Genomic DNA, 144,179 nt, shown 5'->3' on the forward strand with positions numbered 1-144,179 from the left:
GCTGCAGTGTGTACCTGGTATAAACAAAGCTACTAGGATGAAAAACTGAGCACTGGAAGCCTGTGATTCTGTTGACCCTTTGAAAAATGCAATATATAACATCGCTTAGAAATCATAAGCAATCAGAGGAATGTGTTACAAATCTGGTATTTAAGTTCAGAGCATCATTTGGCTGTGTGTTGTGCTGGTTTCAGTTGAAGACCCTGGTATTAATAGCAGACTGTGGTAAAACACTGGAGACTTTTTTCCTGGGGAATTCTGAAAATGTATTGAAAAATAAATTAGATGGAAATAATTAGGATAAAAATGCCTAATCTTTTAGCTGGACTGGGCTCATGCCACTAACAGAAGAAAGTTTCATCCTTAGATGCTAATTTCAAAGCCTTTCCCCCCCCCCCCGCCCCCCAATGTACTTTTGAGTTGAAACAGCATATATATTTTCTGTTAAGAACCAAATGTGTCTGGATAAAATGTGTTTTGATGTTGGTTTGCTTGATATTTTGAAATTACAGGAGCACATAAATGCTGGTTTTAATCAGCTGAGCCTTTGTGCATTGAAATATTTCCAAGTGAGTTAAGTACAAGATGCCCCCCTGAAGTAAGCTGCTGGAGAAGTAAGCTTGTAGTGTCCTCTGGCTTAAGAGTGGAACGAAACAGTGCATTGTGCAGTGTTTGCAGGGGACCTAAAATACACCTCACAGAAGTGAACTTGCAAATCCACTGGAAGGCATCTAGTGTAACTGGGAGGCAATGGATGGGTGAAGAGTGGGGCTGGCTAGCACTGCCCTAGAAGAACCAAGACACGTGGGGACTGCAACGCCTTCTCTCTTCCAGTATCACAGACACAAAGCACCTTGCAGGGATTAAACACGTGATGGGTGACTATGCGTGACACAGGTTTAGGTGCTTGAAGTTTTTTGTGGATCATGAGTGATTAGGGAGCTAGGATGCTAAAGACAAGTGATGGTACCCTTGTAGGCCACATAGGTACTCTTTATGATGCCTAAATTACAAGCTTCAGATGTCACCCCCAGCTCTAAGCATATGAAGAATTTTAAGACTTTACATGGGTGCTGCCTGTGGTTAGACAAAACGCTTCCTATTTATGCTGTGCCATAGCTGTTCACAACAAATATTCTAACACCTTTCTCTGACCTACTAATGGGTAGGAGGCTGGTGAACTGCGTATTCGATTCATTTGTGCACTCTCTGTATTTTCAAGCGTCTGAGTTGTTTCCTCTGCGTCGCACAGTTCCTCAGGTTGCTCTTCCCATGTTAGTCAGACAAAGCATACAGGCTTTTATCGGCTTAACAGCCAATTGTGAGCAGTAATTACAGCACTCGGAAAGTAAAGTATTACAATAATTCATTTTAATAACATGTTTATTAGATCGTAACAACAACTATAAACATAAGTACCATTCAGCTCTTTGCAGATATGTGAACTAACATCAAATCTTTACCAGAATCACGTATTCTTACAGGTGTCCCAGACACAACAATAACTTTATTAAGCAAAAGTTCATAAATAGTAAAAATGTCCTCTGTCTCACATTGCAGCGTTCCTCAAGCATGTATGTACAAGTTTGGAGTATCTTCTCCAAATCTGTGTGTCATAACCTTCCTTAGCTGTTTTAACAACTACAGAGATGAATCTTTTTTTCTTATTTCTTATTTTTTTCTTTTTTTCTGCCTGGAGCAAAGCCTTTTGTCTTTGAGCAATCTACAATTAGCATTGCTCTCAGCAGACATTAAAGTTCATTTCTGAAATGAAAGTGGTGATGAAACACAATACAATATTATCTGCTCGTAGTTTTCCTACACGCTCTGCCCTCGTTATAAATCTTTCAGTTATAACACCGTCTCCCAAGAACAATGTATCTCCCTTATATCCGCTCTTTATCTGCACTACTTCTCTTTGAAGATCTTAAAATGGTTGGCTTGCAGCGAAGGAGATATTATGCTTAGGGTGGAGTGTGTTTACAGTTAGTTCTTTGCCTCTTTAGTATCTACACAGCATTTTTTAAAGGTTGCTACGATTTATGAACCATGTACGCTGACATACATTTTCTGAAATGTTCACAGTGCAGTATTTTGTGGCCTAACCAAACTTTGTAAATGTCATTAAAAATAAACTTCTTTTTTTTTCCTTTTTAATATAAAAATATAATACTTTATGTGTTTACACCAACAAACCTGATTCTATCCTATACTAAACGAGCTATACAGTAGTATGCACAGAATTCCACAGGAACAGAAATGACATGTGATGCTTGCCCTAAAGCTGTAGTACTCTTCCCTAATGAATGAAAGTTTTATTTACAATCTCTTTTAAAAACTGTTTCTCTGGTCCTAATTTAGAAATAAAAGTAGGTATCGTCATTCACTGGGTGGTGTGATCCAAGAAGAGGCAGGGGAGCCTAAAGCTGTTTCTTCCTTTGATCAGTCTTCTCAGCTCTTGAGGGCTTGCACAAAGAAGTTATCGACACTCCTGTTATGGCAGTGTCTTTTTAGGTCAGAGCTGGCTGCAATGCCTCTGCTCTTTACTCATCTTTGGCAGCAGTTCCGTCCAAGGGTAGGTGGCAGAGCTTCAGCTACTCTCAGTGTGACTCACCAGACAGCAGCACCCTAGGGTTGCCAGCCTGCCTGTCTCCTCTTCCTCTCTAAAATAATGATGCCCGTATTACTGCCTCCCATGTATTGGCCTGACATTTAATATGGATGCCTTCAAGTTTTTATTCTCACAGAGTGGTTAATTCTTTATTGAAAGAAGGCTTTGTGTTTTTCAGTGAGAGATGTGTCGACATAAGCTGTTTGACTTGAAGTGGCTGAATGTTGGAATAAAGTTGACATAAGGCATGCTTTAAGCTAGATGATTTTTCTTTCAGTTTATGTACCGTCTGACTACACCAGAGGACTGGCAAGGCTGACATACTTATTTTACTGCACACCATTTTTTGATTTCTGCTGAGATATTTACCATAAGGCTGGCTCTTTCAGCTGCCTGTGTTCTAGAAAACCTTGTTGATGTAGTGCAAAACTCTGAAGTCTGGACTGGGCAGGAGGAAAAGACATTTCAAACTCTTGTAACTCTCAGCATTTGCCTTAGCCTTTTGTGTGAAAACTGCTCATTAACCTAAAGTACATGCAACGGTAACAGTCCTTCCAGCCGTACTGATTGGTGTTCTGCTTTCTCCTTCATGGAATGAATGATGAATCTTTGTTCTTGGGGCCGAGCCCACATTAATGAGAGCTATTGGGAACTAGCTCTGGATGGTAGCGCACAATGCTTCGATTTGGTGAACTGGCGCCATTTTCCGAATACTTGGAAATTACAGTGATGCTTTATAGAATCCCACAGCCTTAAACAATACGATGTCCTTGTACTAGTACAACTTGGGCAACAACATAAACATGTGCAACAGTGTTCTCACAAAGACCTGGCAGTAAAAAGTAGTAGACAGAACATTTTGCTTTTTGTTCGTACAACTACGAATGGATTTTCCTCTATTTCAGACGTACCCGTCATGTGTCAACATCCATACCTGTGTTGTCTTGTGATGATAAAAGAGAAGGATAGGGAGCAATGCACTTCACGTTGACATAAGTAGCATTGACGTGTACGTAGTGTTCTCCAATAAAAGTGGAGAAGATTGTTGATATTTTGGAAACAAGTTCAGAAAACGCTGGACGCATCTCAGGTTTTGGGTGCCAGCACTTCAGCATGACTTCATACCTGCCATTCAAATAATTAAAATAAAAGAGGTGTTCAATGCTGAAATCATGGAAAAAAAGGATAAAAAATAACCCACCCTCTTTCCTCCCACAGCCTCACTTACTATAGTATCAGAATCAGCAGCATTTGCAGGAGGCTTTGCAAACTATTTACTTACAGTGGGTCGGGGCAGTATTCAGGTTGTAGCAGCCTTCTTCCTTGTAATAAGTAAACAGTTATATCAAAAGAATTTACATCAGGATAAGGTGGTGCCCCTCTTGTCATAAGTTCCCATAACAACACACCAAAGGACCACTAAGAAAGCAAAGAAATAAATGATAAGTTACAGGGTTGGGGGGCTTTACATTCCAGTTTTAGAAGATGGTTTGACAGATTTAAGGATTCGAATGCATGGATTTTCCCTCTGAAGAGTTACTTTACTGCATTCAGCGTTCTTTTAAGTGGGCTAATAAATGCTGTAGGGACTTGAAACGCCACTTAAATTAGAGCAGGGAAACTCAACTAAGTAAATAATTGAAAAAAAAAATAAATGAAAAGAAGCCTATAGGCTTGCTACTTGGCTGGTGTAAATTGGCAGACATCTTCTGAGGTTAGTGGAGCTCTGCCAATTTACGTGAGCTGATGATCTGACTAACCCTGTGTAAATACATACTGAAGAGAATATACATGGTGAAAATTCCATGGATCAGAGGATAATTTGAGTCTGGATTGAAAAGAGAGCTAAAACACAAAGTGCACAAAGTGATCCAGCCAAATAATTACTTCATCTTTGTAATTTTTTTTCTTTATAAAGGGCCAGGTAACACCTGAAGTTGCTGTAGGCAGTCAGTAAGTATTTATAAAGCAAATAAAGTCTTTTTGAGAACTGTTCAATTTTGCAAGTCTCAGAGTCAACCTGTTTTGTCAAGCTTTCCAGAACCCCTCCTAGATCAGGGTTCGGCTCCAATTTGGAATGTCCTTAGCTTCCCTTGGAGTGGAATTAAACTCCTTAGTCTTTCCCGAGCAGTAACAGATAATCAGGTCAACAACTTGTTGCTTTGTGATTGGGACAAATACCCTTTTTGGATGTAGAAACAGTTTCTTATTCTTATGGGAACTAAAGCTAGATTTAAATGTAAGTTTTGGGTTGGAGTTAGTCCATTCATTAAGTACTAGAGAAACGCCTCAGGCAATATAAGAGAAGTTAAGAGGTGATACAAATATGTTTATACATTACCACATCTGACTTTGTTGTGAACTTCTGAGTTTGTAAACTTTCTAAAGCCATCCATTTCACTGGCAGTTTAGCTCCTGTTTTATTGTGCACACTGTAGTATTCTTTATCATAGACATCTCTAGCAAGACCAAAATCAGCAACCTTGACAGTGAATTTTTCATCCAGCCTAGAGAAATGACAAAAAGTATTACCTGCAACTGAGCAGGCAAGGTTTGTAGTGATGGTGGGTTACAATGAGTGCCTTGCACATTTGAGCCTGTGACTCTGGAAGGCAGTACTTTATCTTGGATCTATTAACTAATGGCACAGTGAAACAAAAAACTACAGCAAAGTGCATTTGACACCCATTTAACAGAGTGAATAAACTCAGGAAATTACTGATATTGTTTTGATAATACAATTTGAATTACAATTCTTTTGAAACAATTGCCCTGTATAAAAAGATTTGTGCTAATAGCCTATGCATCCTGATTGTGTGCTACATCATTTCTTCCACAGCTGTTTCTTCTTCCATATCCTTAGAAATCTCTCATTTTTATTTCCAAGTCAAGGCATCACCTTTCCTGTTCACTCTCAGTTTTGCTAAGGAATGATCCATCCTTAGCTCAGTGACTGCCTGTAATAATATAGTACTGTAGCTGTGGATGTATTTGGTGTCTGTACTGAGGAAGAAGTGTGGCATAAGTAAAGTTCTGCTGGGATGAGAGGATGACAGCTCAGCCATACCAGGTCTCCCTAGCTTTGCTGATCCTAAGACTGGCATTTGTCCTGGTATGTGGCATCACTGTTGGAAAACACATGGTTATTAACGTGCTTGAGCCTGTCCTTCATTATACGTGCAGACCTAGTAGCAGCAAACACCTGCTCTTTTGGGCAATCCCCTCTCTCTCTCAGCCTCTGAATGTGGGATTTCCCTATCTTGAATTAATGAGATTTCTGTCTGGATAATTCTGGTCCCTCTGAAATGGCACACAACCATCTATTGTATTTACTGATGTGATAACTAAACCAGTACCAATGGAGTAGGAGGGAACCCTGATGGCAGTGGATGGTTTATGCCATAGCAGCTTCCTTCAGTTTTTCCAGGACAGTGAAATGGAGTCAAGAGTCCATGGGGATTGTGTTTTCATCTTGGCTTCCTTTCTGATGGACATTACAGTTGCAGCATTCAGATTGCTGGACTGCACATGGCCACTGGGGAATGTGGGTCTTCAGCCCTACATCTTCCTCACCAGTGGCAGCATCTCTCCAGGCTCTGAAGTGCTTAACCATTCCCTTCACTTACAGGGAGGGGAGAAGGCTGGGCCTTCCCCTCAACCCTCAACAAGTACGAAAGCAACCATTCAGTTGGCCATGGAGACATCTTGGTAGCTCTTCCCTCTTCACCCAAGGAACAGACAGTAGGCCAGAGTGAATGTCCTATTGCCACTCTTTGGACTTTGGTTAACTGAACCAGGACTTTTATCCAGTGACCTTTCTTCTTAGGAAACCTTAAAATCATTGCACTTGTAAATTTTTACCCCCCTTAAAAAATCAGCAGCTGTAAGAAAATGCTCTTTTTCAGAAGGTGTTCAGCTGCATAAGTGCATACTCTTTGGAGGAAAAAAAAAAAAAGAAGAAATCTAATGTCACAAGTGAATAAACTTTTTGCAGACTGAGTTCCAGATTATAATGTGCTAATAATAAACTGCAGTGATTAAACCTGTACCTCATTAATTCACAACATAGGTGATGAATCAGCATAATAGTATTGGCAACTCCTGTATCAGTGAGTCTTTCTGAATTTAACTGTCTGACTATCCAGACACTAGGAAGATTCTTTGCATGCTCTGGTTTCTTAATGTTAATTTGTGTGTGCAATTGAGCCGAAGTAGGCTCATACACATGTAATGAAAGATTACTGTCAAGAGGTCTCACTGGTGTTTCTTTATGTTCCTGTTTTTCTCACAAAGTTCCCCTGTGTTCTTCTCCCTTCTGCTAGGTGCAGCAGCAGACATGCTGCTTCTGAAGAGGCTGGGTGGAAGCACAGCAAGTTGAGACAACAGCAGTTTAACTTCCCTTAGGAGATGCCTTTTAAATTCTCTAACCAATGATTTTGAGAGGCTATATTTTCACCTCAGCTTTTCTTATTTCCCACACTCAAAAAAAGCCTATGTGTAAAAAGCAAGCCCTTAGCAAGCTGAGTAGCTTATTAGTATGCAAGACAAACATCAGTATAATTATGGAACAATGAAAAACACGCCCTGTTTTGACTAAAAAAAGCACAATTCTGGAAACTTTCTCTTACACAGACAAGTGTGATACTGTGGCTGGAATTGGATACTTGTACTTACATACAATTTCGTGCTGCCAAGTCTCTGTGAACAAACTTTTTGCTTGCAAGGTATTTCATCCCTTTTGCAACCTGAAGGCCAAATCCAATTAAATCTTTTACTGTTGGGTTCTGTAAAATATAAACATTTACATGATACAATGAATGCAGAAACACAAGGAGTGGACTGGTTTATGCTGTGACTTTCAGTTTTTGACACACCTATTGTGCTTGTGGTAAGACTGGTGTAAATTTAGGTCAAGTTCTTACCTTCAGTGAGGAAGCATGCTTTAAGAAATAAAAAAACATGCTGACAGACTCCAGGTGAGAGGAGTTTTCAGCATAAGCAGTGTAAGCAGTGTGACCTGGGCTGGAAAGGGGAACAGTATGCTGAACCCTCAGCATGACAATTGATACACAAAAGTCACATTTTAGAACTTAGAGTAATAATAACATGTAATGCAGTAGAAGGTTCTAGCTATGAACTTGGAGCTAATGAGCTGAAATGACCAAGAAAGGAAAGAGTCTTATTTGGGACAAAGTAAAGTCAAGCTATCATCAGTGGGATGTCATGTAAAAGGCAAATGAGACCACTGCAGTTGCTAGAGGAAAATTTTCCACAGAGGTTGGTACCTCTTTCTGCAGGTTAACAAAGTGAGACCTTACTGAAAATGCTAAATATTAAAATCAGTATAAATATACTTATTCTTATATGTAAGTCTTTTATCCAACAGTATGACTTGTTATGTTATAGTAAAGTCCCACAGATTTTTGTGTTCTTGACATTGCCCCATGTCATTTTCTTCTGTGGAACAATCTTGTTCAACTGTGGTCATTATTCTGTTTATTTCAGGCAGGAGCACAGCAGGGTTCACAGACATGGGCTCTATTGGTTGTAGAATGAAGAAAGCTCAAAATGCAGGAGGTCCCTACCTCAGAAATCTTAACTTCCCCAAGAATCTGTCAAATGCATTGTTTTTAAAAATGGTACTGGCTATTGTTGATTGACATAGAGGGAGGGGCAAAGTCCTATTGGTCCAGAAGTGACTTTGTATTGTCCCAGCACTGTGAAGTGAGTGAAATACTACAGCATAATGTGGGCTTACCCTAGCTGAAGCAAGCTGTGTGGTCTATACTTGAGACAAGGCAGTGAGGCACATTTGAGAAATCTGTAGTCTTTCAATGGAAATAGGGAAAGTCTATGATTACAGAGTAGTTGTAGTTTGTATAACAGCTGCTGGCTTTCATTCACAGTATCACAGTATCACAGTATAACTCAGGTTGGAAAGGACCTCGAGGATCATCGAGTCCAACCTATCAACACAGACCCCATAACTAGACCATGGCACCAAGTGCCACGTCCAATCTCCCTTTGAACACCTCCAGGGACGACGACTCAACCACCTCCCTGGGCAGCACATTCCAATGACGAACGACTCGCTTGGTGAAGAACTTTCTCCTCACCTCGAGCCTAAACCTCCCCTTGCACGGCTTGAGACTGTGTCCCCTTGTTCTGGTGCTGGTTGTCTGGGAGAAGAGACCAACCCCTTCCTGGCCACAACCACCTTTCAGGTAGGTGTAGAGGGCAATGAGGTCACCCCTGAGCCTCCTCTTCTCCAGGCTAAACAATCCCAGCTCCCTCAGCCTCTCCTCATAGGGCTTGTGTTCAAGGCCTCTCCCCAGCCTTGTTGCCCTTCTCTGGACACGTTCAAGTGTCTCGATGTCCTTCTTAAACTGAGGGGCCCAGAACTGGACACGGTAAATTCTTAATATTAGAGAAAAAATACTGGTAGTAACAGGACTGTGACACTAGCTGGACATGAAGATACCATACCTGGGAGCTGGAAGAGTAGATGGTGATGACTGGCACAGTTGTGCTGAAGTCAACAGAGATGTGGTGTTTTAAACCAGCAGAAGGCTGGGCCCCTTGACTTAGATCTCATAAACACATTTGTTTATAAAGAGGCTTATGGATGGGAAATGAGAAATACTTATTGCTGATAATTTCTGGGAAACATTCTAAAGAGGAATTTGAGGGGGAAGGGAAGGAGTGGCAGCACTGTGGTCAGGGTTGGTGCCAGCCTGAGCAAGTTCTAAAGGTTAAGGTGTAATAGCAGCAGCAAGTTATAGATGTAATGTAATTGTCAGACCTTATAACCTGTGGTGTTAAAGCAGGGTGTGGCTACCATTTGATAGACCTCACCATGTACTTACATGAGTCTCATTCCTAATGAAGTTTCGAAGATCTCCGTGTTTCATGTATGGAAGAATGACTAACGGGGATCCTTCATTGGGCAAACAGATTCCCAGGAGTGACAGAACATTAGGATGAGTGAAATCTTTCATGATTATTCCTTCTTTCAGAAACTGAGCCACTTCTTCTAGGTCTGTAATCCCTGAGAAATCCAGTAATAAAATCAGTTGATTAAAAGAATCCTAAACAAGTTGCAATTAATTTTGGTAGATCGGTCCATGTCATTGCACAACAAAGTGATAGTGAGAAGCTACAAACATGCTCCCCACAACCCACATTAAAATTAGGTTATGTGCAGCGGTTTTCTTACAATGATCAAAACCAGTTTGTTGGCAATTTTCATTCTGTTTCTCCTTTCCTTATTATGAATTATTTAGAATTGAATAACAACACTTGGTTGAGGCCTTTAATAAATGTTATTATACTCTTTTCCTGTTCTTCCAGTAGCTTTGCCTACTTTTTAGCAATTTAACTTCCAAACCCAAATCTTTGGTAATAAGAAGAACAAAAACTGACATTGTCTTGCCCTCATTTTCCTGAGTCCTTTTCTTTATAGAGGAAATAAATGGAAATTTCACTTGATGTACAAATATCTATCAATGCCTCGTGGTAGTCTGAAGTTACTGGAATTGCTCCAGAGACACATCTGATCCAGCTGCAACTAAGACTCTTTATTTGTGAAAGTATACTTCACTGTAATTAATTAGTTCACCCTGATTATCTTTGGAATTATGGTAGTGTCTCACTATTAAACATGTAACTCACTATTTAGTGACTTCACGGCACAGTGAATTTTCCTGCCGTCATTATCCAGCAATGTCCCATGGTACACACACCCAAAATGTCCTGTGTAAAAAATGAGCAAGATTAGCTTTAATAAGTAAAATGGTATTTTCCACTGGGTTGCAATTATGCTTTAAGAAAGTAATCACATTTCAGTTCTGTCCAGTTCCCAAAACTTGTATAGTATACTTCATAACTAACACATAAAACTACCATTACATATAATCACCATTACATAAAGTGAAACTCACTTTGCAGCATAACTGATATTTCTTGACATAGATGGAGAGTGTAAATAGCAACAAGACTGGTGCCACAATGCTTCATGTTCTTGTAATGACAGTGCACACAAGAACCATGTCAGCCCATCCCCACCATACACTCTTGGGAGATATATATGTCAAAGGAGGACATTGGAAGGCACAAGGGAGCAGTTAGGAGCTGACATGACTACCACATCAATGGTTTGCAAACCAATGCTAAGTGGTCTACTGGATTGTACAGCCTTGAGGCATCTTCAGTGGAAAGTTGCATACAGTCTCTCAAGTCTTGCTATTCCATGGCTGTTATAAGTGGTTGTTGATCAGGAATGGTCTCTGTTATAGCCCACTTCTGAGTACAAAATGTCACTCAAAGATGGTGAGCAAAATCTGTCTGAGCAGTGAAATAAACACCCAGGAACACAATAAACCTTCCTGATCCTGTGCTTTCCTGTTAAGCAAATAGGGTAGTCTATAGAAACCTAATATGAGGAAACCTGCTATGAGAAATCCAGCTGACCTGTTTGGGAGACAAAGAACTTGGTGCACCAGGTGCATACATTCATTTATCCAAATCAAATTATGTACATGTATTGGTGGTTTTAATTCACAGATGTGCTATTTACTGGACACTTTCAAAATACTAATATTTGCAGTTAGAAAGCAAAATAGGTTTTTGTCAAGTGTGAGTACTGTGAAGAGCAAGACTATCTGATTAACTCTACTAGGTTTCAGTCACAAGTCCTGGTCAGAGCCCAGCTGGCTTTGCTTTTGGCTTGGAGTAAAATTAATACAAAGTTTGTTTTATAAAAGCAACTAAAATCCCATCAGACCACAGGTTGTTTGGAGCCTGGGCACAGATCCTAAAGCTTGGATCGGGTGTGTCTAATATATTTTGGGGTTTGGCCCATTTATAGTTCGGAGGAGAAAATTAAAAATGGTTAATCTTGTTGGTGTCATTCTTCATATTTTTCAACATTAAAAAAATAGGAAATTACTTGGATTTCTCTGAAACAAGAAAGAAAAGCAAAAGTCCCACCCTTGCTTTGGGAATGATGGACTGGAAAACATGGGAGGGGAAACACACTGACTATAGGATTTGTGGGTGTTTTCCTGCAGAAGAGGCATTAGGCACGCATAGCCAAATCTTTATCAGTGTTCTGATATTCAGTAAGAAACCTCTCGTGTATGATCTGCAGAGGTACTGAAAACCCAGTTTCTACTTGGGTTAGTAATTGATACACAATAGTAGAGAATTTAATAAATGCCCTTAACAGAAATGCTGGCTTGGGCTATGAAAGGAAGGCACCTACATATGGGGTTGTAGAGGAAGAGGAATGATGGGAGAAATTCAGAATAGGTGACATGCTATATCAGGAAGAAAATAAGGGGAAGTGAGCCAGCTGGGATGAAAAAGGATTGAGGGGGAATGGAGAGCCTTTGGTGGGAGGAAACAACAGCGAGTTCCTCAGAGCTGGGAAAAGCTTGCAGAGGGTAAAGGGTTGTATATATTTCACCTGGCCCGTGGGGATTTCTACTGAATGCACTAGTGACAGCAGGAGTTTTCTGTGTTGTGTAGCAATCTTGCCTGCTCTCAGGCTCTGAGTTTAAAGTTGCTTGTGTCCCTGCTTCCACACCCCCCCGCCGTTTAGGCATTTGCGGTGCAATACTCTGCCGCAGCCTCATTCCTGTATCACAGCTTCACGGATGGTAAGCTCTAGCTGCGCTTTTCTATTGCTTGGAAAACGGTGAGTGAACCAGCAAGCCTCTGAGTTCAAAGGAGCCCCATTAATTGGCAGACTCTTTCCTTCCTCTGGTGTCTTCTCCAACTGATCAAATGCACAATCCTTCATCTGACTTCAGAGGAGAGCCCTTTGGTTCCCCCCTTGATTTGGTGCATCGAATGCAGTGCTGTAAGAAGTAAAAAGCTTGAAAAAGCTCCATGTAGACACCTTATTCAGAATGGTTTATGATGAATGGGTGTGTGAAAAAGAATAGCAGTTTGCAAGGTAAGAGTTGTGGTACTCACCTCTTCCTATTACTTCGCTGAAGTGCACAATCAGACTGTCAGCACCAATAACCACATGCTGCACTTCTTTGAGCAGTTCAGGATTTAAGGCACTGATGTCAATATGAACATTAGTCTGGAGAAGAGGACTGGCTAAATCTGAGTCTCCACTAGACAGAATTGGGGAGAGGTCAGAGTGCGGATACTGGGCAGGTCTGCATGATCCATTCTGAGACATGCTTGGAAACTGGTCTGCAAGATGAACAGAAATTGTTATAACACTTTCAGACTTCGGGGAAAAGGAAGAATTTTATTTCACAAACAAGGTTTGAGTTTAGCAGTTTGGAAATGGCTTGGCTTTGCAGAAATTTTGGTCACAAAAGGGAAATGAAAATATGCATTTCTTATTTGCCAAATTACAGGAAAACCATGTCACTAGAAACTTTGGTTTGTCTCAGCTCTGCTTTTATTAAAATAAATGGCAAAACCTGCACTTTTCTGAAGGGATGGAATGAAGCCTTGCCAATTCTTGCCAAGTGGTGGATTTTAGCATTTCTAGTAACTGGGAGTAACAAGAGTAAATTGTGAAAATGACAGTGATATGGGAGTAGGAAGTGGTGAACAATTAAAAACATCAAACCTTTCATTACTGTTGTGTTCTAATTTGATAGGGAGCTCTACACTTCATGAAGGTTTCCAAACTGCTGGTGACTAGCTATATTTGTCCAATGGTAAATATTCAACCAGGGAAATGCCTAGAGGTGATTCATATCCTGTAACTGCTGAAGATAATACAGTTGGTGCTACTCATGAAAATAACATGAGCCAGATGATTTAAAATAGCAGAAATTAAAATGTTTCAGTCAAGCAAGGATCATTTATTTGAGAAAGCTGTTTTTGTCAACAGCATGTTGCTCAGGTATTTTAAATTGGTTTTGTTTAAAAGGTTTTTGTATTTATTTAATATATTTTTTGAGGGGTAATAAAATCAATGGACTGAGTTTAATTTACACTAATTTCAGTCTGGAATGATTTCAGTGGAGACACTGAACAAAATTTAGCCCAGGGTCAAAAATAAATTGAAAAAAAAAAAAAAGAGAATAAATTTAACAACAGAAATCACCAGATATCTTATCACAGAGCATAAAAAGCATAAAAGATGTTGTACAGACATGCTTTATATAAGCATAAAATTTGGGAAATTTTCATATAATGCCAGTATTACTCTGAGTGCTGAGAAAAACTCAGTGTTACTTACTCTACCTAGAAGCAAAAATACAAGCTCTTACCATTTACAAAGCCACATTTATGTTACTGAGGGCAAATACTTATTTAATAATCATAGTAAAATACTCTGGCCATGGCTGCAAAATAATTTTTACAGCTGCTAGATGTAAATGTACACGTTTTCTAATGTTCAGGTCATTTTACTCTTTGACAGTAATTGATGTAAATATTCCTAGAGGAACATTAATGAACACACCTCCTTCCTGGGTGTGCTCTTGCCTGTGCTTTGCCAGCACACAATGGCCCCAGGAGCACTGTAGATTTACCTTCCATTAAGGATCCTTGCATCGTTTTGTCTTATGTACCACTTTCCCTTCTAACCTGTGGAACAGGCTTTCCTTTTCCTTTGGGAATGCTTCAATCAAGAAACTTCCTGTGCAAGCTGGCGGCAGCAATTAAAGAATCATAAAGGAAGCTGGGAATGGGCCTGGCTCTCAAACAGCTCCATGATTGGGGATTACAAAGGTGAAATAAGGATTTGGAGTGATTTACATTGTTATATATGGCAGCACCAATAATAGTACAAGACTGTGTCTGCACTAAGGCTAACAAACAGCTGTGATTATCTCAAATATCATTATATGGTAACTACTAATAGTTAAAGACTTTTTAATGACAATGACAGAATCGTCCTAAAGGACATGTGCAACCTAACATGATTTGGTAAATGCAGCAGAGTGCTCTTTGGGAGAATACCTGCTCTAAAAAGGTGTTAGAAGGCACAAAAATATATTTAGCATAGGGTCCCACAGGTCTGGAAATGAACAGCATGTTTTCCAAGACTGGCATCTCAGCACACTTGGACTTCCACTGATTTTATCACAGTTCTCACATACCTTTACTTAATTTTTAAAATCAGCATTTCTGTACTCTACACAATGTGACATTTTATAGGAAGGGCATGAACAGACAAAATTTTATGTCCCATACAGGGCTGACAGAACTGCTGTATAATGACTGTATAAAGTTATCAAGACACTAAACCTACAACTACTTAAAATAATTTTTTTCAAGAATGGCTTTGCACATGATGTCGTGGCCCTCAGCACAACACAAAATTATGATGTCCACTAGCACTTAATAAATTCTGGGGATTACTTGCAGAGAGTTTTATACAAAAACCCTTTGCACCTTAATTTGGGAAGTAGTTAAGAAGCTCAGATCAAATAGCAAGCCTGTGGACACATTAAAGTCCCAAACAATGCAGACACAGAGAAACCAAATGAGAAATTGAAATTAAGATATTGATCAAAATAGCTCTTTTCTGAAGACATATCAAAAGCAAGATGTATAAAATACTACCTGTATGGATTAGTAACAGAGGCATACCTTCTAGAAAAGTTGATCTGTAGTCTACAGATTCACTTGAAACCATTTCTGTTGTTGGACTTACACTCCTTGCACTCACCAGTCTGTCCAGGTGAGGAGTGTGCACTCTGCCATCATAGCGCACTAGTTCGCTTCCCAGATCTGAAGCAGAAAGAGAAAAAATATTAGAAAACTCTCATGATTACTGTGTGCCAGCATACATTTAGGTATTTACTTATATTTAGCTGTTATGCCTTGCTGAAAAGAGGGTAAGGTTGCAGATGTGTGCAGGACCTGAAGTTGAGCTATTTGAACAGCACAATATTTACTGTAATTTGTGTAAAAGCCTCACTCTTGGCCACACTAAAAGATCAAAGAGACTTTGAAGCTTCTGAGGCCATCTTCATGGTCTGACTGTGGTACTGCATCAGAACAATATCTGGTATACTAGCTCCCTGCCTCCTCTCCCTGTGTGTGGTGTGGCAGTTCCCACTGGAAGGAAACCCAGACATGGTGGCCAGAGAGGATGTGTTCTCTGACCAAATCCCTGATTTGGGTGAGCAGGAGACCATGACACCACACAACTTAGGCCCAGTTGGGAGGACTAAAAGGCAACTGAATGAAGGTGAAGTGTTTGTGATTCCATGCATGTCATTTACTCATCCTCTCTTTCAAGAGTGACTGCAAAAAAAATTTCCAAATCGCTCACAGTTCCTCTGAAAATCCTCTCCTTTAGAAATAGTGTGGCCCTTCACCCACCTCAGGCAAGTGCCAAGGACTGAAACACAACTAAACATTGGAGGACTTGATTATGAAACCCCTGCTGGCAAGTTACATCGGGGCATTGCATGGCCGCTAAGCAAAACATAAGTTGATGTAAGTTTTTAAACTCTAAGAAATAATAATTGAAATATTTGATGGAATTGACTATGATGGACCTTTAATTTGTTTATTCTTCCTTCTCCAGAGGAAAAACACCAAAAAGATAAAAATTATAACTGATGTTGAAACGACTCCAGCAATTAGTCCTGTGAAATTTTGATCTTGCCGGATCAGCACTTTTCCAATGACTGTTGACAAAACTTCTTGTTTCCACTGGAAAAAAAAAAAAGAAAAAATAGTGTGATGATTTAAACACAAGCAAGAAGTAGGTTATTAGTATTAAAGTATAAGATGATATGTCCCATATGTATTAAGTCTTGGATTTGTGATGCTGTGCTGTGATAAGAAACTGGGAGTGGAGAAATTGTTGTGTTGCTGTACGTGAAAGCAGATCTATGTTTTTATGATTCATTACACACCCTCAAGAGCTCTGGTAGTAACACAGCTATGTATGTGCTATGCCATACACACAGCGAGATCTCACACACACCCTTCAGATAAGAGGGCTCTAGTGCTAACAGATGTTGATTCAAAATGCTGAATTCCTACTTTTCCTCATATGTCTGGACTTATGGATAGATGGGCTGAGATGTACGTTAAAAAATAAAACAACCCAAATGTCTTTAATATGTGTCCTTCTGGCATAGATAGGCTGTAACATCAAACTCTCTTGCTGTTGACATCATGCCTGCATTTTATTCCCAAGATCACGTGAGTCTGTCCCTTGCCAGCTTCCAACTTGTTGATAGTTTAAAGAGACCAAACAGAACAAATCAAAACAAAAACCCAACCCTAAAAATCAACAACCAAACAAACACGGAGCGGCTAACAAGGAAAAACTGGTTTAGGTCACATGGCACTAGCTCAGTCATTTGGAATGCATTTGGCCATCATTTCTCTTCCTCCTGTGGAATTCATTCCTCTGGGTACTGTAATGATGGATTTGCCCGTCAAAAGAGAAAATTTTCTTCTTCACCGGGCAGACTGCAATTTCTGAGGCACCTTGCCAGTAAACAAGCAGAAACCTTATTTAACCCCTTGATGTTGTGTTATTTTCTATGTATGAAATACAACTCATGCATATCTGTTTCTTAGAAGTTAAGGAAATATTGCATAGTAGAACTATTTGGATGCAGTGCCAGTTCCAGCTGCATATGTAAAAATATGAACAGGTACAGAATGTAGCATGTGGACAGGTACTATGTGTAACTAGGCATTTACAGGTCTGGGAAATGGATACACCAAGAGAAGAACTGCATCTAATTTTATAGTTCACCTGATGCATCCAAGAAATTTAATTTGTACTTTTCAAAATAAAGTAATATTAAGATCTTTGCTGTAAGAATAGAATAGAATAGAATAGAATAGAATAGAATAGAATAGAATAGAATAGACCAGACCAGACCAGACCAGACCAGTTTGGAAGAGACCTTTGAGATCATTGTGTCCAACCCATCATCCAACACCATCTAATCAACTAAGCCATGGCACCAAGCACCCCATCAAGTCTCTTCCTAAACACCTCCAATGATGGTGACTCCACCTCCTGCCCAGGCAGCCCATTCCAATGGGCAATCACTCTCTCTGTGTAAAACTTCCTCCTGACCTCCAGCCTGAACCTCCCCTCACGCAGCCTGAGACTGTGTCCTCTTGTTCTGTTGCTGGTTGCCTGGCAGAAGAGTCCAGCCTCCACCTGTCCACAACCTCCTTTCAGATAGTTGTAGAGAGCAATAAGGTCACCCCTGAGCCTCCTCCTCTCCAGGCTAAGCAACCCCAGCTCCCTCAGCCTCTCCTCATAGGGCCTGTGCTGCAAACCCCTCACCAGCTTTGTTGCCCTTCTCTGGACATGTTCAGGTGTCTCAATGTCCCTCTTAAAATGAGTGGCCCAGAACTGAACGCAGGACTCAAGGTGTGGCCTAACCAGTACTGTGTATAGGGGGAGAATGACCTCCCTGCTCCTGCTGGCCACACTGTTCCTGATACAGGCCAGGATGCCATTGCTGGCTCATGTTCAGCCTACTGTCAACCAGTACCCCCAGGTCTCTTTCTGCCTGGCTGCTCTCCAGCCACTCTGACCCCAGCCTGTAGCACTGCATGTAGCATTGTTGTGGCCAATGTGTAGAACCTGGCACTTAGATGTGTTAGATCTCATGCCCTTGGACTCTGCCCGTCTGCCCAGCTTGTCAAGGTCACTCTGGAGAGCTCTCCTACCCTTTAACAGATCAACTCCTGCCCCCAGCTTGGTGTTGTCTGCAAATTTACTGGTGATGGACTCAATACCCTCATCCAGATCATCGATAAAGACATTAAAGAGTATGGGGCCCAGCACTGATCCCTGGGGGACACGACTAGTGACTGGCTGCCAGCTGGCTGTGGCACTATTCACCAGTAGTTATTACTGCTTACTTAGATTACGGTAGCACGTGGCTTCGGATCCTACTGACATAAATGCCATAAAGACAGGAAAAATAGGTGGTACCTGCTCCAGACAGCTTACATAGACTTTGATCCCAATCACACTTACATGACTAGCAAAGTCTCCACTGTTTTTAGTGAATCAGAATTCATGATTGGCAAATTTCATAGTTTAAAGGAAATCCTATTCCACTGTGACTTTTCTTTTTAAATCTTTAAACACTCAAGGAGTTGTGTCTTATTCTGTGAATCAGTAGGTCAAAACTCTCTAAAATTTGAATTTGCAGTAGCACTCTGAATGACTCTAGTGAGACCACCTTTAGAATCAGAGTGAAAGTCAAACATTTGTGGTGTCTGCATCTAACAAAGAGAACTGAAATGAAATTAGAAAAAGGAGACAAAAAAATTCTTTGAGAAGAGATCTGTTCCTCTTGACTGCAACAGAAATTTTTGCTGAAAAATGGGCTTGTGAGTTCCAAAGTTAACCTACTCCATTGTATCTTCCTTTTCTTCCCCATATGTTTTCTCTTGTGCTTCTATTAATAACTATAATTTTATTCTGTGCTTAGTTTAGGCTCTACTTTGTGCCTAAGGCTCCAGAAAGTCTCTGTACAATCAGGTAATGACAACAATAATGAGAATATTTCTTTTAAAATAGTCAATATTATTTGAATATTCATCTTAAACAAACAGGGCTAGAAATATCTCTGTAAACACAGTCTTAGGATGAAAAAGTTTATAGGTTCAATAGTGATACTGGGAATGATAATAAATATGGCATTAATATCTTGTGTGTAGTGTAGGTGCCTTACCTCTATATTTAGCTCGCTGTTGGATTTCAGGAGATCACTGGGAACCGTACACAGAATTGATTCTGACTGCAGGAGGAGGTTTTCACAGCTTTTGTTTCCAACTTTTAGCACCTCTCCTTTAACAGCTTCTGAATCAATATAATTTCCCTTGGAAAAAAAAAATCAATTTCATATTACACAACCATCTCATAAATGTCAAGAAGTCCTTTTATTACTTTGGAAAATGTTTTTAATGGGAAAAAAAAAACAACAATTGTGAAATAAATGACGAATGCAAATTTACTTTACTGTCAATATGCATGTATCAGGAGTTTGACAGACAAGCCAGAGGGGGATGATAAAATTTACAGATAAAATCTTCTCTCACTAATATTCATACAGCCCATACAGACTTCTAAAAATGTCAGCATCCCAGAGATAACTCCTGTTGGTCCTGTTTAGATTTGCACATAATTTGCAGAAGAAAGGATGCATTATGCGACCCTGTTGTTTGTACAAAACTGTGTTATATTATCCACAAAGCAAAAGCGTGTCAAACGTGCTTTGCAAGTGGTATGGTAGCAGAAGTGAAGCTTTCAAAAAGAACTAATTAATTAATTGCAATAATAAAAAAAATCACAAAGCTGTTAAAATCACATTACACAGACTAGGAGAAAAAAAAAAGAAAGAACAAACCTTGGTCCAGATGACAGCATGCAAAGTGTGCTCCCTACTCAGAAAACCCACTTTTACATCCTAGACTTGCATGAAATATTATTCCTTTTGGAATTGTGATACTAGTGTCCAAAGGCCAAGTTTAGGATGCTAAGTGCTCAGGAGTGGCTCGGTATTTAAGAAGTTGCCCTATGCTGTGTACAGCCCATCTTAAGACGAAAGAACAGTCATAGTATCATAGTATCATAGTATCATTCAGGGTTGGAAGGGACCACAAGGATCATCTAGTTCCAACCCCCCTGCCATGGGCAGGGACACCCCACACTAGATCAGGCTGGACAGAGCCTCATCCAGCCTGGTCTTAAGCACCTCCAGGGACGGGGCCTCGGCCACCTCCCTGGACAACTCATTCCAGGGTTTCACCACTCTCATGGTGAAGAACCTCCTCCTCACATCTAGCCTGAATCTCCCCACCTCCAGCTTCATTCCATTCCCCCTAGTCCTATCACTCCCTGAGATCCTGAGAAGTCCTTCCCCAGCCTTCCTGTAGGCCCCCTTCAGATACTGGAAGGCCACAATTAGGTCACCTCGGAGCCTTCTCTTCTGCAGACTGAACAGTCATATCAAGTGGGATTAAAAAGGGAGAAGGGAGGATGAGGAGCAGCAATAATACAGGTTATTCATCTTGGCTGGATCTGGGAGTTGTTCACAAGGAGGGAGGAAGGCATCATGGCTGACACTACTGTAAGGCCTCATATACTGAAAGAAAGGAAGAATCCCATTCTGAGGGGCAAAGAAATATTACTTTGGCATATGTTTTTTGGGCCTCTTGCAGAATCAGGCTGAGCCCTGGGGAAAAAAACATGCATATAGGAGAGCCATCTTAATGTTCTGTTTTGACTGGCAAAGTCATACCCCAGGTAAGTGGTTTTTAATTGCTGGCCAAAAAAAAGTATGTTTAGCACTCTGTTTCCTGTCTACTTGGAGTCATTCTGTTTGATGTTAGTTAAGCAAATATTCAATGAGTTTGTGATTGACTGCTTATTACTTATTGGTATGGAGACTTGTTGCAGATTGTGAGCCATTCACGTTCAGATCTTTCATTTGAATGATGTACCTGAAAAGAATATGAGTTTGCCATCCTGAGGATAAATGTATTATCCTGGATAGTGTGGACAAATGGCTTATTTTTCTTCTACACTAAATCTTAGAACTATTTTTCTCAACCAAAGCTGACACTTACACAAACGGGAAAAAAAAACCCAAAACCAAAAACATACTGGTAAGGTGGTCCTTAGCCAGTTATAATGCAGGTAGCAGCTTTTACTTATTACCATTATATTATCAATAATATGTTATAGTTTCAAATATATTCTCTGTAGTATCTCAATTTATATGAGTTTCCAAACTTTCTGAGCAGTGGTTTTGCTCTTCTCAGTGCCACAGAATGTGCCTACAATTGTAAGAAAAGGTGGAGACTGGCTCCTGTGAGAGCCGGGAAACAATATTTCCTATTTCAAAATGCGTATTACCCCCTTCTTGCTGCGCAATGCCCTCATGTGCAAGCTGGAACAACTTGTTACTGGAATGAGCAGTCATTGCAAACCAGTCTGACAGATGAAATACTTCACAAGTGTAGAGAGATGGGAATAATTTGAACAAAAAACTAGAAGCAGTAGAAAGAATACAACCCAAGGCATGGAAATTTGGAGATTGATATCAGAATTTTTGAGGTTCCTAATCGCAGCAGGTTGACTTAGGAAGAATGAGAAGTTACTGCAGCTTCAGAGATTCCACTTCAAGCTTGCTCAGAAATAATTTCACTCTCCTGGACCAGACATTGAAAGAAACATAATTTTCTATGCAATTTATAGAGTGACCTATGAAAAGACAAGAAGAGCTCCTTAAGTTTATCTCATAAAGAATGTGTTGTACTGGTTTAGGAAGAGAGTAGGCAACTTAGTAAGTCTTGGTCTACTCTGAGTTTTAGGACAAATGTGCCAGAGGGCAGCCAAGATCTCAGATGTGTGATATGAAATGATAATTGTGGTACTTACTTCTTTAGTGGAAGATTCATATTTATAAATACACTTAGTCACCTAGCAGCCAATTCCTAGGCCTGCTCTGGAAGCATGCACAGAGTTCCTGCACTAGCTTGGTGCATAAACTCAAACCAGACCAGGCTTCTGGTCAGATTGAGGTGAGAAGCTTTTTCTTTCTCTGTTGGTGTTTTTCCACAGCTAGGGCACACTGGGCTGTCAGCAGGCCAGCTTGCAGGTCTGGCTCAGTAGCTCCTGCAGAAGGCAGCAGATGAACTCTGCCCTCTTCCGTAGACTCAGGTCTTTGGTTGTTCCAACAGCGAAACATCACAATTTCTCGCTCTGAGAGGTTCCTATGCTGGCAGCAGATAGAAGCACTTCTAAAGTGGTGTCTTCATGGTGTTGAAGCAGAGAAGTGCCTTGAGCCACTCTGCCATAACCTCTCTGACTTGAGCATGGTGGGCAATGAGAGACTTCAAAGAGTCACATACTTGGCAGAGGAAGACAGTGATGATGTGGGACCTTAAGAGGCTTGGTGGTGTATAAGACAAAAGGGTTGGCAGTGAAAACAAGAAGGGCTGGCATTTGTGGCACACAGTGCCCTGACTGTGTTGTAGATAGAGGACTTAACATTTTCTTCTGTGTAACGTTTTCTTACAAAAACATCTTATGGTCATTGGGGGAAACCAAACAGAACTTTTCAATTGGTACCCACTGTCATTTGATGAAAGCCAAATGTCACACTAGATTAGTTTGACTGAAAAACTTGTGATAAAAGCTCCCTCTGCCCCTCTGAAACTAATTAAGAAAAAGATAAAAGAACTTTGGTTTGGTAGAACAGACTGTTCACTGAAGCAAGCTGCCATTTAATTTCATGCTGAGTTTGCTGAATTACCACACAAAATATGACCATGAGGCATGTAAGCTTGTGTGTGTGTATTTTTGAATCTGGGTATAAGGCAAGACAAAAGTGTTGCCAATATGGCTTGTACTGACCTTTTGGCTCTCGACCTATAATTTCTGAAAGTTGCCTCACTGTTTTGATAGAAGCATCCCACTATAACTAATTCTATTTAGAGGAAGATGTTCCAGGAGACCAGCTTTCACAATGTTATTCTCTAGTTGGTTGCCAGGAAATAACAACCTCATTAGATTTAGGTAGACATCTACTTTGATTGCCATGACTACAGGGGACATCAATGCTACAAAATTGCAACACTGGTCAGTTGTCAGTGGAACGATCCTCAGCTAGCCTTTCTCGTATGCGTGGCTTCTTCCCAGCACTCAACAGCACTTGGGACTTGTCCTTAAAGAATAATAATAGGCTTGTGAGTAAAAGGAAGAAGAGTGTCAGAAAAAACACCTAATTTTTAATCTCAGTCCCTGGGAATATTTTGGAGCAAGTCCTCACAGAAGCTTTTCCAGGCAGAGGAAGGATGAGAACACAATTGGGAACAGCCAGCATAAATTCCTAATAGTGGATTTTGCCTGAGCAGTCTGATTGTCTTCTGTGAGGAGATGACTGATTCTGTAGATGAAGAGTGATCACTGGACAATGTTTATCTTGATTTTAGCAAGATTTGCAAGTGGATGATATGGACTGGGTGGATGGATGGACCATTAAGGTGGGTGGAGAACTGACTGGCTGTCAGCATAAATGTTAGAAGTGGCATTACTCAATAACTGGTACTGGGACCAGTACTGCTTAAAATCTTTATCAACAACCTGAAGAGTGTTCTTTCAGATTATATCAAATTTAGGAAAATGACTGAGGACATGATCACTCCTCAGAATGTCTCTGTGGGAGGAATGATCCAGCAGGAAGCTCATACATTCAACAAAAATGAATGCAAAGTTCTGCACCTGGGTTGGAATAATCTCAGGCTAGTGCAGCAGGGTAGAAAGATGGTTATAGAAAAAGACTTGTAGTCCTCATGGACCACAAGGTGAAGTAAGACAGCAGTGTGCCCCTGTAGTGACAACAGCTCACCACATACTTTAGCAGCAGCAAAGCCAGTACTTGTGAGACAACACCTGGAGAACTGTGTCAAGTTTTGAACCTGACAGAATCAAAGAGATATTGACAAAAAGAATAAATACAGCAGAGGGCCACTGAGCTAGGAAGCGAGCTGAAGCCCAGGATGCAAGGCTAGGGGAGATGAGTATTTCAAAGCTGCAAAATCCCCGTTCTTGGAGATCTTCAGAATGCATCTAAGCAAGGCCATAGGAAACCTGACCTAATTTTTAACTTAGCCCTGTTCTGAGCAAGGGGGTTACACTACAAAGACTGTTGATATGCATGACCTGGAAAATACTGGAAAACACTGCTGTTACTGCACAGAAGCACTGAGCCATGCAACAGCTATATATTCCCAGCTCTCTGTTGACCCACACACTAGAACTCTCACTGGTGTTTGTCTATATCTGAAGAGGAGAATTGCTCTGCGTTGAGGAATTGATGATTGTATAGCTCCAAGTTTCAAGCAGAAAAACAAAAATAAAAATCAGACTGATTGTATTTTTCTCAAAGCACCTTGTGGAGACAGATCAACCTCATGAGAGTTTGACTGGAACCCAGCATAGCTGACAGAGGCTCTGAAGTAACTCCCTCTGATTTCCTGCAACTCAGGAGCTGGCCCCCTGGACCTTTTGGAGTTAAAGACTTCAGGGTTTCAAGATTTCATGACTGCCATAGAGGAAAAGACTTCCAGTTTACAGAGCTATGGAGGTTCTAAGCAAAGAGCTGACCACAGCACTAAGATGGATTCTCTTCCATAAAGTATCCTTATGGATTTTATTCTGTATAAATTATAGTTATTCTATATAGATTACATGTGCATAATAATACATTTTCATAATAATTCATTTTAAAGTATGAATACTTACATTTATACTCTCTCTATTTGATACTCTAACTCAGAAAAGCACTAGATATCAAGAAATTGGACTGTCACAAAACGCATTTAACTTTCTACAGCACTGTAGCAGAGAGCAGCCGGTGCCTGTAAGGGCCCCACACTCCTAAGAGGTGTTTCTCAGTGCCATATAGGCTATTCTCAGTGCTCTTTGTAGAGGCACTCAGCATCAACTTTGCATTTTTCATGGATCCATAAATATTTAAGCTACAGTGGTGACTGATCCTCATGAGTGACTTTGTGTGCAGGCCAGTTTCCCTCAGCGCTAGAGAGCCAAATCTGCTTGTTCACTTTCTAAAGACAGCTCTATGTCTTCTGTGAGAAAGGACACAAAACCTTCTGAGAGTTGAGAGCTGAGACTTGCACACAGAACGCACACTTCAGGTTCTGGGCTGATGGCCATGCTTAATCCTGAACTGGTAACACAGTTCATTGCAAACAGAAGCTCTTGCGGTGCAGTCCTCCCACAAGGATAAGAAAAGCCCCTCTCCCACCTCCACCTGATACCAAAAAGCAACCTTGTATATATCTTTGTTTTCAACTCTGCATCTTTTAATTTGTAACATCTGGGGGCTGGGTGAACGCAGTACTGAACACGCTGCTCTCTCTGCCTGTGCCTCCTTGGGGCTTCCTTTATTTCATCAAAACGCCTGCTCCATGCTACATTGCTGACGTGCACTTGTGAATAATTGAAAAACTTACTTCAAGATTTCTTACCTTAATTTCCAGAACATTTTGGTTGCCTCTTGAGATGAACACTGGCTTTTCAAAATGCTTAAATACAGGATTATTTACATAGTCAAAATCAAGGTACAAAGAACTGACACCATCAAAAATAAAGAACACTTTGGTTACAAAGGGTGGTTGCAGATTGAAGGCTTTCAGTGATGGAGTTGTACAGCAGATTATCTCTGAGCTAGAGCGGTGGGTACATGCCTGTAAGAAAGAAAGAGGTAATTGCTCTAAGTACGTGCATAGGAAGTCACTGATGAATGTAACTGTTCTTAACAATGCACATATATTGAAAAAATAAACACCAGGGGTCTTGTTCTTCTTTAAGCAAAGCAAAATCCTGATCAGTGCTACACAGCGTTTATTTAGAGCTGGGAGAAAAGCATAAAAACTTAATGTCAATGGTGTTTGCACTCTTGTTGAGGAAATGTTCAAATAAACAAGCTTCCTGACCTGATTGTTCACAGCACTTTTAAAGTAAATATTTTGCAGATAATTAATGGAAAATTATTTCCAAAGCCAAGCACCATCAGGAGGCTAGCCTGATGCCCTGAGTAGCCATAATTCAGCTTACTCAGACTGTGTCGGAGTCACTGCCACATGGATTTCTCTTCCATTTTTACTACTAAAGCAACAGCAGGGGACTAGAGGAGAAGGTAAAAACAGGGACAATGAATCTGACTGAAAGAGCAGAAGATAGGAGTAAAGCACTGTTTACCCACAACGTAGCTAAAATGGTAGTAGGGACTCTGCAAGAAAATGCTTTAAAGCTGAAGCTGCTCCAGGATTCTGGGCTACAAAAGCTCAGTGTATCTTCTTCCTGAAAGTGTATGGGTAAAGTCCTAGTTGTGCAGCATGAGCTGCTTAGTTACACAAGTGCCATGCAAGTCCCTCCTGGGTGTCTTGACTATGGGATGTGTTTCATATTGTACCTTGAACAAGCAGGGATAAGATGTTTGCCCCTCACTGTTATGCGGGAGCTGCCTGACAACAGGAATGAAGCCACACTTGGCCGTCACTCCGTCATTCCTTATGAGGGCCTGCTCAGGGTGTGCAGTGGAAAACTGCTGGTGCGTGCCACAATCCAGATGACCTGCCAGAGAGCATGCTTTGTGTCATAGGGGTATGATCCAGTGTGAAATGTAAGGCCAGGGTGCTTCTCTCTACCCCATACTGCCTTGGCACATGACTTGTGAGATGAAGATGGGCCTGACTGCTTCATAAAAGGATTGCTGTGTTGCAGGCAAGGATGCACAGAATTTACTGGCAGACTGATTTGAAGCTGTTTAGGCAGTTTGCAGGGATGAGTCCTTGCAGATGGGATTCACCCAAGCTGCATCTGGACACCTTCACTGGAGTATAGTTCTCTAAATTGCCTTTATAGTCAACAGAGGGAAACAGGCTCACCTAGGGTGGGGTGCAACTGATGCATTTTAGACAACAGCTTTAATTAGATTAACACTGCTCTGGAAGGGTCAGCTTCTCTCTCTCGACTGTGAAGGTTTCTACATGACTAATTTGATTATAATGTCAACAGCATATCTACAAGCATCAATGAGAGACAGGGTGGGTGTTGGGCAGCATCATGCAAACTGCAGAGTGGCTTTTTGTGGCTTTATCTTACAGTCCCTTCTCTGTGCCTCCCTTTCAGGCTGCCTACCATGGATATGGTTGAAGGACTTCTGGCAAAAACAAATTTGCTTCAGCTTCACAGAAGCATTTCTTTTCCCACTGTATAAACCATATGTAAGTAGTTCCCTGTACACAATGCCCTGACAGCAGAGATTATAATTTTTTTCATTTTTAATTTTTTTTTTTTAAACTATAAATAGAGCAGCTGACACATGCCCCAGCATGAACATTTATTCTACAAGCAATTCCCCTGGAAAACCAACAGCACTGTTGAGTACCTTTGAACATCTGAAGAAAGCCAAAATGCATACATTTTTCTTTTTTGTTTTTCAAATCAAGTTGGTTGTCATAAAATGCTGCCTGAAGGAGCGGTGAAATTAGCTTACATTTGCCTCTAATATGCTAAATTAATACCATGTAATTTTGCTGTTTCAAATCAGTGACATAACTGTTCAAGCTGTATCAGTTATACACTCACATTAGCTTGAAAAGTGGGATTAAATTAGCTATTTACAAATCAGCACTTTTTCTTATCTCTACAGGAACTCATGTTTCTCTGCATAATATTGTGAAATCTTGAATCTGCCAGGGGAAACATTTTCTAGGCTCTGAAACTGAGTGCTAGGGTTTTAGAGCTCTATTACTTGGGTTACATATCTGCGAGCTGTGAGTTTGGCACTCCTAGTGAAATAATTTGGTGCAGCTCTCAGTGATGCTAATGGAGCTTGCACTCGTGTAACTGGCAGCCCATTTAGATTCCTAGCACAAATTCAGAAATATATGTGCATCCCCCATGACCACAATTTAACTCATGGGACACAAGGCAGAATTTTGCTCCATTTACTTACAGTATTAGACTGTCCTTCCTCTTTTGAATACCCCCATTGACTAAATCTCAGGCTTTGTTATATCACCTGGATCTAGAAATTAATTTGAATCAGTATGGTAATAATAAAATGAATCATTAGTATAATAGATGATCAAGCCATACTTTTCCATGATATATGAATATATGTAAAGATATCTATCATATGGTGTCCATTCTAAAAAGGGATCACTAATATAGATGTAATTATAAACCCAAGTATGTCCCAGATAATCATTATATTGTTGATTAATGTAAATTCATTAGACATTTTATCTACTGCAGAGTAGTGATGTCCCTTAAATGAATAGCAGTGGTATTTGTAACTTTGTTTGTGGCTATCTATTAGAATCGAATACTTTACTTTATCAGGCTGGTCTCTGAAGAGAAGCTTTCAGAAAATGATAAAAATCTAATAATACTCTTTGGAGGGGATGCAATGTGACTGATTGGTAAGGTCAAGAAAAATCTCATTTGCAATGCCCTTATTGGTACATGATTTGACATGACATTTTTACCTTGAAATTGGTTTTAGCAATTGAAGAATATGCCGGTTTACTTTTCAAGAAATATTGGATTGAGGATCTATAAGAAAAAAACCCTAATTCAATCTATTGCCTTCTCAGTTAAGAAACTGCCTATCACCCAGCACCTTTAACTTTTATTTAATTAGGATTTAAAGTACATTCACTTTAAAAGCTAAGTCTACCTTCCTCTTGTGATGATACATCTGAAGATAAGAAAGAAAAGATGTAAAAATGAAGGAGCATTTCACAAGCATAAGTAAATACTATACCCCGAAGGGAATAATAACCCATTACACAATGCATATGACTCATCACTTAAAGGTATGTATTCTTGTTTCATTTGTAAAATATGACCCTTGAGGCAATTAATTCAAACCTGACCTACATAATCTGAACTTCAGTGGCCAATTCAATTTTTTTTTTTCATCTGATAGAACAAGAAGTATAAGGGAGAATCTCTGAGCTCCGGAGGTCTCTCAGCAGCTGGCCCAGTTAAGAAAGGGGCAGTTGGGTGTGTATTACAGGATCTGTAGCAGTCAGAAGGGACAAAAAGGCCAATTTATCCTTTCATAAAAAAGTAAAATTTTGGAGTTCCAGTGAGGAATGAAAAATGAATGAGGTTAAAGACAGATGGGGAGACTCTCCAACTGTCTTTGCCAAAGGAAGATTTCTCAATAGAAAGAGATGACAATTCATGTCCAGCTTGAGGAAAGCCCATTCATAAGGCTTTTCTGTGTAGATGAGAAACTGAGCAGTGAACTCAAGCAGGGTAGCAGGAAGATTCTCCAGAGAACTCATTGCTTTTTCCTGCATTTCAGGTAGTACAGTGAATGGCCCTAATGGATGAGTAGCATTTTTATTCTAGTTGTCTTCTTGGATGAAGGCATGGGAGATGATACTTCTAGTCTATCAGACTGTTGTACCAGAAGGTAGAGTAAAACCTTTCTTAACCTTAGGGTTGAGAGGCAGCCCTTTGCACAACATGACATGAATGGGAGTCTAAATTCATCCCTCGGCTTGGGGTGGTCAGTGTACCTGTACCCTTGCACCCTTCTAATTTTAAAGTGTGGGCTTTTCCCTGATACTGATGCACTCTTTCCTTGAAGGAGACATGCATGAGATGCAGATTCAACGTAGAAAGAAGGGCCAATGTTTCCCCTTTGTGAGAGAAATTCTTTGCTGGGCTTCTGTGACAGCTTTATGCCATTGAGTGAACACAGATAGAGGATCAGACCCTGAGTGTCTTCAGATAGGTAGTGAGGAATGTTTTCAATCATCACATGCTCACCATCCACAGTTTCTAGGGAATTTCTCCTACCACTATTTAATAAATCTAAAGCAGATTTTGGCAGATGAATTCTAGGTATTTTGATGAGTATTATGAGTACAGATTGTTCATGGGCTTGTAAACATTGAAAGAAATTTAGGGTATTTTAAAATTCTCCTGTAATACAGCAGGAAATGGCATCTAGTAGGGAGCAATTAAGAAATACTAAAGATCATTCAAGAGACTACTTACTGGAGAATTAAGTAGAAGTCTGTGGAAAGAGATGATCTGCATAGCTACAGGATCAGTTGTTGAAGGTCATGCAGAAAAAGGTACTTTTCCCTAATTTTGTAACCTGGCATATCTTGGGATGTTCATGGTTAGAAGAGATTAAGCAGTGGGAATATATAACCAAACTGGTTAATAAATGCAATATTAAAAATGTTACAGAAAAGGATCCCCAAATTACCACTTGTTCACTCTTGGGGAATCAATGTAGAGGACAGGCTTTCAAAGAGAAAATACTGGCCTCAAGCGCTTCAGAAGCAGAAGAATCATCTGGCACAACTTATAACAGAGGTTAGAAGACAGTTATTTTGTAAACAGGCTCCTAATCAAACACCATTTCAAACTGTGCAAAATTTTTTCACAGGCACAATGCAAAGTGAAAGGAAGGAACAAGCTGCTTCCCTCCATGTGTAGGTCACACAGGAACGGGACTTGTGAGTAGAAATGAAAGGGTTTGTGCATCCTTACGCACTGTCTAAAACTCTTGGGAATTTAGACAGCACTGTCTAAACTAGTAACTTTTTTCCTAGTTAGAACAAATGGTCAAAAGAACTCATGGAATAGAAATTAAAAAGAAGCACATTCCAAGTGTTGAAACATATGGTTCAATAACTCTAGAACATTTTTTTTCCACTCTTTGAAATACCAAATTCAAAGAAGGCAAACTGTATTATTTTGATAATGTTACCATGGAAGGTAATATAAATACAACTAGTATGATACAGTGTTAATGTAAAGGAAATCTCAATAAATATGAATGAAAATGATAGAGCTGAAGTAAGGCATTTTTGCCTTCCAGAAGAAAAAGTTTCAGAAATATTGAACTTCAAACATGAAAGCTGAAAAGCTCAGCTTAAATGCTTCTTCCATTTGGTGGCTGGCATATTGCCCCCCAAACTTTTCCAATCTCAGTGAAACTCCATTTCTGACAAGGATTTGTTGCAGGAAATCTTTTTTAGCAGTTGTACTGCTTATGTCTTCTACTGGGATGAAAAGAAACAGAGAAGAGCAAATGCCACAGGCTGTGTCAGCTGGCTCTGTTCCCTGAGGCTTTGGGATGCAGAGCATCCCTAACAGCTCCTGCTGCTTATGAAACTGACCCTCCACTCATACTGTGACTCTCTCAGGGCTCTAAGCCACAATTAAGCCTGAGGGAGTGAATTAAGGGTCTGGAGACAGATAGCTGCCAGGAAAAGGTGGGAGCTCTTCTAAATAGCGTGCCAACAGTTTTAGACAGATGAGAGAGGGTTTGTGAGGTGGCAGAAAGCATGAGCAGACCTCTAGGAAACCACACTTATCTTGAGAATTTGAAGCGCTTTAGTTTGTTTTAGCTAGAAAAGAGAAACCCTGAATCATAATGTAGTGCAAATATGTAAAATTAGCAGGACAGACTGGTAATCTGTTTGTGTCCACTGAGGGTTAAACGAGCTAAATTAGCAGCTCGGATTTGGGTTAATTATTAGAAAGAAGTCTTTCCAAACCACCAGGCGAGCAGGTAGAGCAGCTTTCTCCAAAGCTTGTTTAAGCAATGTTGTGAAATATGTTTCAAAAGGAGGTTTAATAACAGCTTAGACAAATATCTGTCAGGTAGTGGCTGGTACATTTGCTCTTGCAGCAGGGAAGTCCAGACCAGGCTAGACCTTTGTGGTCCCTCCCAGCTGTACTTTCCTTTGATGCTTTGGGATGTGTGGCTTTGGTTTTCCCAAGAGCTAGAACTTCTGAATGCTGACAAAAGCAGCTTCCTGGAGAAGCCTGGTGAGAGAAAACTGTAAGAAAAAGGCCTTAAATAACAATTAATCAGTTAGCTCTCCTCTCCCAAACTAAGGAAGCAAAAAGATATATATAACCTCAGCTATAGGTTGTGTTATATTGTTTGTCTGGGTTTGGTCTATTCAAGACCACCATCTGTCTTCTCCTTTGAAAATGGTATGCTGGTCCTAGTGCTTTGCACCCCTGCTGCAAATAGTTCCTTGCCACTGTTAATTTTTGTAAGGACTGTATGAAAGTTTTGGGGTTTTTGGCATATTGCTCATGCATAGGGTCTGGAACCTCCAGCTCAGGATGGGGCAAGCTGTAGCTATAGGCATACTCTGCCAGCAATTTCCTCAGTTGCACAGTACAATCTTGTTTTGCCACTTATGATTCTTCCCCTTCTTCCTGAGAACTAATATCCTTCCTTGAGAAATAAGCTTGAGGTAAACATTAAATATATTTGCACAAAATTGGGGGGTGTTATTAGCTGAGTATTCAGCAAGGCTTATTTTCTCACTGTTTTTTTTCCCTACATCTTGTTCAGACAACAAGCAACACATACTCTGAAACTTGTGTGTGTGCATCCCATTTCTTGATGAGGAAACAGATCATAGCAGGTGTTGAGTGAGCTCACAATCCATTATGGCAGCAAGAAATGAAACTTTCAGTCAAGCACTTGGTGTTTTACAAGAAGAAATTTTAGACTGTGAGGGTGGTGGAACACTGGAATAGGTTGCCCGGGGTGGCAGCTGAGGCCCCATCCCTGGAGATATTCAGGGTCAGGCTTGAAGGGGCTCTGGGCAACCAGCTCTGGTTGCAGATGTTCCTGCTGACTGCAAGAGGGTTGGACTGGATACCCTCTGGAGGTTCCTTCCAACCCAAACCATTCTATGATTCTATGATTAGTGGCAGAACAAATGGCAAACAGAGCTAGGCAGACACAGAGGCAGGGAAGGCCACTGAGTGTCAGAAGCCTTTAATAGAGCAAAATATATGGCTTGGGAAGTATCAAAGTATAAAAGACTCTGGATTAAGGCTATATTCCACCCTTTGTGCAATGAGAATAAACTTGTGTAGAGCTGCTGGGGCAGACTCTTAGAGATCAGCAGTGGCAGGAGATGAGTATCCTTATGGAAAAGGAGATCCAGATCTGCCTCTTCCTGTGTGATGGCAATTATCAAGCACATTGCCATGCATGGAAAGAAAAAGAATGAAGGAGACAATTCCAATGGTCTGTTTCCATGTCTTTTTTTCAATATGTTAAAAGGTAGGATGGCATCAAGCAACTACTCAAAGGAAATGCTGCTCCTTAGCACTTAGGGGAGATAGTAAACTCTACAGTGAAGGTACCAGTCACTTTTGGATAGTGGGTTAAATTCTTTAAAACTTAATTTCCTTTCAAATCTGTTCCAATTCTGAGGAAGTCAAAATATTTGGCACAGAAGGTATGCAGAATCATGGCCTGAAGAGAAGCAACATTGCATATTCTCACAGGGAAACACAGAAAGCGAGTGAATGAACTTCTAAGGAAAGTCTGCTCAAATTCACATAAAGCAAAATCTAAAGAGCTGATTTCAGCAATAATCTTTTCTTTGGAAATAATTTTTGCTTAGAAGTAATCATTCCCACATAGTAAAAATCTAATAAATTTTGAGTTTGGTTGCTTTCACCGAAGTATTTTGTTTTCTGACTCATGGGTAAGTTGATTCTTTGATCACATTGAACACCATGTTTCTTTGCAGGGGCACTGATTTTCAGATTTAAATCAGAACCCACTAAATTACAAGCCATGATTACATCCAGATGAAATTCAGGTCCCAACACACATAATATTATACAAATTAGGATCATGAAGACTATTATGACCTTGAAGCTGTGAAAGACTGCAAATTTGCAGACATGCCATTTAAAATGCTTTGAGCAAACCTAGGTCTAATACTTAGAATTCAATACAGGTAACAGTGTATGATGATCATTAGAATTAAGATGAGAATATAAGCAGTAATGTAGCATGTCATAAAAAGTATAGGCCAGTTTAGCTTCAGTTAGGCTAAACAGACTACACAAAAAGTGTTGGGAGTGCAAAATGTGTAGGCAAAAGTTTACAGGAAGCAACTCCAGTACAACTAGCCAGTAAATGCAATCTTTGCCTTATAAAAAATTAAGTAGATTGCATGGTCATATCTGGACACCTTATTTAGATTTAGACACTCTGTATTATCAACTCAGGTAACAAAAGAAGGATCAGATCCATGACTGACCCTCTGCTCATGTAGAAATACCCAACTGCAGAAGCCCAAAATTCTCTCAACAGTTACTGACTTTAGTTAAGTTAGGAAATATTTGCCTCAATAGTTGATTTGGCAATCAGAAATTCTTCAAAATAATGCTTACTTTTGATTGTACATATTTATTTTCCCTCTTCCTTTAACACTTGTTCCATTTTCCTTTTATATCCACAGTCATCATTTGAATACATTTCCTACTTATCACAAGTAGCACTTGACGTTGCCCTGCAATCTGACTTAACCTCTGTTGCACTGTTCTGTGTTTAGTCACTGACTTTGCATGGTTAAATTGCAATATAAGCATCTTGCTATCAGACACTGTGAAAACCCTTATTTCTTTGGAAGCTGTTCCTTGGAAACTGCTGTTCTACCTCCAGCATGTGCAAAAAAAACCAACAAACTAAATACTGCTATTGTACCAACAACACATGCAAAATATTACTAAAGTGTTAGTGGAAGCCCCAAAGCTTCATGGCAAAAATCAAAGTATTTTGAATGAAAGTTCTGTGCCATTCACCACAAGAAGAGAAGATAACAGATTGTTTGCTGTGGGACTGACTCACCACAGAGAAGTTCATTCCCAGTTTAGGTACAGTAATCACCATCTGAGGAAAGCACACTGAGTTCAAGTTGATTCCCTGAGCTGTGATTGTACTTCCACCACTAGGAAAAAAAAATAATTAAAACCCCTCATGAGTAGGATAATGATACATCTGCTATGATAATCTTAATTACAAATTATATTTTAGAGCAAATGACAACATAAAACCAGAATTAGGGATATATAGAGTGAATGCAAATACATAGCTCTGAGCAGTGAGATCACTTTCCTGGGAAAGGAACTTTACACTTGCTGCAACAGCTAATCAAATACAAGAAAAGGAAAGTAGTTTTAAGGATTGTGGCATGGTAGGCTATAAAACAAATGCACACATTTTAAAAGAGGGTGTACACTTGTACTTGGCATTTGCTAACTTACTGCTTTCAGTGGTGCTGAAAAAGGTGTCTGTTTCACTGCTGACATTTTTCTGGCAAAAGCAGATGGCTTGGATTAGAGCTACTGAGACCATAAATATGTCACTTAAAAACACTCACATACTACCATACATATATGTTCATAATATTTATGTAGCGCTGGATTTAGACTGTTTTAAAATCCATTTGCTCTCCTGAGTACAGCTGAGTTGTCACATTAAATGATTTCCCTCACTAATCAGTGTAATGTCCAGATGCAGCACAGGAGACACACTTAGCTGTATGGTAGGTATCTCAGCAGGACATCACAGGTACGCCCAGCAGTAGCTAGGAGTCAAATGACATAAAGAAAAGACGTGCCCTTCCCCCTTCTCCTTCACCTCTGAAAGGAAATGATCTGCCCTCTGCAACTGCCCCATAATAGAAGCAATTGACATGACAGATAAGAGATAAAAATGCAATTTGTTTTGATAGATAGCATAGCCTTTCTTCTTTCATTCATTCCTCTTCTTATTTCTGTAAGAAACTTTTACTCACCTAAGGAAAGATTTGGCCGGATGAATTCTTAAAACAACAGGGTCTTCTCTGTAGGTGAAATGGCCACTCGCATCTCGAATAGCTTCATCAATTCCCACCCTCACAGGATATTCCTGAGGAATTTGTTGTGCTGGAGTGTAGCACTCCACAGTGCTCACTGAAATGCTGGAAGGACAGAAGAAGGCTTGCTTGTCAGCATTATGAAACAGGCTTGATTTAAAACATTGTCCTTTCCCAAGCTCCAGTCCTGCCTAGGGATCCACTTGTAAAAGTCCCACACTGCACAATCATTTTTGTAACATAAGCATGGTGTGAGGTAGAAACAGCAATACGATTGCTTGGGCTCAAGATTCATCTTAATTTGGTTGACTGGTACTGAAAGGGGTTTCCCCAGTGCTGATGACAGCCACATCAGCCCCTGCACTCTGCAAAGCCTTCTTCCAGCCTGGAATATGAGAGCATGCTCCAGGCTTAAGGAGAACGACTTGTTCTGCTGTAACCAAGGGATAACATCTTTCTCTTACCAATCCACAGGCTTTACCCTGTGTTAAAAACTTCAAGCAAAGGTGTTGATGAGGGATGTACCTGCTGACTGCAGGTGCTACTGAGGGGCAGACAGAAGGCAAGGAGGAGGAAGGAGAAGATGAAAATTTTGAAACAGCTGGCTGGATCCAATACAGCAGCAGAATCTCTGAGATATTTACTTTCTCTTTCTGTCTCATACTTGACTCTAGAAGCCCTCCTCCTACACTGAGCTCAGTGGGTGAGTGGGCAGTAGAGGGGTGAAGGATTCTGAAGCTTCAAGCACATGAAGTGTGGCTACAGGGAGCCCAGCACATCAGAGGCAAGACTAACAACTGATTACTGGTTTCAGTGATTTGGGCCCAACCACATTCAGGAGCCCTCCAAGTGAGTCCAAAAGATAGGAGAGATTGTCTCCAGATTAGACATGAGGGGCCTTTACTGTCACTTCTGAAGCTTTCCAGGAAGATACAGTTCTCTGTGCACCATAGAGGTTAGTGATTTGTTCATATGTATCTGAATGTTTTTACCACCTTGATCTAGCCCTTGATCTACCCTGGGGAAAGGTGGCAGTTTTGGCAGAGAAATATCCACCCAGAGAAACTAACTAAGACCTGTGTAGAAGTCTCTAGACAGCTTGGCTGGTGAGAAAGAGGGATGCTGGGGATGCCTCAACTGTGGTTTGATACCTAGAGGTCCACCTGACCAAAGCAGTTGTATGTCTCTGAGCTGGCTGTCATCTCACTCCTACAGTAGCTAGCTCAAATGGACCAGATGAATCATTGCCAAAAGGTTTATATATTTGTCCATTAATTGATCAGCTGAAATGATGACATCAATAAATGCCACCCTCAACTATTAAGTAGTCACTGAACAGTAGTGCTGAAGATCTCAGTAGTGATTAAATATCAGACTTAAATATCTAAAACCCTTTCTTGATTTAGTTAGACTTGGTGATTTGATCAAGAGCATACAATAAATCTTTTAGCAGCAAAGAATAAAGTGGAACTGTTGTGACTTTGACATTAACTAATAGGCTATAGTTTCTCAGAGTTCTCCACAGTGAAGTGATGCTTCACTACTACAATCTTCCATAATCATTAGAAAAGACTCAAAATTTAGAGCAATTGTTGTACATCTTGTTCCTGGAATACAGTGAGCCAGATTTTGTCCTTGGCCACAGAGATGCCAATCCTAGAGTCATCCCACTTTACCTGAAAGCAGGAGCAAGCAGGACTTGTACCATGGCAGAACAGCTACCACTTGTCTGGCCATATCAGAGAATGTGTGCTTGGTATTCCATATTATCGGCTGGGACAGAAGGCATTTCCACACAGAGCATGTTAAACATTCTTCACTGAGCTCCTACTGGAACCAGTACAGAGCCACAGAAAATTCTAGTTTAATCCTCAAAACAATTTTATATACACCAAGGAAAACTTCCAAACTGATGCTTCCTCTGGTTTGGAGTCTGTTCACTAGCAGTGTAGAAATAGCTGCTGTTCTGCACAGGATACACATTCCCACTTGGCAAATTCCCACTGAACAAACCAGCAATGGCAATCTGACCCACTGGATGATCACTGGCAGCTGCAGAGTAAACAGCAGCTCTTGATAATGCAAGAGAGGGCTGAGAGTGTCAGACTTAGGGTGACAAAAATGATGGGAAATGGACAGTTTCTAGTCCATTAGAAGCTGATTTGCTACTTCTTTATGCAGCCCTTTAATGAGGTTAATGTAGACATTACAGAATAAACAAATCTTCTAGGGAACTGCAGTTCCTTCAGAAACCTTTCACAATGTCCTCATAGAAAAGCTCAGGAGATGTGGCATAGACAGCTGGTCAGTGAGGTGGATTGAAAACTGGCTTGACAATAGAGTTCAGAGGGTTGTCATCAATGGCACAGAGTCAACTTGGAGGCCTGTGTCCAGTGATGTTTTCCAGGGACTGGTATTGGGTCCAGTTTTGTTCAATACCTTTATCGATGAGCTGGATGAGGGGATTGAGAATATCCTCAGCAACTTTGGGGATGATGCAAAATTGGGGGGGTGGCTGACACCCCATAGGGCTATGCAGCCATCTGACATGACCTGGACAGGCTGGAAAGCTGGGTGCAGGGAAACCTCATGAAGTTTAATAAGGACAAGTACAGGGTCCTACATCTGGGGAGGAATAACAGCAGGCACCAGTACAGGTTAGGGGCTGCCCTGCTGGAAAGCAGCTCCATGGGGAAAGACCTTGGACTGCTGGTGGACAGCAAGTTCTCCATGCAACAACAATATACCCTTGTGGCCAAGAGAGCCAATAGTATCGTGGGATGAATCAAGAAGGGCGTGTTCAGCAGGTCTAGGGAAGTTATTCTACCTCTCTACTCCGCCCTGGTGAGGCCACACCTGGAATATTGTGTCCAGTTTTGGGTTTCCCCATTCAAGAAAGACAGAGCTGCGGGAGAGAATCCAATGGAGAGCCACGAGGATGATTAGGGGACTTGAGCACCTTCCCTGTGAAGAAATATTGAGATCCCTGGGGTTATTAAGTCTTGAGAAGACTGAAACGGGAATCTCATCAATGTGTATAAATATCTGAGGGGTGTGTGTCAAGTCGAGGGGGCCAGGCTCTTTTTGGTGGTGCACAGTAATAAGACAAGAAACAATGGGTTCAAACTTGAACACAGAAGATTTCACCTCAACATGAGGGGAAACTTATCAGTCTCCTTCCATGGAGATTTTCAAAACCCACCTGGATGCATTCCTGTGCCAACTACCCTAAGTGGTCCTGCTTTGGCAAGGGGGTTGGACCCGATGATCTCTTGAGGTCCCTTCCAACCTTTAATAATATACTGTGACACTGTGATCCTAAACTCAGGATGTCATTCAGAATTGATGCTTATTGCTCTATTAGCTGTCCAATAGGTAAAAGGGGAGAGGAAAGCAATGCACATTTGCCTTTTATTTTTTTTCATTACCAAACATTTTAATCAAGCCATTTCAATATTATTTTAATGAGTACATTACCTTTTCAAGGTGCATGGTTTCTCACCAACAAAAACCCTTCTGGATTTTCCACTGTTTAGGTATTTTCCAGTTATAGTTAGCAATGTTCCTCCAGATTTTGGGCCATAGGTGGGATAGATACTTGTTATTACTGGATTCTGAGCCAGGGAGAGGGGAAGAGGTGTAAAAATAAGAACAGTGGATTGTTCAATTATTTTCAAAATGCAAAGGGGAAGGATCTTAAAATATTTATTAGCATTTCTATGTAGTAGTAATAAAAAAACACCAGCAACATAGAATTAACATAGTGGATTGGACTCATGGGGAGCCTTCTTCCAGTTAATTTTGAAGCTAATTTTGACAGCAAAGTTTTACACATAGTGCTTACCACGTATGAAAATGTGTTGAATATTGTTTTGCCATGTCCAACAGAAACACTACTGGATATATTAAAACCTGGATGTTTTGTAGCAGGAACTGTGCATTCCAGCCTTTGGAAAACAAGAAAAAACATGAGATTACATTATTTTTCGGGCATGATCTTTTTTGTGTTAAAAGAGAACCACTTCAAACTCATAATAATGGGGCATCCATACCACTCAAATCATCAATCTATGTGCGTCATGGATAGTTTAAAAATAACAGCTGAAAGAACTGTGGTCATCTTTAATACTCAATACAAACACTGTAGTGTTTGTACTTCACCAGAGAGGATCATTTTAGTATATAAAATACATTTCAGAAAAAGAGGAAGCATGCTAGAGAAAACAAATACCATCCATTCAACAGCTGAGCTGGATTTTGGAATTTTCCTTCAATGCCAAATTTTGGCAGACAATTGGGTTAGAAAAAAAATTGCATCAAATGCACAAATTTGTTGCACGAATCTAATTATTACCAACAATCAAACTTAAACTTTGTGGCAGCATGTGTCAATGTATTACATCACATTTACACGAGCTCATATGTGAAATAGTCTCATTAAGTAATTTTGTTTGCATTAAGACTGTTCAGAACAGCAGTTAGGAGAGTGCTCATTACTTCTGGAAGGTGATTTTTTTTGATTATATGTATAAGAAGGGAGAACCCATGCCACGATTTGCACATTACTTTGGTAGTAGATAGTCACATGCTTTGAACTGAGACAGGATTTCTTTAGACTTATTACTTCTGTGACATAAGAACTGAAATAACCTCTGTCTTAAACTTAAGCCATTATCCCCCTGTCTCAAACACTTATTTCTGAAGAGATGGAGAAATGCAGCTGAGGGCCATAAGCCTCTCAGTGACAAAATACCTGCATCTGGTCACATTTCTCGCCAGCAGGTTCACAGATGAAAAAGCCGGAGGTGACATAACTGAGCTCTGCAGGATCCCAACCTGCCCCCTTTCAAACCTTTCAATAGTTTCATTCTTCACAGCTCCCACAGTATTAACTAGATTTATGTGATCTCTATTTCAAGCCCTCTTTTTTGGGGAGCTTAGCAAACCAGGAGACTGTTTCCTGTTTGAAATTTCAAAGTGAGAGACGACACTTACAGACTGGAAGCTTTTGTCGGTAAAAAAATCCATACCGCGTAAAGACCATCTGTATAAATGGAAATTCCCAGTTTAGGTTTCTTACTTGTTTTTGTTGCTAGACTTTGCTTCCAGGGCACAAATTTGTCCTCCAATATGGACTACTGTATTTTTAAATTCAAATCTATTACTTTTGCTGAATCCAAAGTCCCATCCGCACAGTGTGAGTTTTGTCCCGCCTTCTAAGGGAGCACTGTTAGGGAGAATCTGTTAAAAAAAATAGTGTGTTAGTTACATCAGGTTTTCTTGAACTTCAAATGCAGTTAAAGAATGTGCAAAGGAATAATTTTAGAAAAGCATTTCTTCTGGTAGACTATGTCCTACCATTCATCTTAATTGTTCTTCACCTTTCATTTGTCACATTATGAGCTTCCCCTGACAGTGCAATAAATAACAAAACCTATACTAGGAAGCTTTGAGGGACAGTGTTTAGGGGCACTGAACAAGCTGTGCATTGTAATAGTCTTTTAAATCCTACTGTTCTTGTCTTTCACAACTTATTTCTGGCATGTTAAACACACAATGTACTTATTTTGTTAGAAGCTGAATACCGAACACAAAAGAGCCCCAAAATGACCATTTTTTTGGCCATCTTGATGAAAGTCAGATTCAGAGTGAAGTAACTTCAAAGACGCCATCATCCAGTATCACGTTGGCCGTCATAAAGTTAACATAACTTTTGCTATTCTTTCCTTAAATCTTTTACATTTGGTCACCTCTAATTCTGAGTTAAAAATAAACTACACCTCAGAAACACAGAGACAATCTACAAAGGAAACGCTTTTTTTTTTTCTGTATATTGTAAATTGTCCTGTAAAATATAACAATGGTGGGAAAAAATGTAGGAACACTGTATGATCTTTAAAAACTCAGTAACAGTATTGGCTGGAAGTACCAGTTAAAAAAAAAAAAAAGAAAGAGAGAGAGAAATAAAAATACATTGGTTGAGGGCTTGGGGGGGACTTTTAACAGTACTGTAATTTTGCAAACATATCAGAACCACTGGACAAACCACAGAGCGAGAGACTGAATTTCTGCTTGTGGTCAGAGGGCCTATATGTCTTGGATTTAATGCTTTAGTGATAGTAATTTTGGCCCTAATATGCAATACAGCTGTGTCTTTCAAAGGACCTGACTTAATTTTCAAGCTGAAAGTGTTTGAGAGATACTTGGCTATTATTTCTTCTGGAAATCCAGTAAGACAGCACATTTCTTTTCAACTCTCTTGTAGCTATACTTCAAGACTCTCACAAATGAACTATTGTAGATGAAATAGCAGCTGAAGAATACTTCAAAAGAATTATGCCATATATCCTATATGGCAAAATTTACTGCCCCCACTAGAAACCAGACAAAGAGTCTGATAAAATGCACTGAAGCCAGTAGGAATCTTTCCTATTTTCATGAGCTTTGAAACAGCTCTCAGTGAGCAAAGAAGAGGGAATGTGTGCAGGAAGAGTACTTTTGCACAAACTCCCTAAGAAAGGAATGATGATCACACAGCCCCGTGACACGCCACACTACAGCTAAGAGTGTGGAACAGTACTGCATCCCATGGAGTCTGTGCAATTCCTAAGTTTAACTTCCCTTCTGTTTTTTGTTGTTTTGGTTTTTTGTTGCTGTTTTTTTCTTCGGATCTGGATTGACCTCAGATCCGACTGTTCCACTCTACTTAGTATCTCAGCACACTGTCTATTTTTGGAGTAACAAAACCCTAATAGAAACTGAAATTGCTCTGTGGGGGTACAGGATGTCTCAGTGTTTTGCACAATAACACATTGACGTGTGGCGTTTGAAGAGTTTGAAATGTAATCCCTAAGTTAGCCAAGTAAGGGTGTTAAAATCAGACTTCACAAAACCATGCAGAATAAAAATTGAAGGCACTTAACTGGTTTTGGGACATCTTATCTGCCAAAAGTGACTTGTGATAGAAGCCTTAACTGAGGGAGACTTAAGTATTTACTGCATTCTGCCAGCAAATTTAGGAGGCAAGACCTCTGAGTGGATAGGAATAATAAACAAAATCTTAAACTTTTGTATCTAAGTCCTGCAGAAATAGGTCCAGTGTGGTTTTATTCATGTCCTTATCTTTGATTCATTTCTTCTGTACGATAACAACCTCTGAAACTCAAATGTGGTTTCCCAGACTTGTTCTTGGGAGAATCAGTGGGAATGAACAGTGAACCTCCTGGACTTTGAACTGAAGTACACGTAGGTAACTTCTGTGTGCTTACATTGCACAAGTAGTAGCAGAAAGTAAGCAAAACCCAAATCAGTTCTAAATGCTATGATATTCTGGATTCAAGAGTCCTCCATAGTAAGGAAACGCCACTGATAACATGGAGCCTGTCCTCCTGCAAGGCCTGCCTTTTGCTTGTCCCTGCAGCAATTTGGACTTTGAGTTAAGGGAGAAAAAGCTTTTTCTTTTAATAAAAATGTGAAGCACTGTGTTTTTCTTTTGTTTATGTTGACAGTCATTATGCTAATATCCACGCACATTTTAAATTGTTGCAAGAAAGTATCCATTTATCAAAGTTTCAACAGCCCATTCATTTCAATTAAGAGACATGATGTTAAATTTCCAGCACAGTCCCCAACTTAAACAGGCAGGTTTTTAATCACAACAAAGAGACAAAAGGGAGACCAATTTGTTTCTTCTTTTGTACCATTCACCTTTCATCGCAACATGAACACCACAAGCAGATGCTTGCAATTAGTTCCAGCAAGTGATCCATGAGGACACTCCCTCAAGTTCCCTAATTTTCCTCTAGCACTGCTTGCCCAGGCTGACAAAACATGCCTTGATGTTGGCTTAGGTGTTGGATGGGAGCAGGGTACAGTGCTGAGGTGCAGGGTGGGAGCAAGGCTGTGGAAGGGATGTGTCCTGGTGCCAGTCTTGTCTGTAGCATGGCAGATGCCCAGGCGGAATTGGAGCTCTGCACTCCCTGCAGGGCTAGGGTGTGGGACTGCTCCCCACCACCCCCAGCTCCAAGGAAAAGTGCTTAAAGCTAGGCAGAAAGACAAAGGATCTGCAGGGCTCACCAGGAAAATGCTAGATTTCTTCTCTGCCATCCATCCTGAGATGAAAGCCTTGTGGTTTTGGTTTGGGTTTTTTTTGGTTGGTTGGTTTTGGTTTGGGTGGTTTTTTTTTTTGGGTCCTTTTTTTCCTCCATTGTATACCACTGTATGTAATAACCTGGGAAAACTTTGTTGAAGACTACTGTCCATTAGACCAGACACTCAGAGAAGCTCTGTGCTCCCCTCAGGTTAAAGTGATCGAATGACAAATCTCAAGCAACCTGTCCTTCTGAAAGCTGCAAAATTAATAGAGGGGGAAGGTGTTCAGGCTGAATTTCAGATACTATGCAAAGCAGGTCATCCTCTGTTTGTTAAGAACAAACCAAGCTTGTTTCTCATATTTTATGCATATGGGTTTAAAGACAGATCAGAAGATGATGAATAATCTGGTTTATATTTTTTTCAGTAATAATGTGAAATGTCATGGTCCAGTAGAGCATGAAATCTATCTTAACAGCTAGCAATCCAAAGAGATTTAAGTACTCAGCTGCATTTTTTTTTCTTACAAACCTTCTAGAAGCAACTTCTACAAATGTAACTTGAGATTTCACTTTAAGATCCATCAGTGCCACAGATCCATATTCATTACAAGGGTAGACTGTGCTTGTGCTGAGCAGGCAGAGCTGAATCACATGGGGAAGCAGAGCACCTGGCCAGTCCCATTCCTGCAGCCACGTTCAAGGTATGCTACCCTGAATGAGTCACCTAGTGACTTTGTAGAGACTGCAGAGGTGGCCTTGGGCATGCACCTCTTGGTCTAAGTATCTCTGTATGGGCTCAGACACTTGCTTCTTAAAACTGCTGAAATTTAAGAGGGCTATATGTGCTCAGCAGCTCTGAAAATAAGAAACTAAGCAGTTGAGAGCCTTAAAAATCTTTTCAGAGGCATGGCAACACACATCCACTGCTGTAGAGTTTTGCCACGAGCAAAACATTAAGGGATGGTACTTGTGCTTGAGCCCTAGGAAAGACAAGATGTAGAGGATAAGGGAGCGGCTTGGGCCTGAATAGGGGTATGAAAAGGCATCAAGACTAATTCTCAGTGTATTCCTTTGAATCAAGGGTTCATAGTCTCATACAAACTAAGGGAAAAAAGGGACTACATGGTTATCTAGTATAGCATTTTTGTAATAAATGTGTTCTTATATAAAAGGAAAGTAAACTCTTCACATTAGCATTTTTTCAACATTGCCTTTGACTAAAGGTAAATGGCAATAGAAGGCAAGACAAACACACACATCCCCCTTTCCATCCATTTTTGGGTTTGATTCCTATAATGCTTCATGGAACTTTCTCTATGTTCATTCCAAATTTTGTATTTGAAAGGTGAACATGGAAGAGAAAGAAAACACTCCGTGAATGTGTTTCTAGATTATTAGCAGTTTTACCTGCCTGCTCTTTAGAAAGTTATTGCACATGAAATCATCTGCCTGATTAAAGAAATACATGCTTTATTTTAAAAACCACTTTTTTCTCTCTTTCCCTCTGAGAGCTTGGCATGTCAAATTTTGATCTCCATTTATAAGCTGTAGGCCCATAAAGGAAAATGTATTTCTAACTGCATGGTGTAGTTTAAAGGTACTTAAAAAAAAAGGTAAATGGGTCTAAATAGTACCAGAAAGTTTTATGCTTGTCCTTCTTAAAGTTTTCTAGTCCTTCACTGCCCTGTAAAACCTCTGCCTTCAGAGCTATGTCACACTTCACATGGGATGATTCAGTTACATGTACAGCCAGCCAGTATGAACCCTGCATTAACCATAGCTAAATTAAACCAGGAATGAGCCAGTGTGGCTCTGCTCATCTGTAAGATTTTGTTCTTGCACACCCTTGATGGGCTTTGGCTGGATGGCAGCAGCCTCCAGCTGTCCCATGTCCCAGGGAGAGGTGAAGCTACAGGCTCATTCTCAGTGGAAAGTGGACCCATAAGAACAAGGAGCCAGGGAATGAGATTATGAAAAAACATCTCACTCAGGGTGGAGTTTTGGTTCACAGCTCTGTCAAAGTACAGGCAATGAAGAGAGAGACTTTCCCCCACAGGTAACCACCACTCTTTCCTCCATCACTGGATCCAGTATGGGACAGATAAGGAACAGGGGGCAGAAACGTTCTGCATTAGGTCAGGCTGTGGCAGATCTCTTCTCCTTTTGATAATAGTCTAAGAGGAAGGGTGCTTCTCTGTGTGACTGTCAGACCCCTGCCAGGCTGGCTCAGAGCCATGATGTTTCCTCATCATGAGTGCTTTGCAGGGCCAAAGTTCACCCATGGCAAGCCAGGATGACCATGCAGAGCTGTCCACTGTGAGTGCCTGAGCCTGGGGCATTCAGGGACAGTATAGACATCGAGCCAGAGGCTTTATGGACACTGATGCCCAGGGAAAGTCGAGGAGAGCAATTTATCATACTTGCATAAAAATAAACAGAAAATGTCTGCAGAATGCAGACCACATTCTTCCCTCACATAAATAAGAGACACATCCATTGTTTTACCTCATAAACCCTAGGCAAGCAGGTCTCCTGGGTCCATGTGCCACTGGGGCACTCAGAAGACCTGAGGCATTGCTGACTGCACCAGCCACACTGCATGAAGGGAGGTGCCAGCAGGCACTGGCTACAGGATCTGAAGTGATGGCAGCCTGGTCCTTTCAGTGGAATCCTTGTTATCTGTTGAAGGAAAGACATGATGCACAGATCCTTTTAATGCATACACGAAGTGGCAAGGAGAATCACTATTTATGCAACGAACTGTGGTGTTACCCAGGTTTCAGATGTACGAGTCGCAGTTCGACTTCTCCTTCGCTCAGTAATTATAGGATCTTATAAGTAATTTAACTGACATGATTTCAAATTCGCTTGGGAGAAATCCTAAAGGCATCTTAATGTTATATAGTTACTACCAGCATCTGGTGTTTACAGCAAGGTAGCATTTTTTGCTGATGGAAGGAGAAAACAGCAGCATGCTCCTCCCAGTTCTGCACTAGTTCTTGGAAAAAACAGTGTATCTCAGGGTGTCCTAGTTAATACAGATGTAAAAATTTTGACTTTTGCAAAGCTGTGTTAATAGCTGTGACACACAGCATATCACTGCCCAAGTACTTGCTTTTTAATATCTATAATGAAAAACCCCTATGCTATACCTAAAATATGAATTAAAATGTGTATTATTTTATACACCAGGATAGTAGTAACTCTAAATATATAACAATCCTTTTTAGTCAAAGTATTAAAATTAGTATTTAATTATGTTACTGTGTAAGTACATCAGACTTTACACTTCAGTACCTTCCATAAGGTGCTTCCTTATTCTGGACATCTTCTTGAAGATTATCCTTATATCCCTTGTGCGTTTCCAGTAAATGATTAATAACCATCTTTAAAAATGGCTGATGTATTTCTGTAAATTCTTATAGAACTCGAGGGGTCAAATTATTGCTTACCTTTACAGTTTAGGATTATCTGTAATATTATCTGCTGATGCCTTAAACTTATTCTATAATGCATATCTGCTCATGACAGTAGCATATTTATGACAACTCTTAATCTTTCATTAACCCTGTGTAGACGACTTGCTAAAAAAACTTTCAAACCTTACTATGAACGCTGACTCTCAATTTTAAACACACCCATGCAATTCTTGCACACACCCCTCCTTAAAAAAGTTATGTTATGACACAAATGAACAAAAGCCAGGAAACTGTGAGCACCATTCTTTTCTTAAGCCATTGTGAGTTTTTTCTTTGCAAGCATTTGAAATAAGGACAGGGCTTCAGCCTTAAAATTTGCATTTCCTGGCTTTTGTTGGTTTATATCACAGCTCTTCCATTATTTGAACATTTCTCAATATTAGGCTGTTTTGTTTAGTAGGGGAAAAAAAAAAAAAAAAGATCTTGGAGGAAATTTGCACCTCCAGTATTCCCAAGGGAATGGCAAGGCAGGGAGGATGCAGAGCATAAAGAACAGCATGAATAGTTGCTCTTACTGAAAACTGCCGCTCTGAAGGCAGGTTTACACAGCGAACAGAATGATTAGATTATGAGCCACTCACCTTTTTCCCAGTCACTACCAGGGTATAGCCATCATCGGCTAAAGAATTCTTGACAACAACTTGGGGAGAGACAGGGTGGGAGTCCAGCTGAAAGCTGACATGTGGAGCTGTGGGTTCTGAACGGGAAACCACTATCTAAAAAAGAAAGAAATTGGGAAAATCAGCAGGCAATGTGGTGACACAAATGCATGCTGCTCAGCAGTCTTACGTTCCTGCCACTTCTCTGCTTGCATTAATTACTTTGCATTACATTGCATAATATTTTGCATAATGTTCCATCATGATTTGATTAAAGTGCTATAAAATCTACTTTGTTTAACACAGCAAAATCATGGCTGTCAGAGGATCCCCAAAATACAGGGTATTTATTAAAGTATGAAGTAGGCACAGCATGTTTTATAGTCCTTTAATTTCATATATTTATAAATCAACAGTAAAAAAGGAGATGGGTTGTTTTGTCAGCCCTGTGCTCTTAGAAGGATCTTAAAACTCCCCAGACCTTCAAAAGTCAAAGATATTTCCATTTATTTTCACTTTGGTCCTTCAATTTGAAAAGTAAACTTCATCCTCTGTCAACATGTGGGTCTGATACATGTGAGGCCAGTGCAAGACTATGGGAGGTGCAGATTGTCTCTGTGCGTAGTGCTACAGAGGCCTTAAGCACATGGAGCTTGATTCTTAGAGCTAGCAAGGTAGCTACTGCTGTAAGCAAGATTTTTGCAAGATGTGTCTGGGCACCTGGAGGTCTGACTCCTCCTGATTTGTGTGGGAGCCTAGTGCCCAGGACAGAGCACTTAGAGAAACTCTAAAATGACAGGGAGAGATGGAAGAGTCTTTGTGAAGAAGGTCCAAAACAGGAGCCTAATTTAGTTGTCCTGAAGCCCCTTTGCAGGAGCCCTCTCTCTCTCTCTTGATTTTAGGAGATCTTAGAGAGATTAGTCACACCAGTATGAAATTCCCCCACTAGTCTTCTCTCTGCATCTTGAATTACCTAAATACTTTTGAGAATTTGGGCCTATTCCTGCAAGCGCACGCTTAACTTCACTACTGTAACTTCCCTGACTTTAATGGGATGAGTCACGGCTGTTAAGCAGAGGCATAAAGCATCTGAAGATTGGGGTGGATATTTGATAGTGAGATTTTATAGGCTTGGGCCTGCAATCCAGAAGGATGTGTGCCCAAATGTGATAGCATCAGGCAACAAAGGCAGAGGATTGTTTACATGAGGGAAGATCATGTTCATGTTTCAAAAGCTCCATCACGTGTAGTTTACTTAAGGAATTTAGATAATGAGCATTTTCTGAGAAGTTGAGATTCAATGGGGTTCATTATTTAAAAAGACTGAAGCCATTCTGGAAATAACTTGTATGTCGAAGGTTTAATTTTTCACTATAATGAAGCTTTTCTTCTGACTCTGAAGGCAGCATCAGAAGAGCTAGGACATTGACTTACACGATTTCACTGGCTTTTCACACTGCCAAGGGTTTTCAACAAGATGGCTGACTCCAAAAACTAGAGAGATGATGTAATTACAGATGATGTTTTGTTGTAATTCAAGATTTAAATAAAATACATGAGAAGTTTATTCATGGTGGTAAGAGCTTTACATCCTAAAAGTATTTACAGTTTGGAGTTACATGAGGCTTTTTTTTTCTTTAAAAATGAAACTGGCTTTATTAGTCTTTGCTGTAGGCTTGCTTCACAGTAGAGAAAGTGCAGCTTTTACAAATCAATAGAGTCTGGTAATTTTTGGTGACATAGAAGTATGGTCTCTGACTCAGTGTATTAGGGCATGAGCTCTGTTTTAATATTTAGGACAATGAAAAATAGAATGGACTGCAAAGCTGCATGAAAAAGCTTGATTAATGTTGGCATTATGGAGAGAGGTAGCACCACAGCTGCAAATACCTTTTTAGTTGATCATTAGCTGTGTCTCATCTCGAATACCCACTGTTACAAAATGCTAAGAATTCTTTTCTATCATTAATCCAGGCTTCCTCGATTGCCAGGCATTCCTTCTGATTGAGCCACAGTCTTAACCCTTTAAACACATCTGCATTGCAACCTTAGAGCAGTACATAACAATTTGGATACAATCTCTGCAATCTTGGAAAAATTTGTCAGCACTTTAAACACTGACCAACCTTTGTTTTATTGAGGCTGGTACTCAAATCACCTGTTCAAATCCAAGAGAAGAGACTTTGACCTCATGACAAAAAGGCCACTCAAATATGTGAATGTGGAATAAAAGTTTGGATTTTTCTTAGAACTTATCTACCAGCCTACAGTGCTGCTGTAACAGGTATTAGATGAAAAAATGCTCTTTTTGGTCTATAAAAGTGTTTTTGCCTAAGTCATCTGAGTCCTTGAAATTCTATCTCACTCTTATCCAACATAATCCTGAAGAAAAAGGCAATTTGAAGACAGCTTCTCCAGCAGGAAGAAGAGACTACATAGGCCTCCAGTGTTGTTTTCAGAAACCTCTAATTTTTATTGCTTGGGAGTGGGCTGGTATGCATACAGTGTGGCTTTAATCTACCGTGGACACATCACCATACAGGGGCCACTTCTACCATGGGAATGGTTCAGTGCTACAGAAGGATTTATTTTCATAAAGGCTATAAAGTGCTAGTTTGGTTTTGAGCAAGTGGTTGGTGGTGGTTTGGTTTTCTTATTTTGTGGGGGTGGGGAGTTTTGCTGCTGTTAGGGTTTTTTTACATGTTAATAATTAATTTAATAACCAAGCATTTCTTCAGAAAATAGAACAAATGAAAGTAATCTATGTGCCTGCACTCAAACAGTTAGGAGAGAGGGAAGGTCTTGTACAGACAAATAATTGTCTAGAAAGAGAACAAACTGATGTCAGTAGTAAATGGTCAGTTCTTTCAACAGCAAGAAGTTACCAGAGGTGTTCTTCAAAGTGTCTGTGTTGGGATCCATACTGTCCAACACATCCATAAATGAGCTGGAAAAGTGGTTGTGAAGTCCAGTGACAGTTTTCTGATGATCTCAAGGTATTCAAGGTGATAAGGACAGACTATGAAGGATGGCAGAAGGACTTTATAAGACAGCATGTCAAAGCAACAAAATGGCAGGTGAAATACAACAAAGAAGATTAATTTAAAGTGGTATATGATAGATAGTTCCATGAATACATCTTTTCACTCCTCAGTGGCAGTCAAAAAAACCCCAAAAAATAACAAAACCCCCACCAAATGTAAACTTAGAAATTATTAGAAAAGGATTAGAGAACAAATCAAAAAACATCCTAATGTCATAGTATCAGTCAGGGCTGGAAGGGACCACAAGGATCATTTAGTTCCAACCCCTCTGCCATGGGCAGGGACACCCCACACTAGATCAGCCTGGCCAGAGCCTCATCCAGCCTGGGCTTAAACACCTCCAGGGATGGGCCCTCAACCACCTCCCTGGACAACCCATTCCAGGGCTTCATCAATCTCATGGGGAAGAACTTCCTCCTCACATCTAGCCTGAATCTCCCCACCTCCAGCTTCATTCCATTCCCCCTAGTCCTATCACTACCTGATATCCTGAGTAGTCCCTCCCCAGCCTTCTTGTAGGCCCCCTTCAGATACTGGAAGGCCACAAATTCATGGCTTGTCCAAACCTTGAATTCTCTATAAAGTTCTAGTTTCCTCAAGAAAAAAGCAGTATGCTAAAATGGAAAAAGGTTGAGAAAAGGGTAAAAAAGATGATCAAAAGCTGGTGGGTGAGGAAATGCTGTGAAAAAGGCATAGGGAATCATGAGTGGCTAAAAGGTGACCGTTTACTCTCTTCTACTAAAAGTATTAATCAGCATTAAAAGACAAAAGTGAGAGTCAAGTTCAAAGCAAACAAAAGAGTCAGACTTTTTAGCAGTATGTCATGATCTATGGGACTGTGGTGTCCTATGAGATGCGAATGCAAGGGGAATGCACATTCAATGGCAAAGTCCACATGTGCATGGAAAGAGCTAAACAGAAAAACACAGAAAATCCCCAGAATGGGAAGCAGTGGAAGCATGAAGCAGAAGGTATTACATGTGTTTCCCGGGTCCTTAAGCATGCATTTGTCACCACTGCTGGAGACAGAGCACTGACCTACAAGGATGCTACATTTAAACCCATGTGGGTCTTCTGATGTTCTTACAAATAATCCTTCAAAGAATCACATTCATTATCAGTAGCTACAACCCCAGACATCCTCTCAAAGGAAACACAATATTGTGTCCTTCTATTTAAAAGAAAACCAAACAAGTATGCGGCCTTCCAGAATAGCTCCAAGTGTGTCCATGAAGACAACAGCCAGCAGTTAATTAATTAATGAATATATGAATCATCACATCTTTTGTACTGGAAATCAGTGATCACTTAAATCCATGAACATTAGAGTAATTTATTTAAATATTCTTTCCCTGCCATCAGCTAGTTTTAATGTTAAGTAAGAAGCCTTGACTCCAGGTTTACCTATGCATGGAAAATTAAGACCGCAATAACACGAGTTGAAAAACAGCATGCAACAGCTTCTTTTAAAAATCATTCTGATGCTCAGTCCTGCTAGTCAGCAGGATTGAATTACAAATGTTACTGTCTACATGTTGAAATATCTTCTGCAAAAAATGAGAGGCCTTCTAAAAGCAATCCCATCTAAGTATCAGATTGTTATTTTTTCCCTAGATATCTGGCAGGTGTAGGCCATTACCCAGCAGAGATAGGCTCAGGGTTAACTTTATTGTGTAACGCCTCAAATGCCCTGGGATATGCAGCACAGCCTTGCAAAGGGCACATATGTGCTCTCTAAATGCTGTATATCATTCTAATCCATGGAGAATATAATGGATCTCCTCTGAAGAGTGCAAGCTTTTCTACTCAAACTGAGTATTAAAACATATGTGTTCTTGAAACAGTTATTTGGTGCCAGGTGTTGATTTGAATTGGACTATAAGGATTTTGCTTTATGCAATATTTTTATTTAAAAAAAAGGGTTTTTTTTTATTTGGGAGAGTTGGGATACGTTATCACAGAAAGAACTGCTATTAAGAAGCTGTTAAAAGTTGAGGTATAGATACAAAAATGTCACTTATCAAGAGTCTGCCACAGTTCTCTGTTGGTTTGAGAATGATAAAGTGTCAGGGATTGCACATACTCACATTCCTAAAAATTCATGTGTGTAAAGTTTGCATTTAACCATAAATGGGTCAAACTGCTAGAAGCCAGTTGAATTGCCAGACTGCAGAAACAGGAAAGCAGTGGGCATTGAGGACAAACTCTTCAATGACTCCATGGGCATCCCATCATTCTTTCCTCCTTTTGGGCCTCTAAGGTTTAAGGTCCATGCTCATCTATTTCTTAATCTCCTCACACTTGCTCACAACATGGCTTGTAACTTGTACTGGTGAGTTTTATTATGACTGCCTTCGTGTAGTGGGACATGCACTAGATGATAAGAACGATCGGTTTAAAGGCAATGGCTTCTAGTATACTACACTGTAAACTGGATTGGAATGAGCACACTGAAATATGCAAGCTCTGTACTTTTTTGCTTGTCAACTAATTTTGCTGATTGACACCACGGTTTTAAGCCTTGAATACCGGAGTGGTAAGGTCTTGTCATTTTGCTGTTTGCACGAGGAGGTGCAATGCTGAAGGCTTGGCTGTCTTCTTGCTGAATTCTGGGACAAATTTTTCTAAGCCTTGACTTCAGTTGAAAATAAAAAGCAGATGTGATTATTTTTGTCTATACTGGTTTCTATAGCCTGCATTATGTTGCCTGGTGTGTAATCTATGAAAGCAGCTCTGACACATGCTAATTTCTCTCTTTTCAAGGAAATGAGATGTTTAACGTTTGGAGGTGGTGTTTGTTTTTAACCATAAGTATTCCTGGGAAATGAGCATGACTGAAGTGTTCTGTCTACTTGGATGTGAAAGCCAACAGGTTTGTGTCAGCATGTAAAAATTTCCCAAACCATTGATCTGTGGAAGTCCCATCCCTATTCCTCACCAGACAGAATCAGGGGCACCAAATGAAACCCTAAGACAGCAGGTTAAGGAAACCGCAAAGGAAGCCCTTCATCACTTAAAGCAGAATGAAATTATGGAAGTCATTGCCACAGCATACCATGGAGGATAAACCAACAAATAATCAAAAAAACCTCACAACACCAATAAGCAAAATTAATGAAAAAGAAACCCATCAAGGACTATCAAATGCCTCATAGCTGTCCTTTATCCATCTCAACTCCTGGCAGAGATAAGAAACTCTGCTTCTTGAACCTTTATTCCAATCCCATATATCCTTTTTAGCTAAAATTCTGGTCACAAATACTGTAATTAGATAGAAGTACTGGTATAGAATTGCTTGTATATAATGGGTCCCTAAAATAAGGTTCATTGAGGTTCATTGTTTTTCTCTATTTTTTCATGTCTAACAAGCAGCAAGGTACTGAGGAGGACAAGAGGCCTATTCCATTGAGGCCTATCTGTGCCATCATGCTTTGGCTCTTGTGCTCCAAACAGTTGTCACTCCAGAATCTGTTCAGACATGACAGTGTGTGACCATGTTTTGCTTACACTTGGCTTCTTAGCTAGAGCTGGATCGTGTCCATCTGGATTGGACAGGACTGCAGCAAGCATGTAGTTGACTGTATCTCAGGGTATTTATATATACACCCATGGGAAGACCTATTCCTTAACTCTAGAAGCGACTGTCCTGCACTGTGAAGATGAGAAGATACATGAGGGAGCTACTCACCCCACAGAGTGCTGAGTTTCACTGGTGTGGTCAGACTGATAAGACAGTCCTGTTGCCAAATTTGCATCTAAAGAGAGTGGTTGCCCATAGTGAAATCCCTCTCTTCCTCAAGGAAGCGACCAACAAGCAGTGTAGTTGCTTGGGCTTTACCTTGATGAGGCCAGCTTTAAGTGTAGGGAGCACACAGAGTATTCTGCTTCCAAACTCACCCTTTTATGCCAAAATCCACCCTCTGCATATGCCAGGTGCATTGGTCTTGTCCTCATTATTAAGGCCAGATCAAATGTGACCTTTTCAGCATAAATCTCATAACATTTTCCCATACCCCACTTTCCCCAGAACTATCAAAAAGATTTCCCCTTCCTGGAGAATTTTGCTCTTTTCTTTACTTGAAAGTCACTCACTGAACAATACCAAGCTCCAGGCAGTTAAAAAATATTATTAAAAATTCACCTTGGAAGTGAGAAGAAGAAAAAGAAAAAAAGACAAAAAGAGAAGACATTTTAACTTAATATATCATAGTTTTGTGGGTGTTTCTGGCAAACTAGAATTTCACCCAAATACCAGCTGGTAATGAAAGTGTCTTTTCCAGTTTGACACTGTATTTTCAGCATAGCTTCTTTGGCTTGAGCAGAGTAAGGCTGCTTTAAACCAGCTGAAAATCTGATTCCTCAACTACAGCAGTGTGACTGGGTGCTGTTTTATAATCAAATAACCACTGTGAAATACCTGATTCACTTTGCACCCAACAGCTGTACTTTCAGCCTGTGTTCCCAGTCACACTCTGAAAATGAACACAATAAGAAAGGCTGAAACAGCTGCAACTTCTCCACAGAAAAAAAATAGTGGGGGGAAGAGAGCTTGTTGTCAGGCTCCAGCTTAAGAAGGAAGTAAAACCATTTTTCTTTTCCGTCTCATGCATGTCAGCTGTCTTAGAAAACTTATTACTGCTCTGTTTTGGAACAGAAACTCCACAATATTCAGTAAACTAAAAACTACAATCTATTCGTGGCCAAATACAGATTTAACATTTCTGATGCAGCCAAAACACGCTCAGTATGTCAATGGGCTGCAATTACTTTGCAGGGGAGTTTAGGAATTCACCTCCTGGCCCCAATTATACTCCCTAAAAGGACTCATGAATCTTCTGCTTTTGGGCCATCCAAACTGATTTTATTTTTGTTTTATATTTTGGCTGAAATAGAATAAACATTTAGTGAAGAAGGCTATATTTCCTTTCCAGTATTAGGGTTTCCCAGAGCTATTTAAGTGAATCAAACTAAAAGTACAAGCAGAAAACAACAGGTGACTATTTTTTGATTGGATAAGACATATCTGCTTTTACATTCTGAATATTATTGAATCCTCAGATGACTTTTTAAAAATAAGCAAAAGACAGGCTATTTTCTGAATTGGGTCATTAGCACAGTTTTGATGGCTAATGCCAGAAGCTTCAGAGGAATTGGTAAAATTAGGGAGTATTCATTGTTAAAATACCTCAAACCCCCAGAATCGGGTAGCTATCATCTACGGAAGGAAAAGCTTTGTTCTCAGAAACTACATGTTAAACCTGTTGACTTTTGCAGCAATGTTGTGCTATTGTTGTGAGGTAAAGAGAGACAAATGGATGAATGGGGAAATACAATGGTGCAGTAGAAAGGCAGAAAGTGATGGGCAGAAGAAATGCAAAAGGAAATGGAAATATGGAATGAAGAATAGAATAAACCAGTTTAGAAGAGAACTTCAAGATCATCGCGTCCAACCTATCATCCAACACCACCCAACCAACTAAACCATGGAACCAAGCACCCTGTCAAGTCTCCTCCTGAACACCTCCAGGGATGGGGACTCTACCACCTCCTCGGGTAGCCCATTCCAATGGGCAATCACATTCTCTATGTAAAACTTCCTCCTAACCTCCAGCCTGAACCTCCCCTGGTGCAGCATGAGACTGTGTCCTCTTGTTCTGGTACTGGTTGCCTCCAAGAAGACACCAACCCCTACCTGCCTACAGCCCCTCTTCATGTAGTTGCAGACAGCAATAAGGTCACCCCTGAGTCTCCTCTTCTCCAGGCTAAGCAACCCCAGCTCCCCCAGCCTCTCCTCATAGGGCTTGTGTTCCAAGCCCCTCACCAACTTTGTTGCCCTTCTCTGGACACGCTCCAGCAAGTCAACATCCTTCCTAAACTGAGGGGCCCAGAACTGGACACAGTACTCGAGGTGCAGCCTAACCAGTGCAGTGTAGGAAGGAAGGAAAAGGAGAATCAAGTGGTTGGCTACTCATCATGTATAAGCAAATATAAGGGGAGAATATGAGAAACATTTTCAAGTAAGTGTCACTCATGTTGAGTATCAGTAGCCTGCAGCTGCACCTGCTGGCTTCCACAGCATACGCTTGGAGCTTCAATTCAGTTTAGGTGACGTTCACTGTGTTCACCATCTTTCCCCCACTTTTCCTCCCCCACTCCCCTTCCCCCATTTGTCCTAACTATTATGGAATTAATATACTAAATTAAGGAACGAATGCATCAAAATTGTGAATTAAACCTAAATTAAAGTATTTGGGTGATTCAGGATGCAGTTATCAGAGACAGGGGTATTGTACTGCTATTTCTTTTAATATCATGGATGTCTGCTAGTGCTGAAATCTATGTCACAAAACTAAATTGTCTAAATATGGTAAGGCTTGGTATTTCAAAGAGGATACATGATGAACTGGATTCACTGGAAAGGCTGAGATGATTGTCTAATTTTAGAAACCTATATGTGAGTGTTTTTTTTTCCTTTTGCTTTTACATCATTGGCATGAAAATATGTTCACAAGATATTAATACAACATCATTGGTTTTAAAGCAGGTTGCCTAATAGGTAGAATTTTGCACCTAATTATCCCTGAAAGCACAGCTATATCTGAAGGCATACAGTCAACTCTGAATAGCGACAGGTTATGCAGAAAAATTCAATGTTTGCACGTACAAAGAGCTAAAAATATGAGTGCATATGACTGTGCAGAAGCAAGGTGTGTATTAAGTGAAAAGATTTGTGAATGCAACAACAAAGAATATCATTACATTTAGTTGCTAAAAATGTGGGGAAGCATCAGGGGATATATTTTTGATAAATTAAGTCATTAGATTGTCCTAATTTGTTTTTAACCCATTTTACTTCAGTAATGGTCATTTAATAGCTCGATTTTGAATGATCTCCATCTCATTGCAGTTAATAGCTATATTTCCATAGAAACACTGCAAAGCTGCTTTACTTGGGCATTTGCTAATGAATGTTTGAAAGCACTTCCTAGATAACGACTACTGAAAAAAAAAAGAGGAAAAAAACCCAACTTTTTAATGTAAGTGAACATTAAATCCTGCAACAAGCTGTGTCTGCTGTATCCTGTGGACCTAGTATCCCTTCCAAGATCATTTAAAGGCAAAACAAATATGAACCTTTTTATTTGGAGGTAGCATCACTAAACATAGTCAATATGCTTATTGTCCTGCTGGTTGCACAAAACCCTCAAAGAAAGAGCTCCTGCTTATTACAATATAAGCCCAGTGTGACTTCCCCCTGTAGCTCCAGCCCATTTAATTCAATGATGAGAATATTTCTGCTAATGGCAACGTGCAGTTTACACAATAGCCTTTCTTTTGATCTGTAGATGAATCTGGAATGGGAAATGTATTCTGGAAATATTTTAATTGTTCCTTGAGCTGGGCAGACATCTGAATGAAATGTGTAGTTCAGGGCATGAATGAATAATTTAGAGAATGTTACAAATAAAAATAATGCTGCCTTGCACTTTCCACCAAACCTCCCTAAAAGCTTTGTGACAGCCCAGAAGTAATGCTGCAAGTAAGAGTAGTTGTTATTAACGGTATTTTGTAGATTAGGAAATGGCTTCAGGAAGGTTAAATAAATTGCTCATGTTTGTTGTGTGAACCAGTGACTACATTTACAGACAGAGAGGAAGTTTGTTCTGGGCTCAGTGTGTAGCTTTTAGCATTTTCCTTTCCTGCACTGAAGACAAACTGGTGCTTAAAGTTACCAAGGTCATCATGGGAAGTTCAGGTAAAATTGCCAAGGTTGTCCTTGACCATTTTATTACATTCCCTTCATTTAGAGGAAAAGATTATGGTAAATCACTTAGACCTCCATGCCTCCAGGACCATTATGGATTTTGTGTTGTGTGGCAGGTTCTGTGTTCAGTCTGTGCAGAAGACAGAAGTGGAGCTATAAGATTTCCTTTGTCCAGAAAGGGTCCATATACTGGGGCCAATAGGTAACCCTACCTGCAGCATGTGGTACAGAGAGAGAATGAAGGAAAGAGAGAGAGAAGAAAGGGAAGGCTTGTTTTCAAGAAAAGTTACATGTGCCCAAGTGTTATCTAATGGAAGACTATGGGAAATGGGAGAACTGGAAGGGCACAGCAGCTGATGGCCAGTGATGGTTAAAGAATAGCACTACTAGCTTTGATGACTCTCCAGAGCAAGAAGGGCCAAAGACTGGCAATTCTTCAGGAAGCCCGCTATAAGATAAATAATACTGGCAGAGTAAGAGGACACGGGTCCTTGAGTCGAAAAGTGATCCAGGCAAAAATACACATCCAGGTTGGACTCTGTGGCAGATGGATAAGCCAAGCTCACCGAGGTGGTCATTGCAGGATGACAGGGATTGACATGAGTAAATAAAGGGAGCCCCTGGTGCTTTCAAAGCAAAAATTGTCTTCTGATGTTTGATTATGACTGCATTTTTTTTTTTAAAGTATTGGTTCTGTGGGTTAGATTTCATTAGTCATCCATAATCTACCTGTCTAGATTAGCTTTGTACTCAGTGGAGGTAGACTTTTCAGACTTCCACTTGTTATGGAAAACCTGGTTTAGAACAGGAAGAATTTCTGTCCAAAAGAACAGTGAGTTGGGAATGAGCAACAGCCCAAAAATCTAAGACACACTCAGAGAAACTTGAAAGTAAGTTGTGGAGGAGGTAATCTCAATTCTGCAGATGTGACTCATAGGCTATGGGTACATTAGCAAGAAATTTGGTGCCAGAGGAGTGGATCAGTGTACAGAAACAACTGACATTGAGGCTCTTGCTTCTACATCCTGTCTTGGCATTATACATTGAACTAGGTTTAAACTGACCCTCTAGACCAAATGACCATATGAAGTGTGTATTTGAACCTTTCTGGGTTTGGAGCATGTTTGATGTGTATACCAAACAGAGCATCCAGTTTAGTTTCCTTTGAAAGAAATCTAGTTTGTATGGGACAAAACTACTTTGTGAACTGAGCCAGCTGGACTAACTGGAGATCATGGCAGCATTTGCTTCAAGACTGTTGCTCCAAACCACAAAGCCCATGTAAACACTTAAGATGCTGAAAACTGTTAGGCACTTTGTTCATATTCTCACAGCTCTATTTGATGCAGCAATTCCATTTTTTTAAATACCCTGTTAAATGGGGGGAATATCACTCCTTAGAATCATAGAACCAATAAGGCTGGAAAACACCTCAGAGATCATCAAGTCCAACCTATCACCTAACACCTCATGGCTTCAAGTGCCATGTCCAATCCTTTTTTGAACACCTCATTCCAATGGCCAATTACTCTGTGAAGAACTTTCTCCTCACCTCAAGCCTAAACTTCCCCTGGCACAGCTTGAGAATGTTGTCCCCTTGTTCTGCTGCTGGTTGCCTGCAAGACGACACCAACCCCTACCTGTCTACAACCTCCCTTCAGGTAGTTGTAGAGAGCAATAAGGTTTTCCCTGAGCCTCCTCTTCTCCAGGCTAAGCAACCCCAGCTCCCTCAGCCTCTCCTCATCGAGCTTGTGCTTGAGACCTCTCACTAGCCTTGTTGCCCTTCTATGGATATGTTCAAGTGCCTCAATGTCCTTCTTAAATTGAGGAGCCCTTAACTGGATGCAGGACTCAAGGCATGGCCTAACCAGTGCTGAGTACAGGGGCACAATGACTTCCCTGCTCCTGCTGGCCACACTATTCCTGATGCAGACCAGGATGCCATTGGTCTTCTTGGCCACCTGGGCACACTTGGCTCATGTTTAGCCAGCTGTTAACCAGTACCCCCAGGTCTCTTTCTGTTTGGCAGCTCTCCAGCCACTCTGACCCCAGCCTGTAGCACTACATGGGGTTGTTGTGGCCAAATTGCAGCACCTGGCACTTGGACTTGTTAAATGCCATCATGCTGGACTCTGCCCATCTGTCCAGCCTGTCAAGGTCCCTCTGGAGAGCCCTCCTAACCGCTAACAGATCAACACCTGCTCCCAACTTGGGGTTGTCTGCAAACTTACTAATGATGGACGCAATCCCCTCATCTAGATCATCAATAAAGATATTGAACAGGATGGGCCCAGCACTGATCCCTGGGGGACACCATTGGCTGCCAGCTGGATGTGGCACCATTCACCACCACTCTCGGGCTCAACCCTCCAGCCAGTTCCTAACCCAGCACAGACTGCTGCTGTCCAAGCCACGAGCTGACAGCTTGGCCAGGAGTTTGCTGTGGGGGATGGTGTCAAAGGCCTTGAGGAAGTCCAGGTAGACTACAGTCACAGCCTTCCCTACATCCACCAGGTGAGTCACCTGACCATAGAAGGAAATCAGGTTGGTGAGGCACCATCCTGATAAAATCTAGTATAGTTTTTTATTGTCAAAGTGTCATAGTAATATTTACCTGCATGAAGTGGCCCTCTGAAGTTCCCAGATTAGCAACAGTAAGATTCCCTTTGGTGAAGACAGATATCGAAGTTAACAGGACACTGTTGAACTGGCCCATGAACAAGTCAACCCTCTGCAAAGGAGTCGTAACTTCCAAGCGATATTCATCATCTTGTGCTCTGCAGTATGAAGCATTTCTTGAAAAAGCCTGTTTGAAAATGAAGTACAGATGAGCACTGTCTTTATGAGTAGGAATAGATCTTTGTCAGAATGAAGTCATTTAGCACAAATGCATTTGACCAAAAGAATTTTAAAATGTTTCAAACTTAATTGCTTCATCAGTTATGGTGTTCCATGAGAAACCAATGCCTTCTTAATGTTATGGAAATATTTCTTCTACTTTTTCTTTATCCTGTCTGTTGGGAATAAGACAGTGAGCCTTTACTTAACCAGATGGTATGTATATAAGCACATATATCAAGGTATCCTTTCTCTTAGTGATTTCCATAATGCCGCTTCTTCAAGGGTCTCAGAATTCTCTGACTAAAGAATAAACCTTTATTAGAATAAACCTTTATTTAGAATAAACCAAACCAGGTTGGAAGAGACCTTCAAGATCATCACATCCAACCCATCAACCAATCCAACCCACCCAAACAGCTAACCCATGGCACCAAGCACCCCATCAAGTCTCCTTCTGAACACCTTCAATGACGACGACTCCACCACCTCCCCGGGCAACCCATTCCATAGCACAATCACTCTCTCTGTATAGAACTTCTTCCTAACATCCAACCTGAACCTCCCCTGGCGCAGCCTGAGACTGTGTCCTCTTGTTCTGGTACTGGATGCCTGGGAGAAGAGACCAACATCCGCCTGTCTACAACCTCCCTTCAGGTAGTTGTAGAGAGTGATAAGGTCACCCCTGAGTCTCCTCCTCTCCAGGCTAAGCAACCCCAGCTCCCTCAGCCTCTCCTCATAGGGCTTGTGTAAAGAATCTGCCCAGTGACAGCCCTGCTTTTAAAACTGATTCCTAGAAAATAATTACCTTAAAATGTTTCATTTTTAACTTTTTCTTTCAGGAAAACAGCAATTTTTTATTTTTCTCCTTTTATTCTATTTTCACCACCTTTTTTTTCAGTGCTAAGATGGACAAGGGGAGAAAAAGACAGAGAAAGAGAAAGGAGATAAACCAGGAAACGCATGTTTCTGATTGTATATTCGAATGAAACTATGGGACAGTCAGCTTTTTATAATTACTTTGGCTATTGTATTGATCATCTCTGGCTCATGCAGTGTTGTCCAATTTCTGTGTCTTCACTGTACTATAATAGTTGCTGCATTTGCAGGATTTTCTCTTGCAGTTTGGGAATAGACATTACATGTTTTTAATTTTCATTGGAAAAATCCTTGAACAATACTCCTTAAGTTATCTCTTGAGAAGAATATAATCTGCTGTCCTGACAATTCAATAGTAATCTATTAACTGATAATTCCATTACTATTGATACTACATCATCTGCTTTGGTGAGATCATACAGATAACAACTGGGAACCCTCTAAAGGACCTCAAACCCATTTAAATTTGGAAGTCATTTAACATGTTCCCACTGTGACCTACTGTATGAATAAACATATAGGGAGATTATCAATGATCTGATGGTGGGTTCCTATTTTGAAATCAATAGAGAGCTTCATTTCTCCTGATTTTGTAATTGATTTGTTGTTCTTACAAACATGTTTTAAAAAAAAAAATCTTTTTAAAAGCTTAATTTGAACTTTTCAAAGATAGTTTTTCCACTGTACCATATCCTTAAAGAATATGCAGGAATAACATTTTCTTGTTTTCTAGATTAAGAGGTTTTTCCTTCAAAGTGCTATGAGAAAAGAAGCAATCAACCAAGAATTTCTTGCTGGTTGAACTCTGGGAAAAAAACCAGGCACTGAAAATGCTGTCAACAACATGTTCAACCCAGTAGGTGGATCCTTTGCTATTGAATTGTAGTGTTTCTGAAATGTGCACAGCAACACCACTGGTGAGCAAGTTTTCTATGACCCCTAGGAGTTGCAGTCAGCACTGAAGCCAGATTTTCTCCAGGTGCCCTGTCAACTTACTGTATTATTTAGGTAAAAATCTGCATACGATCCAACATGAGCAACTGAATTCACTAGGCGGTGCCTTAATGATAGAGGACTTCTGGATTAGATCTGATACAGCAGTGACTTAACAGTTTGGACATCCATGTGCTAAAGTGTTTGCTGTACTAGTTTTGGTATTAACTGTTAATGTATGCTGTGTTTTGCTTGGCAAGAACTGAACTAATACTTTGCACTAGGAATACTGAATACACTTCAAATATTTTTTTAACCCTGTATTTGACCATGCTAAATCATCAACCATCAAATGTAGCTTTCCTGTGTTTTGGCCACCAAATAAGCTAAAAGCTTTATTCTTTTGCACTCATACTCTAGCCAGTCTAAAAGTATTTCTGAAAACATCTGTGCAAAGATTGCTCATACAATGAGTATGAAAAGTTCAAGTGCAGAAAGAGGTACAGTTTTCATGTTTTTTTTTGAAATAAGGCAGACTTCTGAATTCACTCTTCCCCAACTTGCAATCTTTGTTCTTTGCTATAACTCCTTTTTTGTTTGGTTTTGATTTGTTTTTTTCCCCCCTAAGAAAATGACTTTGGGGAGAGATATTTTTGTGCTAACCTTAAAAAAAAGTACTTCCTCCTATGTAGCCATCTCAACACAATTTGAACATCCTGACATGCCTTATGAAACCATGTTCAAGCTTTTTTCAACACGTGGCTAGATTTTTGTGCTCGCCCCAACACCTTTCCTGGCTTCTTCAAAGTCAGCTCAGCCACAAAGACAGCTCAGCCTTCCTCATAGATGTTGTAATTTTGGGTATCTGCCCAAGAACCTGCAGATTGTTCCACATATGGCTATTTTAACAAAACCTGGTGCTTCATGGATTAACTATAATGTAAGGTTAGCTGTTTAAGAAATAGGAAGGCTTTGATCTTTGAGTAGAAATGCACAGATTAAAAGGCTACTTAGAAAACTAAAGGAAGATTGATAACATGGAAAACATCAGCAAAGAAGCTGCTTTAAATTAACTCTTTGAAGACTGACTTTCCCCCTCCCTCCCTCCCTCTCCATATACACGTAAGTAACCATTTGGCTGTCAGTGTGGAAAAATAACTGATGTCAGATGATGCACTCTGGGATACAGTGCCAAGTTCCAGTGACAAATCACACAACTATTGAAATGACGATTAGAGCCTGGGTAAGTGCTTGGGTTAGGCTGTATCACCTCTCTTGAAGGGCAAGAGGTGCCAATTACGTGTGATTCACAGCGAGGGCTTTGTGAAGTTGGTGTAGGTGTGCCACTGGAATGCAATGAGGTGTGGGCAAGCCCTGCCTTTCAGCTACATCCAGAAGAGGAGGAGATAACCCATGCTATCTTATTTGTTCATAGGAGAAGTTGTGGTGTTCCAGAATTTATCTGTCATTGGTCCCCTAAAAACTCTCAGGGTTATCAGGAGCTGTTGCTCTTTGGCAGCTAACTAAAGATTTATATATTATATTCAGCAAGCATAAGAATATTTTGGACAGAGTTGCACATTTGAAGCCGAAAGTGAAAAGCACAGAGTAAATCTTAAAGCCACTAATGAAAATCTCACAAAAATACCCAGTTAGGGCAGTGTCAGGAAAAAAAACACCAAACCAGAAATCACAGTCTAGTCTTAAGTCTGAACTCTAGACTCAGGGGGAAAAAAAAAGATAATCAAAACTTAACCAATTACTCTGATTTTTTTTCTGTTATTGGCAGCTACTGCAATTTGGAGAAACACTCCTCCAAGCTCAGCCTTCTAGAGCTTAGTTAAGTGCAGTGCTCAATTAGGTGTAATGTCATGATATTACTTTTAATGTCTTGAATAAACTAGAAATTAATTACTTAGAACATCTCATACTGTCTTGTGAACAATTTGGAGGGCACTATTAAAATTAAAATTTAATTTGAATAATTGGAGAAAAGATCTGAAAGTAACTAGGTAAAATTTCCTAGTGTTGTTTGTAAAGTATCACAGTTATGAAGAAAGCAGAAATAAGGAGGAGTTATTTCCTGCTGCTTTGTTCATATAACTTTTAACTTGACTGCCAGAAATCAAATTCCTAAATAACACCTTTTGTTTACTGCTCCTGGGAGTCTAATCTAATCTAATAAACCTTTATTTAGAATAAACCAAACCAGGTTGGAAGAGACCTTCAAGATCCAACCCATCAACCAATCCAACCCACCCAAACAGCTAACCCATGGCACCAAGTACCCCATCAAGTTGCCTCCTGAACACCTCCAATGACAGCGACTCCACCACCTCCCCAGGCAGCCCATTCCAATGGGCAATCACTCTCTCTGTATAGAACTTCTTCCTAATATCCAACCTGAACCTACCCTGGTGCAGCCTGAGACTGTGTCCTCTTGTTCTGGTACTGGCTGCCTGGGAGAAGAGACCAACATCCACCTGTCTACAACCTCCCTTCAGGTAGTTGTAGAGAGTGATAAGGTCACCCCTGAGTCTCCTCTTCTCCAGGCTAAGCAACCCCAGCTCCCTCAGCCTCTCCTCATAGGGCTTGTTTTCCAAACCCCTCACCAACTTTGTTGCTCTTGTCTCTCAAGAGAAGTGGACACTCACAAGCGCTGACAATGTTTCTTCTTTGAATATTTCTATAGCATAACAAGGAGCAAGGGGAAAACAAGCTACTGCTAAATAAGCTGGATCCTGGTATCTCTAAGTGGCAAAAATCTTTTTTCAAAGAGACTGCTGCAGAATGAATGAATAGATGATTCTACATAACAAATTAATTCCCAGACAATTAAAAGAGAGTGCATGAGCTGCTTATCTCTTCTGTTGTGGGAGTCAGTGCGTGAAGCTAAATAATAATAAACCTGCAGTTCTCAGGACTGTATCCTACTGGAATGAAGCACATAATAGTGAAGAATTTACATGAATGACAGACTATGAACAGGAAGAGTAACTGTGAGGAACACAGAAGAACCTTATCAAATTTTCCTCTCTAAGTTTTCTTGTATATTTATTGCAAACAGTTTTGCTCTTCTGTAATACATTTGATTTTATTTTTTTTTTCCTTGAGTAGTTTGCAGTATTTCTTTTCAAGTGAGAAGTGCATTTGATCATTGTTTTTCTTCGTGTAAAATACAAGGAGATAAATTCTGGCCCAAGTAACTCAGCGAAGTCAAGCTATTCCCTGAAGAGGATGAGTGATTTAATCATCCTGTTGGAGGTCTATTAGAAGGCAGGAGTTAGAACCTGGGCTGCCTGTTTCCTATTCTCATGTATTTAAAAGTGAAGAACATTATAAATTTGGCCTATCACTGTTATCTCTGAAACTAATTACTTCTTAAGTTTAATAAAGCTTACAAACATTTCTGGCTGTTACATACTGCTCCCTTTAATTCTGAGCTCAGTTGGAGATGACTACTAAGATCCTTGTACTTACAGTTCTTTGACAAAATAAGAAGAAAAATAGCCCAGGCAAACTTTTTGACTTCTGGCACATTTACAGAACTCATGCCTTCTTCTGTTAGTTCCCTTGGCAAAGGAACTGTCTCCCTCCTCCTTTCCTCCATGCTTTCATGCCTTAGCTGGTCAGTGTGAATAGAGCATAATGGAGAAGAGGAGGGATATATAAATAGCTTTCTACTATTCTGCTGCAAAGTAATCTTCTTCCCTCTGAGTTTTATTTTTCCACAAAGCAGAAAGTTTGTGAAATAGACAAGAGTTTACTGCCAGCAACTCTAAAACTTCATAGTCACATTTATTGTTTTCACTATACACAACTGTCACAGTGTCTGAATTCTTTGCAGTTGTGAGCACACTCGATGATGATACATGGAAAAAATACGGGCATGTGCATTTTTTGGAAGTAATTGACCGAAAAATAATCTGTCATGAACAAACTCCATCTTGGTACAAAAGCAGAAGAGAAGAAAGCCAGAATTGAGAAACACGAGACACAGAAATTCTTTCTATCTACCATACTGACTTTTGATGTGATCAACTGCAAGCCCACAGTGAAGACTTCTCACCCTCTGGGTCAGTGGAGCTGCAGTGTGAGATCCCAAAATTTTTTGCTGTATTTCTAAGAGAAATAGCTGTACTTTATCTTCCCAAAGCAGCTCCTGCTGCTTCTACACCATCCTCCCCGCTGCCTAAACAGCTTCTGCTCCAGCACCACCTCTCCTGCACCCATCCCAGAATCGGGGGCAAGACCCTCACAGGGGAGCCCAGCCCTCTGTATGGTAAGGAGTCCCAGCCAGCACCCGTGGAAAGGATCAGAGTAGTGATCAGTCATGTTCCTAACAACCGGGGGGCCACCAGGCCCCCCGGCCTTTGTTGTCACCACCACCATCACCCAGTGCACACCATGGGGACTCACCAGAGATGAGAGGAGGATCCTCCAGCCCAAATGGGCTCAGCCTAGGGCTTCTACTGTTCCTGGGAGGCATTAAATAGGGGAGTAGGTGGGGAGGGCCAAGTGGACACACCTAGACTGGGAGGAGACTCCAATAGAGCCCAGGTGCTCTGGGTTAGAGGGGAAAAAGGGGTCAAAATTACAAACCCACCAACACTTCATAAATCAAAGCACAGTGGTGGTTAGTACAATGAAATCTTTCGATCAGTATCATTTTGCTTGCTGGGAAAATCTGTGCTTTTCAGATCAAGATAACAAGTTTTAACTAAAAAAAATGTTCTACAAGAGTGATTTTTTTCCCTGGATACCAGCAGACAACAGCAGGATGCTGAAAGGACTGGAGCACTGCCCTGTGAGGAGAGGCTGAGAGCTCTGGGGCTTTACAGTCTGGAAAGAAGAAGACTGAGAGAGGATTTAATCAATGTTTATAAATATCTGAGGGCTGGGGCTCAAGAGGGAGGGGACAGGCTCTGCTCAGTTGCACTTTGTCATAGGTTAAGGGGCAATGGATATAAGCTCTAGCACAGGAGGTTCCACCTCAACATGAGGAGGAACTTCTTCACTGTGAGGGTCACAGAGCACTGGAGCAGGCTGCCCTGCCCTGTTGTGGAGTCTCCTTCTCTGGAGATTTTCGAGATCCATCTGGATGTGTTCCTGTGTGACCTGTGCTGGATTCTATGCTCTTGCTCTGGCAGGGGAGTTGAACTTGATGGTCTTTGAAGGTCCCTTCCAACCCCTAACATCCTGTGATCCTGTGAACTAAATAGGATTGGCCACAGATCATTACTTGTCATATGTACTGTTCAATAGCAGGCCAAATGCACGTGAATAGTATTCCTTATCAGCACAAAATGACATCATATACATATTCCTTCATTTTACTTCCTTCATCAAATACTAGGAATTAAGACATCAGATCTTTCATATTGAACTATTGCACATACTTGTATTGGATAGGGCCCCTAAGTCTTCAGAAAGAAGCATCCCAAATGGATGACTATAATTTGCAGTAGAGACTGTGTGGAAGCCAGAATAGAGCAGTCTGCTGGAGATATGCAGTGTACGCCCCACCTGCTGCTCTCACAGCTAATTTCCATGTTAATGTGTCAGTGATAGGTACTAGATATGCTGAATTTCTCTTTCTTCTTCAAGCTGTATTTTGTCAAACAATTTGTTCTTCCCAAGAACTCTACGTACTGGAGAAGTGGAACAGAATCACTCAGAAGTCACAGCACAAGATAAAAATATTTAAAAACACAGTATTCAAAATGCTGTGCGCTTTGTAAAACAGATTTCTGCACAGTAGCAGCAGACATCATCACCAAGAACTTCTTGTAATCCTAAGGAAGGGGAATATGAATAATAAATGGAACAGCTCAACTTTGCCAGTGGACACAAATTTATGTGCTTAACAATTCCCATAGAAGCAGATCCACGGTGCTTTCAGTTTCTTGACAGGTAAGAGACACATTGAAGGTGTAGATGTTGCGAACTCAGTGCAACGTTTATGGAGAACTGAACACTGGGGCAAGGGACTGGGTTCTGTTTCTAAGAGCTCCTGAAGAGGCATCCAAGCTTTACTCTAAAAGGTAAAGAGTTTTTTCCTCTTTTTGTTTTAAACAAAAATTATTTCCCTCTTCTTTCTTCCTCTTCTTCACAACATTCCTCATATATTTGAATTAAGTCAAATACATTTTTTTTTATATATATAAAATACAGAAGTATGTTCCATTTCTGAGAATAAAATTTGCAAAACTCAACTGCAAAGCAGGAGACTTTCAAAAAAACCAAGCAACAGGAAACAGTCCTTTAAGATGGAAATAAACAATCCTAACTACACTGTGGCCACTAGTTGCTAGTGCCTGGAGTAGGTCTGAGGTAAAAGAAACAAACAGTTCAAAATACTACTCTACAACTACCTGAAAGGTGGTTGTAGCCAGGAAGGGGTTGGTCTCTTCTCTCTAGCAACCGGCACCAGAACAAGAGGACACAGTCTCAAATTGTGCCAGGGGAAGTTTAGGCTCAAGGTGAGGAGAAAGTTCTTCACTGAGAGAGTCATTGGTCATTGGAATGGGCTGCCCAGGGAGGTGGTGGAGTCACCGTCCCTGGAGGTGTTCAAGAGGGGATTGGATGTGGCACTTGGTGCCATGGTCTAGTCATGAGGTCTGTGGTGACAGGTTGGACTCGATGATCTTTGAGGTCTCTTCCAACCTTGGTGATACTGTGATACTACTTCTGGTAACATAAGGATCAATTTAGAGAGAATTACTGAAGGATTAATTACCTCTAAGCTACACTTTCAGCTTCAGAGACTTAGTCTAGAACTCACTGAAATCAATAGAAAGATTACACATTTTTTTTGACCTCTAGAGAGTTTTTTTAAAGGACTGCATTGATGTAAAATTTTATGTGGATCATCCCACTAACTCCAAATACTTGTTGCTTTGATCTACTTGACTGCTAAAATGAGACGGAGGAGGAAGTTACAGTACTAATGCTTCACTTGAGGTAAAAGGCAAAAAGACATGTTAAATGTAATTAGTTAATACAAATCAAGATGATTACATGTTCTATTGTCAAGATCATTCAAAGAGTTATTTGCTTTTGTCATTGAACAGTGCTGCATTAGTTCTCATAATCTGGTTAGTGCATTAGCACTAAGTAAATCCTATTGATTCAGCAGCTAAAATGGACCTAAGTAATCTTCGTATTTTGCTGATTTCCCTTGTATTAATTTAACATTTAACTCAGTATATAGATTATCAAAGGACAGGTGTTGACTAATTACACATTTTGAAGAAATAAAATAATGCATTGTAGACATTGTGTTGATAAAAGCAGTTTTGCTGTGCATTTGTAGTGCACATCAGGTGCATTTTTCATAGTAGTCCTTATTTACATGGAAGCTGTGATGAAATAGAAAAGCTGTGAATTCCAAGTGAATTCTAATTACCCTAAGATAATGTTGAGCATGGAGACTTATACCAAGACAATCTTGCACAACAACTGCATGTCTAGTCAAAAGAGTGGTGCAAGAGAAGTGTTAGATAGAAAGGAGACCAGAAAGCAGGAGAAAATTATGGAATTTGCCCTGATTTCCATAGGCTGTGAATAAAAACGGGGGAACATCTGCCTTAAGAAAAGGAATCTTTCATTATCAACTCCCTGAGGATCATTCGTCCTCTAACATTTAATTGTTTTCACCCACTACATAGACCTATCCTTGCTTTCTGAGCCTATTATGTCATGGATCTTCTTCCTTAGCTGTATTTATTTATTTAAGTGTGGGTTTTGACTCTGGTTTTACTTGTATGTTTGGAAATTAGGAATAATTCCACTCTGCTGCAAAAGCTGTCTGAAATCAGAAACCCACATGCTACTAGAAAGTTCAAGTAACACCACACTCTCCTGGATAATAACCACGTACTGTTGCTTTAGTGAGCAATAATGATGGCAATCTGTGGTCCTGAGTCAGAAAAAGTGGAGTAAGTAGAGAAACTGCTGAGGTAAGGGTGGTGCTGAGTGAGCTGAAAGGCAGATGTCTGCTTTGTCAGGATTTATGTGTCTCTTCATTGTTTGGCAGCAGAACCTGGGGAAAATTCATTGCTTACTTAGATGCCTCAACTACCTACCAAAGCCAGGTGGGATGAATCCAGGACTTAGATCTGCATGCAGTGCACCACAGAATCTGGAACATGGAATTGTTTATAAAGAAACCCAAAGAGTCAGGAGGAGCTGACACAGTTCTGTTGCATAAGAGCCATCAGCAGACTAGAAAGGAACTTAATCTGAGGAAAATGAGACTTAGAATTTGTTCTGAACCCAGGAAAAGAGAATTAGATCTAGAATATTATACATCTGTAGTGAGTATCATTAAAGTTACATGCCTGATAATCTACATGTGGGGCATATTTTATTCTGGGATTGTAAAGGTTTTCAAATTTTCACAGTTACACAGGATAACAAAATTATTCTTTGTCCAGCTCTAGTCTTCAGAATTATTTAAGGGCCTTAAGAAACACTGAGATATAAAAAAAAAAAAACAAACATAACCAGATATCCATGTAAAAAAAATGAACCAAACCAAACCTCAACCCAAAACTTTCTGCCTGAAATGATTTCTGTGCAATGCCAGAGAAAAGCAGCAGTGACTCTTCCACAGTAATAACCAATAGGGAACCCTGCCTTCAGTAGAAAAATTGGATTAAAAAGTCTGGAAATGGAACATTATTAGTAACTCTGGCTGATAAAGCAGTGCCCTTTTCAGAAAATGGTAGTTTAATAGATACTGCTTTTTCACAGAGAAATCCAGCTTTCATCAAGATGATAAAACACCAAGCAGCAGGACTGGGAGGCAAACAGAGACTGGCCCTTAACAGGACATCAGGTGAAGGAAAACTGGTTTTTGCAACATTCAAAGGCTAGCAGGTCAGCCCTAAATCTCCACAGGGCTCAGAAGAGTCTGCAGAGCGATCTGACACTCAGGGTGCTGCAGTACTTTGCAAAGAAACTCCCTGACCTGCTTTTTGCTCTGCCTTGCCTTGCCTTTTTCTTGAGAATTCACCTGTGATGGTGTCCATGTGGTTAGCCCACATCACCTGTGATGGTGTCCATGTGGTCTGGTGAACCTGAGAAAACCATACCCATACCTATGTGCATGCCATACCTGCTCACACCCCTATCCATACCCTTACTCATACCCATACTCGTGCCTCCTTCAATGCATCTTAACTGAAGTTCAGACTCTTCCTTCAATCCCTCACATTATGCTGTTCGCCCTAGTCAGATCTTGTGTGGCCAGATGGGTTGATGGCCACATACCTGATGGTGGAACAGATCCATGTGGTGAGCACGCCTCGCCATGCATTACACAACAGGGACCTTCAGGATACAGCTTGGCTTTCAGCAGTCAGGCAGTGAGCACCAACAGGAATGCTGATGCAGTCTGTCATCCTACTACTGTGGCTCAAGCTTGTTATAAAGCATGTCAATGCATACTGCCCATTACCCAGTCCCTCTTCCTTTACTCTTCTGAGACATCAGAACACCATGGAGAAGCTTGTACAAAATCTGTATGGCTGGGAGCAGGCTTCATGCCCAGGCAGAGTGCTACATGCCATTTGATATAGTGTTTCCGGAGGAGTAAATGACTGAACTAATCCAATGGATTCTGGTGCCTGACTTTTAGGAAAAATATTCAGGCACATTCTACTCACAATATAAAAAAGATTTCCTCCACACTGTATGATTATCTAAATAAGCCACATCAACCCTTCTTAATCATAGAGATGTGGTGTTATTTTTGAACTTGCCAAAAAATTTTAAGCTAAGTGGTGTGGAATATTACAGTTACAGAGCCTCAAAAGAGTTATTTGTCTCTGTTTATTTGATTAAATATTCCTAGACATACCCTTAGGATGACAGATCAATAAGTGCCTTTGTGGTTTCCCGATAGAAAGCAGCAATTATTTTCTTCCATTACAATATAAGCATAACCTAATTTTACTCATCTATCATGTGTGTAATGGTAATAAAGAAGCATCACCATGTGTTTATTTTACTGTCACTTTATCTTTTATTTTCACGATCTCCCGTTTTCATTTCACATTCTTCCAATTGTGACCTTCATTTGACAGGAGTTGTGACCAGTTTATCTTGCTCTAGGGTAGTTGTTGGGAATATGGTGGCAAAAGCCTGTTTGTGGTTTCTCTTTTCCTGTAGTATGAACAGAATACTTTAGCCTTTCACCTGAACTTACCTGTGGAAGAAACAAAGCCACAGGATCTTAACAGACCTCAGTTTGGATTTAGTTTTCAGATAGGCTTCTCTATGGGTGTCAATAGTGACTGAATTTAAGTATTGGAGGACAACTGGATTAAAAATAGTTTAGCACACAAGAGACACAAAAAGGCTAAATGAAGTTCATAAGGTCATGATCTAACTAATGGAAACTGAAATGTCTAATTGAAATTGTCAAGGCTAAACGAAACTCATCTTCCTCACTTGGAGACTCACATTTAATCCATGATAAAGGTGCACACTACTGTACTATGTCTGTGAATGATGTAAGGGGCATTTATCTCATCATCTAAGTACAACTCTGCTCTGAGGAGCATCATACCATGGTGGATAGTGACTAAACTGTGTCCAAGTAAATTCTGCTAAAAGCCTCCATCCAGTTTTCTCCTCATTGTGGGTGAGGAGATTCCTGAACAGTGATTCAAAACCCTTCACAGTAGCTATATCTCAGACATCTTTGTCCTGACTCAGGCAATAAAACCTCTTTACTATGAATCCAATTTTTATTTTTTTCATTCAAAGCCAATTCTGTTTCCTCCTTCCTATCACTGCAGTAACAATTAGTCGCAGCTCCACTGAGGTGCATCTGACTGATATCACTGGATTCACTTTTCCTAGCCTTGACTTCAGTGACCCCAGGCTTTGGCTTATTAGTTATTTCACTTAAAAACACTGGAAATGTTGTATTTTGATTTTACAAAGTTTTCCATGAACACTGGACTAGGCAAAGCATCATTGTGTCTGGATTTATATCTTGTGGTTGGTTGACTTTGCCACGTCCAACTAAGCTCTGACGGAGACTTTTCCTACAGATGAGCAATACCTGCTTTGGTCCCTTCTCATGTTCCTAAAGGGGCTCCTTAAACTACATCTGTTTCCATAGCCTGAGCATATATTGGATATGTCTTTGGATTCACATCTTTAACGTTTCTTATTGTTGAGGTTGTCAGGACAATTAACAGGCATACAATAGCTTGGCAACATAAACTTCATTCCTTTAGGAAATGAGGCTAAAAAGTAACAAATTTTGTTATCCACATCAAGATGAGTTAAAGTTTTTGTTTTTTTTTTAATTCATAAAATCTGAGAAGAATGAGTTGAGGAAGTGGTGTAGATTTTTTTATTGTGGTCTAATTCTACCTTCAGCAGCCTCAGATTAAACAGTCCTGAGGGATAGCCACTCAAAAAGATGGACTACCCAAAGGCCAACAAAATTATGTACAGCTGTCTTGTGGGACTTTTTTTGGTTAATATGAAATGGCCTTCATCAATCAAACTGTAAATTATCAGATAGCACTCCCTTGCAAACATTGCTAAAGGATCATTTTTCTTTTTAATGTTGAAGTTAGTGGTATACTATATTCACTGCTGTACTGTTTTCACTGTCCTATGACTTAATCTCACAGTGGTCAGTGACTTTCACTTGCATCAGTGGCCTGTGGTTTCATTCTCTCGACATCAAAGAGAAAGATCATCTTGGCTACATTACAGAAAGCAGGTTTTGAATTTTGCCAAAATAAACTGTGACAAACTCTCACAGCTTTCTTTTAAGTTGAAGATGACTTACAAAAGGGGAAAAAATGGGTTATTCCCTCGTGTATATTTTTCTATTGCACAAAAAAAAGCCCTAAGAGTTGAGGGTTTTGAGGCTTTTTTCTTATTATGTTATCTCCAGCAAAATCAAGATCAGCTTTGAATTCCTGATGCAAACATATGAAATAACTTGCTTTCCCTCTTTTGTCTCTTCCTTTCCTTCCTTCACCTTCCAACGTTGCAGACCTGTTTTACACACCTGAGAAATAAAGGTGTGTAAGTGATGCTTGGCAAATTCTTGCAATCATTGTGGCCACCTAAAGCCTGCAAAAACCTCATAGCACACTTTTTATTATAGCCTTAATGAATCCTTTGTAAAAAAGCCAAGGAAATGTAATGGCAAAACTTGACAGTCTTGATACTTCAGTGTCAAGACAAACAGGACAAAAATTTCTGACTGCCTTCATGCTATTTAAAGGAATCGCAAGAAATCACAGAAACATTTTTCCCTTTATCAATTTAATGTAGCAGAAGTCAGAATTTTGATGACATTTCTTGAAAACGGGCAACTATAATAAAGTGTCTGCAGTATAAGACATTCAGTTCTGATATGCAAAGCAGCAGCAGACTCTACAAAACCTTTCAAAACAGGAAAGTACTTCCCAGCATGTGAAAAGTGGCAAATTATTCTGTCAATATTTTAATGGTATACTTTGCTGTGAAAAGGTAAGTACAGAATGAGGTAAGTTGAAGGTCACAAGCTTTAAAGACAGTCACTCACAAATAAAATATCCTAGGGAAGAGAAAAAAATACTTTCAGAGAAGAACTGAAATGAAAAATTAGGATGACAGTAATACAACGAAGAAAGATGATAATAAGTTATTGTGCTGAATGTTTGCTAATTTTCTTTTTGTTCCTGAAAACCACTTTTCCACCACCACCACTCCCAAAAAAACCACCCACCCAAACAACAACAAACAACCCAGGGAATCAAATGGTATGTCTGTTGTGGTTGCTGTATCAGCATCCACTGGCAGTTCTTACTTCTGTGTGAAACACGTGGAGCTTGCAATAAGCAGTCACCTCCCAAATGCTGAGTCTGTTGTGATGAGGCTCACACTGGGTCAGACCCAGCCTCTGAGCATATCACTGCTACTGGGCAGAGGCCACAGCTGCTCTGTAACAGATGCTTCCCCTGAGACCACCCTACTCACTCCTGGCAGTGACAAGCAGCTCTTCTCTTTCATGCAGGAGACTGCCACCTTCAACTGGGGGATATACCCTATCCTGATACCCTGTGCTGTGCAGCCAAACTGAGGAGGACTCTGGTGGTACTGGAGAGACAAAAGCCTGCACTTCCCACCCTCACCCAAAGCCACACCAGCAATGGGACAAGACAGATCCCAGACATCTCTAAGTGCAGGTTCCATCATCACATAGACCTCATCTTGGTTTGTGATGCTGAGCAGAGCCACATCATGAGTTCTGGTTCTCTGGCCGTCTGGCAGAGGACAGTGTGCCGCCACTGGAGCCAGTGTGCTCCAGTTTTCTTCTTTTGTGAAAAGAAAGCTCCCAAGAGCTTAAGGCCCTGCCGCATAAGTGGGTAAAATTCAAAGCTCATTTCATATTGAAAAGTAAATGTTGCAAGTACCCAGTTCCCAGATTCCATATTTCCTTAACAAGAGATGACAACAGACACTGGCGAGAAGGGAAGAAATAACTTCTGTGCTTCCTTCACTTAAAGTATTTCAGAAGTTTGGAGAGCAGCCACCCCCTGAACACACAGTATACAGAAAGGCAACCCTCAGAAAGGCAACCCTCCCATCTGAGACTACCAGTATCCTCATTCAGATACACTTTCCATAAACACTTCTTTCATTAAGAAAACTGATTTTAGTGGGATTGTTTCTATACCAAGCATGAGTGAATGCATTACTGGCTCTTCAAGGTGTGCTCCAAACCAGCCCTTTCTTTCTTGGCTGTTTTTTTTTTCGGGGGGTGGGGGAGTTTGGGTTGATCTTTCTGTTGGGTTGGATTGTTGGGGGTTTTGTTTGTTTGTTTGTGGTTTGGTTTTTTGTGTGTGTTGTTTTTTGGTTATTTTTCAGTCTGAGAGCAATGATTCAGCACTAATGTAGTTTAAAATATGAGTGATATTTTTGGGGACTCCTCAGTGCACATTGATACAAATGTTAATGAATTTAAAATAAAATATTAAAAGAAATAACTGCTTAACTGTTCCATTTATCTGCATCACAGCCTCTTGAGAAAAATAAATACATTTTTTTCTTTAAAAGGATTTTTTCCCTATTTCCACCTTTTGAGCACCATAAGGACCTCAGTGATTTTCACACCCAATTTACAAGAATGAATCCTTACAGAGATGAATCATTGGCAATGCTAAGTAATCTGAAATGATGATGATAATAATAATAATAAAAAAACCAGGTTGGAAGAGACCTTCAAGATCATCACATCCAACCCATCAACCAATCCAACCCACCTAAACAACTAAACCATGGCACCAAGCACCCCATCAAGTCTCCTCCTGAACACCTCCAATGATGGTGACTCCACCACCTCCCCAGGCAGCCCATTCCAATGGGCAATCACTCTTTCTGTATAGAACTTCTTCCTAACATCCAACCTAAACCTCCCCTGGCGCAGCCTGGGACTGTGTCCTCTTGTTCTGGTACTGGCTGCCTGGGAGAAGAGACTAACATCCGCCTGTCTACAACTTCCCTTCAGGTAGTTGGAGAGAGCAATAAGGTCACCCCTGAGTCTCCTCCTCTCCCGGCTAAACAACCCCAGCTCCCTCAGTCTCTCCTCATAGGGCTTGTGTTCCAAACCCCTCACCAACTTCGTTGCCCTTCTCTGGACTTGTTCCAGCAAGTCAACATCCTTCCTAAACTGGGGGGCCCAGATCAGGGACTTACATTTTGTAACTGAAACAGAGGGGACAATGACCTGGCAATGGAGCAGGCAAAGAGAATGGGAGTCTCAAAATATAACAAATCCATTGTCACTTACCCTGTTCAAGCAGTATTTACTCTCTTTCCCATAAAAGTGCTGGAGACATTTCATGTTCTGCTTGTCAACAATCTTGTTGAAGAACTCGTTGATGGTTCGCACAGAGACAGCACAGACAGCAGACCTGTTGGTTGGCTCCGAAGAATCTGGTTTGCTTTGTGCAAAAACACCATAGAGAATATCATCGTTCAACCCAAGACCCATCTCATGGGCCAGAGCTGCACCTGGCTTGCTTACGTAGGCAGCTTGCAAAACATTGAACACCTCCTTTCGGATGGACCTCTTTCTCCGCTTTTCAGTAAAAATACATTCAAGAGGCATTTCCATGTAAGAGTGCATCTCTGAGTCTAAAGTGCAGAAGCGGATAATTCTAGTGTGAAAAGACTGGGAGTCAAGAGATTCTTTCTGGACAGTCAGAAAATAGACAAAGTGATCATTTTCAAAGGCGTGGACATACCTAACGGGATATGAGTCGCGGTACTGAGGGAGGATATCTATATAAGACTGATCTGTCAGAAATTCAAATCCATCCTGTGTTTCTTTTAACCTTCTAACCGATATTGAATGCAGTACATGAGGGGGTTGAAACTTAGATGTCACAGTATTTCCAACAAAGAAGTTGACAAATCTGTCCTTTTCTGTCACCAAAACTTTGGTTCCTAAAGTGCTTACAACACAGTCAGGACAATTATCTGCCTCTCCATCCACCCGGGGTGAATACATGCAGTGCACCTCGCTTTCGATGTCAGCAGGGTTGTCAGGATGAATGATGTGACGGTGGCAAACCCCTCCAGACACACTACCACAGCTGATGAGCTGATCATCATAGTAAGTTTCTAAGAGCAGTGCCATGTTGACATTATCCTTCCACACACTGTTAGATAAATTTGCTTTATCTTTGCAGTCTTCACATGGGGCACAGTCAGGGTTCTCCAAAATGGGCCCAGTCTTATACATAGAAATGTTCTGGAGACTTTCATTTAGTACATAAATCTTGTTGACTGCTCCAATATAAATGTGATCATTGTATAAAATTACATTCTGAATTGGTGTTTCTGCGATGAAGTTAGGAAGATCATATTTTACACTCAAATTCATCTCTGACTTTTTAGCTGCTTCTTTGCATTGTCCGTGGCTCCTCTGCAGCAAGGCAAACAGGAATATGATAAACCCAGAAGGATATGCAGTAAAAGGCTTCATTGTCAGAGATTTAATCTGTCAAAAGATATTTAAAGAAAAGAGTGGTTATATTTCTTATACTGAAACAGTTTATCAGTCAACAGAAATCCATTGCTAGGCTGCATGTATTAGCTGAACTATTTTGGTTTAAGAAGCATCATAATCTTGCTTAGTGCCATTAAAACTTGTGCTAGGAATGCTTACAATTATTGCTCTCTGTGGGCACCGATTTCACTGCTTTTAGAACAATTCACAGAAGGATTTTCTTCTGATTAATTTTGCAAGACACCTCAGAGTGTTGTTCAGCAGAAGAGTGATGACTGCTTCCACACTGGCATTGAACCAGTTGACTGATATAGTTTAGAGCAAGATGATGCAGACAGCTGGATGCAAATCTGCTTAGGACACAACTGCACACAAAGCTGTACTACTCCAGTGTGTGGATGTAAGTTACTTGTCTGGTTATTATCGTGGCTGCTAAAAAATGAGAAATAGAAAATACATGAAATAATATGAAGATCTGAGCTAGAAGTGGGCTTTTCTTTTATTCTCTTGACATTTTTTGTTAACCAAGCAAAGACTTTTCTCCACTAGACCAGAGAAAGAAAGCTCTCTCTCTGTCCCTCCAGCTCCCCAAATCACTGTATTTCATAAGGGCCTGGCTTGGTAAAAAAGAACGTTTTCTTTCAGTCAGCTCTATTTCTTAGAATAGTCATTTTCCCTAGTGCTGACAGGGTTTTGTAATATATTATTAGAATATTTTATGCATCATGTGGTGCATGGCATGTGCAAGTTTTATTTTAGGCCTTATACCACAGCAGCCAGTCACTCTGGTGAACCTTCACAAGACACAGGCATATCACTGTATTATAAACAAAGGGGTATCAAGTGACCTACAGCCATTAACTGATGAAATTGAACAACCTAGCACTTTTTCATTCTTTCTTTCTTTTTTTTTTTTTTTTTCACTTCTCCACACAATTGTTTGATGTGGCTTGAAAAACCAGAGGCAGATGACTAGTGTGATATTTCACCCCGTCAGAAGATCAATTAAATGAACTGTGGTTATGAGCGTTTCAGTGCAGCGTCCACACTATGCCCTATCACACCAGGCATTTTCTGTTAATGTCATAACACAGTTGTTAAGCCAAATTTAGCTTCTTCATGGAGAAAACAATTGCACATTCTAACAGCAATATGGTCACATAGTTTGGGAAAATACTTACAGCTTATCTATTGTTCAGCAATTGTTGCTAATCAAGAAATGCTTGTGACCCCAAAAAGGATTTAAAATAGACAACTTCGAAAATGTCAGACAAATAATAGGAAACTGTGCTGACTTTTTATTTCATGAAGGCATTAAACAACATTAAAAGATGAGTATACACCAAAGCTGTTTCAGCTGTGTATAAATTCAGTGTTTTCACTAGACTGGTTAAAGCAATCCATCAATAATTCTCCTGCATTTCTTGTGATATTTTATTTCAGCATCCACTGTGGCTTACCTCATTAATTACACAAAATAATAGGTTTTGGAAACAAAGAATTGCTCTTCCTCTCTATTATCTGATGAGAATCATGATTGAGAGCTGGAGATAAAAATCAGAAATGCAAGCTATTTGCAAGTGTTAGCTGGTAAGAACAAGTCACACCTCTGGTATTGAGAAATTAAGATCTTCTTTCAAATCAACAGCATTTTCTGATCTTAATTAGTGATAACAGAATCCTGGAAACATATCAAATAGGGATTTAAGTTTACAAGAAAAGAAAAAAAGAGCAGGGAAATTGTTATAATTAGAAAATAATCCCTGTATGCAGAGCTCAGTAACCCCAGTATGCAGAGCTCTGACTTCTATGTTGTATAGGGCAGGAAACAGTTTTCTCATCCTCTGAAACTTCTTGCTATTACAGAATTTTTCCTGCTCTGTGCTGGGCTGAAACCAAGAACTTTCAAAGTTTGTGTGAAACACCCAGAAGTCATATGCAATCCAAGAAAAACCATGCTCATGTCTGCCTCGACAGTGCCAAGTGAAGGTCTCTGCAAAGGGAAGAGTGGGGAGCTTGGTCTGACCATCTGCCTTCTTTCAGCCAGCACTGTGACCTGAGAAACTGCTAAAACTGACACATTCATGTAGATTCAGTTCTGATGCACCAACATGTTCTGACAAATCCTAGCTTAAGCAGAGGATTCCAAAGTGCTCTATTTCTGACACAACACAGAGGCAAGGTATAGTTTACTGCAATGAGTTTAAACCTATATAATAGAGGTGGCCTTGTAGTGGAGAGAGAAAGCAATAGGTAGGACAATAGTTTGATGAGGACAAGGCTGATTAACCATCCACACAGGAAAGAAGATGCAAGGTTATTTGACAGGCAACAACTTTCTTAAGTATATTGTGTGCTACATACCTATTTCAATATTTCCCACCAAGTATGCCCCTCAGTTCTTCCAGTGTCCAAAAAAGAGAATCCAGCACTTTACTGTCCAACAGTAAAGAGATTTAGAGCTGTAAATTCAGTTTGACCAACTTTTTCCTCCTCAAACTATAGCTTAGGGTGTGAGGCCAGTATCCTTGGACGGGCTACTCTGCCTACACTGAAACAACGCTGGCTGAATTTCGGAGACCAAAAATTCCTCTTTAAACTCCTTTAGAGAGTGAGATTGGAACCAAAAAAAAATCTTAACAGCAAGACATCTGGAGGTCCCTTCCAACCCCTAGCTTTCTATGATTCTGTGGTTTGGTATTATGCAAGAGATGCCAGGCATAAGAGGTACTGTATTTCACCACTACAGGAAGGGAAATATGAGCAACAAATGAAGACCAAGGCATCTTTGCTTTCATTTTTGAGCTTCATTTTGTGTTCTTTTATATGTGTTTGAGGTGTTTTAAGCATCCTCTCAGAAAGAAATCTGCTGATTTTGACTGGTGGGAAGCTCAGGCTCAGATTTATGGGCACCTCTAGGCAAGTTGGTTGCCAACAATGCATGTTTTCAGGACACTTTCCTCATCGTGCCTGAAATCAGAAGGCACATACTCTACTGCAAGGCATTTATAACAGAGAAGGCTTAAGAGTTATGTGAAGGGTACAATGTGCAACTCCTTTTTTTAAGGTATTTGTTTTGTCTCAGTCTGTACACCTCATATACTCTGCTGTTCCTCAGTGAGACTCCTGTGACATTCAGTGCCTGCTTTATCTGCTCTGACACAGGGTCTTTCTCTATTCCACTGCTGCAAGCTGCAGCACAGAACTGCTTTTTTTGCGACCTCCAGACCAGGTCATTGCAAACATGCTTAATTTGAATACATCCTGAAGAGCAGGAAAACTTTGAAGAATTAAAAATTCAGTCCCACCACTCTTCAAAATCCAATAGTCACAGTTATTAGCACATACTCAAATGTGATTTCAGCACTTAAACCATTTTGTTGAATTAGAACTAAAATACTTAGGCTATAGATACACTTTTTGAGTACAAAGAACTAGCTGCTCTCTATCACTTGCAGAAGGAAAACAAGTAATCTCTTTGTTTCTTTACTTGGTTTGAATGATGGATGACAGTCACTCTTTTGTGACCTCCCCATGACTTGTGTGTCAGTGTGTCTTTCATGTGTCTACAGAAGACTTGTAAGCTTTAGCCTGTAATAACTATCAGCAAGCAATAACTGTAGATGGATTATTCCTTTTTCTAAGTGATATTTTCAAAGCCTGTGTCATGATGTGCTCATTTTTTCCACCCCTCAGCAGACAGTAGCTTGTATAACTGATGAGAAAGTGGATTTTGGTCAACCACTGCAAGTGGCTAGTAATGATGTGTCATATCAGCATGCTTGGCAATCTCAACTGCTATGGCTGATGCTTCCCACCAGGCTTGGTCTTGAGTGTTTGTGTACCATTAAGAGCTTTCCAATGGCAATCTTCTTCCTACAAGTTTCATTCTCCCTAATTATGGCCTGAGTGATAATTTGTAAATATTGAATATCATGTCTCTCCTTTCCACTGTTTGCCACCATACTGAGAAGTCAGGCCTGGCCTTATTGTGGAATAATGTTCAAGCTGTCATGTGCAAGGAAGCCAGAAAACATAGTCATGCTTGTTTTCCTAGCCCTCATTTCAACGACTTGACTCCCATTCAACTCTGAGCACAAAGGACTCCTGAGGATCTGCACAAGCTAAGACAACACAGTGATACGAAAGCATTTTGTAGGTTGTTTGGTGCATCTCATTTTCCCTTGCTTTGTTACAGAAAAGGAAATGACAGTTCTGCACGTCCCATGTAAAGTGTGTTTGTACTGCAATACTTTCAGTCCTTAGATAGGTAATTTCAGGTTAGGTAACAGCAGAGACATGTTAATTCCTACATCAGAAAGTCTGTCAGTATCAAATGCTAGCCTTTTCCTCTCTTTAAGGAAATATTTGGTAGTATACTTTTATATTTTTTCAGTGGGTTAGTACATTTTGTTAGTTTGGGCACTGACAGACTTGTGTTGGCAAACATATATAGGATAACCCTAGTGATTACAGCTCCTCAAGGTTCCATTTGCTTTGCTATCCTGGATGGAAGTCTGCCAGTTCAGGACCTAATTCCCTATGGATCAGAGGCCCTGCCATGGAGACAACAGCATCATTTAACAGGACAGGGCAAATGAGAGGGCAGATGACAACAGCTCCATCCATCCAACTTTAATCTGGTGTTGCAAATCTGTCACGGCACTACCGTCAGCTTCAACAAAGACCATGGCAAACATGTCTTCATCAGAATTTTCTACTGATTGCACCTCTAGATAGGATTGGTTATATGCAAACCATGTATTGAGGTTAACTTATTTTTCAAAACATGTCTTTCAGCCAGAATTGCTAACCCAAATTAGCTACCTTGTGTTAAAATAACAGAGAACAGATTCACAGACTGCATGAGATTGGAAAGGATTCTCAAAGGTCATCTTGTCCAAACTCCCTGCAGTGAGCTGGGACACCTCCAACTAGATCAGACTGCCCAGAACAAGGAAATCAAAAGAGTAAGTCATCAATGAGCATACAAGTGACCTCTGAGTTGACTTCAAATGGCTAATTTGAGTTAAAATCCAAGTTCCTTTGTCTTCAGCACTATTTCAGCTCTAGTTTAGATTTCTCATCCTGACTAGGATGGAAACATAATTTTTCTGCAGTGTGGTATGTACACTAATATGGTGCACTTGCCTAGTGCATAGAATCACAAGACTTAGTAGTGGTGATTTAGGTCATAAATTAGAATAGAATAAAATAGAATAAACCAAACCAGGTTGGAAGAGACCTTCAAGATCATCGTGTCCAACCCATCAACCAATCCAACTCATTCACAACAGAGCTGGGAGGTTTCTGTGGTAGTCCAAGTGGTGTGTGTGCTTGAAGATGGCTGATGGTGAGGAACTGGTGGTCAACTATTACCTCTATATATCAGTGCAATTGAGTGTATCAAAAGAAATGGCTTTTATTAGTGTGATTGATTGATCTCTATGCCTTTTCTTACAACATTCAAACACACACACACATGAATCTAAATTCTCCCTGCATAAAACATACTTTTAAATATATATTGTTAGTGGGTCTAATAGGCCGTTGTAATTCACAAGAGCTAGCAACAGAAGCATTTTCATTGTCTGCCAGGTTTATTTCCAACAGGCATTAAAATGCAAGAACACTAATCAATCCTTTGCTGTAGGGAAAGTATTATTCTTAAAATAATTTTGATTTTTTTTTTGGTAGGCAGTGCAATAACATTTAGAGCATATTCTTTGAAACTTAAGCTTCAAATTTAACATCCTAAAGCCAACTCAGGTCTGCAGTACAATTGGATTTATATAATAAATCTTTTTTTGTGGGCTACAACAGCACTCCAGGTTCTTTTGTAATGAACCTTGGCAAACACTGATGAAGATGAAGAGCTATATATTGTTCAAAAAGACCAGTTTAAGAGGTGGTATACAGCATTTGCTGTGATTCAGTGAAATTTCTTATGTGAGGAAGTGGCACTCATTCTAAAAGCTGAGGAGTCAATTTCACAAAGAGCAGAAACTAGAAAATAGATTCAAAATATACAAAGAATAAGTGAAAAACAGGGGGGAAGTACCCATGATAAGGTAGGTCCTTCATTCTTTGTCAAGCTTGTGTTTCCAGATGGATTTTGATCTTTAAGTACAGAAGGACTTCTTTCCACATCTGGATGCATAAGAAGATTTTTTAAAGAATTGTTTTACTGTTTAGTGATAGCAGGAAAAAGAAAGTAAACTTTGAACAACACAACACTGTTGATCCACTCCATTCATCTGAAATGCAAGTCAGGAATTGTAGAGCTTCAGTAAGAAAATACCTGTGATACTGTTGTGGCTCTTCCCTACACTGCTATTAAAAAGAATATAAATAAATCCAGTTCTATCACAGGTGTAAGCTTGGTATCTGCAGTGGATAATTCAGCCTGACAACTGACATGTGAACATCTTACTTGGTCCAAGTGTTCACTACAAGTAGAAAAGGAGCTGGGCCAGGTAAATTAACAATATGTTTCCTATTGTACATCATGACCAACAACACAGTGTAATATTGGTCTTCTATTTCAGGTGAGTGAATGCAGAGATATTTGGGTTTCACTCCAAATTTTTCACATGTTTGGACAGACTAATTCAACTCTTAAAGTATTTTCACTGCAAAGACCTTTATTTGCTCTAGCCAGATGAGATAAGGACAGACATGTGACCTGGTTCTCTGATGAAAGCACACAAGCCTAGGTAAAGAAGCAAAGCTTTTTTGTGTGTGATCAAACTACCTTACAGTAGGAGAAAGCAGGTTTTTTGTATTTCTGAGTCAATACTGTTGATCAACGTCTTTTTGCATGAGTCTGAGCATTTTGTGGTTGTCTGTAGAGAACGGGGACAGTGTAATTTCCTTGGAATGTTGTTCCTCCTTTTGTAGAGAGCCAAGCTGGCCAACTTGGCTGCAAGCACTCTTTAAGTTCAATTCCCTTAGCTACTCTCAGCACTTATTTAGATTTTCTACTTTATGCTTTATGGTTATAACATCTATCTACCTGAATTCTTGTAATGAAATGCAAAGCAGATTTTGGAAACTTTTCCTGTCTTGTAAGGCTAACAGCCTTCCATACTGTGATAATTAAAGGAATGGCATGGGTCATAAAATTAAAAAGATTAAAAGGCAGATAGCCATGAGTAACAAAGACAGCATACAGATTTGATCTAAGTGTTGTAACAGCAATTATGAATGATCTTGACGCAGGGCATTTCCTGCAGTTTAATTGTCATTGGGTGCTAATGGTTCTTAGGAGACTCTGAGACAATAACTCTTCATAGCCATACGTCAATAGATAGTGATGATAAAGTCCATTATGAGAACTGTACCAAAAGAGCTACATGCACACTAAATTATCAAGTTTTCTTTTGATGTCATAGTAAACATAATGAATATAATAATGACAGCATCCAAAACCCAACCAGTCCCCGAATTCTTCCAAGGTGTGGTACAAATACCTAGGATACCAAGCAAAATAATTTGTTCTGGGTGTTCTTTTCTCTGAAAGAACTGGCAGAATGGTGTCAGGCAACAGCTTTTCTGCTCCACAGGCACACATAAAGCATGCCACTGGGTGCCATGACTTCACCCTTCTCAGTCAATGTGTCTCCAAAACCCACGAGGCAAATTAGTGACAAAACCTAGGGTCAAGGATTTCCAATAGGCTGCTGGTGCCTTGCTTGATACATAGTCAAGCCAAGATGTCAAGATCAAATTTTGTGCAGGGTCCAAGCAAGATCAGCACATCTGTAAGAGCAAGATTTGGAGAGCTTGCCTAAGGGCTGAAATAAGACCATCAGCTCTCCTTTATGGGGAAAAAGCTCTGCTTGTGGACCTGTGCTAGCACTGCACAAATGTCTTTAGGCTGCCACCAAGCCCCCTTCTTGCATCTAGGAACTTTTGTGTGGTTGCTGAACTGGTTTGGCCTTACATAATCCATTGGGATGAAGGTGTGATTTGTCCACGTGTATTACATTTAGTGCTGGAAAGTAAATTGAACTCATTAGAGGCCCAAGGTGGCTCCACAAGTAGTACACCCATAATCATGTAACACTGTGTTTGAGATAACTACCCCACCAAATTGCCTTTGTAAGTCTAACTTGGTGGTCTTTTCCCCAAGTGAAAATGTGGTGCAAACCTTCAGATCAGCTACAAATAAAACAGAATTGGCTGTTTGTAAAACAGCTAGTGAAAGTAATGGAGCCTATATTTATGCCTTAGCTTAGCAGAACACATCCTTTATCTCATACCAAAGTTAATAACCTGATGGTCTACTTAGGTTCATAGCAGCTTTTTGATAATCAAACAGGAGCAATGTCAAGGATAGTGTTCATTTCGCATCTGTGTTTGGTTAGGAGGTTATGACCTTTTCTTTTTAATGCTGACCTCGCTTTTGTCACTGCAAGTTGATGTTATTGCAATGCACTTTAACTGATGCCCTACTTTCACTCAGTTTAGAAACTGAGTTAATGATAGCTCATTGGCATGACTGCTGCCTTGCTGTGAACCTGTGATTCATGATCTCCTTCCAAGGACTTTACGATATTGGTGTTCATAAATCCCGAAACGGCCTGGGACCAGCCTATCTGACATCCTGGCTCTCACCAGAGGCAACAGTGTCACAGCTGCAATCAGCAGAGTGGCTGATCTGGAGCAGCCTCAGCTCCTGTTTTTTGGCAGATGTCCCTTAGCGAGAGTCCGTCAGCCACAGCTTTTATTCGGAACTACTGTGCTGACCTTCAGAAGATGCTGAGAAGCTCAGTAGTTTGAAGGTGTACAGGGATGGATGAGCTGTCAGAGTGCTTTTTTTCTGAATGGATATTTCACCTTCTTCATTTATTTTCTTTTAGCCTGTCCCTTTCCCTCATTTTGAGAAGAAATGGGGAGCTTAAAATGTTCAGCTGCGATTCTCAGATGTTCTCATTTATACAGGGCCTAGTACCAGATTTTGGACTTGTTTAGACCCTAGAGTGTCTCCTTTGGAAATATGGAACCAGGTTCAAGGAGTTTGTGAGATGAGCAAAGAGGATGTTCCCAAACTTCAGAATATTTACCTTTTTCATATGGGTGACAGGATAAATTTGCTCATTCCTACACAACACCTCTGAATTATGAAGGGCACAGTGTCAGTATTACAACAGGCCTAGCACAGCATTGCTGAGCTGCAGGGCCATGCCTAATATAAAGGGGATGATTTAAAGCAGTAGTCTTCATCCCTGCATGAGCAGGTTGGCCAAAGGCCTAAACCTGGGACTAGGACTCAGCTCCGCCCTTCTTCACCCCCCTATCCTTCCCTAGGTGCAGGCAGCCCTTGTCTGGACTCTCCTGCCCTTCTGCTGTGAGAGATGCAGCACCCCACCCTGAAAGCCATTTTTCGCTGTCCTTCTCCTGTCCCACAAGGCACATGCAGACAGTTGAGGGCATGTATGTAAATCCTCCTAAACAAAGTGTTCCTCACACTCCAGAGTTGAGTGCACTAGGAAGAAGAGAGGGAATTGAGTATTGGACTGGAGGTCACCTGTCAGCAGCTGGACCTGTCTGCAGTGCCTGGCTCCATGCTGTCTGGGGACTGCAAATGAGCTTTGCTAGGAGCTGTAACTCAGCCAGGACTGAGGGCCTCATATTGGTCCACGTGATTTCATCTCCTGTGGAGCTCAGGTGAGATCCAGGGCATATTCATCATAAAGTGCAGATGCTGATTAATCTAAGCACCTGAGAGCTTTGTGGCCCATGAGTGTTAGCTTTCCGGATCCCCTTCTTGGAGTTATGCCCTAAACTCACTCTAAACCCCATTCGAGATGCCAAAGTAACCACTCTGGATCTTATCCATAATTTTAAGCTTGATCTGCTTATCCAAAGGTAAAGACAGTGGTAAAACTGGAAAAGTCAGTTAATGTATGCTTTTAATTTAGGACTTTATATTACAATTACTCCTGAACTATTTTAAGTAGTTGATACCACCAAATTCAATACTTTGGACTCTGAAGAAAGGTCACTGTCATTTAACAAGAACATTTTCTTATGCATCCCAGCTTCTACTTAAAATATTCAAAGTATACCATATTGCTTCTTAATATCATGTATGTCATATGCAGATAAAAAATAGACTAGTTATGTGATTAATAATTACTCACTTGAGCAATTTAAATCTGAATATATATAGCTGTTGGGGATGATGATGGGACAGATCTAAACTCTTATGCACATGGACCTTTACACATAGCCCTGGCTTTGGACCAAATATTTGTCAGGATTGTTACATTCCTTTACTGTGAAGCTGCCACCTTTTCCAAAACTTGACTCCACAGTTTTCATGCAAACAATATTCTCATTGATTCTGGTGATAGCTGAGCTGACTAAGGACTAGAAAATGGGGTTCTTAAACCAGGCTGAAAGACAGAAGATCTGTTGACATGACAGAATCTCAGTATTAGCTCATTTAAAATGAGCAATAGATGATACAAGGTAAGTACTGAGTGGTACAAGGGATAGTTTAACAGGGATGATAGGTGCAGAAGAGCGAATCTTTAAAATTCTTATATATTGTTAATGAAGGTAATCATTAGTCTTTCAAGAAAGACTGAATTAACTTGCACTGCATTTCCAAGTAACTAGCTAATGGACACAAGCATTATCTTTTCATAAGTCTTTGAAATCCCTATAAACCTTCCCTAGTCAAATATTTGATTGATTGCCTTTTACCCCTATTAATAGTATGTGATAGAGGTCTCTGTAAATAAACTACCTCCAAATTTGCCTTTTCTAGAAAGGAAAGGGGCACTTTCTTATTCTTTGGCCACCTCTTATTGCTTCTTGCTGCTTCCTGAAAGGCTTTTTGTACTACGAAAACAATTCACTGGTTGTTACCTTATTTTTGTGCCCTGCAGGGATTTCAGGCGCACACTGTCCTCAGATAAGCAGGAAGGCCTCCCGGTACAGTGAGGGGAACTTTGGAAGCCGTGAGCACTTATCTGCAGGCAGAGGTTGGCCCAGCTTCTGTTTAGTTTACAAGAGAAGTGTGGTATTATTTGCATAAAAGGAGTTTTTCCAAAGCATGTTGTATGAAAACCTCTCAGTCTGAAAACAAACTGTGGTGGTTTTAGGCTTAGAATTTAGTTACAGGTCTTGAGAAGAAAAGTAGAAAAATGTAAATAAATCACTAATGGGTGTAAAAAGGAAAATGAAAGATTATTCTAAATAAATTAATTGGGTAAATATCTGAAATGAAGAGGAGCTGCACCATGACAATGCTTCCCTTTTTTTCTCTTCTCTTCTGATCTCAGTTGTTTTGCTTTACTCGGGAGAGAAAATCTGCGTGCTCTGGCTGACCTTGGCTAAGTCTAACCCACTGCTTCTCTCTCTCTCTGCTCCTTTCTCTCTGGGGACAGGGGGTGGGGGGGCAATGGAATGGCTTCCCTGGTCTCTTGGCCAGGGGAGATTTTGTGTTGTTTACTAATGGTAAATATCTCTATAACATGGTAAATACTGTGTATTTTGTACACATTTATTGCATTCCATTGTAGAGTGTAGTTTTTGCTTGTAAATACAGCTTCATTTGCTTCTGAGTTGGTCTGGCAAAAGCTAATACTGGGGGGAAAACTTCATCCCACCACACAAACCAAAAAAAACCCATGCATCAATTTTCAGGAAGCTGCAAAGATGTCTCAGAGCTCTGCCCCAGCTGATTTTATCATGGTAGCTTGCATCTGAAGAAGAACAAACACACATTTATTTTTGTAAATGTGTTTTCAGAAGGAATGAAAACACCAGAGAACTGGCGAACAGTCCTTCTGACTGATAATGACCATGCACAGTGTTTTCCTTTTCTTATCCCTGCAGAAAACCATGAGATTCAGTTCTCCAATTAAAAGGTCATTAATGTTTTTTGTGATTTCATGCACTCTATGCTGACTTTACCTACCTCCCATCTGGCTGTCATCTTTCCCAACTTCTGTTAGCATGCTCTGCATTTAGAGGTACTCCTCTCATGTGCCCTGCTGTAATTATCCAGGAGGAAAAAAAAAAAAGGAAAAAAAAAAGAAAAAGATAACCACTGCTGGTCAGGTCTTTCTGATTATAACAAGGAGAGGGAGGGACTCATCTCTTTCTCACGAATGGACATGCCTTGCAGTTCATCTCTTTTGTAGACTCAATGTCGGGATATAACACAGACAAAAATCCAACAGAATTTGATAGAAAAAATAGTAACGGAATTCATTTGGATGTAACAGAAGATAAAATGAAATGGGGCTTTAAATACATTGCATTTCTCAAGCAAGAACAGAATTGATGTTAAGTTTCACAGTTCAAAATCTTAAAGTAAGGTTCCCATGCTGGACAGATTCAACAGGGTATTCCCAATGTAGAAGTGTGACTGACAAGCCAAGGTGGAGGCCTGACAAGATAAGGAGACTGTCACAAGAAAAGACATCCATAGACAAGGAGATATTTAATCCTTTAAGAAGGCAAAAGAACAGAGTGAAATGTTGCCACTGTGCCATGTTATCTGCTGATTTGTATGTAAGGCTGGTGTTTGCAATATCAGGAAAAACAGACATTTGGGAAATGCAGATGCTGACTGGGATATACTTAATAAACACTAAATACTGGGACAAAAGGAAAACAAAGCAAAGCAAAGCAGGGGAAAAAAGGCCATAGTACAAGTATGGGTCCTCTAGCTGTTCCCAGCACTTGCATAGTTTCCACTGAAGGTGGTGGAATTTGCTTGTATCCAGATATCATAGTATCATAGTATCAGTCAGGGTTGGAAGGGACCACAAGGATCATCTAGTTCCAACCCCCCCTGCCATGGGCAGGGACACCCCACACTAGATCAGGCTGGCCACAGCCTCATCCAGCCTGGTCTTAAACACCTCCAGGGACGGGGCCTCGACCACCTCCCTGGACAACCCATTCCAGGGCTTCACCACCCTCATGGTGAAGAACTTCCTCTTCACATCCATCCTGAATCTCCCCACCTCCAGCTTCATTCCATTCCCCCTAGTCCTATCATTACTGAGTTTAACTAAAGGCTTCTACCCCCTGGTTGGGGCAACACCCCCATTTACTGTTTGGAAGTGCTGCAAACACAAACAAGGATAAAAATCATTATCATGCACCATGATGTCGTTGAATATAAATGGGAAGGCAACAGCAAAGTGGATGACATAGTTTTCCTCATCAGAAGGGTTAAACAACAGTTAGGATAAAGTTTTTCATCATATACTGCAGGCTAAATTATATCTTCAGACAAGCACAACATTTCCCACTGATTTGAATGGATGGTAAGCACATTTTTCAGAGTGAAATTTGGATTACATTCTCTGATGTAAAAAGTGTTTAATGATAGATGGAGGCCCACAGCGCTCACTGCTTCACAAGAGTCCCATACTGTTTGCAATCTACCTACTCTTTAAAATATTTTTAATATGATGACTGTTGGGGTTTTATTTCTTTTTGTTTTTACTGCAGCTTTGGGTATTTGTAAGAATGATATAAAATACAGAATATTAACAAGAAACACTTTTCCCCAGGAAAAGTATTAGCCTCTAATCCAAAGAGCAAAAGCAATAAACCTGAAGAGTTTAAGCAAAGGTTTTGCAGGACAGTAATATATAACATTTAAAATTAGTACTCACTTTCTAGAAGTAGACAGGAAAACTGAATATAACTCCAGTAAATCATTTAACATTTTCAATTACATTAGGAAAGAGGAATTAATCAACTTTTGACATGAATTCAACTACCAACACCTTTCATTGTCTTCAGTAAAGCTGCCTCTCTACTTTCTCCTGCTTTCTCTGAGCTAATAGAATCTGGTATTTTTGGATGAGAAGACACATGTCATGAAGACACATGAAAATGGTATAATAACACCCATAAAAGATACAGAGATATATAACAGATAAAAGGATATGTAATTGCCATAACAGAAAGCCCAATAAAATTTTCATCGTGTAACAGTCTTAGAGAATAAAACAAGCCTCAATTAGCCCAGCAGATATCTGAAGACAGATTAGGCTTGTGAAGTTATTTCATTTCTATAGAGGCAAAACAAATTCTAGTCATGTATTTGGAACAACCCATAGATTAAGGAATTTGGTCAAAGGCTGGGGTTGCTCTTTTATCCTCATAGGATCATCCATGGTGGAGGTATGAGGGAGGGAGAAGCAACCCCCAATGTCTTAATAAATATCTCTGAAATTTTGGTGATTTTGTTCGGGCAAACCAATTAAAAAAGTATCCTTATTCATTATAACAGCAAGAAGGCAAAACAATGAAAAAAAACACAGAAACCAAACATCACAGTATCACAGTATCACAGTATCACTTAGGTTGGAAAGGACCTCGAGGCACTTGGTGCCATGGTCTAGTCATGGGGTCTGTGTTGATAGGTTGGACTCGATGATCCTCGAGGTCCTTTCCAACCTAAGTGATACTGTGATACTGTGATACTGTGATGGCACCAAGTGCCACGTCCAATCTCCTCTTGAACGCCTCCAGGGTCGATGACTCAACCACCTCCCTGGGCAACCCGTTCCAATGACGAATGACTCGCTCGGTGAAGAACTTCTTCCTCATCTCGAGTCTAAACCTCCCCTGGAGCAGCTTGAGACTGTGTCCCCTTGTTCTGGTGCTGGTTGCCTGGGAGAAGAGGCCAACCCCTTCCTGGCTACAACCACCTTTCAGGTAGTTGTAGAGGGCAATGAGGTCACCCCTGAGCCTCCTCTTCTCCAGGCTAAACAATCCCAGCTCCCTCAGCCTCTCCTGATAGGGCTTGTGTTCAAGGCCTCTCCCCAGCCTTTTTGCCCTTCTCTGGACATGTTCAAGTGTCTCAATGTCCTTCTTAAACTGAGGGGCCCAGAACTGGACACAGTACTCAAGGTGCGGCCGAACCAAAGCAGAGTACAGGGGCACAATGACCTCCCTGCTCCTGCTGGCCACACTATTCCTAATGCAGGCCAGGATGCCATTGGCCCTCCTGGCCACCTGGGCACACTGCTGGCTCCTATTCAGGTGGCTGTCGATCAGCACCCCCAGGTCCTTCTCTGTTTGGGAGCTCTCCAGCCACTCCGACCCCAGCCTGTAGCTCTGCATGGGGTTGCCGTAGCCATGTGCTACATGTATGCTTCTAGGAATTTACATGGCACAAAAGACAGCTACCAAGCTTGAAACCATACCAGATAAATCATTTTCAATATGGGGGGAAAGAACAAAAAAGAAGAATGAAAAGTGAACTTCAGCATGCTGCTCAAACAAACTAAAGAATAAGTAGCAAAATATGTAAAAAATAAGGGTAAAACAAGTAAATTTGGAATTCTGACTGCAGAAAGTAATTGCTTCCATCTGCACATTAGACATCCTCAGAAGGGATTTCTATTTCCACAAAATTTTTAACAAAAAACAGCAATTCCTGCAGAAATTATCAAGTAGTACAAATGACAAAAATTTCCTGTGGAAAAGGATATCTCAAGCTTGTATTAAAGTTGAAGGAGAACAAAGCAATTTTGTAAAGAATGTGCAAACAAAAAAAAGAAAAGGCAGAGTTAACCCAGTGTCCATGAAGAATGAGTCAAAAAACTCCTAGGGAACACCACAAGGCCACAGTCTTGCTCGTGACTCCTTTCAGGCAAGTAGTACGATCACAAATGGAGGTATAAAAGGTACATAAAACAAGTTGCTTGAGATGGGTATTATAGGTCCATGCCATTGTGGTGGCTAACAGAGGGACTGGAATTCAGTGGAGGGCAATGTTCTGCCAGATGTGGGCAGGGGCAGCACCTGGCACAGCTGGGGCTGGACATGGACATCTCGCACTGGAGCCTTGCGGCTCTCAGGCCTAAAAAATGCTTGACATAACCAGTCCATTAGTCCAGGTTTCTCCCAGTCTTGATTCTTGTAACATCAACTCTCCCCCTTGAAGTAGGTTCAGCTATGGCATGTGGGGTGCAGAGGCACACTACAAGATCACCCCAGATACCTTGAGGCAGAAGCATTATATATGATTTGCTATTTGGTCATCTGCCCATGTCTACCCAGCTGAAAGGCCTTCAGGTACTGCATGCAATCCTCCTGCAGTAAGGCTCTTACCTGGAGGCTACCACTTGGGCTACTCCTTGCTCTTTTGCAAAGTGAATCAGAAGATTAAGGCACTCTCTTCAGTCATAATCAAAGCTATGACAGTGGACATTTTATAACATAAATTAAACTTTTGGCAAATTTCATATCCTTATGCTGAAAGAACATCTGCCTAAAGCCAAAGACTTCCTGTGTGGGAAGTGAACAACTTACACTGTAGAAAATTGTCAATAAAGTTAATTACTTATTGCCTACGTCTATCTGTCTTTATAAATGTGCTGCCTCAATTAAATGAGCCTGCTTCCAGAAGAGTAACTGAGAGGCCCCTATGCTTCATCATCAACTCCACAGCCATGCTATTTTGAAAATAAAAGACCTGCATCCTGTCCAAAAAATGTCCAAAAAATAAACCCTGGAGGTGACTTTCCATTTTGGATTAAAAAAAAAATTAAAAATAACCAACAAACCCAACAACCATACTCAGCCAACACACAGGCTTAATTCCAGCACACACACACATATAAACAGGAAGCCTCTCTCCAGTCAGAAGGTATTTTTCTTTTGTACAATGGGGTTCAAAGATGTGTCATCATATAGTTTAAAACAATCGCTAAAGAACCTTACCATTTCCAATAGCTTAGGAACAGAGTCAGCTTCCACCATCTAAAGCCTGTCTGAACTTGCACGGGAAGCATACAAACACTAACAAATATATGCTGGTTTAGGCCAGTGCAGAGTTTTTAATCAATAAGCATGTCAAGCTGGGGGATGAAGAGGAGAGGGAATCAATTTTCAGAAGGCAAATGGTAACAACTGTAGATTTAATCAAATTGCAGCTGAAATCTCTAACTATTCTCAATATTTTTGAAAGTAAGTAGCTCCATGGCAAGGAATGAATTTCAATAAATGTCACATATGTAGCTACATTGCTGATTGTTTATATTTATCAAGCTAGGTCACTGATCCTTCATAGAAATTATACTCGTACATGTCAAAAACATCCTGACAACATTTAGTTGGATAAACATCAAAATTAAGGAGCTGTGTTAGAGTAAAGCAACTTACATAGAAATTGTTATTTCTCTGTGACTACAGGAAAAAAAGATATGCCTGTGTGACCCTTCAAAGAGAGGTTAAAGTTGTAATGTACGCAACAAAACGGATAGCTATCAAATACCATGGTGATGGCCATGGTGTGAACACTTGAGCAAAATGAAAATCTTCTGAAAGCATGCAGCAATTTTCCTTTTGCATGCATTTGAAACCAAATTTATCATGAATTCAAATGAAATCACTTCCACTGCCTTCCATACAAAAGAATAATTGTATGTTAACTTCATTGGGATAGGCAGAAGAGATTGTCATGGAGCTGTAGGATGCACAAAAGAAGGGGGATCTGTTTATGTATCTAGAGCTTATTAAACTACTCAGCATTAGAGAAACTATTTTGCTATTGACACCTACTTGAAAAATGAAATGCTCTGAGGCATTTGCTTCCCTGGAGACTAGCGTGCTGGGAGGAGAGGTGGAGGAGAGGGGTTTCAGGGCATCCGCCACCTACCTGCTTGCACCACATGCACCCTGCAGCTGGGTTACTTACCCAGTTTCTCCTTAAAATCTGAGGGTTACAAGCCCTTGAGATTTGAAGGTTATAAATCCCTGAAATTCTTTATAGCCACTTGTGATTTCCACTCTAATATTCAGTGTACTGAATCACAGCTAATTCAAGGAACATCCATCTGAGCCAAGGGGATTTGGTCATCATCCAGCCACAGCAAGTGACTGAAAAAGATCACAGCGAGACTAAAAGGTCTCAGGACAGATCAAAAAAAGAGGGCAATCTACTTGGTAACACTGTTTCCTTCAAAAGAGTTGTATCCCAGACCAATTTAGTCTGATAACTTTACCTCTCCTTTATATTTCTTGTTTTTAAAATCTGAGGAAAAAATACTTTATCTTCTTGTACAACACCATAGTTTTCCCGAAGGCAAATAGCTTGGCAATTTGCTACATTTGTTAATGCTAGAGGAAACAAGTTAGCACACATACCATGTGTTTGAATGCCTTTAGAAATTAGATTGAAACACTGATTTGATTTCCTAAAAGGTATCTTAAACAAGGCAAGGTTAGAGATTTAGAGAGTAATGAGAATTTGTGAGACTTCAAACAGCTCTACATAAAACAGACCTGATATTCTGGGGGGAAAAAGGTCACCTAATTATTCGTTTCCTGAAGGCCCTGTCTATACTACATTTCCCCTGGGTAAGGAAACTGATTTAAAAATGGCTTCTGCTAACGTGCTTCCATCAGTCGCTATGTATGAGATATGGATTTGTTAAAACTATTGCCAAGAAAAACGTGACATTTTATAAGGGCAGAACAACAGAAACCTTCCTGGCTTGGCTATGGCAGAGGTGGCATCCATGGAGGCCTCTGCAGAGCTGTGGTCCTGCCTCCTCAGGGACAGCATGCTGCACAGGACCATGTGGCGTAGTCATCAGTGATGTGTTGTGTGGGTTTAATTATCAGCAGCAACCTTTTTTTTGTGCAAAGCAGAAGCACAGGCTGTGGCCATGGTGAACAAGATGCACAGGTTGATAGCTTGGCTTAAGGTAAGCCTAAGGAAACATGAAATTGTGCCGCTGGCTTGAAGGCCAGCCAACAAGAGAGCAATGGGTAGGTGGGAAACTTGGACACAAAGGTGCCAGCTATGAAGGCATGTTTGCCACCCAGAATCTGTTTGAAGTATTAAACACTGCAGCCTGATCCTTCTCTTTTGCACCAAACAGATCCTATAACCCTCTTCACGTTCCTGTAGTTTCAGAGAATAAAATTCAGTTTCTCTATCCCTATCTCATTCAAGAATTGAGATGTTACTGTAGTGCTGAGAGCCCAGGCAGAATTTCCCTTACACTAAATATTCCACAAATATGCATGGAAGTGCAGAACCTCTATTTGTTTTCTGCCTGAAGTGAATAAAGTCTAGACATATCACCACCACAAAGCAATCATGATACAAAGCAGATCACCCAGAGGTCTGGGACTCCCAGTGTTGCAGCTCTGCCTCTTGCTACCTCAGTGCAGCATGCTGTCATCATCACAGAATGCTTTAGGTTGGATGGGACCTTTAAAGATCCAACCCCCCTGAAGTAAGCAGGGACATCTTCAACTAGACCAGCTTGCCCAGAGCCCTGTCCAGCCTGACTTTGAATGTTTCCAGGGCTGGGGCTTCTCCCACATCCTGGACAATCTGTGTTGGAGTTCAACACCCTCAGTGCAAAAAAAATAAATAAATTATTCCTTGTTATTACTGGTTCCCTTTGGTGCTGTGAGGGCAAGGCTGCTTGCTGCTCTTGCACACTCTGGAGTTATTCTCTGGAGTCCTAGAAGCCAGATCTGGAAGGAGGCAGACTTTGAATTTCTTCTTCAAGTTGAAAAATACAGAGCAGCCACTTGCAGATCACAGAGGAATGAGACTAGGTGGGTTGGTTCCTTCAATTGCATTGGACCAGCAGGAGGAGGTTACAGGTCATCACCAAAAAACTATAAACACAGGGGAATCAGGACAAGAAAGGCAGTCCTGAGAGGACATTTGCCACGCAGTTTTGCATTCATGAACTCTTCACTGAATCTCTGGTTTGCCCTGACTCAGTCCACTCCCATCCATCTATAGGCTGTGCTGCTGTGTCCCCATAGCAAAGAACACCTTCACAAACAACTCTCCAGATACGACATGTGCAGTTTAGTTTAGCAGTAAAAAACCTGCTAAGCAGTTGTTATCATCTAGAGAACAGAACAAAAAACAACCAAGAAACAGGGGGGCAAAAGCTGCATAGACAATTCATTCCCTCCTCACCGAAAAGGCAAAGAAGATGACTCTCTTTTCTGTAAATAGAGAGATGAATGTTTCACAAAATATTTGTAATCATTTCCCAAAATGATTCAGTTTGTGTTAGAAGACAGAAAAAGAATCATACAGTGTTGAAGAAGGATTAAAACACACAAAGAACAAGTGATACAGCCATTCTCTAACTTTGTTTTCAACATGCAACTCCTGCCAAAGGCTAGCTGTTGCTTTCAGAGTGATCTGTAAATATTAAACTAGCTCTTAAAGAAACATGTGAGACACTTTATCTTGCCTGATTATGAATCCAAACCTCTCAGATCTCAAAGAAAAAAAAAATAAAAAGAAAAAAGGCACCATTCTCTTTTCATTTTTTTTTTTTGCTGGTGGACAATGCAAAAGGCACCTGTAGGATGAAAGCAAATGTACTACCACACATGGCAGAGGTTCTTAGGGAAAAGCTTGTATTGCAGCTTGAATAACCTCCTACAGGTTACAAACGCACAGTTTGTTAAACATCACTGTTACTCGATTATTAATTCCTATTTTAAGACGTACGTGTGAAACTTCCAATTCCTAAGGAGTGCCCTTAGCGTTTGTAAAGCCAAAGACTGCCTAATTTCATGCTGACACGGAAACGGTGGAATGCCATTATATGGTGCGAATTATTTATCATTTAAAGCAAATCCTCCCTTTCAAAAATGGGGGGAAAAAGAAATAAAAATGAAAAAGAAAAAAAAAAAACAACCAAACCACAATATGAGTTCAGGGAAGACTGCGAACACCGTACAGCCACGAAGTACAAAACCTCAACTTGGAGAATCCTGCAGGCTCACCCCGAGACCTCAGCCTCACGAAAGGCACGAACTGGTCACCACAAACCCACGCCTCGGAGCCACCGTTTCCGAGTTGGAACGTCCCGTGGCTTTTGCGGGGTCAGCCCCGCCGCAAGCAGCCGCCAGCCGCTGCCGCCAGCTCCGCGGCGCTGCGCCCTCCTGCCGCGCCCGTGGCGCGGAAAGGGGCGGGAGAGGAGGCAGCACGCGCAGCGCGCAGCCCGCAGCGGGGTCGCTGCTCGCAGCGCTGCCCGCCCTGTCCTGTGCAGCCCTCCGAGCCCTGCCTGTGGCTGCGACCTCGCGGGCGTCCTCTACTCTGGGCGCCCTGCGGACCCCGGCCGGGCACAGGGTGAACCCGGTGTCGGCGGCCCCACACCACGGCTCACCTGCCCCCGCGGCGCCCACCCGGCGCGGAGACTGCTTGCCCCGAGGAGGGTAGCTCCTGCCAAGTTCCCGGGCGGGGCACAACGCGGCACAGCGCAACACCCGGGCCGCTCCCCGTCCTTCTCCCGCTCGCGGCTCATCCCGCTCCCCGCGTACCCCGTCTCGCCCCGTCTTCCCCGCGGTTGCCGGTCCTTACCGCAGCAGGCTGCGCGCCGGCAACCGCCGCCGGAGGGGCGAGCGCTGCTCCCCGGCGGGCTGGCTCCCGCGGTCCTCGCCTAGGCACCCAGCGCAGCCCAGCCCAGCCCGGGATGGGCGGGGCGGAGCGGAGCGGGGCGCAGTCCGCGCACCTCCGCGATCCCGCGCCGTTCTGCCTGTTCTCTTCCTCCCTGCAGTCCCCTCTGTCCCCACGGGCTTCGCCTCCTCTGCTGCCGTCTCTACCTGGGGACGGCGGGGGCTGAGAGCCCCGGCGGGTGGGGGCCTCCTGCCCGGCACCTGGGCTGCGGGGCGGCTCCGCGCACCCTTCCCTCCGGCTCCTTCGCCGCGCTGGTGGCGGCTCCCAGCGGTAAATCAGCCGGTCCCCTCGGCTCCCTCCGCCCCTCCGGCGCGGTCCTGACCTGCCTGTGACTCACCACATCGCAGGAGCCCGGGTGTGCGGCGGGGGGAAGGAAGGAGGGAGCGCCTCCTTCCCTCCCTCTCCCCTCCTTCCATCCCTTCTTTCCCTTCATGCCTCCTTTCCCCCATCCCTACCGCCTCGCCGGGAGGGATGGCTGTTGCTTCTCAGACGGGCAAAGCCACGAGGGGACCCTCCGCGGCCACTCTTGGTGACCCTCATCCTGTACCCAGGCGTTCCCAGACCCAGTGGGTAGCGGTAGCAGGCACAGCCTCCCTTTGCGCTCTCGGTCTCTGGGCATTGTCAGGTGTCTGCGCCTGTGCGATGCTAAAGCCTTACCCTGAGAGGACAGGACTTGATCACCTCCAGGCTTGCCTTCGGACCTCTCAGTCCATGTATTGGAGAATAAATTCAGCCTTTGTTGCCCCTGTGATATTGCCACCGTTGGCTGTGCTCTGAACGTCTGCCCACGTGTAATTCAGAGCAAATGACCTCACTTCATCTAGACCATCAAATAGCTGCCTCCCCCCATATGAGCTTCCTACAGGGTACTAAATGGCATATATTGGTGTCTTCCCCTTGCACAGTTTGCAAGGCAGATTGTGGCTTCACCTTTCTGAGGTGCTGAGAAACTGAGACACCAAGCAATCCTATGTACACTTGTGGAGCTGCTGAGACTGTAAGTCTTAACACTGGGGCCTGGAGGACCCATCTTTTTTTGTGGTAATGAGTTTCAGCAGCTACTGATTTAAACCAGATTTTAAGTGAAAGGCTCCATATTCCAATAGAAGTTATTGAAGACATCTATTTTCCTTTGCATGCTTCCTTTTTTGGCCCCAACTCTGCTCCCCTTAATCATATAATTTCAACCGATAAATGTTTTGTATGAGTGAAATACGAGGAATGGTAAGAAACATTGCCCAGCTTCATGATTAACCATGGGAAAAATGTCAGACCTAACATTGAAACATTTTGAAAGGAAAATTAGAGAAAGCATTTTATGCATCTGGTTTAGGCCTGGGATGTCACTGTGATGTGTGTATAGACAAGGCTGTACATCAGAACAAAATGCTTTTAAAAAGCAGTTAGCCCGCCTTCCACTAATCTGCATCAGCAGTGCTTTCACTATTTGTTTATCTGTCTCCTCTTTCCTACAGGCTTTTTGGCACTAGTGATAAAGACATCTATAAACCAATTCTCTACAAAAACAACTGTGTGATTGAGGCAGAGTGTGATTTTTTTAAATGTGTCTAACTTGTGAAATTCTTACTCTGCAGTATCTTTTACTGGCAACAGATAGCAAGAAAGCCCATTTCAACAAGTGTTGGAAGGCTACAGGTGAGGTCATACTTATGGCCTCCTCACTTCATGTATGTTAGCAGCACACTAAAAAGTCCAGTCTCTTCTTCTATGCCCTGAAAGACAAAATTCCTAAGAACTCACCAGCAGTGTAGATATTCTGACTGGTTTGATCTAATTTCTTTGAAATCACTGGGAATCTGTCTATTTGTTTCAGTGACTGTTATTTTAGTTAATACTTGGCAGTAGTTGAGAAAAGGAAGACTGACAAGCAGCACACAAAGTGCCAGCCCTCAGAGAGAGGTGTAGTGGTTACAGTTATATTGTAGAACTTGCTGGGCTTTATCTATTGATCAGTTAGATCAGTGTGCATCCATACAGCACACCAGATTGTAAAGAATCATCCTTATTAGTTTCAAAAGAAAGTGATAAAGAAAAATATTTGAGTCCAATGTTCATCCCCTTAAGAGCAGCCTATTGTATTATCTGTTCTTAGTCTGTCCCTCACTTCCCTGTGCACCTGCCTGAGCTGACAAGCCAGCGCCTGAGCTCTTATCAGTGGGACAGCCTGTGTTATTCTAAAGCTAATAAATGGGTCGTCACTAACATAAAAAGGAGAAACAGATGTTTCCTTTCCATTTTGACCATGCTGATGCCATGTTATTTTAGGTTAGCTGTATGAGACAACTACACTGTAGCAGGGCTTTGATAATCCTCAGATACTCCCTTCGCTGTGCTTGCAATGATGTGTATGCACTATGAACCGCTTCTCAGCGGCTTGAAGCAGGTGTAGGAACTGATGAAAAAGAATCTGTGACATTCTTATTTATCATCCTAGGGTTTAAATAATGTTTCCTCACTTCTCTATCCTGTCCAAAAGGAGCTGGACCTTTGCACTCTAAGGCATCTAGCATAAGTATGATTGTGTGGCACACTTCAGGTAGCTGACGGCACTGGAACAAACAATTCAAGTGTGTAAAGGAGAGTCTGTCAGGGTGATCTATTTACCAGGAGAAGTTGAACACACCAGGGAGAATATTGGCACATGCTTTTCAGCCCTGATGTGTTTTGAGATAGGGAGCTGATGAGCAAACACTATCACTTGTCCAAGGATACAAACACAGTTAGAAAAACTAATTGCAGGGCTATATTTAAGTTAAACTTTCAAACGTAAAGATAAGGAACGAAAACACAGGACAATTTATAGTTGTATGCCTTAGCAGTAGCTCATCCCCAGCACACTAAGGGGCCCAGTTCAGTCCAGTGGGTTTGATTGCGACTTGTGTTCAGGGACTATGAATTTATCATAACTACAGGTAGCAAAACAAAGCCAAAAGAACAGATCCACCTAGGTACTCCTATGTAATTTCAGTAAATGGAAGATACTTAAATATCTTTGTAACTCCAAATCTAACCACCTTTTTTTATCCTGGAGAATCAAACTTGGGTTCACTGGCCATTCCAGCAGGACAACATTATACTATATGACACTATAGCTATATGGTACCATCAGTGGATTTGCTCTTTGTCCTCTGCTGCAGTAATTCACACCTTTGGGAGCAGATATAAAATGCAAACGTCATTGTGAGACTCCAGAGACTTCTGACTTAGTGGGGCTTACTCATGAGTAAATGATTTCACAAGGAGCAAGACAGTGGAAGGGAATTAATTTAATGCTAAAGAACACGCAAGACAAAGATCTCTAGACTTGAGCTTAACAGTGGTGGGTATCAGGTATGCTGCTGCTGTAGTGCTCTGCTATTTGGACTGACAGTAGCTTAGTCTGAGTCTCCCTGGAGGGTGATACACAAAAAAGAGCCTTTGATGACTCCACCCAACCCAACTTCCTTACAGTGATCCAAAAGTAAAATATCAGTGAAACAGCCTGCTGGGGTAACTTGTAACTGTAATTCTTGCAGACCCTTGTTTACTGGAAGGCAGCCTGGCTGCAAATGCCGGGGGCAGCTCAGGGAAGGGATTGTGCCTGAGGCACATTTCCTTGTGACTACTTTGTCCCTTCAAGTCACTCTGACATAATCCATTTTTTACTGTCTTTCCTGCACTCAAAAAGCACAAGGTGGGCATGAACAGATGACAGTGACTGGGGGATTGGGTTCTGGAGAAAGCATGTCTGTGATGGTTGCTTTGTCTCTCTGGAAACCAGTTTAAATATCACAATTGCTACTTAGATTTGTAGGCTTCAAAGATTTGATCATCACTGTGTTTTATAGCTATTTATTAATTATCTAGCCATTTATTAACTAAGCCTGTAGATTCTGCAAGCTGAATAAGTACCTTCTGTTTGTTTCTGTGACAGTCAACAATGGCACTAGAAGAAATTTCAGCCTGTGGCTGAAGGTTGCAAATGTCCCTTGCAAAGCCAGAAATAAAAGTTCATAGTTAGAAATCTTAATCTCTAATCACTAAGCTACCCTGGGCAGTTCTCTATTTGTGTAGAAAAACAGACTATAACTGAAGGTGTTTCCACTCATTGCACTGTGGATCACAGATGATTTCTTTCCTCTATGTATTGACTGAGCAAAGGGAGTCCATTGTTTACCTTGAGGGGTTTTCCTCCTTTATTTGTCTTTCTGGCTGTAAATGAACACCATGACCGAGCAATTTCAGAATTGCTCTGGTGCAGGCATCAATGTGGATTGCCAGAATGGATGGGGTTAGTGCTTCTGCAGTCTGGATTACCATGGTTCTGTGTCCCTGTGGTGCAAGCCCCAGGGCCTTGATGACCACTAGGGAAGCTGGTACATGAAGTTCAGAAATCCAGAAAAAATTGATCACTAAAAAGAAAAAAGATTACTTTACAAACAGATCAGCTCTTCAACCCATCTGCTATGCAGTAATATGAGTGGTAGTGGCTGCAAAAGGACGAGGTCAGAGACCAAGGAGGAGGATGGGCTTGCAGCAGCCAAGATTTACATTAGTTTAAACTGAGGAGGCACCACACTCTCTGGAAAGCAGCAGGGAAACTGGGAGGAGATGATACATCACTACTCCCCACTGTAGCCTTGCCTCCCTTCTTAGTGGTGTTGAAATATGTTAAATTCTTGAATGAGCATCTCTGGATGTACAAACCCATGATTTTATGCTCATATCCCTAAGATAGGGACACACACCACAGAAGCAAAGGCTTTCCAGCACATGATGTAGTGAACTTTTCTAGTATATCTTATTGTCAACTCCTTCAGGCAAAGCACAGTGACAACCCCAAACCCAATATCATGTACATGCCACTTTGGCACAGTAGATTTGGTTGTATAACTGGAAAGGGATCTGATGATATTCAGAAGTTGTCTATTTACCAAGTGAGGAATTTGCTGTGTATTATCTTCATATGTTCACTGATATTGCACATTTAGTTGCCTTTAAATGGTCTGATAAGACATTCTTTTCAGTACATTTAAAATGTATTTCACACATCTTTATTCTGGCTGCAAACATGTTGCATTTGTCTTGTAGTAAAACCACCCTGATTATGATATTTCCAGGATTATTTTTGGACTAACTGTTAAAATGTTTCCAGAAGTCTCTTTTCAGTCTGACTCCTGTGATGTGGGTACATTTTTTTTCCCTTTCAGTTTGCTGTTTGTGTTTACAAAGGTTGTATCAGCCAGATAATTTGATATAGAAAATCCGCCTATTTAAAAGCACAGGGACAAACACTGCCTCCAGCTGTGTGTGCACCTGGTGAGCAGGGGGAGGGTGGGACTGTACTAGCACACATGTGAGCACATGTGAACAAACAGTCCTGACTCAGCCTACTTTTGAAGGACATAAGCTTCACTAGTGATAATCAGATACCTAAAGGCAAGCACATACCTAAGTGTCATGATGCCAAATGTGATGAGCATTTGCAGCCCAGATTCTGCAGTTGTGCTCCTCGTCTCTACGCAGCTCTGCTGTGTGCCATTTGCACAAGTATTACCATTGGTGAGCTCCTGCAGGTTGAAAGAGAAATATCACCTTCAGATTTCTCCTTTGTCTGAAAGCATCTCAGAATGCTACTGCCTAGGGTAATGCTGCTTGTAAGCTCTATCTCAGAGGATTTTCTGCGTGCGTACTTGCATTTATAGCACCTTGCCTTAATAATTTTTCCAACATGTGAGACACAGGAAAGAGCTTTGAAACAAAAAATTATCGTTGCACAACTTTCATAAAATGCGAGCGGAACACAGGGAAAAACAGATTGTGTATTGACTTGTATTTTCTTGGCGTAATGTTGACCAGACATCAAGAGGAGAGAAAGGAAAGCCATTGCAGAACATGTTTGATAATTAAATCAATTCCATACATAAGCATTTGCAGACTTGTGAACTTGCATTTTAGCTCTCTCTAACTACCAAAGTGTAGGTCTCTGGCAAAGACTCAGACTGATGTAGTTTATAATGGGAATTTGTCTGGCACGCTTAGTACTGGAGATCTCTGTCTAGGTTTCATCGTCATGTTTTCACCACCCCTAGGGACACAGAATTATTTGTTGATTTGGAAAACCTGGTTCTTTATGCATATCTGAATGTATCAAATTTGTCTTCTATATGGCCGTGAAAAACACAGGTCTGAAAACTCATAGTGACTTTTTACTTCATCTCATCAAATATGAGCTATTTCCCAGATGTGGCTTAGAATGTGTTACATTTTATGTACAATATCTTTTCTGATACATTTTTAAAGACAAATAAATGTATTCTGTGACCAAGCCAATATCTTGTAAGTCAGGCCTGGGTTTGGTTCATTATCATTAAAAAATCTGCATTTTAAAGTTAACTTTAGAATAACATTGTTGATTCTGTAATGATGTAAGTATGTGGTATTTGCCAAAAAGCTGTATTTCATAAGGCTGGTTTAGGATACAGCCCAACTCATATGAATCTTAATAGGAGATTACTCCTTTCAATAACTTCCGTAATTTAATTAGACACATGTGCTGATTATGAACCTAATACTATGGAGAATGAAGTCAATGTTAAAATCCCATTATTTTAAATTAGGCATGAGCACAACTGTAATATGTAGCCAGGAAATATTTGTGCCCTTAACAATACATCTGTACCGATAGCAATTGGTTTCTTCATCAGAAGAAGAAAATAAAAGAACAAGAAAAAGTACAATTCAGAGTGTCTTTATACTGTTATTAAAATGTTACCATTTATATTCCTGTGGGAGTTAGTAACACTGCTGTGTAACATCCCAAGAGAAGGTATGCTTAATACACCAGCAAGAGCTCAGGTAAGTTTAAAGTTTTACTGAGTTTGGGAACATTTTCAAATAAAATGAAACAAGAAGTTTCTGGGTAATACTGAGCCAAACCAAAAGTGATTACTTCAGAATTGTAATTTTATGTTTCATTTCCCTCTGTCTGCTGAGAGAATTTAACAAAGGCAAATTCAAAGTTAAAATGTGAGTTTTATAAGAACACCTTCTTGATTTCAGTGACTTTCATGGATTTAATTTTATCTCTAAGAAGGAACAAAAGCACCCCACCAAGAAATGGGCAGCAGGAAAGAGATGACCAGTAGAACAAACCCCATCCAGCTCAGGAGATTTAGCTGTATAATGAGTACATCAGAAGACAGGATCTGTAAGGTGACACTTTTTTTCTAAATTAAATATCAGTACTTACCCTGCCTGCCTGCCCAGCTTGCTGTGAAAGGCCAAGGAAGGCTCAGGCATGGTGAGCTGCTCTTCACCTGGCATGGCAGTAGCTGTGTGTCTGTGTTAGTCCCTCATAGATATGGTGACTGTGTCTGCCCTCGGTTTGGCAGGGGTGTTTTTAATAGCATACTCATTATACAGAAATATTTTCATTTGACAGACAATTTAAATGATCCTATAAAAGCAGCAATTACCATCAGGACAAATCCAGCTCTGATTGACTCCCACGTTAGCTCCCAAAGTTTAGCTTCTAACTGAGAGACAAGAAAGATTTTACCCTTTCTTTCTTCCATACACTCTTATAACTTTCATACACCCCTTAGAACTGTTTTCCATCTCAAAATCCTGTTGCCTTAATCCTCCCCAAAAAACACTGCTGAGAAGTGCTGTTAGCTTCAGTTGACTGATGAGGAATTGCGGAACAGAGGACAGCACTGTTGTCTAAGGTACAACAGGAAGGAAACCTCTAGAGAAGCAGATGGAGGAAGGCAGTTTTAATACAGAATTACCTTTCTGAAGGTCTGAAAAACCTAGAGGAAATATTTTAGTTTATTTTTAGTATCTAAATGGGTCAGGGAGGTATGCTTCATGTAAAAATGGAATTAAAAAGACATCTTAGTAATTGGGACCTTGAGTTATGAAGCTAATTCCGGGAATACTCATTTTGCCAATGCTGTGTTGTTAATCTATACAACAGTAATTTAGTTGCTAGACAGACGTTCACATAACTGCTTGCTTGTGAAATCCAGGGGGCTTTGTCCACAATGATTTCTTGAGAAACAGGAAAGAGATTACAGTTACTTGGACCACCTGCCTTGACCATACTGGTCACCAGATGAAGGAGGTCATCTTGGTTACCTTGGTCAAGTCAACTTGTGAGGTCAGTCAAAGCATCCAGGTCAGCTGTAGTATCCATGTCAATTCAACCCATCCTCTCAGTCCCCTGATAAATAAAGGATTTGTTCTGTGAAACTTTCAGAAGTTACATTGAAGGACAAGTAGGAAGATTGGCAATTTATTGTTGGTTTTCAATTTCCTTTGAAAGTGCTAGCCTGGACAAATCTTTTACATCTTAAAGTAGTTTTTGATGCTTTTGTCTTAGCTAAAATGTATTGCAAACATTTTGCTGACATGTTAGTGCTCTTTAATGACAGTAATGATGTAATAATTGTTAACATTATCTTAGAAGGCCTCAATATGTCTCATTGCACACATCCTATTGGCATTAATCAAGCAATAGGCCTAATCTCCAACTAAACATGTCAGGGGAGTGCCCGGGGTGTAAGTGTGGCTGGAGATAAAAAGGAAAGGCTGCTCCTTTCTAGGAAGGAAAGGAAGGTACCCAGCCCCATCACCCTGCTGTGGGGTGGCTTTTGTGTTAGGTGTGGCCTTTGTGTTAGGGGTAGGTTGGTCTCTGCTTCCAGCCTCTTGCCTCACCTGGGCAAGACCCAGCTCAATCCATGTGTCTTTTGAAATGCTGAGGGTAGGAATTTTGTCAATCTCATCTCCTTTTATGGTAAACAGCAGCACAGAGAAAAACATCTGAGAATGTAACTCAGTGTATCTAAAATCTGAATGGCTTTCTTTTTTCTTCATATACTACATTCAAGATGCAGGACTCCTGATGCTTCCTATCTGGGTCTCAGTTATAGACAGGTAGTCAAACCCAGCTTTTTTGTTTGTTTGTGGTTGTTTGTTTGTTTGTTTCAGATTAATGATGCAGCAAAACATAAAGGGGTAATTTCACTAATTGTGATAAATAAGTTTCATTAAAGTTGGCTGATGAGATACTCTTGGACTACCAATCTACCTCTGTGACTGTTTTGAGAATAGTTCATAAACGGACAGGCACAGATGGCAAAAAATTTGGCTCATGGGCCATCTTGTTTCTAGTTGGCTGTTCACAGTTTCAGTGGTCTGAACAGCATTTACCTGGCATGAAACAGGTTGCTATTTTTAAAATTAAGAGTTTCCAGTGCAGGATTTCCTAATCAAACCTTGATGCATTTTTCACTAGATAGAGTGTAGACCTTATGTGCCTCTTTTCTGGATGGGAATCAACCCCTGTGCCTTTTGAGGGGATTTAGATACCCCTGCTCAGTTTTATTGCTGAGCACCATTGCTCTGACTACCTACAGATGAGCTTGAAAATTTACAGCTTACTCAGACAGAGCCTGCGACTTAGAGACAGACTGGCTGTGAGCATCTGGGGGTAGGTCTGAGCTGGCAGTTTGCCCCAGGACACTTGCAGCAGCACACAGTTGACAAAAGCTCTGAGGAAAGGTGAAAGCTGTGCTTTAATCAGGTTTGACCTGACCTGCTGGAGATGTTCATAGAGAGGCTGAAAGACTGACTTGAACAGAAGAGTGAGCATGTCTTGCAGATGCTGAGACTCGTTTTGGAGGTTTAAATGTTTCCTGAACTGATGGTATTAATTGCACCTCCATGCAGTGTGGCCTGAGCACCCAATTCACATATGAACACCTGCCAGTAGGCACGTTCAAATGGGCGCCTTCATCACTGAGGCTGGTTAGGAGTGGCAAAAGAGCTGGGACCATGACTGAGATGTTACGTGTGGGCAAGAGCTAGGTGGAGATTTGGAAAAAGAGGAGTGAAAGTCACACTTGGGAGTGGTCAGGAGAGAAAGAAGAGGTACAATCACAGGCATGAGTGTTCAAGAAGACTGTAGCTGCCACAGAACTTAATGGATTGTTCTGGAAAGTGAAAAGTCAAGATAGACATTTGTGCACCTCTTGCTCCAAGAGGTGGCTAGGAAATCCCAGCACCAGTTCTGCTAAGAACAACTCCATTTGTGTATTCATGGTCCCACATCCCTGGTGTTTATTGAATGGCTTGCTAAAATAAGGGAGGAAAGCTCACACTGACATAGAAAACATTTGGATTGATATACTGTGTTTAAATAAGATTACATTAATCAGCTATCCTCCTGGTAATCCAACAGATCCCAATAGATGTGATCTATCCAATCACATGAATATTCTTGCTGTGGTGGCCACCCGGCTCCATCTTGGCACAGAGCCAGCTGCCAAGGCGGTGGCCACAACCCCTGCCCTCAGCACAGAGCAAACCAGCCTGCGAGCAGCCTCACAGCGAGAGCAATGGCAATGGCAGCCAGGGAATTCAAATGAAACCACTCGTTAAATTCTTCATGACCTTTTCCTTCATTTGCAACAGGGATGTTGTGTTTCCTGGGGAAGACTAGAATAGGACAAGGGTATCTCTCTCTTACTACTTCTGTGTTCTTGGTGGTTTTTAAAATATAATGCAGATATATTTTCATGAACACAGGGACCTATTTTATATTCCACATTCTAGGTAAGGATCTGTTCATTAAAGAGATCTGATATTCTCAAACATAGACCTAACATTCAGTATTTTACTAAATAACAAACTCAAGGCTTTCTAAATAGAACTGAAACAGACAAAAATGTTTGGGTGTTTTATTTTATTTTTATTATTTTATTATTATTTTACCTTTGCTACTGTAAATGGATGTAGGTCTTGAAGACTGGCTGATTTCAGGGTGTGATGTTCTGATGCACGATAGGATTGCAACTGAGTTCAACATCCTTCACAAGCCTCTGTAGGTAACACAAGACTGAACTGCCCAGCACATGGCAGATGCCTCACGGGAATCGACCTCTTCAACTTTACACAACAGTTTCTGCCTTTTCTTCAGCAATAATTTTCTAAGGAAAATAATTTTTTTCATTGTCAGGTTCTGGAAATGAGAGAGATGTCTCCAATGCATCCCTAAAATTTTGCAAACTGATAAATATGATACTTATATGTAGGTATTTTAGAAGAAAATTAATGTTTCAAGGTGAGATACTAAGAAAACTATGACACTGCCACCTCGTGGATTCTGAGATAATATCTAGATCACATTCTACCATCATTATTTACATAGTGTCATGAACGTGTATCACAAGTCACGGCCAAGTAACGGCCCATTTCTTACCCACAGAACTCAGAAATATAGAATCCATATTTCTGTAAATATTTCAGCTGCTAATGTTATAGATGAGCATCTTGCTATTATTTACACAAGGAACTCTGTAAGCTGAATTCTTTGAAAGTTAGGAGGCATATTGTTACATAAGCAGTGCTTTAAAAGGCAAGAGTAGTCTAAACTGCCAATTAGTTAGTCTGTAGAACCCATAATAGTTAATGCTGCACTGAGATGTAGTGATTCTTGCAAATTGTGATTGAAGGCTGCTTATACAAGGAATAAAAGACTTCTTCATTTGTTATTGTTCGTTGCAGTCTAAACTGAATTTTGCAATTCACCTCTGAGAAAGTCTGGGATATGTGCATCTGAGGAATCCTTTCACCTGCTGTCTTTTGGTTTATGAACATGGGCCAAGAAGTATTCTATTTGGCTCAGCAAAAAATCTACAACACAATCTTTTTCCTGAAGGACCTAAACCATTCCTTCAGCACATCATTAATGACTGCCTAATGAATCAAGGAATGAGAAAAAACCCATAACCATATTATGGAAACTTCAGTACTGTCCTTGCTTTTTGAGCTTACCAAGAATAATACCAGAATGCCCAAATCCCCTACATGTGGGAGACAATATCTGAAGCAGAGCTCCTTGTGAAACATTGCTGCAGCTTGATGTGCAGCATGAATCTGTTCTGAGACCAAGCTAGTGACAGCTGTAATAAACAAGTGATATCAATATTTGTATCAAGACATTTCCCTGAAATGAAAAATAGCACTTCTGCATGTGTAAAATTAACTATGAAGACATTTGGGAACAAAGATCTATTGTGTTGTATAAAGACAAAGCAGAAACTGGGGGGAGGGCCTAATGCCCTTCAGTAAACAATGCCTGAAGACTGCTTTAGTCAAAAAACAGGAAAACAGACACCAACATAGAAATAAATTCCATTATGGTTCACATTTAAGGCTAGACAGTGATTCATACTGTTTCACTAGACTCAGCATGCTGCAAAAGGCACTTGAAATAATTAACACTTAGAATTAAACTACTTAGATTTCACATCATCAAACATTTAACTTTCTGTAATTCCCTCTGCAGCTGTGATTTATTTGCATTTATTATTTTCTCTATTTACCATTTCTCAGTTGCTTTTTAAGTTGCTCATACTTCCTTCTTCTGTGAGTCTGAACACTGGCTTTATTGTTTTGGGTTTAGCTCTTGCATCTTACTCATACTCACACTTCTGTTGGCTAGTTGAAAAAAAATGCACTGCATCAAATATGGTCCTCAAATTGTTGAAAGGCGTTTTATGTTTATTTATTTTACTTATTGCTTTTGCCTTACTTGTCATTCATAGCATGTCTGCTCACTAATGCAGTTTGTTTAATGTTGTCAAGAGTATCACTAAAGATAATTTTCCTATTTCTCTCACCAAAAAATATTCACTTAGTTTTAGAATAGAATAGAATAAACCAGATTGGAAGAGACCTTCAAGATCATCGCATCCAACCTATCATCCAACACCACCTAATCAACTAACCCATGTAACCAAGCACCCTGTCAAGTCTCCTCCTGAACACCTCCAGTGACGGCGACTCCACCACCTCCCCGGGCAGTCCATTCCAATGGGCAATCACTCTCTCTGTGTAAAACTTCCTCCTGACCTCCAGCCTGAACTTCCCCTGGCACAGCCTGAGACTGTGTCCTCTTGTTCTGGTGCTGGCTGCCTGGGAGAAAAGACCAACCTCTGCCTGTTTACAACCCCCCCTTCAGGTAGTTGTAGAGAGCAATAAGGTCACCCCTGAGTCTCCTCCTCTCCAGGCTAAGCAGCCCCAGCTCCCTCAGTCTCTCCTCATAGGGCTTGTGTTCCAAGCCCCTCACTAACTTCGTTGCCCTTATTTTGATGAGGTTTAAGAGAGAACATGTGAAGAGGAAGTCTCATTATTTTCAACATCTCATACCAAGAAATATAGATCAGAGTCTGCAATAAAAGTACATCAGTCAATTTGTGGAGACAAAGGCCCAACAGGTCACCTGAGAAGGATGAAACTGGGAAATACTACAAAATTCCTGAGCTTTGACAAAATGCACTTTGAAGGTATGGCTTCAGAAAGTAGTTATAGATATAGCAATGAAGGAGAAATCCAGGGAAAGACACTGACTACATAAGCATTAAAAAAGATGCTACATGGAATCATTAGGTGTTCAAGAGGGGATTGGAGGTGGCACTTGGTGCCATGGTCTAGTCATGAGGTCTGTGGTGACAGGTTGGACTCGATGACCTTTGAGGTCTCTTCCAACCTTGGTGATACTGCGATACTGCGATACTGTGATGATGGAAGTCCCCAAAACCCATAACACTCCTGACACTCACCATATGTTTGGGGAAGAAGCATAAAAACAAAGCAAACATACAGGGATGTTTTCCTCATTTTCCATCAGTCTGTAGCTGGAGAACTTCGCTGATTCCTTAGGCTTTTGTTTTGTTGCTCCTGATCGACATTTCTTTCATCCATTTTTCCTGTCACATTTTGTACATGTACATACTTCTGGCCTTCAGTGTCTTCTGCCAATGCATTCCACTCAGTAGAATCTGTGTGAAAGAAAAAATGCTTCAGCAGTTCCTCCTGTATGTTTTAACCCCTCTGCCTTGTTATTTTGTGTGATCTCTTCTCCTGTAATTTTAGAAATACTAAATATTTTTCCTTACTTCCCCTCTCCCCCACACCTTTTCTTTTCTTTGTACCTCTTACACTTTCCCCTCATTGTCACTTTTCCAAGCTGGAAAATCCTGACCAATTTAATCTCATTTTTGAGTATCATCCTTGTTAGTGCATTCAAACCCTTTTTCTAGTTCTAGCATGTTTCAATCTTAGTCCCAGAAGCCCATTGTAAAAAAACCAACCCCCCCAACTTTTCCTTAATAATAGGGTTTCAGATTTTGAGAATACTTCTTTTGGAGTAGGTTTCCACTTAAAATTAACCTGAGAGTTTGTCACTCAGGTCTCAGAAGGCAAATTAATATAAACTGGGTGTGAACTGCACACCCACATATGCACAATTGTTTCTTCATTGTTTTTACAATTTGTTGTTTGTATCTGACTGTGTAATTCCTAGCCCTTGTGTTTTCTCAGTCAGTCTTAGGAGAATCTGTTTATCCCTCAAGGGAAATTATGGGAAAGTACTAGCAGTCTATCAGCTTTTGACTTAGTCAGCATCCTTGCTGCAAAATATCAGGTTAAAAGAACCCAACAAACTAGTCTAACTGTGGTCTGCAGTGGGATCTCAAGGTGCTTCCAAAGGAAAGTAACATTTTTTTTTTGTTTGTGTGGGTGGGTGGACATTAGGGTTGAAATTTCAATAAGGCTTTGGTTTATAGTGCTGTGTCCTCACAAGCTATCCTAGTGAAGATTTTTACTAACCTTCTGAAAATGCTGCTATTACCCTTCCTGTGCTTGGTGTTTTTTGAAAGTTATAGCAAGATGATTACCCTCTCAATAGAGCTAGGGGCTTGAAAGAAACCGTGTTCTTGGATCTGCCTCTTGTTGCTGTTCAGCTGACACAGGCCCCCAGCTTTCGTTGATGAGCTGCTTTTCAGAGCTCATTGCCTCAGAATTCAAAACATAGAGCTCAAGCTCCTGTAATTGCTGAAAATGAGATTCACTGCACCTAATTTTGAGAATGCAAGAGCCTGGTATGTAATGTAAACTAGTCAAATCCTATCTGCAGTCAATGAAGAGAGGTGATCCATCTGGAGAGCAGCCATTCTACCTATTTCAGACTTCAATTTTAGCACACCCTCAGCAGCAAAACAGCAGCTGTAGAGCTTACTTCTTAGAAAGTTAGCATTGTCTCTAGGCAAATCCTATCCTGAGACCAATGTGGACTAACACTTAAATGGAAAACAAACTTCCTTGTAAAGGGGACAAGTATACTTTATCAGATTAGAAACCTAAGGGGAAATCTGGCGCATAACCTAGCTGGCTACCTTGTTCTCCTCAAGGCAACAGGCTTCAGCTCATGACTTCACACCTCAATCCGAGTGCAAAGCCTAGGAGTGAAAGGATGGTCACTACTCAAAGTCTAAGGACAACCCAGAAAGATGTAAATTTGAAAGTCAATAACCATCCTTTGAGAACAGATACAAAACATCATGCATAGCCCAACTGTCTTGCAGCCTCAATTTTCCATTGGCATTTTTCAGAACTGGTATGTATTTACTTCCTGAGAGCTCTGTGGATGCATGCTCTGACATGACTGACTTCAGAGACTGGAAGAAATAAAGTGCCACTAGCAGCATCTTCAGAAGGTTCTAACTATTCACCTTTATTACCTTCTTCCAGAAGCACATCAATGAACAGATTTGGTCCAAGATGCTTCGAGGCTACACAACTGCAAGGTGAAGATTCACAATAAACAAAACATTCTTTGTGGGGCTAGTTTCTTAGAGCAGGGGCACTTGTTCAAGGCTGACTCCCAGCACTGCAGGATAGAAACACACTGGTTAATGCAACACTTCACATAGGTGAAGGAACTGCCATAATACTTCAGAAAGTGGAAAGAGATACCATGAAAGCCAAATTGGAGGCAGGGTGACACCATAAATTCCAGAAATAATCTTATGGGGCAAAAATGTAGGAAGAAACTAAGTAAATGAAACACTGCAGGCAAAAGTGAAAGCCAAAGCAAACTGCAATAACTACAACAATATTTTTAATCTAACAGCTGTAATTAACTATTTGCAGAAGCACAACGTTTTTGATAAAAGCCATGAGGACTTATGTCACTGGAACACTATAAAACTAGTGTGTTGCAGAATTTGATAACAAAGTTTTTTTCCTCACAGAGACCTGAGCTTTAAACAGTATTTGTGAGAAATCTGAGGGCTGGAAGTTATTCTGGAAAGATGTTAGAAAGAAGTTTCTTCATCTTGTTTTACGGAAATCAGCTTCCTGTTTTTTCTTATACTTTGCAATACTTTGTTTTAGAAAGAAAAGTTTGTAAATTTGAATTAACAATCTTTTTCATAAAGTGAGTTTTGAAAAATGATTGAACTACATTGTGTGACTTACACTTCCATGTAGAAATGCCTGCTTTCTGGATGAAAATATACTGTCTCCCAGGTAAACTTCCCTGGTTCCTAAAAACAATGTAGTGTTTCCTGCAAAATATGCAAATATTATAGTGGTGGATACCTTGAGCATATTACTGCTCATTTCGTAATTAGCCTAAATATTAGTTATTTTTTCATTACTTGACACAAACATCACAATTTAAGAACAGGAGTGATTATTGCCATTTCAAGTGTGATCTTGCCATTTTGATGTTCTGCTTTAGAAAGAAGTTTCAGGTAATAATTATGCATTTGTAACCGACACCTTCCATGACATATTCTAACTTGTGCCCCAGAAAGTGCAGGAAAACACACACAAACTAAAATTATGTAATATGAGCTGTAACTGGTCTGTAATCTACAATCATGAAGGATGGAACTATCTGCATGTTTCTCTTCAGAGGCACCTGCATGAAGGGACACAGTGTCAGGCTGCGCCAGGGGAGGTTTAGGTTGGATGTTAGGAAGAAGTTCTATACAGAGAGAGTGATTGCCCATTGGAATGGGCTGCCTGGGGAGGTGGTGGATTCGCCGTCATTGGAGGTGTTCAGGTGGAGACTTGATGGGGTGCTTGGTGCCATGGGTTAGTTGTTTAGGTGGGTTGGATTGGTTGATGGGTTGGTCATGATGATCTTGAAGGTCTCTTCCAACCTGGTTTGGTTTATTCTAAATTATATTCCATTAAGTTCTTCACTGAATCCACTATTCTCTTTACCACAGGAAGGACATCTCAGTCTAAAAACAAACTTGCTTTTTCTGATCTCTGAAACAGCACCAAGAGACCACTACACAGGTATTCAATAAAAAGGTTCATAGTAGGTGTTGTAGGATAAAACCTGGGACTAGAGGGATTGTCATAAGCATATTTGCATGCCAGTGGCTCTTTATTTGAAATTACCTTTATGCTTTGCATATATGTAAATAAAATATATTGGGTTTTTTTTCTCTCCAGATGAAGGGATGGTATTCAGTAGATGGCTGCTTAAGTAATCTGGCTTTGCTTGAATGCAAAGACAAAAGAACATCTTATATGATGTAAGAGGTACATAAAGGTAAGTAATCTAACTCTGCCATTGTTATTTGTTGGCTCTGTATAGCTAAATTTCTGATCATTCTTCAGCTCTAAGGATTCAATTAAACCAATGGATAAGACTTTGTCTGTTACTGGCCGTCCTGTCTTTTCACAGAAGCATTGTTCTTGTTACTTTAAGAAATATGAAAGAAGAACACACACTATTTCAGGCAGTCAAAGCATATGAAGCCTTAAGATTTGGAATTTATAATCGTGAAACAGGGAGTGGTTTTTAAAAACTTTACTCCCTGAAGCAATGTCACTCTGTCTGATTTCTCCTTTCTTTCTGAAGTACATAATTACATTCTTCCTAACACCGTTGTACCAATGAACTGCCATGCTCTGACAGAGGAGCTATTTCTCAGAGCAAAAGAATGGCCCCTCTGGAACTGCTCAAGGAAGATGTGAGAAAGTACAACATTCTGTTGTCTGGACATGTTCACTTGAAACTGGGCTAAGACTTTTGAAATGGTTTCAGAAGACAAAAGTTGATGTATGTTTATACCCAGGACTAAAACTCTTGTTCATGTTTTATACAACACAACCTAATAATCAGTGTTCTTGGCAATAAGGAACTGCCCTTCTTGAAATGAGCTTCATTATGAGCTGTAAAATTGCCAGGAGCCTTAAGTATTTTGGCTTGTTGTAGTCCACAACTCCTTAGCTCTGCTATTGTCAGTATGCAGTGTAACTACACTAAAACCAGCTTGGAAGCACCTCTTATGGCTGGAAATACAGTGAGTAAAGTGGAGATGCATCCGTTGATTACAGCATCCCTATGACATTCAGAATCCAAATCTCCTTTCTCATGATGTTTTCTTCAGTCTTATCATACCCATTTCCAATGATCTTTAGGAGGACAGCAGTTTGATTTTGTAGTGTGACAGTAAGAATATATCTATTTCTGTGTCATATCCATCATAACATGATCCTCTGTCTTAGCTCTACTTTGGATTATTCTAAAGAGACAGGATAAGGCAACAACCTATTGTATCACCAGAAGGACACAGATTGGAGATAATCCTCCAAAGACTCCTGGCACAGAAGCTGCAGCAACCTAGCCACTACTGTGCAGCAACTTTACCCTTTGTCCCATCCCTGGCTACCAGGCTTCTTGCCTAGGCCTCTGAATTTATGCAATGCACACAAGGCTGAGTTACAAGCTACTCACACTCATTGATTCCCTACTTTCTGTGAGTAGGAAATGGAGGGTGGAGATGCTGGGGCCGTTGCACCTGCCCTTCTGAAGTGGCCAGCACACCTAGGAAGGAGTGCTGTACACCACCACTGCATCTCTGTGAACAGGGAGGGTGAGATTTTTTAAGATGTGTATTATATCCAAGAGGTATTACATTGATTTTAAACAGAAATGCAAAAACAAACTTTACAGTTATAGGTCGTACTATTTAGGTAATAAAAACACTCCAAATGGGCTGAAAAGAAATCAAATGGAAGACTGCAGATGTTTAACACTATGTAAGAAAATTAGAGTACTTGGAGTTTACATTCTGAACCTGGGAGCTGGCTTGAAGATTGATAAAACAATTTCCATGATATAGTCTAGTTGATTCCAATCAAGAAAATGTCTTCTGCCTAATCCATAGCCTATTTTAAAATGTACTATTATTTTTTTCTTGACTATCAGCTTTATTCAAATGTAAATCTGTTGACTTTAGTGGAGTTCTGATATTTATCTCATTTCCTCAGTGTATTTTCCAGTCTTATGCATGACTTTTCTCTTCTGAAAAACCCAAAGGAAAAAACCACCAAGGTTTATTATGTGAAACTGAAGCTCAGCATCTGAAAATTGTTGGAGGCTGAGGCAGTGTTACTAGATGCTGACCCTGTTTCCACACCCTCATAGGCCTCTGAGGTTAGCTTTTTGTCAGAGTACTGTGCTGTATAGACCTATCCATCTGACATGGTCTAGCCTTTACTATATTCTTCTGATTGCTACTCTGCCCTTAAATTATCTGAATCCTCTTTTAGGGAGACCGATCCAATTAAGCTATTCTTAAGAGTTTGAAAGTACTAACAGAAATATCAAACCCCATCATAATTAGTAATTATGTTTTTTTCCTTAGTAAAAGACCAATGATCAAAAGAGAAAAATACTCATCGAACCCCTTCCTCCTTATTTGGCAATATTTGGCTAAACACAAGGAAGATAAATGGCCAGGCTTTTTACATGTCACAAGAGAATCCCTACTGAATTTATCACAGCAATACTCCTTTGATGAGAGAGAAATCATGGCGGCATCCTAGACAAGAATTTTTGTTTCTAGAGAGAAGGGTTAAGGTCACTAGGAAAACAAAGAAGAAAGCTTGTATTCATGATGCTGCCACCAGAGCTCCAGATTAACACTGGGGCTTTAATTTGAGCAGTGTCAAATACCATAGTGCTTAGAAGCAGAAGTACAAATATTTGCACTTAGAATTAAGGCTTTTATTCTTTTACCAAAGTGTATGCACTTGCACATTTTTAAATATAGAATCACACATGAGATAAGCTTGGCAGCCTAGGATGCTAGAAGACAGGAAGGTACCGTGCCCAGAGTATCACCTTCTGGGCTGGCAGCCTGGAAACCTCTACTAAGTTAGGAGCTAGAGTGCTCTCATTGCACTTTTTGCAACCAATGTGAAGAACTTTCCTTCTCTTTGTTTGGTAGCTTGTCAGTTTAGGGAGTCACTTGAGGTAAGGGGGATCATTGCTCAGATCCTTCCACTGCCCAGTCAGATGGGATTCCAGATATCCCATTCTCTTGTGATTTTGCTTCTGTTCAGCATTGCATAATCATTTAACATTGTAAGAGCAGAAATTAGAGCTTTCATGTCAGCTATAGGAGAATCAGTGTCTGCCTTCACAGAATATTTTATGTGTGTAATCAGGAGCATCGTCAGACAGGAAGAACTGAGGGAGCCTTTATTTAGATGATCCGGCAGCCCAATTGATAGAGTTGGAAGGTCAAAGGCTGCCATTGCCAGGGAGAATTCTAGTAGCACTGGACCATTGATCTGGCTGCATATGGCTTTCTGGCAGTTTTACTTCTGTAATCAGAAAAGCAACTCTGCCATCCTAAATAGGTACTATATAGCACTTCCTCAGAATGTTAATAGGCATACCAGCATCTTCATCACATCGTGGTTTCTATGGGATTAAATAAATTCCTGATTACTGAGTCAGTTCTCAAAGGACAGGCAAAGACCATAATCTTGTGATGATAGGAGTGAAGCAGTGCTAAGAGAACTTGAATGAAAGATGTTTGCTGAAACAGTGTAGTGTTGCCAAAACATAGGTGGTGTTAGTATACTCACCTGTAGAAATGTAGAAAGGCAGGAGAGGTTTTTGTGTGAATCTCTAGTGTTAAATGGGGATTTGAAGGACATCAATTTGGGACTTCAGGAGTCAGTCAGGAAACTGTCCCTGTTGTGAAGACAGTAATTGGAGGCAAGGATCTTTCCCACACAGCGTAAGTCAGATTGAGCACCCATTTGCTTGGGCTGTGTGCATGCCTGTTTCACATAATGCAAAGTGTCCTTGCAATCATACCCATTAATTTGCAGGCACCAAATGATAAAGAATAGCTGTCTGGCAGCCTGCTTGGCCTTTAGAAAATTTGGCCAGCACAGTGGGAGAGCAACTACACCCAAGTAAACAGTCTGATTCAGAGTTTCTTTCCTTTGCCTAAATGAAATGTGCATAGGAGGGGCTCGGCAACCCCTAGTTTGGAGAGCACAGGACTCACAAACAGCATTTTACTGTAGAAATGCACTGTGCTGGTGAGGAAGGCTTTTTTTTTTCTCTTTTCATCCAAGACACAATAATCTTTCCAAAAGCATGATTATTGTTCACCCTTTCTGGTCTGGCAATGCTGTCACTCCTGGTTTCCAAAGCTGTTCTAAGGAATTAGCTCTCTCACTGCCTTGGTGGCTGTGGCCTCTCCCCAAACCCAGGGACTATCCACGGTACTCAGCAAAGGGTGTCCCAGGGAACATAGCACAACATCTTGCAAACTGCCCCACATCACCAGTGCCCCAGGCTGAGGCTACTTCTGCAGAACAACAAGCTGAGCCATATTTCACTGTCAGTGCAATGACAAATAGTAGCCCACTGAGACTCTGAGATGCATGTAACTTGGCTGGCAATCAATGGCAAAGGTCATGAAATGTTGTCTTACATCCTAAAGCTCAATGAGACGGTTTTGTGTTGTATTAGTCTCTGTGTATTAAGTTTCAGCAAAGAGGGGGCAGGGGAAGAGGAAAGAGATTTTTATCTGGAGTTAGGTGATGTTAAATGTTCTGAATAATTAGATAAGATTGTGTGTGTCAAACTCAGTAAAGAACAGATCATGTTTTCTGATAAAGTGTCTCTGATTCCCTCTGCCTTCCTGCCCTCCAGTGCATACATGCATGCATGCACATGCACTTTTAAAGTGGTTTCAGGGCTCATTAAATAAGCTGGACAGATAGCTCTAGAAAAATGTCATTCTTTCTCAATGGGGCAATGAATCCATGCTCTGCACATTTTTGGAAGTCTTAAGAAGTAGCCAAAGTAGGTGAAAATTCACTTTCTATAGCTGATCCTTTTGCTCTCAGCATGGAGCTTTTAAAGCCTGATGAAGCACCCTTTGCCTGGGCAGTGTCCCAGAGCTTGACCCATAATGGCTGTCACCACTTCAGCTCAGTTTACTTTCAAAACTCCTATTGAATTTCCAAAGAGGTGTGTAAACCTTACCAGAAATAGGCGTATAAAGATATGCACAATGTACTCCTGGCCCCATTTAAAAGGATCCTTGACCTAATCTGAGCCATGCTGGGAAAAGCTGGTGCAAAGATGTGATTATGCAGTGGTGCCCCTGTGAGCTATAGCTCCTACTGAGGCTTGAGAAGCCAAGAGGATGACTGGCTTTACTCCTACTTCTCGAAGCTAAGTCTTCCCTCACTCAAGAACTTACTTAGCTCTCATAATGGACAGGGAACATCTTCCTGAGCAAAGTGGTGTTTTGAACATTTATTTTATTCATATCCTCTCACCTCTTTGACTGCTGTCACATCAACATTATTAAATTGGGATCTATGGTAGTTTATCAGGCAGAATACTTGAAAACCCTGGGAAGCAAACATGAAAGAGGTAGAAACACCAGGGAAATATCAAGAAAATCATAAAGCTGAAGAATGTTTTAAAGATGGTGCCACCACTCCAGCAATCTACCAGCCTGGAAGAACAACAGTTTACCTTTTTCAGTTTGCTACAAGCCAGTAAATCTTGCGTCAGTAGAAAGTATATCTAGGGGTGAATTTACTGTGACTCTTTCTAGATAGTTATTCTCTACAGCCAGAGAAGTTTCTCTTCTGCTCCTCACTCCCTGCAGAGTGAAACATGGGGAGCATCAGTTTGTGTCTCTGAATTGCAGAGAAGCTGTTGTGGAAAGTGATAACCTGAGCATCCTTCTTCCATGGCATGGGTGGTAGGACCAAGCAGGGAAGCTATATATTCCATTCCCACAGATGTGTTTGCTGATGGCTCCCATGTCTTATGTGGCCACATTGCAGTTAACTCCTCACATATGTGCCTGGCAGTGTTTTTTCTTGTTCTGGGGCACGGAGAAAGGTGAGACATGGGACTTTGGCTTTGCTGTGTGCTGTGGTAGGGCTGTGACAGGAGCCCCAAAACAAATGTGAACAAGTGTTCGCTGTGGTCTTTGCTCCCTCATGGCTGATTTGGGGCACCCACAGGACAGCCACACTATGGCTGGTCATGATACATTATGTGAGTTGGCATCAACAAGCTCCAGCAAAAACTGATAAAGAGGGAAATAAGTGAAAGCAGCCATGAAAATGTCTTTCCATATTAATTTTTTCAATTCAAATACCTTATGAATACAAATAGATGAATGCTAGGCATAACATTATTACTCCTCAAGTGAGCTCATACTTGTCTGTGAACCACCAGGCTATGAGATGCAGAGCCATATATGCTGAACAAATCCTGCACCTACTGGATGTGAATAGGTATGCAAGGCCTCATGTCAGGGCAAGACTCTACATGGTATGTGGAAAAGCCTGTGAGAGCTTGAGTAAGTCAAGGTTCAGTTATGGTGCTCATCTGTAAGGGATTCTTGTAAGAGATGCTGAGCAGGAGTAATGTCAACCCCTGCTCTTTCCTGATGGGAACTTTACACTTTGAATTGATGTCCCCTTGAGGAATTAAATGCCATTTGAAAGCATCTATACATTCATTGCTGCTAGAGGAACAGAGGGAGGACACAGAGGTAAGTGAGCACTCTCCCTTCCCCCAGATGCTATGCAATACAACAATGCCAATGAACAAGGCCAATGCCAACAGCATTACCCAAAGATAGTTTGAAATAAAGAGAAGGAGAATAGTTTTGAAACCAGGGCCATAATTACTATTTATTTCAACAGCAATTTGCCTTATTACAGTGCACAGCATTTGTTACCTAGGCAACAGGTTTCTGTAGAGGCCCAGCTCAAATTAAAGTAAATCAAGCAAGATCTAAAGTCAATATCAATATTATATTTTAAAGCCAAAAGACTAGAAAGTCAGCAATTTCACCTAACTGTTGTGTTTCTTACTGTTGTCTTAGGCAGATACAAGCAGCATAATTTGCATCCAAGTAATACTTTTCTCTACTGTGCCTGACTAATCTTTGTATACATTTACAAAAAGTAAATTTTACAGAGTCCTGCTCTTTCCTGAGGAAATAATTGTTGACATGGACAAGTATCATGTAATACACTGATGCAGCCATGTGTAGGAGAAGCACCACTGATATGTTTAACCTCTAATTTCAGTTTCCAGGCTTCCACAGTATTTGAGAGCAGAAATGTGCCTTGCTGTGGGCTCAGATGGATATTTGGCATATACCTGAAGGGGAAGCTTGGGTCTGGTACCTTGGGTCAGGTACCTTGGCACCTGCCTCCACTTGGGTGAACTGACCAGATGAGCATGAGGGAGGTCAGAGACGCTGAACGAGCCTACAGCCACAGTTTATTCATGGGTTGTGCTAAGTACATTTAGTGAAACTAAGAGGCAGGGATAGGTATGGAAATCATCCATCAATGTGTAGAGTGCATGACATGAGGCTCAATGTCCTCATGCTTGTCTGCAAGCCTGTCTTAATCTCGCAGTGTAAGCAGAGGTCAAGTACTGGTTCATTAATTCCAAACAAGCGTGCAGTTCAATGTTGTTCTCATCTACCAGCAAATAATTAAAGGACTGAACATTTACAAGGTAAGAATGTAAATATACTTTCAAATGTAGCTTTTGTCTAAGAGAGGGTTTTATCTTAGGACTTTCTCTTACCTGAGGGAACACTGGAAATTAGAATAGAATAGAATAGAATAGAATAGAATAGAATAGAATAGAATAGAATAGAATAGAATAGAATAGAATAGAATAGAATAGAATAGAATAGAATAGACCAGGTTGGAAAAGACCTTTGAGATCATCAAGTTCAGCCTGTCCTCCAACACCATCTAATCAACTAAATCATGGCACCAAGCGCCCATCCTGTCTCTTCCCAAACACCTCCAGCAATGGTGACTCCACCACCTCCCTGGGCAGCCCATTCCAATGGCCAATGTAAGACACAGAAAATACAATTTTTTAAGGAAGAGACTCTGACTCCAACAGTTCTTTTAATATCCAAGGCACAATGAATATAGAAAGACAGAGATAAGCACTGTGAGCTATTAATATATTAATCTCTTTATAAACTCTACTCTCAAAATCTGAGTGAGCAAACACTTGACATCTTGGAAACACAACGCTTTTGTCATTTGATTTGTTCTTGTTTAGTTTTTTTAAGTACAGAATTTCTATTAAAAATCTGTTAAAAGTTTGAATGCTCCTAAAAAAGTACCAGAAGTTTGTAGTGAATGGCAATGTAGGAAGGCTCAAATATTCCCCTATTTTAGACAGCTCTGCAACTATGATCTTTCAATGGGGGATTTTCCCTGAAGGTTTTTGACCTGTTAGATAGATTTGACCAGCTATTATGGACTTCCCTCTTCAGATTAGGCTTCTACTCTTGGCAAGACACAGCCTTTGTTATCTTACCCTTCCTTAATGTACCTCAGTTCTTTTTTTTTTTCAATCCCAAGGCTGCTAAAACATTAGGACTGTTGTTGCAGTTATGAATAGACTCCCTGCCTGCTTTGTGGCTGCCTATCCATCCCAGTCATCTGTCCTCCACACCACTCTACCACAGGCAGTGCTCAGGCAGGGTACCAACCCATGGGGCTGGAGACTGTTGTCAAGACAGTCACCCAGCTTCTGATGATGCTCTTCAGGGTTGTGCCATTTCCTTTGAACCTGCCTCTCACTCACTGAGAGTGCTGAAAAGCAGTTGAGAAACAAGAAAGATCCTGACTGATTGAGCCATTGGGCAGTAAATATTTTGCTGGAAAGACTTTATTAAGGTGCCTACAATATCACCTTAAGGTAGTGCCCACTTTCCAAGAGCCATTACAAGTTTATGGCTGCCAATAAATCCCACAGTGGTAAACAACCCCAGCTGCCTAATGTTGAGGGAACAAGAGCTTTTTAATAATCTTAAAGTACTTTGACTTGCTGTGCTGCACTCAGGTTTTCAAATATTCATTTGGAGAACTTGCTTCACTTTGTGCTGAAAATGTTGGATGCTTTTCTTGCTAATGTGCCTCTTGTCTGTTGATACAGTATTTCTAATACCAGCAGTCAAATGTAGGGAAGTCTGTTTCATCTTAGCATACACTGAGAAAGGGGTACACATTGAATAATTTCCTTCTTGGCAAAAGAAAGGAGTTTTACTCAACTTTGGCAAAAAATAGGCTTTTATTAGTCATTAAGTTTCCCCATAATCCTTCCTGATTACCTCCTTCACAGGGTCTTAGGGAGGTGCAGCACTTTTGAGGTAACAGGTTTTGGACAAGATGTTATCACTGGCATCTGTGCTGCTAACGGTTAGCAGAGGTCCCCTGGTTCTTTTTTTTCCGAGAATACCCTGGCTGTGCCTCAATTTCATAACGTGCAAATTCCCCACTTTGGTTTTAATAAGCCATTGAACTGTGTGTGCCACTGGACTGTTGTGTTTGGAGCTGCTCAGAAATTATTTTTCTTAATGAAAATTATGCTTTATGATGAAAAATAAAGCTCATGTTTTCAGTCGCAAATGGCTTTGTTTTGATACCTCAAGCATCTCAAGGGAGCAGTAGTCTGCATGCTTCATACTCCAAAGCCTTCAGCTGTGTGGGCTTTTTAAACAAACTGCTCCTCCCTTGACCTGTCTGTTTTAAGAGTTCCTGGCTGTAGGACTTGTTATACGATATCTAATCCAACCAGAAAACTTGGGCAACAGAGGGGCCTGAAGACAGCTACATCTTTCATGAACATCCATAGGGACATTTCTGAAACGTTTTGCATTTTTAAAGGGGGGAAAAAAAAAGTTATTAAGATTATTTAGATTTCTGGTAATCTGTTTTAAGGCAGGAAAAAAAAATGGGGAAAAAAAAAAAAAGCTAATTTAGATTTCTGGTAATTTGCTGTGGTGGGTTGACCCTGGCTGCATGCCAAGTGCCTACCAAAGCTACTCTATCACCTCCACTCTTCATCTGGACGGCAGAGAGAAAACATAACAAAAAGCTCATGGGTTGAGGTAAAGACAGGGAGAGGTCATTTACCAATTACCGTCATAGCAAAACAGGCTTGACTTGGGGGAAATTAATTTAATTTATTATCAGTCAATTCTGAGTAGAATAATAAGGAAAAATACAAAACTTAAAAACACCTTCCTTCCACCACTCCCTTCTTCCCAGGCTCAGCTTCACTCCCAATGTCTCTACCTCCTCTGCCCTAGTGGTGCAGGGGGATGGAAAATGAGGGATGAGTTCAGTTTTTCACACATCTCTGCTGCTCCTTTTCTCCTGAGGGTGGCAACCTCTCATACTCTTCCCATGTTCCAGTGTGGAGACAGTCCTCCACAAACTTTGCCAACACAAGTCCTTCCTGTGGCTTCAGTTCTTTGCAAACTGTTCCAATGGGTCCTTGCCATTGATTTCAGTCCTTTAGGAGCAGACTGCTCCTCATTTCCCCACAGGACCTCCTTTGGGCAAAGCCACTTGCTCCAGCATGGGGTCCTGCATGGGCTGCAGGTGAATATCTGTGCCACTGTGTACCTCTGTGGGCTGCAGGGGAACAACCTTCCTTACCACGGTCTTCACTCCAAGCTTCAGGGGAATCTCTGCTCCAGCACCTGGAGTACCTCCTCCCCATTCTTCATTACTGACCTTGATGTCTGTAAAGTTGTTTCTCTCACATATTCTCTGGCTGAAATTGCTTTCATGCACCGTTTTTTTCCCCTTCTTAAATGTCTTATTGCAGAAATGCTACCTCCATTCCTGATGGGTTTGGCCTTGAACAGCAGCACAGGCATCTTGAAGCTGGCTGGCATTTGGCTCCATCAGACATAAGGGAAGCTTCTATCAGCTTCTCATACAAGCCACACCTCTAACCTCTCTGCTACCTAAACCTTGCTGTGCAAACCCATCCTCACTTGTGAAAACCACAACATTTTGTAGAATAGAATAGAATAGAATAGAATAGAATAGAATAGAATAGAATAGAATAGGAAGAGACCTTCAAGATCATCATGCCCAACCTATCATCCAACACCACCGAATCAACTAAACTATGCAACCAAGCACCCTGTCAAGTCTCCTAGTTCTCACTAAGACCTTGATTTAGCTGAAAACTTGTCAGAAAACAGCGTAATGAAAAGAGTTTGCACATCATTAACTGTTTGGGTTTTTTATTTTGCTTTGGATTTTGTTTGTTTTGCTTTGGGTTTTGTTTGTTTTTTAAGAATAATGCTAATTTTGTGAGGGGCCCTGGCATGAAATTATAAATGGCTGCACTTGAGATGTACATACACAAAGCCCTGAATACAATGGAAACTGGAAAAAATGAACTGAACACTTGCACTTGGGTGATCAGACTCTGCTGTGGAATGAACCTCAGCCATTAGCATTGGTACTGCCTGGAAAACACTGAACTATTTACATTAGCCAGAATTACTTTCAAACAGTTTCAGGATGATTTTGGATCAGAAAGTCTTACATGGGGTGACTTTTTAAACTTGATGGGGTACTAGTTTGTAAACGTTTGGCATGACTGCCTCCTGAACATCATCTGTTTTCCCATCTCTGCTTTCACTCTTTGTTAATTCTAATAGTTTTTAGACTTAAAAATAAAATTTTAAAAAGTGTCGTTCAAAGTCAGAACTTGGCTTGAGGTTTTAACTGGCTTAGTCTATGTTCTTAGACACCTTCCTCTCCCCATTTCAACTGGCTCTTTCAGTCTTTCATATAGCTGCTTGCACATATGGGGCTTTCCCATGCTTTTGTGCACTTTGTCACACACAGGACTCTGAACTGCCTGAATTAATCTCTGAGAATTTTCCTCCTCTTTTTATGGCAATGGGCTACCTCAGCCAAGTTTTGCAGTGCTAAAAAGAACAAGTTGAGGAGAGATTTCCTTGCATCCAAACAGAATTTAAAATCCCTTGGATTATTGTATGCTCAGTGACAAATTTTGCCTTCTTTGTGAAAATCAAAGACTTTCCACCTGTAATAACATGATTTGCTGGGCCTTACAACTGTCTAAAATGCTTTATGATCTCTGTGGAACTTGTGTTTTTCATGTCAACTGAACTGCTTGGTGAAGTATTCTCATTTCCTAGCTTGCCCGTGTTGATTTCTTTCTACACCTATTCCCTCCACGCCTTTTAACCACACATCATCAAAAACAAGGGCATTCTTTGGCCAGTGGAAGTCAAGCATAAAATGGCCAGAGTTTCAGGCCAATTAAAGACTTTTGAGCAGCATATTCACATAAAATTGATGGAAATTAGGCATGTTAGTTGACTTTATTCAGAAAACAAATTATTGTGTCTTTCAAGATACCTTCTGTCTTGTCTCTTCTTTCTGCTGCCCCCATGAGACTGATGGAGCAGACACAATTCACTGATTGACTCTTTTGATGTCCATGGGATGAAAGGATGAAAGCTATGCCCAAACTGGGCTTTCAAGATGATTGGTGTGTGATTTTCTGATTGCCTTACTAAAGCTACCATGCCAAATCTACATCTGCCAGGATAATTTAAATGCAACAATTGTCTCTCATATAGTGGTATTACATAATTATATGGTGCCCAGAAAAAAATAATCTTGCCATTCCTTTAGGATATTTCTCGAGGCTTCTCTTCTACAATATTAATTTTTGATTGCTAATCTGATAGGCATACCTGTTAGTTTACATGCAGTCTATCTGGCTTCCTTTGTTATACATGACTGTGTCATGTGAGATCTATCTTTGATTCTAAGAATTGGCTGAGGGGAGATAACCGAACTGGCAGTCCTCTGAAATGTGAGCAACTGAACCACAGTGTTAGCTCCCATGTTTGCTAGCTAATTCTCAGATTCAAGATGTTTTTAAAAAGACCTAGAGGTGTTTCATCTGCATGGGCAAGTCAAGTTTTCTTCTCACTGCTTGATGTCAGCTGTATGGATTCTGCCAGTGCAACCTGTCTTACAGTGCTGTGGCTCCTGCATGACCAACAGCAGACGCAGTTGTGTGTCTCTGCAGGTGTCTATAATGGCTCTGCAGAACCACAAGGAGTAAAGGAAGGTAATTAGAAATTAAGCAGGTATCCTTTGACTAAATGGACCCTGGCACCTTCTGAATTAAAAACTTACTTGCTATGTAAACACAATTTGGAGCACAAAGGAACCTTTCAGGTGGTTTTAATTTATGAGTCTGTTCTGTTCAACAGATATGAATGTTGAGTCTTGTTTCCCAAAGAAGAGGATGGCACTGATTTCAAACCTCTAGGTATTTTACATGTTTATTTCTTCTTTTCCAGACAATTACCTAAAGCTTCTTGAAGATGAAAATGAATCAATTTATGTTTAATTGAAATGTGTTTTAAAAAGCACAATATGTATCTTTACTCCTAAAGTAGATTTAAAAATAACTAGAAAATGTAACTACTGAGACTATAATTAAATAGCATTTATCTTTTAAATTGCTTGCTGGTTATGTTCTAGGCTTAGATCTATGAGTGAATACTCAACAAAACATCAGCAAGATTTTCTTTCTAGATACTTATTTTAGTACCTGAAGCATAAATTAATTCTTACTTTCAACTGTTAGCAATTCAGTCAATACTCAATATTTAGTATGCTGGATCTGTGATAGAAATACGTCCTCCCCACACAGACAAGCATCTTTGACTTCAGTACAGTATTGAATAACTAATGTTGTGACAATCTGTCAGAAATGTCATCACTCCTGCTTGTCAAACAGCCCTTCGGCACATTTACAACCTGGACGATAGCAATACAGTTTGTTAGCTCAGCTTAAATAGTGACTACAAAGATATAACTTCATTTACAGAGCAGAAGAGACTTTACATTTCTGTGAGGGTGGTTTTAAAAACAAACTGGCAGGCACAGGGATGCCATCAGATAACGCAGGAGGAGTGGCTGTGCTGCCGAGCAGAGGACCCTGCAAAACTTCCCTGCCACAACCCCTCCACCTTCCTGCTGTGAGCGACAGTGCTCTGATGAGCTGCTTCTTGGGGAGGTTTTCTTCCAGTTAGATAAATATGTAGGCATCTACACACTCTGTCTCTTCCTATTTATGAAATAAATAATAATCTGGAAAGCCTCTCTACTCATATGGTTGTATAACAGCAAAATGAGATAACTGCTTGCGGCTCTGATTTACAGTCAGATACCAGATGCAATAGATTGGGCAGCAGATTATGACTAACCCACTCCTATTTAAGCTTGAGTGACAGAATATTCTCTTTCATTAAAATGTGGAGTTTTTTAAATTTTGTTTTGTTTTTGTTTTATGGAAACAGCAAAAGAAGGAATATGGTATGAAATACAGAGGTGGATGTGGAACTGATCTTTCTTTTTATCACCAGCTGATTCACCTTTCCACTCTAAAGCTTATGTACCCACCTCCAGCGGTTCCTCTGGAGATGGAATACTCACAGTATCATGATGCCTGCCTTGCATTTTGCCTGCTTGAGTGTATTCATATTTCATCAGGGTATTATGCATTTTTCCATATGCTAGCCTTTTAGAAGAGTCTTTTAAACTGCAATAAAATGTAAAGAATATACAGAGAAAGAGCTTTGGATTTGTTCATTGAGGATAAGAACACTTGGATTGCAATAGGTGCTGGGTTTCTGTGTTGACCTCTAATAACTTGGATAAACTGCCTGCCTTAGTTTATCCAACTGTTAAATTGTTTTAAGAGCACTTTTCTACCCCAAGGGTTGTGGACACAACTCATTAATGTTTCATAAACACTCTCAAATGCTTTTGTAAACTCATCCCATTCATAGTGGGTCACACCGATGAGATCTACTGATAAATGGTAAAAACCAAGCAATATAATAATACTATCCAAACGTGAATATTTTGTCAGTGTAAGAATCATGGCACCTTTACAATGAGAAATGTATCATGATTTTTAATTAAAGCAGTATTTATAATTAAACCAGCATTAATTTTACAGCAATAACATTAATTTTTTTAACTGACAAGCCAATCAAAATTCTGACACTTATAGTCAGAGACTTTGTAATTAAGTTCTTTGTCATACATCCCAGTTCTGACTCTGATTTTTGTCCATCTCAGTACACAGCACTGCCAGCAGCTTTCCACAATAATGTAATGATTTCTGAGAGCAACCAGTCATTTATAAGACAGCATGTCTCCCCCTACCCCCTCTAATTCCCTCCCCCCCACTCCCTGCCCTGATATAAACCTTTCCCAACAATAAAACCTGGATTTTCTTTTCCCTTTAGCCTCAGTTAAGAAGGTTATTGCTTATTTGCAGCAACTCCTGAAAAGGAGCAGATGCATCTACATGAACCAGGTGTAGACCAGAAGTGGTCAGCTTCAGGCCTTGTTCTCGCCTCCCATAGCATCTCCTTGTGTTTCATCTGGCACCTGGTGAGCATGGGACACCAAATATCAGTGTGCATCAAGTGAAGGCATGAGGGCAAGCTGCATCATGCCAGATGTGCCATGATACACAGTAACTCCCTCACAAGAAATCAAAATCCAGTCTAATTACTAATGCATAGACATAGGGAGGAGCTCGAATTTGTCCTCTTCTGAATCTGTGATGCATTAAGAAGAATGCTTCCAGCAAATGGAAGGAGGTTGTTCCTCCCCCTCTACTCTGCCCTAGTGAGGCCCCACCTGGCATATTGCATCCAGTTCTGGGCTCCCCAGTTCGAGAGGGACAGGGATCTACTTGAGAGAGTCCAATGGAGGGCTGCAAGGATGATTGAGGGAGTGGAGCACTGCCTCATGAGGAAGGGCTGAGAGACCTGGGGCTTTTTTGTCTGGAGAGGAGAAGATTGAGAGAGGATTTAATAGATGTATATAAATATATGAGGGCTGAGTGTCAAGAAGGAAGGGACAGCCTCCTCTCACTCACACCCTGTGACAGGACAAAGAGATATGGATGTAAAGTACAGCACAGGAAGTTCCACCCCAACATGAGGAAGAACTTATTTACCGTAAGGGTCATAAAGCACTGGAACAGGCTCCCTAGAGAGGTTGTGGAGTCTCCTTCTCTGGAGGCTTCCAAGACCCATCTGGATGCATTTCTGTGTCACCTAGATTTATTACATTATTTATGGAAGGTATTTCTCAGATAGGTCCAAGTGTTTTTTTTTTTCCAGGATATTCTCAACTTCTCTTGAAAAGGATCCCTAAGACCTCGTGAAAGATGCTCACTTCTCCAAAGCTGGGTGTGAGGTATAGACTGAATACACTCAGGTAAATTTTAAACCCCCTCAGTGGAACTAAGGCAACCAGGATTTCATAAATACACAAAGCATATTAGGCTTGTCTTCCAGTTCTTTTCTTCCTTTTTCTTCCCCCCCCCCCCCCCCAGTGTTGGAACTAAGAGATGTTAGCTTTGTTTACACAAAGTTCCCTATAGAAGTGCCTTCCAGAGAGAGGAATATGTGCAAAGCTTTCCTCTATCCTACACCTTTTTAGAGCCAGCTCTAATGCAGGCTGGAAAAAGGAAGCCCTGCTGTGTAGAAACTTCTATATTTTTGTTAACTAATCATAGTGAAATATTTGAGAATGCATGTTATATGAAGCAGAAAAGCTGAAATGATAACAGCGAATTGTTTCAACATTGCAGAAATTAATTTGCAGCTAGCTTTTTAATTTGCAATTCCAATGAAATTTAAAAGTTCCTGCAGAGTACTTTGATCTATCTGAAACTCTGCTTCCAATAGAAAAAATACAATAGTAATTGGAATACTGAATCCTGATGATGGTTTGCAAGGCTGTTTGACTTTGAACACCCTTTCTTAAAAATATATTTGTTGAGGAGGCTTTTTGGGGTGCAGGTAACGCACCCAGCAGTTCAGAAGGAAAGCTCAGCTTGGGTGGAATACATTGTCCTCCAGTGGAGGCTTTCTCCCCCTGGCAAGGTGCCTGGGAAAGACAGCCTGCAAATAGAGGCACCTAATTTAGGAGTTTGGAGGCTCGTATTTATATATAAATAAAACACTTCATTGTGGATTTTCCTCAACTACACGTAATACTTTTGTTTTGTTTTAGGTTTTTTTGTATCCTGCTGTAGGGATGAGATTTAGAATAAACCTTTATTTAGAATAAACCAAACCAGGTTGGAAGAGACCTTCAAGCTCATTGCATCCAACCTATCAACCAATCCAACCCACCCAAACAGCTAACCCATGGCACCAAGCACCCCATCAAGTCTCCTCCTGAACACCTCCAATGACAGCAACTCCACCACCTCCCTGGGCAGCCCATTCCAATGGGCAATCACTCTCTGTGTATAGAACTTCTTCCTAATATCCAACCTGAACCTCCCCTGGCGCAGTCTGAGACTGTGTCCTCTTGTTCTGATCAATAAGGTAGCAGAGGATATTTATTGTGTGGCAGAGAGTACATTGTAACTAAGCAGTCATCTTTCCTTCATTATTTATAGGAAAGCTTGTCTCTTTAAGTTGGCAAGTAGGCCCAGATTTAAGGGTTTGCCATATAGCCACAGGATATACATGCTTGAAGGACAAAAGTGGATATCAAGCACTTAAGTTTTAAACGTAGGTGCTTGATATGCACTGCAAGCAAGTTGATAAAAGCTTACCCTACCCAAAATGAAGACATTTGCCAGAAGCCGGTATGTGCAACATTGGTGAAAACATACATTTTTTTTCTAAATTAATGTATACATGGGCTACCTGTTGAAGTGATTTAGCTTTCAAGAATTCCAAAGGTAATAAGTAACATTGATGCTGCTACTTTACAGAAGGTGCTGAGGTCCTAAGCAGGTCACTTGCTTTGCTGTTGACCTACAGAATGCTATGAAATTTTAAAAAGTGGGCCAGAGCAGGCCTAGAGTAACATTTTTTTTTTTTTTTCTGGAGAGATTGAAGACTGTGAATTTCTACTACAAGGATGAGAAGAAGGTAACTGACAACGAGGGACACCTACAAACTTACAAACTGGGATTTTAAAGATCAAACAGCCCACTGCTCCCCAGTTGGGATACAGCTGGTAAGTAACTCATTCAGTAGCCCTTCCTTTTGAAACATCTCCTTCTCTCGTCTTTAAAGTACATGAAGTTTTTCCTGGCTCTATGGATAACTTGCTGGACTGTTGACTTTGCATGAAACACAGAAGCAAAATGTTCCTGTGTGAGACAAACAAGCATTTCTTGCAAGCAGTCAATTTTGCACAACACTTTTTGATGATCTGCCAACTGTATCAACAGCAAAGCGACACTGGGTGGTGTTTAACAGAAATTAAAAATATGATCCACATGTCCCAGAAGCTACGAGCATGTTGTTGACCTTTGTAACACAGCCATGGCATGACTGCTGTGAAACACACTCCTTTTCACTACAGGAGTTCTGCAGCTTCCACTGACACCTGGAGGTGGAAGTACCCTAAAAAGCATGTGAACAGCAAAATCTCCACCAGAGCAGCTGAACCCTACTCTACTGAAGAGATGGAATGAGACAGCAGCGGGCCTTGACTTCACTCAGGGCCCGTGCAGAGCCTGAGCGGTCTCCTGTGAGCTATAAGATGCTGACCTGGCAAAGCACTGTCAAATGAAAGTGACAGCTGTTCCTGTCACCTCTTATATTCTCTGCAGCTCAAGGACCAAAAGTAACAATGTTGCTGTAGAGAAGATCCAAGGAGGATGTCTTCTGAGTATCTGACAGAGCCTGGCCATTTTGATGCTATTTTCCCTATCCACCACAGAGGATACAAACAGTGCCTTTATGTCATTGAGACAAGAATTTGGGAATTGCTTTTTAAAAATGGAGCTATAGTGGAATGTGTTTGATAAATGCACTCACTGTTATGATAGTAAATATCTCTTTCAGGTATATGCAAAAAGGACAGGGATCTAATTCTCAAACATGGAAAGCTATCAAGTGATATTATTTCTGTTTCAACAGCTTTCCTGTTGGTGATTTGTAAGCTCACGGAGGATGTTTTACTGGCTGATCCTGACAGTAAGATCAGAACCAACTTGTGAAGGGAACAGGACTGTTCTCTATGGGGCTGAAATTGTATGGGCAAGATTTTGGTTTCATTAAACATTGTATTCCCTTAACCAGAACAACACTGATGAATTTAGCTGCATGGAGAAATGCAGCTTCCAGCATCATCCACTGCTGTCATACACCACTGCCTACACCAGTGAGCAGCCACCTGAACTGTAGTCTCATGAACAAGCACACAGATGTGATAGAGAAGGCCTAGGACAGTTCTGTCCTTCACTCTTCAGCATCTACATTTTTGTATAAACTTTTGTCTCTCAAGTGTCCATTTTTGCTTTGTTGAAGAGCTATGACACATCTGACGGTTTACAAGCTAACATTTCTAAATCTTACTGCTAACTAATGATCAGAAGAGAAAATCCAGTGCAGAACAACTAACTGTCACTTTTTGCTGCCAATTAATCTCATCTGAAGCATACAGCCATAGCTTTGAAATGAAGATTGGCTTTAAAATTCATGAGGAAAATATATAAGAAGACACTAAAACGGATATGTAGCTTCATGTGAGAATATTTGTGTTAATTTATGCACAACTAGAAATAGAGTAGAATAAACCAGGTTGGAAGAGACCTTTGAGATCATCGAGTCCAACCTATCATCCAACACTATCTAATCAACTAAACCATAGCACCAAGCACCCCATCAAGTCTCTTCCTAAACACCTCCAGTGATGGTGACTCCACCACCTTCCTGGACAGCACATTCCAATGGCCAATCTCTCTTTCTATGAAGAACTTCTTCCTAACATCCAGCCTAAACTTCCCTGGCACAGCTTGAGACTGTGTCCTCTTGTTCTGCTGCTGCTTGCCTGGGAGAAGAGACCAACCCCCACCTCCCTTCAGGTAGTTGTAGGCATGAAGAAGTTCTCCCCTGAGCCTCCTCTTTTCCAGGCTAAGCAAACCCAGCTCCCTCAGCCTCTCCTCATAGGGCTTATGCTCCAAACCCCTCACCAGCTTTCTTGCCCTTCTCTGGACATGTTCCAGCAAGTCAACATCCTTCCTAAACTGAGGGGCCCAGAACTGGACACACTACTCAAGCTGTGGCCTAACCAGTGCTGAGTACAGGGGCAGAATGACTTCCCTGCTCCTGCTGGCCACACTGTTCCTGATACAGGCCAGGATACCATTTGCCTTACATGCTTACATGTAGTATTCAGTATTCAGCATGTATTCAGTGTTTGCACTGAACAGATCTCTGGCTGTGCAACTGAATACAAAAAATAAAAGAAAAACATCTGGATCACAATCAACAGTAGGTCAGGTTTCCCTCTGTGACACCCATTTTACAAGTCTTTTTAGGATCACCAGGCTCTTAAAGAACCTGCAGAATCTCCATCCAGTGTTTAGGGCCCTGGGCTGCTGATGTTCCAAGCAGACCTCTTGCAGAACAACATCACTAATAAGTATGAACCCACCCTGGAAACCACAATTTGCATTTAACTGTTTCAGGATATTGCAGAACATCTTATACATTTGGAAGGTGAGGATGACAAGAGCAAACAGACTGGCTGCAAGCTGCAAACTGTATTGTGAATCAGTGCTGATGACAGCTATTTGTCAAATGTGTTTTACACTCAACAAGCAACTTCCAAAAATGTTCATAGCTCACTGGTTTGAATTTAACTAGCCAAACATTTCCTGTAATTTCTTTCAACATGGGAACCATGGCCTTTAGTGCAATTCTTATCAAGAGAATCAGGCTCTTGCTTCTCCTCAGCAGATCAAACTCACTATTGAGTTAACTAGGAGATCCCCCCATTACTTAGTATTAATAGCTCCAAAGTCCAGGCAACAAGGTTACCTAAATCCAGTAAATGTGTGCTAAATGGCAATGTTAACAATTTAACAGTGTAGTTCCAAGCAGTAAGTTACAAAAGAAGTCAAGTTGTCTCCGTCTTTCTTTAGTTTTCCCCTTAATGGTCTCATTAGGTTTTGTAGTTGGACATAGCAGTTAATGGCCTCAGCAATAAATGCAGTAAAGTGAGGTTTTAAATCATCAAAGTAGATCTGTGCTACTGGTTTTTCTTGTTATTTTCCATGTTGACCTCTGATACCTTTATTTAGGTCATGCTCCCTTAACTTTCACTGTTTTGGAATCTAACAAGTGATATCCAGCTATGAAATATTAAATCTTGACCACATTCATGCCAGGTCTTTCCAGGATTACAGTATTTTAAAATCCAAAGTGTTTGAAAAGAGTGACAGTAAAGCCACGGTTTCGTTTCATTTGTCTCTTACAGTTCTGAACTTTATTACTCATGTTTTGCCAGCAGCCCTACAAGGGGCTCAGAATCCCTTTTGAAAAACATAACAACATAAACCCACTGCCTTTCGTTTAATCTGATGACTCGAGGATCAGGGATCCTGTGGAAGAATGGCAAGAAAAACAAAAATTGCAATCAAATCTCAAGACTCATAGCAATGTGCTAGACACAAAAATTCCTTCATTGTGATTTCAGGATCTGTGCTTTATGATAACAATCAGATTAGTGACAAAAGATCATTGCTTTTTGCGTCTCCTTTCTCTCGACAGCTTTCATGTCTGATTCACTGCAGTGTTTATTGAGTTCAGGGATGTTCAGGCAGTGTACAACTGAAGTAAAGCAGCCATGAATTATGCCCTCAAAGTGCTCTTTACTGTAGCCACGAACACTTTATAATGTTGTCTAGAAATCCAAAAAAATGATTTAGTCAAACCATAGCTTTTATTTCATTTTTATTAAACCTGGCTCTTTGCCTGAACTCTTGGCATTTTGAAGAGTGAACTTAGGCTAGAATATATTGCTTTATCTGGAACATTTGTAACCTTTATTGATCTGCTCAGGTAAAAGCACAGAGTAAAAAGGTCTTTATTATTGATGTGGAAAATATTGTTTCTTCATTGTTCTTCAGTCCACAAACATCTGTCACTTTTCCTTGACACATCCCCTTAAGTTGTCCTTGTTCTGGACCTAGAAATCCCACCTGCTGTTATATTATGGTATCTAGGTGTTTTTCCTTATAGAATCAGAATAGTTTGAGTTGAAAGTGACCTTTAAAGACCATCTGATCCAACCTTCCTGCAATGAGCAGGGATATCTTCTAGATCAGGTTGCTCAGAGCTTCATCTGACCTGACCTGGAATACTTCCAGGGCTGGGGCATCTACAGTCTATCCCAGCAACCTGTGCCAGTGTTTCACCACTGTCAAACAATTAATACTAGCTCACAGCACTTTCTCCACATTGATCTCTTTTAATATTGTTGTTTTGCACAAATACAGCTTACCGTGTTAATTTATCTTCTCAGCCTCTTTCTGCAGCTTTGGGGACTCCCTCAGGGATCCTGCTGCATTCCCTACAACAGTACCGCTAGAGGACAAGCATCCTTCTGGAGAGCACTGCAGCTCCACCTCCTGCTCCTCCCCACGTGTGCATATTTTCCAGGACAAAGTCAACTGGCAGCAGAAATTGTTGTGCACAGCTTTGCTTCTGATTTTATAGCTCCTGTCCCTCTTCTCCCCAGGCTGCTTCCCGCAGCAGCAGAGAACTGAAGCCTGCGCAAAAGTTGTATTTCTGCCTGATACTTGGTATCTCTAGTCCCTGTATCGAACAGTTCCAGTGGTATAAGTAATCATTTTCTTACCCATCACAAGTTTTGTGACCAGGCCACTGCCCAGGGAAGCTGGCTCTGTGCATCTGCCCTGCCAGGCCTGCCATTCCAGTGCCCTTTTTTCTCTCACAACTTGTGAAGCAGAAGAAGCCTCCCAAGGTTTTCGGTCAGTGCATGGCTGTCACATCTCATTTTGCCTAATACACATCAAAGTGATACCTTTGACAAGTGTATTTTCCTATGCCATTTGTTGATTTCTCCTCTCTGATTCTACCTGCTGGGACCCAAACTGTCACATCAGTCACTAGGGCACAGAAAAATTCACTATTTATTTTATGTGTCTGAGGACAATTTTTCAGTAATTAGGATTTGAAAGGATTCTAGATCATTATTTATCTAAGTTCATCCTGTCTGTATGAATATGCATGCAGGACATTGATATTAATTGTGCCATCCTGTCTGAGACACATGTTGAATTTCTGTGTATTTGTTTCCATACTGGGGGCAATACTGTGTATCTTTGCATAAACAAAGTGTGTGTGTCTGTGTGTATGCAAGGAGATCAGTTCATTCATCTCTTCATATATGTGCATGCAGCATGTTCCTTTCTGTGTTATACAAAAATGAGCTAATGTTGTGGTTTGTTGTTCTGCATTTGTATCTGGATGTCAATACTTCTCAGCAGCCTGCCATTTGAATCATAGAATCATAGCATCAATAAGGTTGAAAAAGACCTCAAGGATCATCAAGTCCAACCTGTCACCAAAGACCTCATGACCACTAAACCAAGTGCCATGCCCAATCCCCTCTTGAACACCTCCAGGCATGGTGACTCCACCACCTCCCTGGGCAGCCCATTCCAATGGCTAACAACTCTCTCTGTGAAGAACTTTCTTCTCACCTCCAGCCTAAACTTCCCCTGGTGCAGCTTGAGACTGTGTCCTCTTGTTCTGGTGCTGGTTGCCTGGGAGAAGAGACCAACCCCCTCCTGGCTGCAACCTCCCTTCAGGTAGTTGTAGAGAGCAGTAAGTTCTCCCCTGAGACTCCTCTTCTCCAGGCTAAACAAACCCAGATCCCTCAGCCTCTCCTTGTAGGGCTTGTAAGGAAGGCAACACTACTTCTCAGGGGAGAAAATGTGGTTTAGGTTTCCATTTTCAGAAATGAATAGAAGATACTGCTCCACCATTATGATAGAAAAAGAGTGTTTCATGTGACTGCACTATTTACTTGGACTGGGATCAATGTTATGCTCCCAATGCACTGAAGAACCTTTTTAGATCCAGTGGTCGGGATCCATCTCACCTATTGTTGACCATCATAAAGTCAGGAGTCCAAGCTCATCGTCTTGGCTGTTTCTGTTGCCTAGACATCCCATGCTATGATAGACATCTAAAGCACCTGACAGGACAACTGCGTAGGGATAGTAGTAGGCCATTGAAGCTTGCTGTGTTTTGCTCTCTAACATAGGAGGAAAGTATTACTCACCTCTTTATCTGATGGGATGAGTCCAGGGACTCCAGAAAAGGAAAAATATCTGAACTGCACCTAGCAGTCTTTACGTGTTTCACAACCACAATTTTCCTTGCGAGTAGGTTTTTCTAGTCTAGACATGGCCCACACTGGATAAAAGGCATTAAAGGGAGTGGACTAGAATACGTGAACTATAAAGAGCACAAGCATTTAATAGCATAGATCTTGGAGGGAAGCTTCAACTGAAGAATCATGGATGCAAGATTAACCCCAAAGCCAATGAAATACAATCCCCTTGAATTTATGGGCTTGTGTCTGATCCTACAGGTGAATGATGATTATCTTGCAAATGATTAAATAATCTGACTTTTAGTACAGGGCACGGCCTGTACTAAATACATGTTTGTATTGCACTTGAACTGCTGAGCAGACAAACAGGACATCAGTGCTACAGCACTGTCAAGTCTGACATGGAATTTAAATCAGATATCCCCAAAGGAAGTATGAAGGTGCTGAGTAGAAACAATAGGGTTCAGGCAATGAACAATTAATACTCAAATTTTGATGATTTTCCCCAGAGTATTTGTGCAATGCAGAAATCCAAGGCAAAACATTGTGCCTTTTGAAATTGTTAAGACATAGACACAGATTCAAACTAAGCAAAACAACAGATTCATTGTTCAGCACAACTGGAACACCAAAAGGTCTAATAGAACCCTCAAATTCAAACAAAAGGGAAAGGGATGAGCTTTCCCTTTTTTGGTTTTGATATGCTTGAGAGAATCACTAACTTGATGGATCTGAGGAAGCAGACTTATTTATAGAACAGAAAGCGTTTTATGAGTATCAAGTTGTTGATACACGTAAAAGTTTATAGACAAAGACTCTTTGTGTGTTCCAAACCTCTCTGTTGAAGAGGGACTTTTTATATATGGTCAACTTGAAGTTTATCTTTGTGCAGGGTATCAGAGTGACACACTTTGAGGGAAGTAATTGTCAATGCTTATTTTTGAGGACTGGAGTACCTTTTGATTTTGGTTTTGGCTTATTTCGTTGTTGGGTTTTATTTTGTTTTGTTTTGTTTTTGAGAATTTCACTGGACTTTGAGTGGAGTTGAATACAGCACCATGTTTTAATAAGAATGTTTTGGATTTGGCTGAATTTACTATTCTAATTATAGAAATGCTTCCAAGAGTATACTTTGTTTGTTTGTTTGTTTGTAAAGCAGTACTGCCAGATCTGTTTTAGGCATGCCTCATAGCTGCAGCTTTTCATTTTACTCTCTTTTTGTCCTCTTCTCCATCATCCCACAACCCATGACTTCTTGGTCCCTGCCTTTGGAGATCTATAGCACCATATTCCTCTACCATCAACCAGTATGTTTCTTTTCTCTGAGATTTGAACCTGGGAGTTAAAAAGAGACTGAAGAAACATAGTAAACTAAACTCTCTCTCTTCTGTTCTTCAATCTCACCAGTACCTCTGCTCTCTCTTCTGTATCTTTTCTTTAATGCTGTCATGTCTCACCAAGAAGGCTTGACTCATGGAAGGAAATTAGGAAGTACTGCTTTTGGTGATGACTTGTTATGCTGGTTTTCTTCTGTTTACCATGTCTGAGCTAACTCAACAGCTTTCAGTCACAGACAGATTGTAGCACCAGATCCAGACATTCCCTGTGTACAGAATTAATGCAGTCATGGCTTTCCAAGTGCAGCATCTAAAAGCCCACTGCTGCCTGCTTCTCTCCATATCAAATATGCCTCGGTCCATTCCTGGAGGCATGACACCAGCAGCTGGGAGATGGATTTGGCTCCTTTACTCACTTGCCTCACTGCCTTTCAGAGGAGATGGCAGGCTGGGAGTCTGCAGTGATGCTGGTGTTGGGATGTGGCTTAGAGCAGAATTGGAAACGCTGTTTCCCATCTGGTTCAGAGCAGCTGTCAGACGGTAACAAATGCCAATATCCAACGGCAGGAGCCTGGTTTTGTTGTGTGTACATTTTTGTATTGTGCATGTGTAACTTCTGAACCACTCCTGTGCCAGGAAGCAGCTTTCTTCTCTTTGCTAACAAATCATAGAAACATAGAATTGTTTTGGTTGGAAAAGACCTCC

General features: G+C 40.8%; 1 protein-coding gene across 6 annotated transcripts; it reads right to left on the reverse strand.

Moving 5' to 3' along the window:
* Positions 1–1,340: 1,340 nt before the first annotated feature.
* Positions 1,341–101,187, reverse strand: MET (MET proto-oncogene, receptor tyrosine kinase). 6 transcript variants are annotated; one of them, XM_068169880.1, is made up of 22 exons: positions 101,064–101,187; positions 78,249–79,463; positions 61,398–61,589; positions 47,957–48,091; positions 46,402–46,575; positions 40,884–41,044; positions 39,648–39,750; positions 39,281–39,417; positions 35,744–35,908; positions 34,795–34,894; positions 25,598–25,816; positions 19,273–19,419; positions 16,102–16,258; positions 15,185–15,325; positions 12,590–12,820; positions 10,283–10,363; positions 9,478–9,659; positions 7,286–7,395; positions 4,953–5,118; positions 3,894–4,030; positions 3,546–3,736; positions 1,341–3,440 (listed from the first exon to the last, which is right to left on the reverse strand). In XM_068169880.1, the coding sequence occupies exons 2-22, from the start codon at positions 79,446–79,448 to the stop codon at positions 3,364–3,366; spliced, it is 4,206 nt and encodes a 1,401-aa protein (XP_068025981.1). In that variant the 5' UTR covers positions 79,449–79,463; positions 101,064–101,187; the 3' UTR covers positions 1,341–3,363. The 6 variants fall into 6 exon arrangements, with proteins under 6 accessions (XP_068025981.1, XP_068025979.1, XP_068025982.1 ...); XM_068169878.1 differs by lacking the exon at positions 101,064–101,187 and adding an exon at positions 100,822–100,904; XM_068169881.1 differs by lacking the exon at positions 101,064–101,187 and adding an exon at positions 100,628–100,658.
* Between the last annotated feature and the right edge of the window lie 42,992 nt (positions 101,188–144,179).

This window comes from Melanerpes formicivorus, unplaced genomic scaffold, assembly GCF_026170545.1.
Source record: "Melanerpes formicivorus ecotype bairdi unplaced genomic scaffold, bMelFor1.0.p_v2 SCAF_3, whole genome shotgun sequence".
NCBI classification, from domain to species: Eukaryota; Metazoa; Chordata; class Aves; order Piciformes; family Picidae; genus Melanerpes; species Melanerpes formicivorus.

What these genes read in the sequence shown, in the direction of transcription:
- MET (XM_068169874.1), bottom strand. An exon ending in CCGGCCAAATCTTTCCTTAG is followed by an intron (nt 34,895 to 35,743) that starts GTGAGTAAAAGT and finishes TTTTTTTCCTAG; the next exon opens with TGGTGGAAGTACAATCACAG. An exon ending in TGCCGTGAAGTCACTAAATA is followed by an intron (nt 9,660 to 10,282) that starts GTGAGTTACATG and finishes TGGATTTCTCAG; the next exon opens with GGATTACAGACCTAGAAGAA.